The sequence below is a fragment of the Daphnia magna genome, linkage group LG7 (assembly GCF_020631705.1).
Source record: "Daphnia magna isolate NIES linkage group LG7, ASM2063170v1.1, whole genome shotgun sequence".
Classification (NCBI taxonomy): Eukaryota; Metazoa; Arthropoda; class Branchiopoda; order Diplostraca; family Daphniidae; genus Daphnia; species Daphnia magna.
In genome coordinates this window covers 8,277,883-8,409,412 of record NC_059188.1, presented here as the reverse complement: position 1 = coordinate 8,409,412, position 131,530 = coordinate 8,277,883, and the positions used below count along the sequence as shown (strand labels likewise).

The 131,530-nt window shown below is 40.9% G+C and overlaps 10 protein-coding genes and 5 long non-coding RNA genes across 27 annotated transcripts; 7 read left to right on the top strand and 8 right to left on the bottom strand.

Annotated features, from left to right (window-relative positions):
* The first annotated feature begins 5,087 nt into the window (after positions 1–5,087).
* LOC116926989 (glucose transporter type 1) lies at positions 5,088–22,413 on the top strand. 4 transcript variants are annotated; one of them, XM_045177347.1, is made up of 17 exons: positions 5,088–5,171; positions 13,657–14,263; positions 15,522–15,542; positions 15,803–16,361; positions 16,495–16,641; positions 17,914–18,009; positions 18,108–18,268; positions 18,366–18,490; positions 18,557–18,727; positions 18,868–18,975; positions 19,052–19,114; positions 19,261–19,368; positions 19,481–19,564; positions 19,645–19,784; positions 19,933–20,136; positions 20,220–20,356; positions 21,535–22,413. In XM_045177347.1, exons 4-17 carry the CDS (start codon positions 15,810–15,812, stop codon positions 21,683–21,685), a joined length of 2,247 nt encoding a protein of 748 aa, XP_045033282.1. In that variant the 5' UTR covers positions 5,088–5,171; positions 13,657–14,263; positions 15,522–15,542; positions 15,803–15,809; the 3' UTR covers positions 21,686–22,413. The 4 variants fall into 4 exon arrangements, with proteins under 4 accessions (XP_045033282.1, XP_032789800.1, XP_045033281.1 ...); XM_032933909.2 differs by lacking the exon at positions 5,088–5,171 and adding an exon at positions 11,017–12,239; XM_045177346.1 differs by lacking the exons at positions 5,088–5,171; positions 21,535–22,413 and adding exons at positions 11,017–12,239; positions 20,830–21,151.
* A 44,909-nt stretch (positions 22,414–67,322) lies between these two features.
* Positions 67,323–69,317, bottom strand: LOC123474540. The gene is made up of 2 exons (XM_045176754.1): positions 67,692–69,317; positions 67,323–67,340 (listed from the first exon to the last, which is right to left on the bottom strand). The coding sequence occupies exons 1-2, from the start codon at positions 69,315–69,317 to the stop codon at positions 67,323–67,325; spliced, it is 1,644 nt and encodes a 547-aa protein (XP_045032689.1).
* A 2,852-nt stretch (positions 69,318–72,169) lies between these two features.
* Positions 72,170–79,644, bottom strand: LOC116927619 (lactosylceramide 4-alpha-galactosyltransferase). Of its 2 annotated transcripts, XM_045177191.1 has the most exons (4): positions 79,310–79,644; positions 73,745–74,281; positions 73,607–73,674; positions 72,170–73,540 (listed from the first exon to the last, which is right to left on the bottom strand). In XM_045177191.1, the coding sequence occupies exons 1-4, from the start codon at positions 79,440–79,442 to the stop codon at positions 73,247–73,249; spliced, it is 1,032 nt and encodes a 343-aa protein (XP_045033126.1). In that variant the 5' UTR covers positions 79,443–79,644; the 3' UTR covers positions 72,170–73,246. The 2 variants fall into 2 exon arrangements, with proteins under 2 accessions (XP_045033126.1, XP_032790539.1); XM_032934648.2 differs by having other exon boundaries at positions 72,170–73,674; positions 79,310–79,637.
* A 448-nt stretch (positions 79,645–80,092) lies between these two features.
* On the top strand, positions 80,093–81,267 carry LOC116927620 (rhythmically expressed gene 2 protein). Its single transcript, XM_032934651.2, has 4 exons — positions 80,093–80,484; positions 80,563–80,696; positions 80,750–81,010; positions 81,067–81,267. Exons 1-4 carry the CDS (start codon positions 80,282–80,284, stop codon positions 81,177–81,179), a joined length of 711 nt encoding a protein of 236 aa, XP_032790542.2. The 5' UTR covers positions 80,093–80,281; the 3' UTR covers positions 81,180–81,267.
* Positions 81,268–81,497: 230 nt separating this feature from the next.
* Positions 81,498–83,481, bottom strand: LOC116927618 (actin-related protein 2/3 complex subunit 1A-B). The gene is made up of 8 exons (XM_032934647.2): positions 83,217–83,481; positions 83,013–83,145; positions 82,826–82,953; positions 82,641–82,753; positions 82,397–82,577; positions 82,147–82,325; positions 81,780–82,064; positions 81,498–81,721 (listed from the first exon to the last, which is right to left on the bottom strand). The coding sequence occupies exons 1-8, from the start codon at positions 83,281–83,283 to the stop codon at positions 81,683–81,685; spliced, it is 1,125 nt and encodes a 374-aa protein (XP_032790538.2). The 5' UTR covers positions 83,284–83,481; the 3' UTR covers positions 81,498–81,682.
* Positions 83,482–84,697: 1,216 nt separating this feature from the next.
* On the top strand, positions 84,698–85,892 carry LOC116926099. 2 transcript variants are annotated; one of them, XR_006649651.1, is made up of 5 exons: positions 84,698–85,247; positions 85,340–85,409; positions 85,477–85,528; positions 85,597–85,692; positions 85,755–85,892. It is a non-coding gene; the product is annotated as an uncharacterized LOC116926099 (long non-coding RNA). The 2 variants fall into 2 exon arrangements; XR_004395857.2 differs by having other exon boundaries at positions 85,340–85,413.
* Positions 85,893–88,006: 2,114 nt separating this feature from the next.
* On the top strand, positions 88,007–89,675 carry LOC116927551. Of its 2 annotated transcripts, none has more exons than XM_045177187.1 (7): positions 88,007–88,378; positions 88,447–88,563; positions 88,621–88,750; positions 88,821–89,011; positions 89,087–89,144; positions 89,215–89,378; positions 89,492–89,675. In XM_045177187.1, exons 1-7 carry the CDS (start codon positions 88,172–88,174, stop codon positions 89,633–89,635), a joined length of 1,011 nt encoding a protein of 336 aa, XP_045033122.1. In that variant the 5' UTR covers positions 88,007–88,171; the 3' UTR covers positions 89,636–89,675. The 2 variants fall into 2 exon arrangements, with proteins under 2 accessions (XP_045033122.1, XP_045033121.1); XM_045177186.1 differs by having other exon boundaries at positions 89,215–89,402.
* On the bottom strand, positions 89,269–94,375 carry LOC116926101. Of its 3 annotated transcripts, none has more exons than XR_006649649.1 (3): positions 93,996–94,375; positions 91,911–92,284; positions 89,269–89,397 (listed from the first exon to the last, which is right to left on the bottom strand). It is a non-coding gene; the product is annotated as an uncharacterized LOC116926101 (long non-coding RNA). The 3 variants fall into 3 exon arrangements; XR_006649648.1 differs by lacking the exon at positions 89,269–89,397 and having other exon boundaries at positions 91,761–91,999; positions 92,073–92,284; XR_006649650.1 differs by lacking the exon at positions 89,269–89,397 and adding an exon at positions 91,798–91,855.
* Positions 89,884–90,835, top strand: LOC123474716 (syndetin-like). 3 transcript variants are annotated; one of them, XM_045177189.1, is made up of 4 exons: positions 89,884–89,931; positions 90,189–90,310; positions 90,371–90,560; positions 90,656–90,835. In XM_045177189.1, the coding sequence occupies exons 1-4, from the start codon at positions 89,899–89,901 to the stop codon at positions 90,767–90,769; spliced, it is 459 nt and encodes a 152-aa protein (XP_045033124.1). In that variant the 5' UTR covers positions 89,884–89,898; the 3' UTR covers positions 90,770–90,835. The 3 variants fall into 3 exon arrangements, 2 of the variants coding, with proteins under 2 accessions (XP_045033124.1, XP_045033123.1); XM_045177188.1 differs by lacking the exon at positions 89,884–89,931 and adding an exon at positions 89,946–90,125; XR_006649646.1 differs by lacking the exon at positions 89,884–89,931 and adding an exon at positions 89,993–90,007.
* On the bottom strand, positions 90,125–91,591 carry LOC123474717. The gene is made up of 4 exons (XR_006649647.1): positions 91,433–91,591; positions 90,589–91,375; positions 90,334–90,531; positions 90,125–90,246 (listed from the first exon to the last, which is right to left on the bottom strand). It is a non-coding gene; the product is annotated as an uncharacterized LOC123474717 (long non-coding RNA).
* A 667-nt stretch (positions 94,376–95,042) lies between the features above and the next one.
* On the bottom strand, positions 95,043–97,755 carry LOC116926096 (outer dynein arm-docking complex subunit 1). The gene is made up of 2 exons (XM_032932877.2): positions 96,925–97,755; positions 95,043–96,004 (listed from the first exon to the last, which is right to left on the bottom strand). The coding sequence occupies exons 1-2, from the start codon at positions 97,579–97,581 to the stop codon at positions 95,222–95,224; spliced, it is 1,440 nt and encodes a 479-aa protein (XP_032788768.1). The 5' UTR covers positions 97,582–97,755; the 3' UTR covers positions 95,043–95,221.
* Positions 97,756–101,927: 4,172 nt separating this feature from the next.
* Positions 101,928–102,616, bottom strand: LOC123474715. 2 transcript variants are annotated; one of them, XR_006649644.1, is made up of 3 exons: positions 102,462–102,616; positions 102,278–102,392; positions 101,928–102,219 (listed from the first exon to the last, which is right to left on the bottom strand). It is a non-coding gene; the product is annotated as an uncharacterized LOC123474715 (long non-coding RNA). The 2 variants fall into 2 exon arrangements; XR_006649645.1 differs by having other exon boundaries at positions 101,928–102,216.
* A 3,852-nt stretch (positions 102,617–106,468) lies between these two features.
* LOC116924871 (AP-3 complex subunit mu-1) lies at positions 106,469–108,888 on the top strand. 2 transcript variants are annotated; one of them, XM_045177185.1, is made up of 10 exons: positions 106,469–106,669; positions 106,766–106,883; positions 106,954–107,066; positions 107,215–107,336; positions 107,408–107,535; positions 107,601–107,627; positions 107,690–107,717; positions 107,786–108,068; positions 108,133–108,342; positions 108,414–108,741. In XM_045177185.1, the coding sequence occupies exons 1-10, from the start codon at positions 106,556–106,558 to the stop codon at positions 108,489–108,491; spliced, it is 1,221 nt and encodes a 406-aa protein (XP_045033120.1). In that variant the 5' UTR covers positions 106,469–106,555; the 3' UTR covers positions 108,492–108,741. The 2 variants fall into 2 exon arrangements, with proteins under 2 accessions (XP_045033120.1, XP_032787344.1); XM_032931453.2 differs by having other exon boundaries at positions 106,471–106,669; positions 108,651–108,888.
* Positions 108,825–109,779, bottom strand: LOC116924874. Its single transcript, XM_032931457.2, has 3 exons — positions 109,538–109,779; positions 109,331–109,470; positions 108,825–109,266 (listed from the first exon to the last, which is right to left on the bottom strand). Exons 1-3 carry the CDS (start codon positions 109,686–109,688, stop codon positions 108,916–108,918), a joined length of 642 nt encoding a protein of 213 aa, XP_032787348.2. The 5' UTR covers positions 109,689–109,779; the 3' UTR covers positions 108,825–108,915.
* Positions 109,780–113,577: 3,798 nt separating this feature from the next.
* On the top strand, positions 113,578–116,500 carry LOC123474714. The gene is made up of 3 exons (XR_006649643.1): positions 113,578–113,765; positions 113,826–113,915; positions 115,924–116,500. It is a non-coding gene; the product is annotated as an uncharacterized LOC123474714 (long non-coding RNA).
* Positions 116,501–131,530: the final 15,030 nt, after the last annotated feature.

The following is a 131,530-nucleotide window of genomic DNA, read 5'->3' as shown; positions in this document are numbered from 1 at the left end:
TCTGTGTTCGTCTGAAGGTGGTCAGTGGACTTTTTTGACTGTAGTTAGTCAGTTGGGCAGACGCTCTTTCGCCGTAGTTGCCCTCAAAAGCCGATACAACAGTTTGGAATCAAAGCTTGCAATTCGACATCGTCTCTGGACGTGTTGGTGACACCGTTCAACAAAAGAAGAAAACTGCACAGGTATTGTTCACGAATCACTTCTCTATTGCGCAGAATCGACCGGTTTGTTTGGGTTTATTATATAATGAAATAGCTAGAGGGCGAGTTAGTGGCCGAAGCAAAAACAGTATACACGTCGAATGGGTTTTTCCTTTTTCTTTCTCCAATCGAATTTGTGGGTCACTTTAATGGACACTTAAGTTTTTTTTTGGGGGGGGGGGGGTTTGCAAAGGCAGGGTTATTTATTTTCTTTCTAAAGGGCACGTAATCGCCGAAGCGAGACTTTGAAGGATCTCCGCCATCTTGCCAGTATATCTAACGATTGGCAGCCTTAAAAAATAAAATAAAATAAAACAGAAAATAAGAAACTGGGTGAAGAAAACGGATCATCAAAATGGTGTTAGCTAAAGGCGTTATTTGTTTTCTGCAGACCATTATTTTAATTTGCCAGTGGAAGTCGTTTATTTTCTTTTCTTCTGTCAAGTCCGTCAGCAACTCCCATTTGTTTATTTGCAAGGTGCCGGCCCCAGTTTGAATGCAGAATAGCGAATCGATTGAAGGGCCCGCTAATAACACGTGGCAATATGGATTTATTCACCCCAACGTCTTGTGTATATTATTGAGTCCGTTTATTCAGCATTGGGTGTACATTGAATATTAAAGACGATGCATTAGTGTCCTGTTTTCAGCGTAATGCATTTCGCAAGATATTCGGAAAATAGCAGCCGGTCGATTACTGACAGATTTTACGACACCCAATGGAGGGCTTGATTTGTTGTTCTGCAACGGCAAGTGATTTGTCCCTTGAATTTGACGACAGGAATTTTTCGGCGTATATCAAATAAGATTTTCTAAATTGTCCACTCCACGTCCATGCAAACACATTTGGATTTCCCCCCAAGTTTGACATTCAAAACAAGTAGATTTCAAATACGAAAATAACAGCTAGTACAAAATTTCGTACTGCACGTACGTCAATTCAAACGAGAGGTGATATTTTTAACTTTTTGTCAAGTTTTGCTAGTCTGGCCAACGAATAACAACCAGTTGGTCAAGTGCCCATTATGGTTCTCTACATTATTTTTACGTAACGACACGCGCCGGTTTTCATTCAGAACCTTGACGGAATATTTAAGAGCGAAAGTCGGCCCGCCATCTGGAAAACAAAACTGACCTTTTGGCGTGGTTATATTGGTCGTTTTCCTTTCATTTCTGTGACGTGTGTGTGCCACAATTTAACCCAAAAAAAAAAAAGGAAAAAAAGAAAGGTTGATGAAGCAGCCGAAAGTAGTGTTTCTACCATTTTTTTTTCGCGCTAGTTTGTGTTGTTATTAATTAGTTTGTAAACCACGACATAGAGATGATTGAGGCGCATTTCCTTCCGGGAACGAGCAAAGGGAATGACGTGATCTTGCCAAGAGCAACGAACCGTTAATTCGTAATGGATCTCCTCTTTTCTCTCCGCTTCGTTGTCTTTTCGTCCAGTAAGGTTCCCTCTCTCTCTGGAGAGCTAAAGAGATAGAGAGGTAGAGTCATAGAGAAGCCAAAAAAAGAAAAAAAGAAAAAGAAATTGAGGATGAAGGCAGACGTGGCAAATGAAATGGCAATTTCATCGTGTTTTGTTGCTCCTCTCTTCTCGACTCTTAAAAGTAGAAGCAACGCAGAAATGCTCTCTCGCGTGAGAAAAGTTTGATATTTCCGTAACGTTTCGATTGCAGATCAAGGTTGTCCGAATGTGGCTTGTAAAAGTGGTGCGTTTTGGGCCTATTAGAAACGAGCGAGGAAAGGAAACGGCTGTGATGAATAAATTGGAATTTGAGTACGTGCCTTGTACTCCAGCACGTACGGCAATGATCAACTTTCACGCTTGAAACGTCTACCTTCGTCGCCCTGGCGACCGTCGCACACACCACCTTACAGATGTAATAGTCTACGCATTGGGCGAATCCAATTGGCATTGTGTTATCGTATTCACTGCTAAAGCCTTGTGTGTGTGTTTCATTCATTGTATTCCCCACGTTTCGTTTATTATTGACATCTTTAGCAGGTATTAAACGTTACGCTTACGAGTAACGTTTTTATTTTTTTAAATCAGTAAAAGTAAACTATTCAAATAAATCGTACAAGATTAAGGCAGAGCCAGTTTGTAAGAGTGTTATGCTGAAAGCCACCGCTATATTCGTGGAACACCTTTTCTAGCGATATGCAAATAAGAAAAAAAAATCCTATCGAAAATGATCGTCTTGGTTTGTTACAAACGGGACACGGGACGGCGGCCAGTTTTCGATATCTTCCTGCCTCTTATATCATTTCATGTGGGAGGAGTGATAAAAAAAAATGGGATTGTGTGCTGTGAAAATTTCATTCGCATTTCCTACGAACTCGGCGTTTGAATTTTATGGCGGTTTTTTATTTTTTATTTTTATTTTTCGTTGAGCTTTTTCCACTTTTTTTTTGCGAGCTGGATGCTTCCCTGCCAAAAACGGTGATAGACAGTAACAATGGCCGCGGTTGTAGAGAAGATGATTGCCGTCTAACGTATCGGTGTCATGACACTGCCAATCATCAGATAAATCTCTCCTGAGCTGCGTGGCACTATAAGCAAGGCTTGGAAATGATCGATCTTCTCATGCGATTACTTTATTTATTTATTATTATTTTATTTTAGATTTTTACTTTACTTTGGGTCATACTTTTGGGTGCGTTTGTGTATGCGAGTGTGTATGCGTGTGTGTGGTCGTAGTATATATTATGGAATGTGCCGAAAGGAAGGCTATAGTGCGAGGACGAGAGTGGATCCACTTAACGGCGCACAGGAAGGGCGAAAAGGCCGTTGATGCCAACTGTGTCATTAAATAGTAGTACATTATTACACCATCTGATGACTTTGAAACGAGCACGAGAAACTGTCGAGGTTTATCGGCCTGAATTCTCTCGAATCAGGCGCAAATAATATTTCCGTAATGCAATCTCTTGCGTTTCCGCCACTCTCATTATTTCTGTATAATCTGGCCCGAGATTGCCACGCTATAAATATAAGGAGGCTTGAACATTCCGCTCTTGTTATGGGAGATGATTTGTATGTATTACCACGCCATAATGTCATGTGATCCGGCGTCTAATGTTTAAAAAGGAAGCGACCAGATCGAGACCGCATCATATATCGACATCAGTCGAGACGTTATTGGCGAGACATTGTTCTCTTTTACGAGGGGCTTTATATTGTACCGCTGCTATGCGCTGTATAGTATAGTAGTGCCTATACATTCACGTCGACAAAAGCCAAAGGGCATAATGAGAATACGTACACGGGCTATCAGATGGCTTTCTATCAACTATGGATGAAGTCTGGACCACTTGATCAGGCAAAAGTTGTTTACGAATTCTTAGTTTGACGCCTATTCCGCCCTATTCAAAGCCGGCAGCTCTAAGATCCTGCCCGCTAAAAACTATATGCCAACTTGACTTTGATACGCTTGAACATTTTGGTTTTGTTTTGTTTCAATCATGTCTAAATTGGTGATCCATCCACATGCCAATGGACATCATCACAGTGGCAGCCCTCGTAGTTGTGAAATGGAAGAGAACACGTTGTCTTTGAGGGGACCAGTTGTTGAAGTGACGTCATATCGGCGGAGCTCGCAGTATTTAGCCCAACACTTTTATCTTTTCCAATGATCTGACAAAAAATCCGACAAAGTGAAAAAAAACAAAAACACACAAGCCATCTGCTCCATTTATTTTTTAAAAAATCTTACCCAGAACGCCATGTTGTTCGCCCTCCGCTTCGTGTTTTATAGAATATCTTTTAAACAACAGGAGAGTTTCCAGGTGTTTGTGCACTGGCAACAAATCTCTTGATTATGACCCGTCGCATTCCCGATCGAACGCGTCATCAGCGACATAAGATCGAGAAACATGGCATTGGTCGTTGAGTGAACATAAGGTCGTAGCGTATCGGTAAACTGCGATCGCGATTTATCATGGAAGCGGCTGGCGACTCTGACCCTGTTTTTGTTTGTTTGTGGTGATATATGTATTTTTGGGTTATCTGATCCCGGAAAAGTCGTGAACTTGTGAATGGTCACGTCGAAGGCGAGACAAACTTGCGCAGTTTGGACAGACCAAACGAAAGGTCAAAACTGTAACGAGCACAACTTGTCTCAAGGCTCCCCACGTCTCCTGTTTGTTTTCGTCGGCTCGTGCGACCACATTTTTGCCCAACTACTTTCGCCCGATCAACTTTTTTGCTACAATGCGCGCGTCGGTGCGTGTGTGTGACGTACTCTTCCTCGAATAGCTTTACCTTGTTTTCTTCTCCATTCCGGTTAAATTGTTTGTATGACGACTACACAAACAATGTAAGCAACAGAATTCGTATTGTCGCAGGACCTGTTCACACCGTCATGCCTGTTTATTCAACATCCATTAGATAGATATTTAAAAAAACAAAACCAAACGGGATCTTTAGAATAAAAATGAAGTTTAAGGTTATTGTATTCAGTAAACTGAAAGGGGTAGAACGAAAACAACAACAAAAATGGCGTTTGGTTAAGGCCAAGAGCAAAATCCGCAGTGTATATCGTTTTTTTCCCTTGGAACATTTCATTTCCAGGCCATATCAACATCATCTTTCCGTCAAATCTTATTACAAGTATTCTTGCTGGAAAATAAGATGGTCCCTTCTTAAGATAAGATGCTTATACAAAGGCAACGGCGCACAGCGGGGATCACATTTTTTTCGGGTTATCTCTCTCAGTTGTATATATTTCGGGCGTTGTGTCCGCCCATGTCTTTTTTTTTCTGTTTGGAAACTCCCGTCCTAAGAAACAGTGAATAATAAATGAATTGAAAATGTGTTTTTAGATGTTCTAATATGAGACTTTATTTATTTTTTAAAAATCCTATTTTCATATGATGCAGGTGCTGTGGAGTCATTTAAACTTAATATTGAATCAACATCGCCCTACTTGTGGGAACATGGGAGACGAGCCGACAACAAGGAAAAAGGTAAGACCTTCTCCATTTCAAGATTACCAATTAGATCGTTGAAAACTCGGTAAATAGTGCACGCCCCCCCACCTTTTTTGTTTGGTTTTGTTTTGGTTTACGACATGTATGGAACTAAAATTGACCATATGATGTGTGCTGCCGTGCGTCGCTCGTCTTTATTAAAAGTAGGTAGCACACAATACTATGCATCATCGTCTCCCGGCATCAACCTCGCATGTCGGCATCGGCATTGACTTACTGTCGGTATCCTACCACAACCAGCAAGCTTTATTTTTGTCTATTCTTTTTTCGACAATTTTGTGATCGTCGCGTGCATGATGTGTTATAGTTTCAATGCTGCCATACTTTCGTCGGCTTCGCCCAAGCGTTGTATTTATATATTTTCGTTTTGTCATCGGGCCATCTTTTGTTTCTCAAACAGACTTTTGAATGGCAAGCTCTGACGGAATGCATTTCCACGCATGTTCCATCAACGTATACGATGGATGATTGGTTATTTATTTTTTTTTTTTCAAATTTGAGAACCCCCCGATCTTTCCATCGTCGGACAAGAACGTGGCCGCTGTATTGTCCATTGGCCTAGCATATTGGAAAAGACGCTAATGAATGTGACGGCAAGCAATTTCCCTTGATTACGTGGACGGCAAGAAGAAGACAAAAAAAAAAAGAATCAAACGGGGCGGCCGACCAAGGGTCTATCTTCTTTACATGTAGAGCGACGCTGGCACGTAATAGGCAACCCACTTGGGCGTACGACGACATGTAATAAATGGGCATGGCTGAAAAGCAGGTCCGCACCTTCCGGCCCGCAATTTGCCGCATCAGACACGCCCCTGCGACTCTTGATTAATTTCTGTGTTAAGCCGCCGAGAGACAGCAAAGAAGAATACGAGATTCCGGAAGAAAAATCGATTGCTCGGCGCTAGTCGTCTTTTATTATTCCCCTTTCATGTCGTGTCTTTTTTTTTTTTTTTTTTACACATTTTTTTGTTTTTTCAAATTATTATGATTATTTAAGTTGCGCTCTTCCGTGGCAAATCAAATAACAGGAAAGTTTAGCGCACAACTGGCAGCTCAAGCTCTTCTCATGCATCCAGCAACTGTTTCGGTGTTTTTGTTTGTTTCACTAATGGAAAATGACGAGACGTCGGAATGTTTCTTAATTGTGCGACAAGCTGTGCAACGGATAACAGTTGGTCCTCATTCTATTTGCCTATATGTAAAACGCAGCAGATAATCGAAACTTGCAAAAGATAAGGATTTCGGTCCTCTTTTTTTTTTTTTTTTTTTTAAATTGAGCTTTTGGATTTTCATCTAAAAAACATGTTGCAAGTTTGCAGCACAATAGTTTAGCACCGTCGCTTTGTCGTGTTTGCGCGTTGACTTGAAAAAGCTTTGTCAGAGCAGTCTGTGTACAAATGAGGTTGGTTTTAAAAAAGCTCGTGTTCTACAGGCTGTGTGCTATAAAGTCGTGATTTTGTAGAGTAAACTAGCGGGTTGGATGGCCGCTTAGCGACTAGTTTCCAACCGACCGTTTCCAAGAGAATCTTTCGGCTGGCGTTGCTAGCCCGACCCCCGTCGGAAACAAATGAAGGGAGGAAAATAGGGTCGCTACTTTTCCGCCTTGTACAAGGGGGATAGTCCATAGCTATAACATGTTGAAGGAGTTATTCCGTTCAAAAAGTTGCCAGTGCAAAAATGGCCGTGTAGATGTGGGTTTTTGCTGTTATCCGCATCGACGGATCAAAGTGGCCTGCGCCAGTACGGGCCGGTTTTTATTGCACGGTTCAACTATTTCTTATCTCTTGTTCATTTATGATGGCCATCTTGTTGTCTACGGGGAGCGTTGGCAAGATAACGTTTCGATCCGCATGGATTTGGCTGAAGTGGACATAAAGATAGCGGCTACCATTTGCTCTTACCTTTTTGTTTTATTTGATTTTTTTCTCTGTGTCTCTTCCCCGTTGTTGTTATAATAGTAATGGGTATCGATCGATGGGAACGCTTCCAAAGGCCATGACTGTTGCTCGAACGAGTCCCTCTTTTTCGCGCGTGTGTGTGTGTGTCTCTCTCTCTCTCCTTCGTCGAGCTAATGACCATGACTCGCTGCATAACTCTCCAACACCCCGCGCCACTCTTTTGTTCCATATCCCCAATCTTGCTTGTCATTCTTTTCACATCGTCGCTCTTTAGATTGACAAGTTGAGATAGAGTCTAACGTAGAGTAGGATGGCTGCCACTGCTGAAGAATTGGGGGCCTCAGCCACGCATTTCTAACGTTTTTTGTGTGTGCGTGTGTGTTTTTTTTTGTTTTTTTAAAGGGGCGACTAGAGAGTTTGGGCTGGAACAGATCAATAAGACTAGCCCCCTCCCCCCTTATTCTAGCGAAGCGGTCACACCAGTAAATTCGTGCATCCAGCCTGCTTGATCTATCGTCTGCTGCAGTCATATTCAGAGGAGGGATGCACAATACGTTGTCGTAGCTCTGGAAACGTTACGGCATCATCGTGCCAGATGATGAAAAGTTAGCTTGCTCTTCACGTACGCCACTCGTCTTCCGGCTGACGACTCCGAGTCTATCCTTCTTTAACTTTCTACTCATCTCTCAGCCTGTTGTGCGTGTGTCTGTGTGCATCGCCAGCCTATTTCATTATCCATTTTCTTTCCACGACGGGCGCACACAACCAACATTTCTGATAGCGAACGGCATGCGGACTGCGCTCGATGACTGCTCCTATTCTTGAAAGCAGGCAGACAAAAGAGGAAAAACAAAGGGAACTGGGCGAAAGTTTTTTTTTTTTTTTTGTTGTCGGCCAACTTGTGCGGTGGATGGGCCGCCGTTGGAGCGCCTGGTGATAGTGTCACTGATGGCACAAGATCGTCTTTCATGCCGCACGCTTCGCTTGGAATGTCAGTTTGGAAATTTCGAAAAGTCATTCCTCTCTTCGATATGCCGAGAAGTTGCGCGTTGTTCTATGATGCCTCCGAGACTAGATTCCAATGTCGGAGGGGGTAAACCCAAAAAAAGAAAATAAAAAAGAGGAAGGAAACGTCAAAGAGAATAGCGTCTCTCTTGGCTTTCGTGCCCAGTGACGCGGACTTGTTTTATTTTTTGTGACAACACCATCTACCGTTAGGCTCTCGTCGCATGCAAGTGGGGAGCGTGCCTTGCAATTCAATTAACTTGATTGTGTTTTATTAGTCAACCAGCCAACTGTCTAAGGGGAGAATGGGAGAAATCGGTCGGACTTGGTTCTCGTCTCCCATATCCGTTTGACTGACAAACGAGATTGCTATTGTGGGCTTGTATGTGACGTGTCAGGTGATTTCGTTGCGCATTGTGGGCTATTCAAAGGACTTTGACTATTGCAATCGAAAGATGTTCCGCCTTTCATCTATTGATCGGTCATTGTGACGGCTCACCACATGAAATCCCTCGTGGCGAATGCGACGCGACAAAACAGCGAGCGTCTTGAACGTTTATTTGCCGACCAGAGTTTGCTGGATAGATGTAACTAAATGTTCTCGCGCTCACGGTTGGCTTGGTTCATTTAGCACCGCTTTGGGTTTTGATTTTGCTTTTATTTCTATAGTCTCCTGTGTTTGGTCGGACGTCTTTTCGGCCGATTTCAAACAGTTGAACACCTGGCGGCGTGATCATCTCGGTAGAACAAATTTCAGATGACATTCGCCGTCTATATCTCGAGCAAAACTAAGAGCAGCAATATTATGCAACTGCTCGATCGAGCAGAGCTATGCATATCTATAAAACAATGTAAATCAAAGAATGCTGGAAACGCGTAGAATGTGACAGTGTCGAAGCGTGTAGACAACGTCACATGTACTTTTACGTGTATATAGACTACTTTGAAGGAATAACGGAAAAATAACGTTGCACAGCCATTGATTCGGGCCTGGAAGTAAATCAAGTGCACACTATTTGATTGTTATGTTGTCTTTGCTTGCCTGCTGGTGCCCACAGCATGAATAATTAAGGAAATCTATGTATAGTATATATAAAATAATGTATAACGACCAACGGAAAATGCGCCATTGAAAAGGCACAACATCCCTGTTAAGCCGACGCACATGAGCCAGAGTGCCCCATTTGATACTACCCAATAACACTGTGTAGGCTATATAGCTACGAGTTCGGCCATCGGGTGCCGTCGGGAAGTCATTTCGAGATTGCCGCACAGCCACTGCTCGGCCAGTGGAGTTAGCCGTTGCCGGGTCGACAGCCAAGGCAAGTCGCTCTAGCGAGAGATTGATGTGTCCCACTAGGAACCAACCAAATCTACGAGACACGTCTCTACAACATTGGCCTTCCCTATTTGCGTTTGTTTCGCCCGTCTTTTTACCCCGTTTTTCTTTCTTAGTCGGTTTCCTTGTCTACCGCCCCAAGAGACTCTGAAATCGGACGCAGCCGGAATGAGTAGCTCGTTTCCGATTTGATACCATCTCTTAGTCTACGAAAGCGGGCGGGAAAAAGGAACGCCTAGAGACCGTCTTTGAGGGAAATGGGGCAAGAGAAAAGGCTGGCCTTGCCACTATTCCAGCTATTCCAGCCGCATTTTTGTAATTCGCCTTACGAGTCTCTCTCGTGTACTATACATGCAGTCCTACTGCATTCCCGTTTACTGCCTTTTCCACCAAATCTTGTAATCTATACAGTATAGATTCTTCACAACTTGGAGCAAAGGTAGATAACCTTGTTCTTGATTGAGTCGCGCCGGTTAGCCGAATCATCTCCAGTTTTCTTGATGAAATCGACGTGCTTTTCTTGTTTGGCAATTGGCCGGCGGCGTCCCTCAAACTATAACCGTAATACATCATACTTTATGTAACAAGGTTGCACGTGATGTATTTTTTTTTTCTTCTTTCTTTATCGTTTGTTTATTTATTTTTAAATGCTCGTATGAAACCGTTTTTTTTATTGCTGTTAAATGATGTTGTCGGTTATCTGTTATAGCGGTCAAACTTGAATGAAGACTGCCATTTTTCGTGATTCTACTTTTTGGAATTGTTTAAGTATTTTCGTCATCCCCCCCCCTTTTTTTTTAGCAAAGTTTACGTATGTTGTTTATTTCTGCATCCTTGGGAGAAAAAACAAAAAACAATTCCTATTGGTGCGTTTGTCATCCTTGTTTGTCCTGTCTCCACAGAGAGTTGACGATTACCGGCAACTTTAACAACGGATGTCGGTTAGCCACTGCTGCTTCTCATGCAGGGTACGGGATGCGGCAGCCCGTCTTGTTCTGACACAGTCCCTTAGGATAAGTCAACCGAAAGAAAGTTGAAAAAGAACAAAAAAAAAAAAAAAAAATAAACAAAAAACTAAAATCTGGAAAGAATAAAAAGTAAAAGTCTGCAAAGGAAAGGACGGAAAAAAACTAACAAAAAAACACACACACACTGAATCGTTTCCAACGAACCGCTATTGACTTTTCTCTAACTCTCGTCGGCTGTGCTATTCGCTGCTATTCGTGTCCATATGCGACAAAGCGGGGCTTACCTCACTCGAAAGAGCCGACCTACTACTGGTGTATCTGTGATTCAAAGAAGAAAAAACAAACAAATAAAAACTATCGAAGCCTTTGCTCGATAAAAAGCTTCTCGCTCACGAGGAAATCGAACTAAATTAGGAAGGAAAAATAGGAAGCGGAAAAAGAAAAAGAAAAAAAACAAACAAAAATTGTGTTGGGTCCGTCACCAGTTGATTGGCTTTGCCGCTTGTTTTAGCTGATGACTCGGCTGTGTGGAGCCAGTGGGCGCGTTTTTGTTTCCAACCAAGGAACTGTGAGTTAAGCGGCAGCGAAGCTCGTGCTCGTGTGTAGTGGGGGGCGCGGCACAACGCTGGCCTCACTCACACGCCTCACGTCACCATCATCAAAGTGCACGGCGCCGCCGCGTCTGTCCGCAGCGCCACGTCTCAGGTCAGTGTGGACTTGGAGCGGCGACGTCAACACCGTCACCGGTCGGCCAGACGACGGCAACGTTACTCTAGCGGCGCCGCCGGCGGCGGCGGCAGTGGTGGCAACGCCAGAGCCGGTAGCGCGACTGGTGCCCATCAGCGTCTCAAAAGACTGGGAGTCGTAGCCGAACGTTCAAAGTCGCAAGATCGCAGTCAAGACGCAGCACATCGACGACGCTGTTGGCCTGCCGCTTCGTCCAATCAAGGACAACAGCCAGCGCAAACTGTCGCCGAATGCGTTGACGTCGCATCGCATGATCCAATCGGGCAGCCATTGTTGCATCGAGATTTGATCCAATCGCGGACGAGTGAAAATAGCAATCAATTACCGTCGTCTGGGGCCGCTTTTGGGACCGGATTACGAATCAACAGCTCGTATTGGGTCGTGTTCAATACGTGCTGTTCGCAATTAGTAGCCGGTGGATTCAGTTTGAACGTTGAAACGGCCAGTGCAGGAGGCGACAACGATTCGTTTGGTGCCGGGCCGAATCAAGATCCTTCTGGAGATTCAAGCGAAGCTATTCCGCAACATTTCCAACATTCTTGCTCGCAGCGAGAGCAATTTGAAGAAGAAGAAGAAGAGCACGGCCGTCATCATCATCATCATCACGACGACGCAGCAGCAGCAGCAGCAGCAGCTGTGGCGACGGAACAAGACTCGGACGCAGACGCAGAGGACGAACAAGAAGAGTCTGAAGAAATCGAGAGCCAAACAGGAAGCGAAGGTGCAACAGACGAAGAAGTAGAGGACGAGGAGGAGGAAGTGGAGGGATTGATTTCGTCCAATAGTGTCAGCAGTTCGCCGCCTTGCCCTAGCACAACGCCACCGCCCCTTCCGCCGCTCTTCATTTTTCATCCATCGTCGAAGACGTCGTCCGCTTCACCTCCTCACATGCGGAGGTGTCGCGACTCCGATTCCGACTCGCCATCCAGCGCCTCTCGCCAACTAGCCAGCACCAACAACGCAGCTGCTGCAAGCGCCGTCGTCGCTGCAGCCGCTGCCGCCCGGTCCGGCAACGTAGCTCCTGTCCTCACTGCCAGCCGGACCGGGGCTGGAGGAGCCGGCGCTGCCTGGTACGCCACCGACACGGGTATAATATACACACACACTCTTTTTATATATTCAGCATTCACGTTGTGTGTGTGTGTGCGTGTGTGTGTGTGTGTGTGTGTTAGATCTATAACGTGAGAGCCAAACGAACCCCGGCAAACAGCCAACTAGAACACGGGGGATAATATATGGTGCAAGCGCAAATAAAAGTAACCAACTGACTGCAGCTAGTCCCGCATAGAACGTTGAAATAAGGCCGGATTCGAATATATGCATATAAGAAACTCGAATGGAGAGCCTGTTCAATTATGTCGGGGACGCATGCATGTCCCCTGTCCACATTGAATTTGGCTTTTTTTTTGTGTTTTGTTATGTTGTTGGTTACCTATTGGAGGCAGTCCATTTTGTTTTGGATTGATTGAAGAGAAAGCCATAAGAAGGCCTACATGCCGTCATTGATTTTTGCCCGCTCAGTGCGCCCTCCTTTGCTTTATTCTCATTTTTCTTGCTTTTTATCATCTTTCGTTTCGTTTTTTTTCTTTGCTCACTGCCATGTAGCAAATGTACAACGTCAAGAAAAAACGGTTTAACCGGGTCGTACTCGTGCGTCGATGGGAACGCATCTCTCAAGCTAGAAAAAAAAATCGGATATTAAATGGGAAGCGATTTTCTTCTGGCTAGAGGAGAATGGTTTTGGAAAGACGACGAGTTGCTAGTAGGCATCATTAGGATGCATCGGTACAACGCAGCAAAAAAAAAAAAAAAGCAAAAATCGGTCCGTTATAATAATGACGTTGACTGTTTTTGCTGGTAACGGGCTGTGATGGACGTGATTTCAAATATAAATTGCAGCGGCAGAATAAATAAGAAAAAATCGACGTCGAGCTATGAGTTTATTCGGTTTAGAGTTAGACATTGTTTAGGGTGTGCCTTTTTTTTTTTTTCATTCCCGTTTTCGTGAAGGCCAAGTTGACTTTGATGTAGATTCGCCCAGCTATTGATCCCATCCAAACTTGCCCAAAGAAGAAAAAAAAAAACGGGCCATTGTAAATAGCTGGCAAAAGTTGGTTGACGTCTTTTGCCGAGTGTGGCACCGTGATACCGAATACGTTATTGTGTGCGAGAAATATACAAGGCATCCAATAAAAAAGTAAACTTTGCTTTGAAAAAAAAAAGAAAAGAAAAGGGAGATGTATTGTATTCGCCGTGCCTACTCGCCGACCGACGTTCATTTCCGACGTCTTCTTCCCTAATTTTAAACGCGTTGTGTGACATCAACTTGTAATCGGTCAGCGTTCGAAAATGATGTTAAAAAGCGGACGAAGAACGAGTCGAAGAATAGCCCATCGACAGCTTAGCTTTACTTGTTGTTTACCATTTGAGATTTTAAAAAACAAAACAAATGCAATCGAAGCTTATGTTACTCATTTGACTGCCGTTTTTGGATGATGTCGCAGTTCAGTTAACAACGTTCCGGCCGTTGGCCACAGCAGCCAAAACTCCAACGACTGCTGCTGCTGCTGCTGGCGCCATTTCCAACACGAGCCCTGGTGGCAACAGCGTGCCTGCCAAACCGAAGAGCCGCACTCTCGACTCATCGGACACGTCCGATTACGAAAATCTCAGCTCTTGCACGTCGGGTCGCTATGCCACGTTGCCCACACAGTCTCACTTTAGCGATTGCGGAGTTGCGAGTGCGAAAGCAAGTGGCAACGAGAGCGGGTCGTATCGCGACCACTACGCGACGGCATCAACGACGGCGGCGGCCGGTGTCCTCTTCCGACCGGCAAGCGGCGCCGGATCGTTTGCTGACAATGGCAGCGAACAGTTTCCATCGGCCGATCATCAGCCTACTGCTCACACGTTGTCTCTGCATCGGCCCATCAAACGTTCTCATTGGCTGAATCACAATGGCCGGCAATCCGATGTTCTCGCTCGTGTCTTCCAAGCCAATCAAGACTGGCTCGAATCGAGTGACTCACAAGAGGCCGGAGCCAACTCGTCGTCGTCAGCCAATATAACCGTGTCTACCATCAAGGATGGTCGTGCAGCTCATCGCACCAGGTAGCTCGTCTTCTTCACCATCGGTTCGCCATTCTCTTCAGTTTGCCTTCTGTTTCGAATTCAGTTCAAATCGCAATTTCAATTTGATGGATTTTCCCCGTTTTTTTTTTTCTTTCTCCTCGATTTTTGAAATGGTAAATGGATTTCTTTTTTTTGGTCCCTATAACGGCATGTACTTTTCGTTTTTTTTTTTTTTTTTCTGTAGACCTTTTGTGTGTGTGTGTGTGTTTGGTATACGTACCTTTCAAAAGAGTAATGGTTTAGATTGTAAGATTCGAGGCACACACGGAAGGTTTTAGTTTTTTTCGATCCGTCTTCAAAGTGGAGGGGATGATGGGTAGGTTGTAGTGCCTACCTTTAGTCGTATACGGTTCTTCGTGCAATCCCGGAGAGTTATTGATAGCGTGACTCGGGTTTGTTGGGGTTCAGCTGGATTAGGGTTGCATGAGAAATAACGAATCAGTCCAGCAACAAGAGCGATGAATCATGCCTCCTAACTCGTCACGTTGTCCAGTGGTCTCAACCCGGTCGGTGGATTGACAGTCTCGGCGAACTAGCGCTCCCCTTATTTGCATATCGTCCCTTCTTCCTACACACAGTTACGCAATTTTACTTGCCTTTAATAAATTCGAGAGTATACCGTAAGCCCATAGACAGCAAGGCTGTGCAACATTACGGGCAGGCCGGGTTGCATGTTCAGTATTGCGCAAACAGTAAATCTCCATTTCCTAATTCCCCGTTGAATATTTTATTCTTCTGTTGGTTTTTTTTTTCTGTTGCTATCTGTGTCGTATAAACAAAACAGACATGTTTGGATGAAGTTGAATATTGATTATTCCTTCCCTCTCCGATCCTTATACCTTTGCGGCCCGAGCGATTCTGAAAGTGAAAAGTGAAACTATGACATGACAGAGCTAACTCGACGTGCCAGACATCAGTTGTGTATTCCGCTACAAAATCTACATTTGATTCGTGCGCTAGACAGTTTGCAGTGGTGACGAGTGTGGGACGTACACATATCGGTTGAACGAAGGCCTCTAAAATAACAAACAAATAATAATAATAAGGGAGAAAAATTCTATTGTTTGTCGTGTATGTTCTCTTTTCTTGGTATGTGACGATTACCGCTGTTGACACAATTTTTTTTTTTCTTCTTTCTCTCTCCATTCTTTTTGGCCGTTATTGTTTTGGTTTTTTGCCGCCCCATTTTCAACCGTTTGCACCGATCTGCGACGGGTTTTCGTTGTTCGCTACATAGTCAACACGCGGGAGATGGCGGGTAAGTGATCAATACTTTGGCGCTTTTCAAGTCTGTGGCCATGATCACATGCATCGTTCTTCTACACAAGTTTAACATAAACTATGGCGAGCTGTATGCGATGTTGATAGGGCTGTACCAGTTTCATGTTAGCCTTATTTTGTACGGGATTTCTTTCTTTCTTTAAATAATGGTCGCCTTTTTCTTTTCCGCATTAAAACAAACAAACAACAAAACAAACACGTGTGAACACCTTTCTCTTTGGGGAAAACAACAAATAGACGAGGTATGCCACCGCCTGGCGGAGTTTTCCAACTGCCTCCAGCGATGGGATCATTGCAGCGTTTCGATCACGGACCTGGCGAAGTGCGTCCGTTAACGGGACCCGTTTTAGCTCCCAATTCATCGGCCAGCTCTCTTCTAATGAACGCCCCTTTAGGCGCAGTTCCTACCTCGCTCTTGCTGCAACAACAACAACAGCAACAACAGCAGCAGCAGCAACAACAACAATTGCTGCCGCTCATGTCTTTCGGCCCACCATTCCTAATGCAGCCGACGGCTACGTCAGCCATGTCGCTACCGGCTAGTGTTAGCAGTAGCATAGCTCACCTCCAGCAACATCATCATCATCAGCAACAACAACAACAACAGCAAGTTCAATTACAGCAACAACAACAGCAGCAACGCGAGGGGGGCAATCGTAATAATCACAGCGGCCACACGCACGCCATCCAACTGCAAACGTCTTTGGAAATGGCGCCCGTTGTTTGCCCCGCCCTCTGTGAGATCCGCACCCAATTGCAAGAATTGACCCGATCTGTTGAGTCTTGTCAAAACGAGGTCAGCAGACAATCAGTTTCTCCGTCCCGCCACAACTATATTCTCATACGGAATCCCATTTTTTGGCTTTGATTTTTTTCTTTTTCTTTTTCGTAATGGATGCAAACGAATGGGCTCCGCCTGTTGTTGATAGGTGAGCGACATGAAACGCGACATGTCGACCATGCGACACGACGTGGAGTCTGTCCACCACGTCAAGGAAGACATAGACGATCTGCGGGACTGCATCGACAAATTACAAGAGCAAAATCGGCGTAGAAAGCTGAGACTACTTGAACAGGTATCCGCAACTATGCCTGTGGATGCCTACTTTCATTGTTCGGATCTTTTCGATTTGTTCGCTTTGCTGACAATCTGATGTCATCTTTTTCTTTTTCGCTTTGCTGACAATCTGATGTCATATTTTTTCTTTTCCGCATTTGCATGATTGCATAAGGCTTCTTTCTATTTATTCTTAAACGTTTCTATTTTGAGGATCTAATGTCAAAACGACGGAAGAACCTAGCCTCGAGAGTAGTATTGCAACCCACGTTATGCGCGATCGATATTGAAAGAGAACACGATAAAAGCTCGCTCGAATAAAACGCCTGTCGTATTTTCATTTTTTTCACAAAGGACATTTTTTATTTTCATTTTTTTTTTTTTTTTTTACATATGCGTCATCACTGATGCGACTGACACGTTGCATAGCCGATGCAATGCATGTCTATTAACGAATACTGGCTTCATTGATTTCGGTTCGTTTGCATATTTTTTTTTTTTCTCTTTTTTTTCTCAGCTTCATTTTGCCCATTTGCGTTGGTCGGTAACAGGCCGATTGAAATAGGAAAAAGCGCATTGCCGGTCAGTTTGGAGTACGCAAGAAACCGAGACGGATGGAAGGCTGGTTACAATTCGAATTACAATGACGACAGCCGGCTAACGTGCATTCAAGCAAGTTGCGACGTCATTCTTTGGCTGATATCTATTTCCTTTCTTATTTTTTCCCTAAACTTATATATTTATTTTTTCCAGTGATAAATAGCCGAAAAGCGTGTTACTGTGTGTCTGATTCGAACATGGAAGCGCACGCGCTGTCTTTGACAGATGTAGTTTTGTTTTACCTGTTGTGTGCTTGTTTCAATTTTCCTCTTTCTTGTGTTTGCGCCGTTTTGATCTATATTTGTTTTGAGCAGTTGGCTATTGCACTTGGCACATAAAACATTGAAAGATAGAGATTTAAAGCCTTGCGTTTCACGTTGTAACTTTTGTAGCGCGTGGGAAGCGAAGCATGTTCTCAAAATCCAGACGATTGTCAGTTCCACTTTTTTTTTAATGCACTTTACTTTTTGATATTCAATTAAAATGGTCGATCGCGTTTTTGTCGGAACAAAACTGAAGTGGATGAATTGAACCCCCCCCCCCCCTAAACTAGGGTTGTGCACGTAACGCCCACACACAGAAGAAGACGGGACAAGAAAGATCGACTGAATGCAATTTTACAAGCTGGCAGATAGCCACCATATTTAGAAATCTGACTGCTTCCTATATCTCACGTGTCTCTCCATAACAGGGCCTGACGGGCTTCCTTATCTACGCCATATTTGCGGCAGTGCTTGGCATGCTTCAGTTCGGCTACAACACGGGAGTCATCAACGCACCACAAGCGGTACGTATCACTGATCCAATTCAACCGTTGCGCTGTGCATTCATTCTTTTTTTTGTTGTTGTCCCCCTTTTATTGCTTTTGTTGTCGGCGGGATTCAGGTGATCGAGGATTTTATAAAAGATGCTTACCTCTCACGTTATGGAGTGAAGATTGCCGATGGCTGGGAGAAAATAATCTTTTCAATCGCCGTTTCCATTTTCGCTATTGGTGGGATGATTGGCGGCGTCGGAGGCGGATTCGTCGCCAATAGATTCGGCAGGTCGGCTTAAACGCTATCATTTTTCTAAATGAATTTCTCTTTTCTCGACATATCGACAATAATCCAAGTGTTGCATTTCACCTGATTGTGTTCAAAGGAAACGCGGTCTCTTGCTTAATAACGCGACGGGTGTTCTCGGAGCTATTCTGATGGCCTTCTCGAAAGCGGCTCAGTCCTACGAAATGCTTATTATCGGAAGATTGATTATTGGCTTTAATTGTGGTACGTGCCTGTGATTAATCACTTGACACTATTGAAGTTTAAATGTTTTCTTGTTTCTTTTTTAAGGATTGAATACGTCATTGGTCCCTATGTACATTTCGGAAATCGCTCCGCTCAATTTGCGCGGTGGCTTGGGCACGGTGAACCAATTGGGAGTCACCGTTGGAATCCTTTTCTCGCAGATTTTAGGCATTCAAGAAATTCTCGGCACCGAAAGCGGATGGCCACTGTTACTAGGTAAGAATTCGTGATTTATGACACGTTCTCGCGAACAGCCACTAGAAGTGGCAACGCTTCACCCACCTCGCGTCTTTTCACTTCAAAACGAAAAGTCGCTCATTTTCGATTCGTTCTTTTATGGACATTTTTGTTTGCAGGTTTAGCCATATGTCCTGCCATCTTGCAATTAGTCCTTTTTTCGTTCTGCCCCGAATCTCCGCGCTATCTCCTCATCACAGCCAATCGCGAAGAAGAAGCCAGGATTGGTGAGGTTTCGTTGTTTACCGACTTTGCGACACGCTGCTAATTCTCTTCCGTTTGATTATTTTGTGCGAATTGTAGCAATGAAACGATTAAGAGCTTCTAGCCAAATTGAGGAAGATATGGAAGAAATGCGAGTCGAGGGTGAGTGCTTTATCCTTTTCCGATTGTCGGGCTCATTTACGACATTTGAGTGGTTTCTAAATTTTTGTTTTCTTCTTTCCTGAAATGGCTTTGATTCGTGACTCGAAAAAAAAAAAAAAAAATATTGATATTAATCAACAATGCAGCCCAGCAATCTGAAGCGCACATGGGAATGTTGGAATTGCTCAAATCGCGCGCCTTGCTCATGCCGCTTGGCATTGGCATTGTTATGCAGCTTTCTCAGCAATTGTCGGGTAAGTGTTTTTGACAAGTGTTTTTGCCCTGCGTTCGTCAAACTGTATTTTACCCTTATTCGTTTCTCATCATGGTCGACTACCACATCAATCCAAAATGCAAAAAATACAGGAATCAACGCGGTGCTGTACTATTCAACTGAACTTTTCATTGGAGCTGGTCTAGCTAGTGAATCTGCCAAATACGCCACAATTGGTAGGATAAGAAAACAATCTTTTTATTTTTGACCGTACCAAGATTATCATGAAACTTAACCATTTCGAAATCGCCAATAGGTGTGGGCGCCATCATGGTGGGCATGACTCTCGTGTCGATTCCACTAATGGACCGGGCTGGCCGTCGCACCCTTCATCTATGGGGTCTTGGGGGCATGTTCATTTTCAGCATATTCATCACTATCTCTTTGCTTGTTATGGTACGTATTCCTACAAAATGCTTTTCGTTTACCTTCGATTGTCAGTAGTGGCAAGAAAGACTGCCATCTAGCGGATTTTGTAGATACATTGTGCAAAAAGGGAGGAATTAGGAGAACATTAATGTACACGGTTTTGTTTCAAATGTAGGAACTAATCGAATGGGTTCGCTACGTAGCGGTCGTCGCCACGCTAACCTTTGTGCTATTCTTCGCCGTTGGTCCCGGCTCCATTCCATGGATGATTACAGCTGAGTTATTCAGCCAAGGCCCACGACCGGCTGCCATGTCCATCGCCGTACTGGTCAACTGGCTGGCAAATTTTCTTGTTGGTCTCTTCTTTTTGCCTCTCAGGGTAAACTATCAATATATCAAGTGAAATTCAAAATCGCTAATCAACGTTATTAATGCGTTCACCTTTAATTGCATTTAAAACAGGGGGCGCTACACAACTACATTTTCTTGCCATTCAGCGTCCTGTTGGCATTCTTCTGGGTATTCACTTACAAAATCGTGCCAGAAACGAAAAACAAGACGTTTGACGAAATTTCGGCTCTATTTCGCCGCAATGATCGGTAAAACACCATTCTTTTTCTTTCACTTTGCCTCATTCCGCCACACGTCTTCCATTACTATTCTTTTTCCAAACCAACATTACGCTAATCGACGAGGGTTTGTTGTTGTCATTTTTCCCCGGGTGTTGGACATTTATTGTTTATTTACATTTACGTCGTTGTCTGCCCCTTTCCCCGATGTCGCCTGTCAGTTATGCACCTTTTACGTACTTACACTTCTTACATTGACTTTGAATGCACGATTGTGCAGTTTGTTTTGTTTCGTTGTTTTTCTGTTCACCAACCAAATTATTTTTGTTTATTCTTTTTAGTAATCTTTGCTTTTATTCTTTTATTTTGTTATGTTGGTATATTTTACCTTTGTAGAATTAACCACATTTGATTTGCACGGGTTTAGCCTGTTTGGTGTGTTGTTTTTTTGTTTTTCTCTTTTTTAGTTTTTTGATCATTTATCTGTTGTTGTGCTCATGCAGAGTTCACCCGAAAGTTGGTTATGCCCCAGCCGCAACCTCGGAAGACAAGCACCAGAGTTCGTTATAAGCAATATATTATTCGTTACCTTTCACGAGAATGATCAAATCAACCTATGACCTACCGCAAACTTCCGTAGATATCAGCAAAAGACTCGTAATAGCCTAGTTTTCCGTAAAGGAGGAAAATAATTGGTTGATGATGGATTGTGCCAAAGGAGGGCTGTTTGCTCGTAATGTTTTTTTTCGTTGTGTTTTGCTTCATCGTACTCGGAAAACCGTTTCTTATCTTCAATATATACCGTTTGTAGTGCGGTAGCAAGTATTTCTTGGTTGGCTTTTGTCTGTTTTGTTTTTTGGGGGTTTCATTGTTTCAATGGTTTGATGTGAGAAAAGGATTTCATTCCCATAGGTTACGATCGATAAATTAATCTTGTCTTATTAAGCAGAAAAAAACAAAAACAAACAAAAACAACAACGACCAACTCATTGGTTTTGTTGCATTGTCTGTGTTATAGTCTGAATCTTGGTCTGAATGCAGTGTAGAGATGCCACAAGGGAATATTTTATTGCAATCCCGCATGATCAGGCAAAAGACGGTCTTCTTTGACCATTTTATTGCCAATATCCGACGTGCTGCAACTGGAATGTTGGAAATAGAAAGCGGAGAACTTTTGAGACATCTAACGTTTGCTATTAACGTTTTAGTGAGGAATTCGCAACGCAGAATTGCATTCTGACTTCCAGTGGCGTTGGATCTAGCACCCTTGCCGTGCCTGTGCCATCCGGCACTCCGGCTCACACGGAGAGCACGGCTCTACTGGCTGACATCCGAACCATCAAAATCAACGCGTCGTAGTCGCAATCAGAATCCGTTTTACCGTAAATTATTTCTTCATCCTTCCATTTATGTCCTATTATCTCTTTTGCCTCTATCCCGCTAATTTATCTCATCTCTCATGTTCTCGTACAATGACCGTGTTGAGAAACATGGCTTCCGAAATCAGAAGTACATCGGTACATCAGTAGCCTTTTTGTTCGATACACAAAGACGAAGAATACCGGCTCAACATGGAAGCTCGACTCCTCTTTAATTCTTTTTTATTATACATATATAAATGAAAAAAAATAAGGGTTTTAAAAAACGTTCAAAAAGAAAGAAAAGAAAAGAAAAAAAAAAAACACACTTTGTTCCGGGTTTAAATTTGATAACTTGTACCAAAACTGGAATATTTGATAAGTCGCACCGTCTCGGTTCTTAGCCAAGTTATTTGGTAATAATCGGACAGACTTTTTTTTTTAAATAAATAATTTCGTTTTGTTTTATATATTGTTCGTGCAAATTATGATTTCAAACATTTGTTGTGAGAATGTGACCATTTTGTGTTGTTATAATGGTGGTTACTTTAATTCACTTTGTGTTGTTGATATCGATCCAATGTGAGCGGATCGCATCTTCTCGGGCTCTGACAAGACAGTTCCTGATTGCAAATACTGTGGTGCGGCATCGTCAAAAGATACAGACTGTTTTGTTTCTTGATGCAAACATATTACGCGTACGCATACAGTACATACGCTTCAACATTCCCCTCGTATTTTTCAAGGCTTTTCTTTTGTGGAAGTAACCCAGAACGAAACAACAGTGAAATCTTATTCAGCCCCAGTTATGGGGATAAAGTGAAACAGGAAAGGCACACAAATAAACACGCAATCAATGGTTTACAAAAATAAATACAAAACAGGCGTAAGAATTAGTTCAGCCCGTGACTGAACTTACCTTAGTAGAGTTAAATTGATGAAATAGAGTTGAAGACACGGGAACACTGGTTTTGGTGTTGACTGTGGGAGATCTGTATTTCGACTGACTGCCCTTTGCCCTGTACATATTAGCGGCCGGTAGGCCGTGGACGGAGCTACATACAAAATGCACTTAAAGATGGTGGCCTCCTAGCGAGGGCCACCAAAATCATAAACTAGAAATCGTTGTGGAAGTCGCGTCCGTCGTCCAGCTCGCGTTGTTGGGTGTTGGGAATCCGGTGTATTCCCAACACACTCCCCACCAGAGCCCGTGGTCCACGGCTCTTCCTGCTCGACTGGATCTGCAGCGGACACGGGTGGAGTTGCTTCTTCTGGTTCCAATTCCAGCTCAGGCGTAGGTGGAACTTCGACGTCGTCCGGCTGATCCTCACGTAGCTCTAAGGGGTATAACGATTGAATGGCGTGGTTGATAAGGTTCCCGTTCGGCGTCTTGACCATAACCGAACGAATCAACACGTCTCTACTAGGGATTATCTCCTTCACTACTCCTATCGGATCCTCAACTTCTCCTATCCGGATCTTGCGACTGGGCCCCCCTTTACAGTGGAACTTGTCGATTTGGAGTAAGTAGTCCGTCACAAATCGTTCACTGATATCGCTGACATACTCCCTGGAATGACCTGGCAATGCTGCCCGGGCAATGGATAAAGGGTAGCCCCTGTGAGGTAGGCAGTGCTGCACAGACCTAGCTAAGTGACGGTCCCCATGTGATTTCGTGCCTGAATTAAATACAAAGATCGCTCTCGCTCAGACTTCATTCGACTCCCTACGTTGACGATTCATTTCCAGCAGTTTCACGTTGGTTGCATCGGGAGCCCTGAGATTTAATGCTGGCTCCGGCGGAGTGCAGTTCGAACGCCAATTGTTGAGAAACTGGTTCGGGGTGATGGGAAGCGGGTAGTCGCTCCCCTACGCCACGTAGGTAAGTGGCCGTGCGTGCACCACGCTATCGGTCTCAATAAGACTAACCTCTAGCTCGTCGTATTCGAAACATGCACGACCATTTGATCGCCTTAATAAATCCTTCATTGTCCGCACCATGCGCTCCCAAAAACCTCCCCACCATGGGGCTAGGCTGACCGAAAAAATCCATTTGGTTTTTCGCATTGCCAGAAGGTCGTGGATCGCTGGGTCGGATCTTAAAACTTTCAAATGATTGGTGTTAACCACCGAAATAAACGAAGTCGGGAAGTGGTTAACTCAGTGGCAAAAAGGCCACGCTGCGATGTATTACACGAACACGAGGTTACAAACACGAAAAAAGGGAGCGACAGGTTGCGACTGTCCACCACGACGAAAACGAATAAGACTGCCCTCGTTGCTGCTTCTCCCTCCGTCTTCGACAACGGCGGAAATACATGAGGGGAAAAAAACAAAAGAAGGGTGCTAATGCGAAAATTAGCTTTAGGTGTGAAAGGGGGTGAATGAAGTGGCGGAAATGTAAGGGAGGGTTACCTATAAGAAAAACAAAGAGATATTAGTTCAGCCAAAGTCAGACAAGTTCAGACTTGTCTGCCCCTCGGCAATGGTACGATTACACACACACACACACACACACACACACACACACAGACAAATAAAGACAAATTTAATTGAAATTAAAATAACAATATACCCTAACGACTTCTGTCGTTAAAAGCGGGGACTGTTACTGATTGTAGATGGAACACACAATCATTCACCAGTAACATCAGATTCTAATAAACATAATTTGGACACCGGGAGGTGGTATTCTCCAGTAGAGGTCTTGACGAACACCGATCGGACGATTACATCTGGACTAAGGATGATTCGCGTTACTCGACCAACAGGCCAATGTCCTCTAGGAGAATTCGGAGCCACCACAAGCATGTTATCGTCCACAGCAAAATTTTTCTTATCGAAAAGCCATTTTCGACGGTCAGTGAGTGTGGGAAGATACTCTTGAAGCCATCGGCGCCAAAAGTGTGTCGTCATGACTTGCATAGCTTCCCAGTGTTTCCGAGAATATAATTTTTCGTCCTCAATGACGTCGTCTTCGGTATATGGCGAGCTCTGCGCTAACAAGAAATGATTAGGGGTAAGTGGTTCTGGATCTCGAGGGTCCACGCTGACGTAAGTCAGTGGACGTCCATTCAGTAGTGATTCGGCTTGAATCACAAAACCACGCAGTAATTCTTCAGTAAGCGGATGCGATTCCACGATGGCTTCAAGCCACCTTTGCCGATTTCACTTGACTTTCTCAAACTGCTCCGAAGTGCGGCGTAAATGGTGGTGAAAAATGCCATTCGATTTCTTGTTTCACCATTTGACCAACGATATTCTGCTCCTTGAGACGCTCGATGCCTTGTTGGATTGCCTTGTCCCCAGCAACAATTTGAGTTCCATTGTCGTTATACACGACTGACGGACAACCTCTTCGGGCGCTGAACGAAGCAAAGACGATCAAAAAAGACGATAAGTCAAGTAACTTCCAACTTCCAAGTGTACCGCTCTAGTATTGAGACAGGTTATCAGCAAAACATATAGTTTTACTTTGCGGCGATAAATGGTAATGTTGCATGGGCCAAAATAGTCCAATCCCACATGAGTAAAGGGACGCTGGAACGGAATAAGTCGATGACGCGGAAGCGGGGCAAATAAAGGAATGCAGGGAGTAGCTCTATGACGTTTGCAAGTGAAGCACTTGTGCAGATACTTCTTAATAGCCACTCCTCTATAGTCCTTTAATGATCCAATATTGTGACCTTATTGAGCTGAGTAGTCTTTCTGGAGATGGATGAAACAGGTGATCATGCTCTCTCATTAAGATTAAACGCGTGATTGGATGATCGTGAGGAAGGATTTTTGGGTGCTTGACATCGAACGAAAGGGGGGCGTAATTCAAGCGACCTCCTACTCGCAGTATTTCTTTCTGATCCAGCTATGGTGATAAAGTTATCAGCGTCGAACTCAATTTTAATGGCCTTTAATCCTTTAAGGTTTCGATTTCCTCGAAATCTATCTCAAATTGCGCAGATTTGATGCAATGATCAGCAGCGCGCTGAATGCATTTAACACCAATGCGTGATTTGTCACGATCTGCTAATTTCAATTTCGAGTTCGAAATAAAACAAAGAACCCAGGAAACAACTCGCATCACTAATTCATAGTTGGAATTTCGTTCCAAAAGTGAGCGGAGTCCATTTTCTGGAGTGGGGCGGTAAACGAACCCATCCCAGTTGGTGGCTGATACCTCTGGGTCTTCGACTAAAGGTTCGGGAAGTTTGATGGTTATCGACCAGGCGTTTTCTTCTTGCTGCAAGAAGGCTGGGCCTTGCACCCAACGAAAATTTTCCATCATCTCATCAGAAAAAGTCCTCTGCTGCACTCATCAGCTGGATTTTCGATACCTGGGACATGTCTCCATTCAGTTGTTTGAGAATGCTCTAAGATTTCAGATAATTTGTTGGTGACGAACGTCTGAAAGCGATAAGTCTTTGAGGCTATCCACTGAAGGTCAGTTTTAGAGTCAGACCAATAGATGATTTGGTTAATTGCAATACGAAGGGTCGATTGAACGAACTTCACAAGGCGTAGTGCTTCAATTACTCCTTGGAGTTCTAATTTCGGAACGGTAAGCGGACGAAGTGGTGCCACGCGGAACTTTGACGTCCCGAAATTTATGGCGACGATATTTTTGCGATAAGTTACTCGAAGATACACCACAGAGCCAAACCTAACAGTAGATGCATCGTAAAAAGCGTGCAGCTGAATGTCTTTGATGTCACTGGAAGAAGTTAGAGCTCGCGGGATCTTGAACGCTTCGAGATGGTTAAGATTAGTAGTCCACTTGTTCCACTGGTGTTGAATTACTTCGGGAATTGGGTCATCCCAGTCAACCCTGACAAGCCACAATTCTTGTAGAACTCCTTTAGCGCTAAGGATCATTGGTGATAAAAAACCCAGTGGGTCATACAAGGTAGACACTGCACTCAAGATCCGACGCTTAGTCCTTGCTTCAACGTCAGTTTTAACATCAAAGACGAAGCTGTCCCTTTCGTTATCATATAAAACGCCTAAGGTTCTCTCCGTAGGTAAATCTTCTAGATCCAAATTCAGGCGAGGTTGATTACGATCACCTTCTGGAATGCGAGACAATACCCGTCGAGATGAAGAGAGCCATTGATTTAGATGAAATCCTCCCTTTTTTAGCAATACCGTAGAATCTTTGACTGCTCGACTAGCCTCATCTTCGGTGTAAAAAGAATCCAGAAGGTATCCACATAGAAGTTCTTGTAGACCTTTTCAGCATCTTCAGGAAATTCTTCACGATGTAGGTCAGCAATATGTCGGAGCACTTGAGAGCAGATGAAAGGGGATGAGACCGATCCAAAGATTTGTCGCTGCATCTCATATACGGCGGGTCTTTTTCGAGAGCCAGGTGGTCGCCATAGAAATCGTAGGGCGGAGCGACCTTCTTTTTTTACGCCAAATTGAAGAAACATTTGTTGAATATCCCCAGATAGGGACACCGGCCTTTCTCTACAGAGTAGAAGGGTAGCACCTATGTCGTTGATAAAGTTAGGACCCTTTGATAGTAGGAGAGACTGGAGTAAGCCGGGACGGTTTTCGTTTTCCCCCTATATCTCCTAAACTAATCATTAAATTAATTTATTATTTTGTTTTTATGTATTCCATACTGTAATGTACCCCCAATATTTTTTATATAATTTAATAATAAACCATTTCCCCATATAAGACCTTTAAAGTTTTCTTAGATTTGTGGGAGGAGCCTATTTTGAGGGGTAAGTGAGGACACTAGGGTGGGTGGTGAGGGACGTACTCCGTTTTCGCCTTAAAATTCATTAAAAAAATTTGTAAAAATTGAAATAGCGTCCCACTGCATAGACTCTATAAGTTAATAAATGTTTCAATTTGATTATCATGTTAATAAAAATTTTTTCTTTTATGATAAAAAAACCCTTATTAAAGATATTTGGGGGTTGGACTTATTGTAATCGATTAATATGCTGAATAATCGATTGCTTGTTATCATTGTAAGGGACAGTAATGGCGTCATGAGCTCGATGATGAGTGATGGGCTTGAAGACCAAACCCGCCCACTAATGTCCCATTTTAGTCAAAAACAGCTGTCCCGATTTCCCGATAAAGACTATTTTTTTAAAACGTTAATATTATCTACAGTAATTGATCGAAAATTATAATTTTTGTTTTTAATGATAAAGAAATGATTAAGCTTGATTTCCATATTAAATTAACATGCCATTTGCGATTATTTTTTTGTAGAAACATTAAATGGCGGAGACAAAATTAACTAAAAAAAAACCGTTTTTTTAGTTTTGTTGATAACTGATACAGTTATTGACAAAACTCAACCAAATTTCATGCCAAAGTAGATTGTATGTATCTAAATAACATTCTAAAAAAAATTTTAATTTTATTAAAATCTACTATTTTTCCCCCTACTGTCCCTCTTGACCCGGTGTCCCGGCATACTCCAGTTTCCCCTACTTCGTTGAGTGCAACTCCTTGATACTTGGCCGAAACATCGGAGACCACTCTAACGTTTTCGGGTTTCCGAGGATTTGCGACTCCATGATGGGGAAGGTACCAATTTATCCCAAAGGTGCCCTTCAATTCACTTTCTTTGAGAGGCCGAGCGAATCCCTTTTCCACATAGTCATCTATCACGGCTTTGTATCTCTCAGCAACGTTAGAATTGTGTGCGAATTTGGTTTCAATAGAAAAAAGTCGACGCAATGCACTGTTGTAATTATCGGGTAGTGCGATATCATCTGAGATCCATGGTAGTCCCACTTCATACTTGGTTCCGTCGAATTGAATAGTCGTTTCCAATTTCTTTCTCGCCAGTTTATCATCGGCTGATTCTAACGGATGAGCTGGAATTGCTATTGGAAAGCTTTCCGTTTCCCACAATTTCTCAACTTGACGTAAAAGTAGCGCTTCCGTCGGCGATTCTTGTACACTGTAGCAGAGTTTTTGCACCGCCAGCAATGGTTTGTTTAAACGACAATCCGCTGAAGCATGTTGATGCGTTCCTACAGTTAAATCACAAACGCAAGTCCAACCAAATGGCGTCAATAAACCGAAGGGGGCGTCGGTTCCGAAAAGAGGTAGTTTTTCATCGAGACGTAGGTGCAGCCATTGGTTTCCCGCTCCAATTAGGATGGTTGGTTCTCCAACATCAACCAGCTTCACGTCTTTGAGATGAGGGTAACGACTTCAAATCTCCATTAACTCCTTCGGTGGTCATGGTAACTTTAAGTACTGAATGGGTACAATAGAAAACTGCCTTAAATCAGCTTCGAAGGTTCTGTCACGAGCCTTAACGGTCAGACTAACCATAGTGGATTGAAATTGAGGGTCTTGGCCGTGAAACGACGCAAAGGATACACTTCTTGCTTTCCCTTTTCATTTAAGCTGTTTAGCTACATCCTCTCGAATTAAGTTAACGGTTGCTCCTGGATCTAGAAAAGCGAAAATTTCTATTTCCACTCCGTTAGCTTGAAGTAACACGGGAACGATAGCTAGGGAAGTGTTGATGGCCGTATCCCTGTTTTTAATGGTCATTGCACGACCATCAGACGACTTTGCTGATGATTGTACTGTGTTTTTAGTTGCTGAAGTATTCATGGGATAAACTCGAGGCGCTCCGTGCAATAAGGGAGGGTGTCGCTGATTAAAGTTCCCAATATTGCAGACGATTTCAGTGGGACACTCAATTCCCCGATGCGTTCCGATCGGACACCTAAAACATAGTCGTTTCTCCTTCACCCACTCCACTCTAGCTGTCACATCTAGATCCCTAAATGTGGAACAGGTTTTTATCGAAAGCGCGTATCGCAATAAAGGCATTTCTTGAGAACACGTTTCTTTGGCGATGGCAATGACGAATGACTTTCAGAGGGGTTACTTAGCTGCGGTTTCTTGACTAGTAAAGATGTGGAGGTGTGAAAGACAACAGGACCTTTACCAAAGAGAGGAGTTGGTTTGGTGGAAAGCTTAGCACCTCCCGCCTTCTTTTCCTTCTGTGGAGCTGGTGATCTATGAGTAGACGGCCTGGTCATCAATTCACCCATCACCATCTCGTCTATCCATTTTGCTAGATCCTTGAGATTAGCTCGTGTTGGGGTCATCCGATACACTTTCACGCCCCAGCTACTTCTCATTCGCGGAGGTAAACGAGAGACGACGTGTTCTAGAGTCATTCCCGATTCCAAGTCTTGTTCATATCCGCCGGTTCTCAGGGCATGCATGGCTCCATGAAGAGTTCGGTTGAGCTTGGCCAGTGCCTCTGAATCATCATCTCGGATCGAAGGAAGATTCATAAGAGCCATCAAGTGGCTCCGAGCAACCACTTGTGGTTGACCATATCGCTTTTTCAGTTCTACTAAGGCATCATAATAAGTGGATGGATTGTCCAAGCATTTGGCTATGTAGGAACGAACTTCTGTAGTGAGCAACTGCTTTAAGAAAGCATGGCGTTGAGCGTCCTATGGTACCACATTATCGATCATGTCCCTAAACGAAGAGATAAAGGTTGGCCATTCCATTTGATCGCCATTGAATGGCGTTATCTTTATCTGTGGTAACGCATTCATTAGCCAATTTGGGCTGAACCCCGCTGAAGCTCCCCTTGGTGGAGGTGTACGCCTGTTAATTCAATCATCGCTGCTGAACGATGGCATTAAAGGAGGTGGTGGACCACCTCTCCCCGATTGTTCTAATGGTCTAGGATTATACTCAGATGAGCGGGCTCCCAGTCGTTGATACAGATCGAGAGGTATCAAATCTATATCGATTGATAGTCCTATCCATTGGACACCCTAGCATTGGATCATGCGTTTGCGGTTTCTGGTTGTAACGATATTCATCAGCCGTAACGAAAGAGTCTTCTTCAGTTTGGCATTACAGTTTTCATTACAAAGGTAATGATTCACCTGTTGCGATGCTCCTCGGACATTAATTTCTATGCCTATAATATAAGTATAGGCATCTGTCATCGGCTTTTTAGCCTCCCAAAATCTTTGATTGTACAAGAAATGGGCATCTCGCACTTGCTCCAAGCGGCTATGGATTTGTGTCTTCAGGTGTTTTACTATGGAACGACGACCACGGTTGTTCACCAGTTGTTCCATTTCGTGACACTGTTCCTCAAGAATAGCGACCATTGTGTCTCTTTCGACACGTGCCACTTCGATTGCTTGAATTCTTTCTTCTGGTGTACGGGACGTTTGACTACTGGAATCTGATGATCCACTTTGACTGCCAACTCCAGTATCATTTCTGTTACGATGACCCAGAATACCATTATCTGGTATACTAGTTGTGCTGCCTTCACTTGTCTGTGGTTGAGCCATTTCGCTAGGTAAATAGGTTTCCGGTACCTTAAAGTTTCTTCTGCGAATCACCACTGTATAATCGACGGCCCTGAGAAGGTATCGACGATTGAGAATGTACGAGAAGGACGAAAAGGTAATTATCAATCGACGGCCCTGTAAAGGTATCGAAGATTGAGAATGTACGAGACGGACGAAAAAGTAATTATCAATCGACGGCCCTGTAAAGGTATCGACGGTTGAGAATGAAAGAGATGGACGAAAAGGAAATTATCAATCGACGGCCCTGTAAAGGTATCGACGATTGAGAATGTCCGAGACGGACGAAAGTTAACAATCGACGGCCCTGTAAAGGTATAGATGACTGAAAATATGAAAGACGGGCGAAAACGGAATTAACAATCGACGGCCCTGTAAAGGTATCGACGATTGAAAATATGACGAACGAAAATTAACAATTGACGGCCCTGTAAAGGTATCGACGATTGAAAATTTGAAAGACGGGCGAAAACCGAATGAACAATCGACGGTTGAAAATATGCACAAACGAAATCGAAATGAACAATCGACGGCCCTGTAAAGGTATCAACGATTGAAAATGTGTGGTGGACACCGAAAATTACCAAACGAAGGCCCTGAAAAGGTATCGACGATGGTAAATAGGAATAAATATGCAAATACTGACAAGAATTGACCAACCACCATAGGTCGGACAAAACTGCCAGATAACGAATGCTTACGTTCTGTTGAAGTGTTCAAAATGATGAGCCGGGATACCCAGGGACGAATGACCACGTGGATGGACAGGCGCTGGCGAAGATGAACACGAACGATGAAATTCCCGGTCGATGCACCAAAATGTTAATCACCGAAATAAACGAAGTCGGGAAGTGGTTAACTCAGTGGCAAAAAGGCCACGCTGCGATGTATTACACGAACACGAGGTTACAAAACACGAAAAAAGAGAGCGACAGGCTGCGACTGTCCACCACGACGAAAACGAATAAGACTGCCCTCGTTGCTGCTTCTCCCTCCGTCTTCGACTACGGCGGAAATATATGAGGGGGAAAAAACAAAAGAAGGGTGCTAATGCGAAAATTAGCTTTAGGTGTGAAAGGGGGTGAATCAGGTGGCGGAAATGTAAGGGAGGGTAACCTATTAGCAAAACCAAGAGATATTAGTTCAGCCAAGGTCAGACAAGTTCAGACTTGTCTGGCCCTCGACAATGGTACGATCACACACACACACACACACACACACACAGACACAGACACATAAAGACAAAACGTAAATTAAAATAACAATATACCCTAACGACTTCTGTCGTTAACAATTGGAAACGCATCTAAATATATGGACATTGTCCGAATACATGATGGAGACGGTACCCCTCCTAGCGGAAAATCTTTGGAATGCGAGGAGGCATCGTTTTCGTTTACTCCAGATGGACGGCCCTCGTTAAACCACAAGTAAATAGGCAGGCATAGCTCTTCGGCTGTTAAATTGTGCCTTTCTTTTTGGCTGAGGATTCGCCCAATTGGAGATTCTGTTCGTTCTCCTCCGTTGGTTCTGTGGCTGGAGATTCTTCAATGGGCTCCATTGCTGGAGACTCTACAGTAGGCTCCAAAGCCGAACCATCTGTTGACGGGGGATCCACGGAGGTTGTAGGATCCGTTTGCTTGCGTTTCTTACGCAATATTGGGTGTTTATAATACAGCGGCCCTGCGAAAAACAACGGTGATTTCGAAGGCTTTCGCTTGTTTCAGTCAATTAATCCGTAGAGGTGCAACTATTTCTCTGAATGGCGGTGAGGAAAGCCGTTGGTACTTGACGCAGGCGTGCCAGACTGATTTCGTCTGTTGGCGTCCTTTGATGATCCAAAAACGTTCTCTTAGATCCGATAGGGTGGTTTTAACTCCAGCGTGTTTTAGCGAGACATGTCGGTCTTGGATGATTACTTTGACGACTGGATGGTGAGCGGGCAGTAAGATGGCGGGTTCGATGTCCCTGTCCCTTAGCGCTAGCTCTACCCTTCCTGATAATCTAATCAGCTTGTCTCTTGCGTCCCACACGGGTCGTAGTGCGGCAATTTTCTCCTTGTGATACGGTTGCCGCCCTTCTTGTAGATCCTGAAACGTCTTGGGATAGGCTTTTTTTTTTGGAACTGCCTATAAATAAGTAGCTCTGCCTTCGTCAGTTCCTCTACTGTTAGATGTTCTACCATTATTTGTTTTCCGTCTCCTGTCTTGATTGGATTCTTCTCTTGTGTGGCGTTGGTGGGACGAATTTTGTAGGCAAATCTCAGTATCCAAACAGTTCTTCTGAGTAGTTGATTCCAAGACGGAATTCGATCCTAATTCCATTCCACTGGAGTGGCTGGCTCCACGTAAGCTACCGACATGGTGACGGTTTTCGATTTCGCTTCCGCTTCGATTCTTTCATGGACACTGGGTTCTTCTACCTCGGGCGTTTAATCCGGCCATTTGGTTTCGTCTTCTTTCAGCCATGGTGGTCCATTCCACCACCGGAGTGTACCAGCGTTACTGCTGGCACTCCCCGCGAGGCGAGATCCTTAGGATTTCGGACACCTGGACAGTGCTGCCATCAATTTGTTCCTGATAGTCTTCTAATTGCTTCTACCTGGTTCTTGACAAATGGTTTCCACCTATTGGTGTCTCCTTGGGTCCAGCCAAGTGCGACTAGAGATTCAGCCCAGAATATTGTTCGCCACGATTCGATGTGGAGAAAGTTTTTGAGTTTTTCTCCCAATCGTGCCGTCAGAAGTGGGCTTAATAGCTCCAATCGTGGTAAGGTGACATTTTTCTTTGGGAACGGCACCACTTTGGCCGTTTTTGGTTTGGAGCCTTGCGTAGGCAACGGCTACGCAAGCTGTCTCAGATGCGTCACCGAACACATGAATTTCTGCAGTTTGTATGACTCTATTCGAGTAGCCTATCCAACGTGGGATTTTTAAGTTGGCAAACTCGTTCAACCCAGTCATGGTTGCTATCAATGTTTTCCGTATTTCAGAAGGCGCTTCCACATCCCAATCAATTTCGGCTTCCCAAAGTTTCTGGTAGATTATTTTCAGCAGGAGCGTTGTGGGTGCTAAAAACCCAATGGGATCGAACACTTTTGCTGATATTTTTAGAATATTTCTTTTGGTCACTAGCTAGGTCTCTTAATTCTTTCGCAGCTTCGATGATAGGTGCGGGATCGAATTGGAAGGTGTCGGATTCGGTATCCCATGGAATCCCTAGGACCTTAGGCTGACCTTCTTCCAGTGTCTGAGTAAAAATTTTCACTATGGGGTTGATCAGCCCTTTTTCACTGAGACATTCGTGAACTGTTTGGTCATTGGTGACCCAACTCCGCATGTTGAGTTTTGCCTCCTGGAAGATGGATTTTGTCTCCTGTATCCTGGTTTTAGCTGTGGAGATAACCCAGCAAGTGTGTTTGCTGTTTGTCGACCCGAAACGACGAGCTTTTCACGCTGCCCCGCGGACCAAACTTGAAAATGACACTGCCCCGAGAGCATAATAAAAAATAACAATAATAATTTGAAATAATATGAAATTATCATTACTCCGGGATTTATTATTATTTCCGGTAAAGTATTTTATTTAATTATGTGACTGACAGAACAGACAACGGTAGTATGTGCTATCCAACTGAGAATACTCTTTTTGTTCATTCAGGTGTATATTCAGTATATTGTAGTGTATATTCATATTATGTGTGTATTCATGTGCTAGTGCATTTTGCTACATTTTGCTATTGAAGAAATCTATTTTTAAAATGGGTATATAGTTTTATTCCCTTAATTAAACCAAACCGTATTTTTTTTTGTTTAAAAAGAAAGAAAAAATCAAGCAATAACTGCTTGGATTTTAGTTCGAAAAAATTCGAATTGGGGACATCAATCGAAAAATGTTGTAACATTATCGAGTTAATCAAATCAGTTTGACAGTTGTAGTCAAACGTCGCAAAAAAAACGAAGTCTGAAATTTGTTATTTGCGTTTTGTTTCTGTTTCTTATTTAACAAGTAATGATTTAATAGCAAACCTTCTAATTTCGAATATTGATCTTTTCAGGAAGCACAGCAAAAGCCTAATCTCTTACCGAATAAACATAAAGTGATGCGTTTTTTCTGGCGTTATTGCCAACAGAGTAGACCCTAGCTGTATTGGATTGTCGATGCCATCCCCTTCGTTTCTGCACGTCTGTCCTCCGTTTTAGACATGTACGCCGCAGTCCGGGCCGCAGTCGCTGCATTTACGAGATCTATCAACTAAAAACACGTCCAGCCCACCTTTATTGCACTGGATGGTGTAGCGAAGATCGTCTCAGGCTCCATTTCCACCACTAGCGGGGTTTTCTTAGTTTTCAATTGAAAATGTCAAGTAGACATCCAATGCTCAAAATTTGGTATTAGTGGCTAGAATTCATTGTTTGCGCTATATCACTTCATTGTTTAAAAAAAAGGCAAAAATGGTTGCGCTAAGCACTTGTTTGACATGCTATAATAGTAACCTCCAGAACTACCCGGATGGAGATCATATTGCTGTACTATATGATCCACATCGTGACATCAGCTGATAGCTCTTACCTCTCTATTCAGTCTTGCATTAGAATTGGAGGCCAATCCCATTCCAACGCTTGACGTTTCGAGTTGCAATTGCTTACAGACTCTTGGTTACTAGCAATCCCAACATTGGGAGGGTACCATACCCAGTCATTTCAAGTGCCGCTACACAAAGAAATGCGTTTAACCGTTATACCGTGAATAGAATCACCAAATACCGTTGATAACGCAATCGTGCATTTTCCGTCCTAAAACTCCCATTTATATTCTGAGAAACTATTACGCAATGTCTTCAATGAACATTATTGGGAAAACAGTGATGAGTATCATTCGACTTGATTGTAAAACTAAATATTCAATTTAATGTTTAGAATTTCGAATTATTATCTAGCACTCACGAATTAGGATGTGGCATCACGCATCAACATCGTTGATGACATACAAGAATCCTCCATATCGCCTTGCGGCCGATGTTGACACTAATGAGTTTATGCATCGGCTATGTGTTATTCCAAGTGTGTGGCGAAAATATCAGTTGTCGAGATGAATCAGTTACGCCAGTACATTCAAAGATATTCTGTTTGCCTTTGATTAATTGATCCCAGTTATCACAGCATTCCTCAGCAGGAAGTACTACACGACTATAACGCCCTCCTACTACACCACCGCATTCTACGTCCAAACCTACACTTAAATACCAACAGACTTCAAGTTAGTATACCGAAACTCCGGTTTACTATACTACAACAAAGGCTCAATCCTAGCTACTACACCGAGACTCCGAAGCATTATTCCGCCCCGAGCAACTACACTGATCCAGCCCTGTAATTTTACTTAAATATACAGTTGCTAGAGTTTAGCACTTGAGCATTTTGGCTATTACGTCATTACCTGTCAGGTGTACGTGTCGTAACCGCAGGCTAGTAAATCGAAACAGGTGTCACTGTGCAATCATATAGAAACAGACGACAACGGTGTAGTGAGTCAGTGTAGTAAGCAACTTGGACACTACAGAAAAGCATAACATTTTCCCTCGGTAGCATACATTTCTTGTTACAGCCAACTGCGCCACAATGGTACTTGGTACATGAGATACCAAAAGAAAACCAGCTTAATTTTCTATATCAACGTGTACGTACGTAACAACACAAGACTTTTTGATTTTTTTTTTACGACTTCAAGACGTCATTTCCTTCATACGTCTTAAATAAAAAATCCCGTAAATCCCCTTCCGACATAGCCGGTATTGGATCAATTTACGAAAACCTCTTCATCGAGAGAAGAGTAGAGTGGACGAATGCTAGGTAAGTACGGTAAGTGTATGAAATTCCGTGGGAGAGATTTAGCTGAACTTTGCTCTTTTGATTCTCCGAGAGATGCTTTACGCGACGTCATTACCGTGGAAATAAAAAAAAAGATTTTCACAAACAATTTGTGTAACCATTTTGTATTGATAATTTTTCAAACAATTCAATGATTTGCAACTTTCGAATGGTAACATAACCCGTCTAGTTGGTGTGGCCAGTACAGGTATCGGCCAGTACCTGTATATCCAACCAAGACTGATTAGAGAGATAAGAGCAGCCGAACTAATATAGGACTAATATAAGACTGAAATAGGATAGTATAGGAACTCGCTCGGGAAGGTCTTTAGGACATCATGTAGATGACGATAACTGAATCTTAGCAGAGAGAAAGGGCGGCTTCTTTTTGTTGCGTTTGTTTGTTTGTTTTTTTCGCCATATTTAAAACTTTTTCAATTGCTTGTGGACAATACCCAACAAATGGCAAAGGCAGCTGGTTTTGTTCTAGCAAAAAATTCATCCACACATATTTATATAGGCCTATTTTAGCTCATTTAATTATTTGTGCTTTTTAGGGGTTAATTACAATAAATGGGTTTTTTCAAAGGCTCTTTGTTAATTCATTGAAAGATTTTTAATTGACAAAGACAGAAACGATATTGCGTTGTTTATTTATGTGATAGTGACTAACTCCTACTAGTAAACTAACTTGAAAAAATGCATCATTATCTGATGTAACAATTCTAGAGCAGTCGATAAGCTAACCAAAAATCAATAGGCATAAATATAAAAGTGAAATTTGGAAATAACCATTCATTGGTCACATTTACATTAATTCGGACATTGCAATAAAGTAGTTTTCCTTTACCTTATCCAGAAGATCCAGTTTCTCTAACATTTGAAGAACGTCTTTCTCCAAAATCAGACTTCTCATTTCCTGTTGTCCTATAAACCAGAAAACAGGAAGAACAAAGGTAAGAGTAAACTCTTCTGGAAGGGACATTTTAAAAGTGTATTTTAGCATTTCCTATACCAAAATGGCATTATTTTTTAAATACAAAAAATTCACGCCACGTAGCCTACATATGATAAGAGCCAATAATTTTTGCGGAAGATTGCAGACGTGAGAACTATTATACTTGATGAAAATTCCGACTCTCTCTAGGTGGACAATGCACAGACTACTGGATAGTTCCAAGCTTTTATCGAAATTTATTAGAATCTGCTATATTGTAGCAATGCGTTGTATTCACGGTTAACAAGACTAAGACTGAGAGCCGATACACGACTACGGGGGAACTATTTACGGGGGAAACACTGACGTCACACGTCCGGTAGTATTGAATACTAACCGGATAACATAACGTGGTCATTGACCACGTGACATCTCCCCTCTAGCTGCATACGTCCCCGAATGCATTACAAAAAAAAGACAAACAACAAAAAAAACCCAAACAACAAAAAAGATATAAACTACGTTGGCGTATATAAGTCCTTCTAGATCTTGACTTGTCGCCACCCCAAACAGCCACTGCAGTGCGGTACCGCCGACGTCGATAATACTACTCTTGGCCCTCCTGGGGCCTCCTGCCACCGCCTCCCGCAGCGTGTCGTACCGTTCACGTACAAGTCCCAATAGCTCCAACCCGTCCGTCGCCCTTTCCACCATCTGCGCCCGTAACCGTGCACTCCATTTTGTTTCCTCCACCTGCGATTCTTTCTTCTTGACCGAGTCGGTGAACCAAAGGTGCAGTTTGTTTAGGGCGTTTTCTATGGGTCCGAACGAGACATCGGTCGCTACTACCCATTCCGAGTCACTAAAGAAGACCTCCCCTTGTAATTGGAATATTACTCCATCCCTCACAAAAGCCTCTTGGGAATGTCCTGGGCTGGTTTGTACCCCCATCAGCGGTCCCAGTAGTCCTAGCATAAGGAGAAGATCCCCCACTACCACCTGCGGCATTTGTCCGTATCGTACCGGTGGCATCCGGGCTCGTGTCGATCGACGCACCTGATCGTCCATCCTTTCATTTCGAGCTTCTTGCACCTCCTCGTCCAGGGGTATAGTCTCTCTAGTTTCGGCCTCTCGGTCTCGGATGTCCTTTCCCCCGGCAATTAGGTTGCTGCGTTGCGGCTCCATTCTTCTTGATTCTGCTCCCGTACTTTCTCTGTCTGTCGGCATTAATCCTTCTCCAATCCGGCTTTCAAATTCGTGCTCCCGAAGCGCTTTCTTCTCTGCCCCTGCTCTTGCAACGGCTACTGGCATGTCTCCCTCCTTGGTTTCGGTCACTGGCTCGATTATTCCTAACACCGTCCCCTCTTTGATCCATTGTTTGTGGTCCGATAAGTTGGTTATCGCCATCTGTCTGATTGTTCCCACGCCGCTAACCAGGACCTTTCCCGTCGACACCCTTTTCGTCGTCTGCAATGCTTGGGATGGCTCCACCAGTGCACATTCGCCAAACCCTTTCAAATCTAGTGGTTGAGTTGCGACCACTTTCATCGATCGGGGTGGGACCCAGCATCCTTTGTGGACTACTAGTTTCGGTGCTTCCTCCATCATCTCTTCCACCAGTGCTCCGATGGTAATGTCTCCAATGAAGATCTCCGGTAGCGCCCCAATCTTCATCCGTGTTCCAAGTTTTTCCAACATATCCTTCCCCAGAAGTAAGTCGATGTCGCCGTCCAGAACCAAAGCCTCCCCCTCGACGGTCATCCTCCCATCTGATACTGACAGCATTGCGGCTCCTCCCGGTTGAATCTCCTTGCCGTCAACTGATACTAGACGATTTGCGCGCCATGGTGTCACTGTTATCCCTGGTTCTCTCACTAATTTGTGCGAACACACGGACACTCCCGCCCCTGTATCTATCACGGCAGCCACCCGTTTTCCCCAGCACAACACATCCATTACTACCATCCTCTGGATGTTGATTTTCAGAATTGGCAATGCTAGCACCTCCGGGTCTACATGCTCTGTCCCTACTAGACCAATTACTTGCTTACCCTCTCCAGCGAATCGCACCTGCTGTTACTGTTGTTGTTGTGGTGCCCCTCCTTCTCGCTGGGAGCTCGGGCAGTCGCGACGTATGTTTCGTATCCCTTCATACCCGTAGCACCTGACCTTTCCGTCCGGCGTCCGACCCCTTAGGCCTCCTTGACCGTTTGTTCTTGTTGGCACTCTCTCCCGATGTGTCCCTCCGTCTTACATCTGCTGCAGATAGGTTTCCCATCCGAAGTCCATTTCAGTATCGATCGTTATCCGACCGATACTGCTAACTCTCCGCTCTTTCTCCTTGCTGTGCGGCTGCCCCTGATGCGTTCCTTGGTGCAACGGCTCCCATCAGTCCCTCTAGCAATTTTTCTATTCGATCAATTCTCTCACTTCCCGTCGTTGGTGTTTGTTTTCCTACCACGCCCATCGCCCATTCCTCGTGTCTTGCTCGGGAAGTCGTTTCCTGATACCGCTTAATTTCTTGAAGGAGTTCGTCGCACGAGTTGGGTTTCAAACTCCAGAGTTTCTTTAGTAAACTTGGCTTGAGTCCTCTCCATAGGTGCACCAATTTCGTAGCTTCGGTCATATTCGGGTCTACTCTGCGGCATAAATCCAGGATGTCGTAAAAATATTCGATCGTGGATTCCTCGATCCCATGTTTCCGTTCTCTCAGTTTCGCTTCATTGAATCGATCCTGATTGACTGGCTTGAATTGCTCCAACAGCTGTGTTTTAACTCCTGGTACAATTGGCGGTCTTGCATCATCCTCCTATTCGGCTGCTAGTTGTCCCGCGGCCTCTTTGTATGAGTACCACTTCTGCGCTGCCCCGGACAGTGACAGCTCCACGTGGTCACGAAGTTCGTCATCTCCACATCGATTATATCTCCCGATTCTTTCGTATCGATGCATCCACTGCACGACGTCTTCCCCGTCCTTCTCCCCGAAGGTGGGTGGGGATTGGAATTTTATCTGCGTGGCAATCGCGTGCCTTGCGCCCACTTGCTGTTGAGCTGCTCTGAATCCCCGGATGTAGCCACTGATATTCGATGATCTTCTTCTCAAATCTGTGAAATCCCACTCCGGCTGCTCTTCTCCGTGTACTCCCGATCCTTCTTCCTCTTCAGCGTCTTCCCACCATTCAGTTTCCTCCTAACTGAATGTGAGATGATACTCCTGCCGAACGGATGCCGGTTGCTGCTCCTGTTGGGGTTCGGTAGCCCCGTCCTCTATTTCTCCTCGCTCTTCCGTTCCGCTTTCCCCCAACGGTCGACTACGTGGCTTCGCCTGCCCCCGGGATGCACTCCCGATCTCGGGTATCCCCCAACTACCCCGTGCCACGAACCGTCCCCGAGCGTCTCGAATTCTCTCCACGATCCTTACGTTCTCCTCTCCTATCATCTACTTCCCACAATCCTCACCCCGATTGTTTCTTGCCGAACTCTTTGGCTTACGGTTCACTTCTCCGCTTCTTGCCGAAAACTTCGGCTCACGGTTCACTGCCCGATTCTTGCCGGACACTTCGGCTCACGGATCACTGCCCAGATTCTTGCCGAAAACTTCGGCTCACGGTCCCTTCTCCGCTTCTTGCCGAACTCTTCGGCTCACAGTTCCCTTTCCCGATTCTTGCCGACCACTTCGGCTCATGGTTTCCACTATCCACGTTTGGTGTCCACAGACCAGTTGGGTCGTCGACTCCCTGACAGCCACCGCCTCCGCAGAACAGAATCGAACAGAAACATAACCACAAAAGAGACTTACCAGAGGATCTGCATCTCCACCATGTAGCAATACGTTGTATTCACGGTTAACAAGACTAAGACTGAGAGCCGATACACGACTACGGGGGAACTGTATACGGGGGAAACACTGACGTCAGACGTCCGGTAGTATTGAATACTAACCGGATCACATAAAGGGGTCATTGACCACGTAACAATATACTATTTAATGTTAAAAATGTGTTCAGTTTGCTGTATATGTTTTCAGTCTCCGTTTGTATGAAAATGAATAAGTTAGGTCTGTATAGTTCGCATCATACCAGATATCACTAACGAAATGTTTATGTCTTAAAAGCCGAGTCCAGTACGCACATAAGGGAGGCCAGGGGCAACGGAGAGCTCATAAACGTGAACGGGGGCGATGGGCAAGTGATCACCTTTGGGCTGGAATCCAGCATCATCAGCAGTCCACGTCAAAGTAAATTTCTGACCTTCAGGAGACACCCAGTAAGAGGATCCCATGTTGGTGTTGCCTAGGACTTCACTGTACGATTCTTTTCCGTAAAAGTCATAGGTGACTCCCTGCATTGTCTTCTGAACTTGGGATTCTTCACGGGTAGTGTAGTCAGACTGGGTGTCAAGATAACTTCAGTCAAGGCCATCAAGACTTTTTGAGTTTTTTTGGGGGGAAGCGGCTATCCAATAGGTAAGGAAGCAGCCACTCGGTATGAAGAGGTCAGTCTCGCTCCGACTCAGAAGTTGATTCGCAGTATCTGCTATTTGATTTGTTAGATGAGTGGCATGATAATAAGGAACATCAACCTAATTTTCAGACTGACATCGCGAACTTATATACTGGAGGTCGGCAGAAGTGATCCGCTTTGTTTTTTTTTTAGTTTATCAGGAAACACAATATGCAGAAAATGTAACTTGCAATGATCGGACAGCCGGTAGGGATTAGTTGGCATGTGACGGTTTGACCTTGATTAAAGTAGTAATCCTTGACAGAAAAGTAGAATCACATTCTTGTTACAAATCGACAAGAAAAAAGGAAAACAAAATAAAAAACAAAAAACAAAAAAGAAAAAAGAAAACAAAAAATAAAAAATAAATACAAGAAAAAAAAATAAGTATAAATACATTAGAAATTATAAAAAGTAAACTTTTATTTATAGCTCCACTTATCTAACTAACTCGAACCTGACTGACCGCTGTCCGATACGTCTCTTCGTGTCACCATAAAGTGGTCAAGCGCCCAGCAATGGGAACAAAAGAATATCGAACATCCCATATCTAATACAATAGTAAATACCTTTTCTCCACTCTTTTGTCAACTTATAGTTAAGTTCTTTATCAGGTCTTTTATTCCATCTTCAACTTGCTTCAATGATCCCATTAAAAAGTTGAGATGGACTTGTACTTGTATATGTTGCCAATGATTTTTTAAAGGGATGTCTTTTATTGGCTTTTTGAAGATCTTCTGCTTCTTTCATAGTGCTACCACAGACAACGAAGTGAAAGACTGCAATCAGCCCCAGAAGACTGAGAGGATGCTCCTGGGCGATGCTCGTAACTGCCACCAGGTTATCGTCGTGTATTTGTGACTAGTTTTTTAATGAATTTTTTTACTTCCCTACTGATCACATTCTTCACACACCCGGGGTTTATGAGAAAAATATTGCATCCAAATTTTTAATTTTTATTTCTTAATTACGTGTAGCCCTTCTTTGTATCCCTCGAATTATTTTAAAATTTTTGTACAACTTATAGGTTACTAATTAAATTCATGTTCAATACACCCTTTTCTCAAATTTTCTCTCCCATTTATTATGAATCGTGAACCGCTGTACTCATACGTCAATACCGAATAAAGCCTAAATTGGGCGATTTATTGAAAATTAGTTGTAAAAGTTTCACCTTAAGGCCTTCCAGGCTAAACGTATGGAAACAAGGGAGAGATTGGGCGATTCGCTTATCACTATTATAGTCTGATAAACAGACTGAGCACGTACGCAGATCTTCATTCTCATCCATTTGGGCAACGGGCTTTTCGTATGAGACGAAAGGCTTACATCCATCTTATAGAGTGCGTTAGCCCTCTGATCACCAACCTTTCAGACAACAAGAACACATGCGAAACTCATGAGTCCTGAATGAAATGGACCGATCATGTCGTTTCTGTCATCATACAGAAATTCAATTAAATGATTCAATATTCAATGATACAGCTCGTAATAGGTAGAATTTCTGAAAGGATGTGATGTCCTTGCTACCCTCATCCATTTACGCTGTTTTACGTTGCCTACGCGTACGATGCTATAATGGTTTATACGCAGGCTCTGGCTTTCCATGTTAAGAAACATGGTTCAAGTAAAAATAGCGTAATGGGAGCGGCCGCGATCGGGTCACTTCTATTCAACACCATACTGGAAATTCAAAACTTCTCAAGGAAGCTATTTATAAATCGCCTTGCGGTGAGTGTTAATAAATGTTAAAAGTAAACACCTCGTAGACTAGTTTCACTGATTAACTTGTTTCTTTATTGTTGCTTGATATGAGACTCGACAAATATATCAAGGGAGAACAAAAGGATCCATACGACACGAGACAGTTTTCAAGTAAGAACAGTGATAAAACAGTATATCGGTGCAGACGACGTGAAGACAAGAGAAGGGTGTCAGATCGATAATAATCGCAACATCCCCACTCAAACCGGAACTACTCCAATTCTTGTTCTGAGCTCTGGAAAAACCGGGCCCAGAAGCAACTTGGTCAGTAGATCGGCTAGTTGGTCTTTTGTTCCGATATGGACGACTGCAATCTTGCCGCTTACCTGTTTCTCACGGATATAGTGGTATCGTATATCAATATGCTTAGTCCGACGATGGAATTCTGGATTCAGTGTGAGTTTTACTGCGCCTTGATATCGCCAAATAAAGCTGTTGGTTGTGTCTGTACGCAGCCAATACTGTCGAGTAATTGGCGTGCCCAAACAATTTCCTTTGTCGCCTCGCACATGGCCACGTATTCCGCTTCTGTGGTCGATAGAGATACACAAGATTGGCGTCTACCGCCCCACGCAATTGGTCCCCCATTAAAGATGAGAAGAAATCCAGAAGTTGACTTTCGGGAATCAGTGTCGCCAGCGTAGTCTGAATCTGCGTATGCGGTTAACACCCGGGGTTTATTTCCGATTTTGTAGACCACTCCAAATTGTGACGTCCCTTTTAAGTATGGCAGAATTCTTGTTACAGCTGACCAGTGAACTTGTTTTGGATCGTGGCAGAATTGCGCTACTTGTCCAACAGCATATGAAATGTCTGGACGTGGGCAGACCATCAAGAACATTAAGCTGCCAACTGCCTCACGGTATACGGACTGGTCACAAGGTGGTGAACAAGGTCCACCATCAACACCTGCCAAGGTAAGTCTGGAAAATGGGTCCGCTAATAATCCCTTTGGGTTGCACTCCGCCATTTTGAACCAGTGAAGAATGTGAATGATGTACTGTTGTTGTGAAAGATAGATAGTTCGATTAGGACGATCTCTATCGATTTTGATGCCGATGAAAAGATCAGCTTCTTGAGTGGAAATTTCTAGATGATCTGATAGCTGGTTAATTATTTCCGATTCTTGTTCCGTCCACACAGAAGACCATCATCGACCCAAATTGCTAGGATCATGATGCCGTCACCACCATGGTGATGATAAACACAAGAGTCAATTGGGCTTCGAGTGAATCCAAGATTAACAAGTAGGCCGACAAATTTAATGTTCCACAACCTAGATGCTTGCTTAAGGCCATACAAGTTTTTCTGCAAACGACAAACGTGGGTTGGGTAAGCAGTTGAAGTAAACCCTGTCGGTTGATCCATGAAGATTTCCTCAGTTAGTTCTCCATTTAAAAATGCAGTTCTTACATCGAGTTGTAAAATTTCTAAATAGTTCGTTGCTGCTGTTGATAGAATTGCTCTTACTGATTCGTGGCGCACCACTGGAGAAAATGTTTCGTCGTAATCAACGCCCTCCTTTTGTGAGAAGCTCTTGGCTACTAAGCGAGCCTTGCGGCGAATGGGGTGACCGAATGAGTCCATTTTCACTTAGAAGATCCACTTATTCTTAACTGTCTTGCGGCCACTTGGAAGCTTTTCTAGAAGCCAATTTTCGTTTTCTTTTAGAGAACTAATTTCTTTTTCCATAGCACAGGTCCATTCTTTCGCATCTGGTGATGTGATTGCTTCTTCATACGATTGCGGTTCAACGATGCTAGAGAAACCATCGGTTGTGGCACAAAGAAAATTGAGGTCTTCAATAAGACGATCGGGTTTCCTTCGGATACGAGTTGTTTTGAGAGAAGGATCCATTGTGGCTTCTGGTGCGTCAAGTCCATGAAAGAGTTCAATATCAGCTTCCACTCCCCTAGTTGCTTGTGTGCCGTTGGAACATATTATTGAATTAGACACGGTGGCACGATCATTGGATGCTGATGCATCCCCACCCACTCTATTTTCAGTCAAAATGTCAACATTAGCTACATCGCAACAGGGCGGTGACATGATCGGGGCTTCACTTAGATTTTCATTGAAAATAACATCTCTCGATATTTTTACTTTCCCGGATGAAGATTCGTAGAGTCGAAAGGCTTTCTCTCTACTAGCACTCCGCCGTCACAGGTACATCCCTGAGAGGTCCTACTCATCCGAGCTGGACAGCCGTTTCGACGTACGATGGACATCATACAGATTTCCTAATGTCCGCTCTTGAGGACATCATAGAAAGATATCAAATGAATATCATTTCTTGGATGTAAATTGTATGTCCCTGTCTGTATCTCATAGAAATATCAATTAACGGATATCCCAATAACGCCCCGATCACTTATAATAAGGATATGCTGCGAAAATTTACGGACGTACCCACGATATAAAATGGATCCCGAATTCGGGATCTTAAATTACATTTAAAAAAATTAAATGTGACGCAAAATAATTAAAAATTACGCAAAACTTGTTTATTATGCACTTCCGTGCTAACGCAAGGAAGCAATACAATGAACGAGAATTTTTAAAATGCAACATTGGGGACATAAGGCATATAATTAGGAGCAATCGTTTTCCCTGAATCCCAGACTCGACAGATTCTTTGTTAGTGTTGAGAAGAGACAAGGGACGATATGGTCCGTGTTCTTGATTTCACGATTCCCAACATTTTCTTGTTTTCACGATTCACAACGGTGTTTCAGACCGCAATCGATCTTGTTGAATTGAAATTGATACGTGTTCGAAAAATAATTCTTTTTCGTTCACGGGAAATCCTAGACAGTAAAGGAGACATCAGTAAAAGTTAAAATATATTTTTATTTTAAATGATTACCAACTCGTTAGTTGGGTTGTTCTACTTGAACTGGATCTTCTTCGGCTGGTGGTTCAACGACTGGATTGCCAGCAGCCACTGCTTCTTCTGACCTCACTTGGTCTGGTGCGGGTGTGATGGAGGAAGCACTGAAACTAGTAGCCTAGAAAGGATGCTGGGTCCCACCCCGATCGAGGAAAGTGGTCGCAACTCAACCACTAGATTTGAAAGGGTTTGGCGAATGTGCACTGGTGGAACCATCCCAAGCATTGCAGAGGACGAAAAGGGTGTCGACGGGTAAGGTCCTGGTTAGCGGCGTGGGAACAATCGGACAGATGGCGATAACCCACTTATCGGACCACAAACAATGGATCGAAGAGGGGACGGTGTTAGGAATAATCGAGCCAGTGACCGAAATCAAGGAGGGAGACACGCCAGTAGCCGTCACGACAGCAGGGACAGAGAAAAAAGCGCGTCGGGAGCATGAATTTGAAAGCAGGATTGGAGAAGGATTAATGTCGACAGACAGAGAAAAGATCCGAGAAGTGTTAGTGGAATATGGGGACTATTTTTCGTGGACCGGAGACCAACTAGGACTGTGTACGGCAGCAGAGCAGACAATAGAGGCCGGGGGAAAGGACATCCGTGACCGAGAGGCTGAAACTAGAGAGACTATACCCCTGGACGAGGAGGTGCAAGAAGCTCGAAATGAAAGGATGGACGATCAGGTACGTCGATCGACACGAGCCCGGATGCAACCGGTACGATACGGACAAATGCCGCAGGTGGCAGTGGGGGCTCTTCTACTTCTGCTAGGACTACTGGGACCGCGGATGGGGGAACTTTTCCCAATTACTCAACTGTGGTCGTTAGACGACTCAGTAGACGACTCGGAGAGGGAAAAACGAGCGGCGGAACATCATACATACCCATTCGAGCTATGGGATGTGGGAGCAGCGTTGTTTATGGCCAGTGTGGCTGTGTTCAGCATCCAGTGGTGCCGCGGGAGAAAAGGAGACGTTAATAGGGCCGACGTTCGGGAACGCCTACGGATAGTGGAGGAGTTCGTAGAAGAAGAAGCTAAGAAGCGACGTGCGTGGCGGTGGAGTACCATGCATTGTCTCACCGAAATAGACAACCATATGACAGCACATGAGGAAACTTGCTTGACGACACTGCGTGATCTGGAATCGTCCATTGAGCATCTACCCTAATGATGATGTGTGTTTTTTTTGGGGGGGGGGTGGTCCCTGTATCATGTAACAATGTTCCCGGTTTTATTTCGGGAGGGTATGTTATCAATTTAAAACCTAGTAGGACTTATATACGTCAACGTAGTTTATATCTTTTTGTGTTGTTTGGGTTTTTTTTTTGTTGTTTTTCTTTGGTAATACATTCGGGGACGAATGCAGCTAGAGGGGGGGATGTCACCTGATCAATGACCACGTTATGTGATCCGGTTAGTATTCAATACTACCGGACGTGTGACGTCAGTGTTTCCCCCGTATATAGTCCCCCTGTAGTTGTGTATCGTCTCTCAGTCTTAGTCTTGTTAACCGTGAATACAACGCGTTGCAACACTATTGTATTAGATATGGGATGTTCGATATTCTTTCGTTCCAATTGCTGGGCGCTTGACCACTTTATGGTGACATGAAGAGACGTATCGGACAGTGGTCGGTCAGGTTCGAGTTAGTTAGATAGGTGGAGCTATATATAAAAATTTTTTTTTTATAATTTCTAATTTATTTATACTTATATTTTTTTTCTTCTATTTATTTTTTGTTTTGTTTTTTGTTTTTTGTTTTTTATTTTGTTTTGATTTTTTCTTGTCCATTTGTAACAAGAATGTGATTTTATTTTCTTGTCAAGGAGTACTACTTTAATCAAGGTCAAACCGTCACATGCCAACTAATCCCTACCGGCTGTCCGATCATTTCAAGTTAGATTTTCTACATAGTGTCTTTCCTGATAAACTAAAAAAACAAAGCGGATCACTTCTGCCGACCTCCGGTATAAAAGTTCGCGATGTTAGTCTGAAAATTAGGTTGATGTTCCTTATTATCATGCCACTCATCTAACAAATCAAATAGTATATACTGCAAATCAACTTCTAAGTCGATGCGGGACTGACCTCTTCATACCAAGTGGCTGTTCCTTACCTAAAGGACAGCCGCCCCCCTCCTCAAAAAAAAACTCAAAAAGTCTTGATGGCCTTGACTGAAGTTATCTTGACGCCCAGTCTGACTACACTACCCGTGAAGAATCCCAAGTTCAGAAGACAATGCAGGGAGTCTCCTATGACTCTTACGGAAAAGAATCATACAGTGAAGTTCTAAGCAACACCAACATGGGATCCTCTTACTGGGTTTCTCCTGAAGGTCAAAAAATTACTTTGACGTGGACTGCTGATGATGCTTGATTCCAGCCCAAAGGTGATCACTTGCCCATCGCCCCCGTCCACGTTTATGAGCTCCCCGTTGCCCCTGCCCTCCCTTATGTGCGTACTGGACTCAGCTTTTAAGACATAAACATTTCGTTATGATATCTGGTATGATGTGAACTATTCAGACCTAACTTATTGATTTTCAAATAAACGGAGACTGAAAACATCAACAGAAAACTGAACACATTTTTAACATTAAATAGTATATAACAGATTCTAATAAATTTCGATAAAAGCTTGGAACTATCCAGTAGTCTGTGCATTATAGGATTGAGCCTTTGTTGTAGTATAGTAAACCGGAGTTTCGGTATACTAGCTTGAAGTCAGTTGGTATTTAAGTGTAGGTTTGGACGTAGGATGCGGTGGTGTAGTAGGAGGGCGTAATAGTCGTGTAGAACTTCCTGCTAAGGAACGTTGTTATAACTGGGATCAATTAATCAAAGGCAAAGAAAATATCTTTGAATGTACTGGCGTAACTGATTCATCTCGACAACTGATATTTTCGCCACAAACTTGGAATAACACTCAGCCGATGCATAAACGCATTAGTGTCCACATCGGCCGCAAGGTGATATGGAGGATTCTTGTATGTCATCAACGGTGTTGATGCGTGATGCCACACCCTAATTCGTGAGTGCTAGATAATAATTCGAAATTTTAAACATTAAATTGAATTATTTGTTTTACAATTAAGTCGAATGATACTCATCACTGTTTTCCCGATAATGTTCATTGTCCAATGACTACACTTGATGGATACTAAAAGAGCCAGAAAGGCCTGTTCTTAAACAGAGAATGCTTCAGAATGACGGCTGACATATAAAGCAGCTTTGAAACGCACATTGGTGTGTTCGAAGAGAAGGCGGAACTGCCTGCAAGCCTAACGTTGAGATCAAAGACTCGTGCGAATAAGGAAGTTGATCAGAAACGAAACCAAGGAAGTGAAGAACAGAAGTTTAGCAATTTGCTTTATGGTGAGTGGAAATAGCCTACTTCTTTTCGAATTCTTTTCTTTAATTTATCTTAATTATGAAAACCGCAGCCAAAGGGCTGATGATCGTACTTTCGAAGGCTTCACTGTATACGACTCATGTACAAACATAACATTTTCAAAACGCAGCTTTTAAAAAATCATAACAGCAGTACCTTTTGTGGTTTCTTGTCATCGAGAAAGACATTCTTGAATAATGAAGCCGGCATAGCCGAAAGAAAACAATCCTAAAGTAAAAGGACCTTTTTTCGGCTCGACGTAATTTTCTGTTATCCAACAAAGTGTAACGAAGGAAAAGAGTAAAAGAAAGGTTCGACGCGGTTGCTGTATCTGTCAAGCCAACTTCATGAGTTTGTACTTCTGATATGCATGTGACGTGCAATGCCCCCCTACGTGAATGCACGTCATATCACTCACGTCACCATCCGCACACATTAAGGGAATTTTCAGGTACAACGGTTGGAAACAACAACGCCCACTAAACATTTCTCATTTAACCCTTAACTGAGAGGGAACAGACCACTTTGTTTCTATTCGTTTCGTGTCGGTTTCTGCGAACAGAAACCAGATCATCACTAGGGAGGGAGATATCCCTTTCTTCATAAAATGTGATCGCTATCCTTGGCGGAATATACGCGGACGTATGTTTTAGTACTCGAATGATTTCTGTAATATAACATTTATTTTGCAATATAACATTTTTTCTGTAATATAACATTTATTTCGCAACAGAAGGGCTGAAAGTAAAGCGAAAAAAAGCGGATGGGAAAATTGAAATTTTAAAAATGGAGCGTGATCTAATGGGTAGAATTCTTACAATTGCCCTAGAAAAAAAAGTTGATCTAGAACAAGTTCTGTCCTATCCGCTAACGCCTGTGCCAATCTGTTTTGCACATATGAATGGTATCATGAACAAAACCACAAAGGCTGCATTATTTAAGGAATTGGAAAAGCGGAGCAACTCTTTGCCTCCCAGAAGAATTACTGCATTTGTCGTCGACGGTTTTTTTTCCTGCACCTCCTATCTGACATCCCTGCAACATTTGGGAAACTCGCACGAGCACTACTAGTTAAGCTCTGTCAAATGCCAGCGAACCGAATCGATCTGGTCTTTGACACAACTAAAAGTCCGTCCATAAAAGATATGGAACGTGACCAAAGGAGTGAAGAAGAAAGGGATTTGCCCATTAAATTGACAGGCCCAAATAAAAAAACCCCTTCGGATTTAAAAAAATTTCTGAGAAATGATAGTTTCAAACAAGAAGTTGTCAAGTTTTTTTCCGATGAATTCCAAGATGATTCGTTGGCTGAAATCTATGGGGGGAAAGTGGTGCGCATTGGTGCGGAATCAACGTGTTTTCTGTACAAGGTGGTAAATGGGAAAGTCGTCAAAGAAGAGCATAGTGAATTATCATGTCCTCAACACGAGGAAGCGGGCACCAGAATGTTGGTGCATGTATCCAGCGTACCCTGCCCCGCGACTGTTGTTATCCGAACATCAGACACGGATGTGTTAGTAATTGCTCTCGGGAACTCATCAAAGTTCCCTGACTGTACAATGTACCTGGAAGTCGGTCATCATAAAAATAACACCCTCCGATTCATTGACATCACGACTCTTAGTCTGAAGTTGGGCCCTGCATTATGTAAAGCCTTACCTGGCTTCCATGCCTTTACTGGATCGGACTACACCCCTGCGTTTTCTTACAAAGGAAAAGTTAGGCCTTTGAAAATATTAGAGAAAAGCGATAAATATATTAAAGCGTTTGGCTTGCTAGGGTCATCTGAATCCCTTTCCACAGCACTTGTCTCTGACATAGAAGAATTCGTATGCGAAATGTATGCAAACAAACGACTTTCATCAGTTAATGAAGCTCGTTTCTTTGGGTTTCTGAAAGTCTATAAACCAAAAAAAGGCAAAAAACCTATGGAGAATGTCAGGGGAATTGATTTCAGCATGTTGCCTCCCTGTTCATCCGTTCTCATGCAACAAATAATGAGGGCCAACTGTATTTGTTCCGTATGGAACAATGCAAATGAAAGAATGCCAATAAATTTCCATCCAGAGAAAAACGGGGGATTTTGCGTGATAACAAATACACGCCTAACTGGTACATCGGTGAACTGACACCACCTACGATGCAAGATATGTTGTTGGCTCCAGAGGAAGAAAATTATTCAGAGAGCGACGAAGATGCTACCAGTCACTGCGAAGAAGATAATGACTTCGATGAAGATTCAGCTTTCGAAGATTAATAATAATTAATAATTTATTAATGTTTTGTGCAATTAAATGCCAACTGTTTATGCTAATCATGAAATACAAACCCAGATTGTCTTACACCAAGATATTTTAGTATTTGTTAGTATTTTTTATCAATAATCGTTCGAATTGTCAAAAAATAACATGAAATTTTTGAATTTGCCGCCGTCAATGCGACGTTGCCACTATTCATAAAGGAATTTGACAGGGGGAAAACCGTTACACACCTGCGTCTGGTTGGTATTGGGAACCCGATTTTTTCGTCTGGTCTGAGCGGTTTAGGTATAACTTTTCACGCTCTTTTTTTTAGTGAAAATCTTATCCCTCTTGAAATTTTGCCCAACTTGGGCATTTCCCGCAGACTTCGGGAGTCGGTACCGCCCAGGGGAACCCTCTGCGGCACGGCAGACTTGCATTTCTGCCGATAAAATACCTTAACTTAAATATTTTTGGCGGTCTGCCTTTTGTTAAAAAAATTACCCCTAACCGTCGCAGGCTCTCGGTCTATTAGACCATGGTTGAACTACAACAATCAATTCTACTTTTAACAAATTATTTGGAAATTGTTTAAAAATTGTTTGAAATTTACTTGCAAATAATTAACAAACAATGATGAAAAATTGTTCGAACATTAATTGACAATTGTTTGATTAATTGCCAATTAATCAAAAAACCTTTGTTTGTGCAGACCTCTCCAGACTGCACCTACACTGAGCATTGCTGCACATGTGCTGTTTTGGTGGTGACTGAAAGGGAGAAAAAATTGCTTAGACTAACCTTCATGTATGACGTCAAAATGGTGATTGTCAACCTTGTCAACGGTTTTTAGGCCACAAATTTGCAAATAGTTTGTTTTTTGATAAGTTCATTGAGTTTTCATCAGTTACTAGAAGTCAAGAAAATTACCTGTCCTTTTTTCTTCTAGTTTTCTTTGTAGTACAAATTTTTTGACATGCCAAAATCGGCCACTTTTTATAACGTGAATTGTTGAACAAGACAATAATATATAACCACTGACCTTACTAACCAAGTAGTTACAAACCATTCCTCGAGCTACTTGGAAAAACCATGAGATTAAATCTCTTGTTGAAATAGAGACATGAAATGGCGGATGGATCTTGCTGATAATACCACAAAGGATTGAAACCTTTTTAATCAGATTTCGATGCCGCAACTGATAACCAAAGCGGAAGAAATGAAGTCATACAATCACATTGAACCCAAAATTAGCCATCTTACTTGCATCATTTGGTTCACATAAAGTGACGGAAACGAATGCGGATGGGAACTCTGTGCTTGGATTCATCAGGATTGTTTCAACAGATATATTTCTTTCATCTGTCTGAGCTTGATTGCCATATAGGGGAGAACGGGGTCAACTTGGACACGGGTCATATTGGACAAAGACCCTAAGTGCTACATGTTATGGAATTTTTTTTTTTTTTTTTATTTTTGTATAGACTGCAATGTTTAACGTTCTAGAAAAAATATTGATTAAAATCGAATCATTATTGTTCTTGTTATCGCAGAATTAAAAAAATGGCCCTGTTTGATGTAATATTCTTCCCTATTACTGTAAGCATTTTTAAAGTGAAAAACACTACAAATGAATAAAATAATGATATGTGAAATAGCCAATTCATTTCTTTAATTATTGATAAAAAACTTAAATTTTAATGCCTTTCCAGTGTTAAGTTATTAACGAAATACTAAATAGCACCGGGTTGGGTCATTTTGGACACACAGTTTTGGGGTCATATCGGACAACTTCGATATTGGAGTGGGAGGTGCTTGTGGAGAAGCCATATACGCCCGTTTGACAAATCGATACTCGATACTCTGTTAAGCTCTCCCGTTTTACTCTACCCGCCTACAAATTGTCCATTTCAGCCCCCTATTTCGTAAAAATGACATAACTCTCTATTTTTCATTTCTATTGCAAATATTTCAATATGAATGAATAAAATATTGAATAAGCAGTCTACCCATATTTTTTTTAAATTTATTTTATGTCTCCTTATGAGGAAAACTGGCAGTGTCCAATCTCACACCGTCCCTGTCCAGTTTCGCCCCGCCGTTTAAATAAAAACTAAAAAAAACCGACTTCATTAAAATTCCTATAACTTGTTTATTTTAAGACTTAAAAATTACAGAAAAATTGTGGAGTTACCCAAGAAGGTGCTGCACCATTAACTAAAAATAAATATTAGAAAAAGAACATAGAAATCTAAATAAAGAGGAAAGAAATTTTTAGTCCAGTTTGACCCCGTTCTCCCCTACTTCGGTGTGGCCTAGGTTTTTTCTTTAAACCATTAAGCTGTCTCATGAATAACTTGACAATCTTTACGGCGTCAAGTTGTTACAGTATCTATTGATTTACGTATTTACGTATTTAAATTACCAAATTCATCCACTTGATTGACAAATGAGTTTCTAAGTTTGATCAGATAACTTTGTAAATTGTCAAATTGGCAGTACTTAAGGATTACCAGCAATAAGTCACCTGTAATTGAAAGAGAATCTCTATATCAAACAAAGTAATACACACTTGCGTAATCATTTCACTACTTTTCTTTGTTTTGTTTTTTTTGCTTTGGTATTGCATGTACAGGCTCCCAGTAAATTAACGATGTTAAGAGGACCAGGACCAGCTAAAGCTATTTTCAACAGGCCGGGTTACATTTTCAACTTCGTCCAACGTATTTTTTTTTACAGGCCAGAGTTGGTTTTAACACCGGCCAACGGTATTTTAAACAGGCTGCGATGCAACTTGATGTAGGTCGCCGGGCAAACCCTACCGGCTTTCATTTATAGACCAGTTTTGGATGCTGCGTTGCAAAATTTAAAAAAATCCATGGGGGTTTCGATTGCAGGGGGAGTTAGGAAAAAAGGGGGTTTTTGATTTATTTACCCTAGTAATACTTTTCCAATTCAGAAAATGTTCTAGAATACTACACTTTAAGACATTCTGCGTCTTCTCCCGTCATTTTAAATAATTAATCATCCCTAGTTTATCCATGAAAATTAATTCAAGTAAAAGGCTAGGGATGCTGTTTAGTATTTTTTGCGTTTCTAGTGTCAAGAAAATATGTAAACATGGGTGATTCAAATGTTAGCAATCTAATACCTCAAACAATAAATCTATATCAAGTAAATGTAAAGCGTATGACGATCTATTTTAGGAAGGAACGTTTCTAACAATTTGATCGATGTCTTCCACATTTGGTCTGGGAAAAGGTATGGACAATCGATGTTTACTTTTACCAATTTTTCTAAGTAGATATCCTTCTCTATCTGCACAAGTCCATTGGCGTAGTCGGACAGTTTAAATAGATTTATTGTTTGAGGTATTAGATTGCTAACATTTGAATGACCCATGTTTACATATTTTCTTAACACAAGAAACGCAAAAAATACTAAACAGCATCCCTAGCGCCCTACCCTTTTACTTGAATTAATTTTCATGGATAAACTAGGGATGATTTATTATTTATAAAGACTGGAGAAGACGCAGAATGTCTTAAAGTGTAGTATTCTAGAACATTTCCTGAATTGGAAAAGTATTACTAGGGTAAATAAATCAAAAACCCCCTTTTTTCCTATCTCCCCCTGCAATCGAAACCTCCCTGGATTTTTTTAAATTTTGCAACGCAGCATCCGAAACTAGTCTATACACAGAAAGGTGGTAGGGTTCGCTCCGACGACACTAGGGGAAATTATTTACATCGTGAAGCTGCTCATCTTCCCTCCTCTACACAAAACCCCCGAGCCGTATTTTTTTGTTTTGTGTTTGTTATTATTTATGTTTATTGTTTATTTTTCTTTCTGTTTCCTTTCCGTAATACAATGCTTTTTAACTTGATAATTTTGTTTTAATTTTCTTAGAATATTACTTAATTAATCAATGGTATAGTTTCATTAAAATTACTATAATAATTGTGAATTTCCACTCATGGGCATTCGGGTAGTGGAACCAGTTTCAAAACCCGATATCATTACTGTGTACCCTATTGGACTTGTTTTGTGCAATACATCATAGTTTTATTTATTTTCCTCCACTTGTCCACCCTTTTTTAAGTTAAGGCTGGACCATATCTTTTAAAGTGGGTATTTTGAACGAAAGAAAACCACTTGAAAAGCACCTACCCGAGTAATGACCGATCAGCTATTTTTCAGGTAGGTAGGTCGGTGCGGTTTAACGTGTCTCGGAATATCCCTCTTTCCCAGTACACAAAATTAGGTCTAAATAAACAAATTATACAGAAATGGATAGCCGATGATAGGGGCTATCCACTTCCGTTAAATTTTTGCATAAAAAATACCTAACCGAGTAGTAAACCGGTTGGACATTTTTGTCGGCGTGGTTTGACGAATCGTGAAACTAAATGAATTGTAATAGGTAAACTATCAGCTCTACCTCTGAAAAAAATTACAGGAATGCATAGCTCTTGATAAAATCTATCCATTTGTGCAAAATTATTACATTAAAAATCTTTACTAGGGTAGTAAACCGATTAACAATTTATTGTTTAGGTTGGTCTGGTTTAACGGGTATCGGGTAACCTCCACCTCCCTAATATAGGTAAAACTTAAATAATTTTTTGCGGAAATACTATAAGTCCAAATTAAATGATTTTTACAGCTGTTTGTCACCCTGAAACGACGAGCATTTCGCGCTGCCCCGCGGACCAAACTTGAAAATGACAGTGCCCCGAGAGCATAATAAAAAATAACAATAATAATTTGAAATAAAATGAAATTATCATTATTCCGGGATTTATTATTCATTCTGGGAAAATGTTTTGATTTAATTATGTAGCTGACAGAACAGACAACGGCAGTATGTGCTGCACCCGTGAAAGGACAAGCACGCGTCTTGTATCTTTCAATTCTCGTTTAAATTAGTTTGTAAGCGAAGAAAAAACTAAAATGCAGATTCTCTGACTTGCCAACATCCAGCGAACCTAACAATGTAGTCAAATTGAAAATTGAAGTTAAAAAAAGTTTTTGGTGGATCACGATTCGAACCTTTGACATTGGACCTGGACGGATATCATGTTGCAACTCACCGGAAGCCATTGTTAATTATTAATAACATAATAACGTCTAATTACTAATTTTAAATTTTGCTGTTTGTATTGTTTTATTTAATTTTTCAAATGATGTTTATTTGGCAAAAGTTGATTATCGACCGTAGACTCGCGCCCCAATTTCAGGTTCCATGTCCCATGTTTCCATGTTCATTACTTCAATCCCTCTAAGCCTCATCTAGGGTCATTGATGATCAACAGATGCCATAACCACTAGGCTATGAGCGCCCAACTTAATTTGATTTCGAAAGACTTTTAAAGTTCCTTCTACAACGCCTTTAATGTAGCAAAACCTGTTTATACATTGACAGGTCCATTTCTTTGGGTCCCACGTGAGTTTTATTTTCTAGTTTGTAAATTAATTTGGTTTTTAATAAAAATGAAAAATAAATTTAATCTTATTAATGTTGTGGATTTTAGACTTGGTGCTGGTGGCACTTTCTTTCTGCTTATTGAACATTTGTTCATGATGATGTAAGTTTGAAATATGCGGGGATCCCGCGATTACCCCGAAAACTCGAAAACCCGCCCCATTTAAAACCCAGCAAGTATATTTGCTGTTTGTCACCCCGAAACGACGAGCTATTCGCGCTGCCCCGCGGACTTAACTTGAAAATGACAGAGCCCCGATAGCATAATAAAAAATAACAATAATTTGAAATAAAATGAAATTATCATTATTCCGGGATTTATTATTTATTCCGGGGAAATGTTTTGATTTAATTATGTAACTGACAGAACAGACAGCGGCAGTATGTGCTGCACCCGTGAAAGGACGAGGACGTATCTTTTATCTTTCAACTCTCGTTTAAATTAGTTTGCAAGCGACAAAAAAATATAAAAAGCACATTCTCTGCATCGCAAACATCCAGGGAACCTAAAAATGGAGTCAAATCGAAAATTGAAGCTAAAAAAGTTTTGGCCGATCACGATTGGAACCTTTGACATTGGTAATCGCCTGGACGGATAGTTTGTAAAACAGTTTGGTTTTAAACAAAAATTAAAAATAAATTTAAGCTTATTAATGTTGCGGATTTTAGGCTTGGTGCTAGTAGCACTTTCTTTCTGCTTATTGAACATTTGTTCATGATGATGGAAGTTTGAAAAATGTGGGGTTCCCACGATTACCCCGGAAACTCGAAAACCCACCCCAAGGTAGTCGTCAACATAAATTTTCTCCTTGAGCTGTCTTACTGTGGGTTGATAGGGTGATGCCGTCTAGGTGCTTTTCCAGGGTAACTCTCAGCAAAAATAGGCTGGAGCACAGCCCAAATGGGACTCGTTTCTACTTGTTGGCCACTAGAGGTGAGTTCACTGTTTCTGACTCCGTGATTCACAGAAATCTGACAGCTTCTGCGTCTTCTGGATACAAGGCGATGTTTAAGAAGGCTTTTTAAATATTTGCTATCTATGCGATTCTATGTAAACGGAAACGCATTAAAACGGCTAGCAGATCAGGATTAAGATTCGGGCCGGTTTCCAAGACATCGTTGAGGCCTGGGCCATACTTCGATTTTTCCGCCCCATCGAATACCGGTCGAATTTTTGTAGTTTTTTTTCCTGTTTAATAACAAGATGGTATGGCAGATAGGTGTGGAGTCCTTCGTAGCTTAGGTCTGCCTCCTCTACGAAGTTATGGACTCGTAGCTGGTCGATTTCCTTATGATAGGCCGAGAGAAGCTCTGGTGTTCTTTTGAGGCTTTTTAATAGACTCTTCAGTCTTCCTTTCGCCATCAGAAAATTGTTTTTAACCTCCACTTGTCCTTTCACCCCCTTTCACGGGATTGGGGTGCAGTATCGCCCATCTTCTTGACGGGTGATTTTGTCGCTAAAGGAGCTGAGAGCGTCTTCTGGATCCCCTGCATCACAATTATCTAAGATGGCGAAGTGTTCCAGCTTCCAGAACAGGGATAGATCAAAGTTCGTTTGCCTTTTCAATTCTTCTTTCACGATTTTCCGTTTTTTGGTCCTTTTTGCTTTTGGAGGTATGGTTGAGCTCATGGCTTAAAATTTCTGCCATAGGCCATGGCTGGGCGGGCGAAAATTCTTTGGCCTCCTTACCGGCTTCCATTTCATCCATATCTTCGGAGGGATTCGTAAAATAAAATTCTGAATCAAGACATCCGGCTGCGTACGATGATATTGTCTGATAATAAGAAAAGCTACTGCATTGTAGCATTTGCTGGATTATCACCTTTCCTTTTTTCGATTTTTTTCCCTTCGAAGATCCAGCTATCATGCGACCTAGCTTCGTGTTGTATGCTCTAAGGGCGCACGGACTTTGGATAGCCGGTTCGTTAGGAATGATCTCGAACATTTGGTCGACTCCGATTAAAATGCCGACTTCTTTTTCCTTACTGTTGGCTTCAAACCTGTCGCCAGCTGTTCGGGAGCTCCATTCAATAGAGGAAAACTTCGTAGACTCGAGGGGGGGTATCCCTTAAGGGTGTATTAAACCGATCTCGGGGATACAGAGTAGGGTTGTAAGGCCTACTTGATAGTCACACCTTATGTGTGGGGAGTGTAGCTAAAGAGATCACGCCTTATGTGTGGAGAGACGCCAACAAAATCAGAGACCCGCATGCAATGCACGCGGGGTTAAATAGGGACAAAACAAAGGCTTTGGGTAAGGGTAAACGCGGGACAAACAAACAAATGAAGCGTACTAGGCACAACCCAAAGTTGGCCTCTAGCGGCCCTTATACAAAATAAAACAATTTAATTCTTCGCCGGAACATCCTCCCCCGAAGCGGGTATGTCTGGGACGACATCGCCTGCTGAGCTAACTTCTAATAGCGTGAGAGTGTCGATTCCACGACGGAAAAGTCCTCTTTCCAGCTGCACATCTACGAAACGAACTAGGCCGTCTGGCCCTGGGAATACCTTCGCAATCCTGCCGATATTCCATTGTCCGCGTCGTAGGCTCTTGTCGATCTCCAACACAACATCCCCGACTTTAAAGTTGGGCAGAGGGGATTTCCACTTCTTTCTTCCGGCAAGTGACTGGAGATAAACTTTCTTCCAAAGATCCCAGAATAGATTGGCCATTCTCTGGACGTACCTATAATGCTCACGGGGCAGTGCGTCGTCGAATGTCCCAGCTGGTGGGTCGGCCGAACTCGGACGATTTAGAAAATCGTTAGGAGTTAACGGACGGAAGTCATTCGGATCTGTACTGGCTGCAGTGAGGGGACGACCATTTAATAAACCGGCTACTTCATATAGGAGAGTGCGGAGTGTGTCTTCCGCTGGATGTCGTAGCTTCTTACTCTCCAAGTCAAGAGCGGTATAAAGCGCCTTTTTTGCCGATCTTACAAGCGACTCGTGCGCTCCACCAAAATGTGGTGTTCTGGGTGGCTGGAATCTCCAGTCAATCCTTTTCAAATTCAGGAACTCGGCTACTTTCTCATCGGCATACATTTTTTCGGCTTCTTCTTTCAGCTCGTGTTCAGCACCGACAAAGTTTGTGCCGTTGTCGGAATGCATGACGCGAGGTTTGCCGTAAAGTCCGATAAAACGCCGAAGGCTAAGAAGGAAATCGTCTGATGAGAGTGAGTTCACGAGATCCACATAGACGGCACGGGTAACGAGACAGGTATACAAAACGGCCCATCGCTTTGCTGTGCGATTTCGCGAAAGTCCTACTTCCAATGGCCCAAACAGATCACAGGCTGTTCGAGTGAATGGAGCTGAGCCAGATTCGAGACGCGAATCCGGTAGTTCAGCCATAAGTTGTTCGCCTGGCTTGGCACGTTCTCGTTTGCACTTTTCACACTCGTGTCTAATCCTTTTGACTAGTTCCCGGCCTCCTGGTATCCAGAAATGCTGCCTTATGTAGCTGATCTGGTAGTCTGTTCCAACGTGCTTAAGCAATACGTGGAACGCTCGAACGATAGTCTTCGTAAAACTATGCTGCGCAGGCAGCAATGGCGGGTGCAATTCTTCATAGGGCAACTTAGCTCGCCCGGCTCGTCCTCCTAGTCTCAAAAGTCCATCTTTTCCGAGAACGGGACAAAGAGAGAGTAAACTTGAGTTAGGCTGAAGCCATTTTCCTTTCTTCAAACTGTTGTGATTATAAATTCTACAATTAGAAATAAGAACACGTTTGCAATAATTTATTAACTCATAAACATGTATGTACCTCCACACAGAACAGAAAATATTTGTTTGACTTAAAGCTATCAAAACCTGGTAATAAGTCGGATGACTATCTCCTGTCAGGTATCACAAAGAAGAAGAAGGCTAGCTAGAGTTCTAGCAGACGAAGTGAGGGAGACATTTGGTGAAAGGAAGGGAGTGGGTTTAAGCAACTCAAATCTGGTTTGGCAACGCGCATTTGGGTTGTATCGAGAAAAAAAACACAACACGTCCCTCAAGACAAATGCGCAAAAAAAAATAATAAACGCGAAAGAGAAATTAAATACTACACGTCCCTAAAGTCGAGAGCTCTATTCTGGTAACTCACAAATGTTCAATCTTCCACGCAATTTTTCAAATCTTGGAGCAGCCAACACCTTGGTAAATATATCCGCCAGTTGATTTTCGCTTTCGATGTAGGAGATGTCAACCTTCTTTTGTTCTTGCGCCTCCCGCACAAAGAAGAAACGCACGTCAATGTGCTTTGTTCGCTGATGGAACACAGGATCGTGAATGAGGGCGATGGCGCCCTGGTTGTCACATCTTAGTGGCATGGCTGAGATGCGAGCTCCTAATTCAGAGTGAAAGCGCTTGAGCCATATGGCTTCTTTCGCCCCTTCCGCCGCAGAGATGAATTCCGATTCAGTGGTTGATAGAGCGACGCATGACTGGCGGCGGCTGAACCATGAAACTGGACCGTTGTGTAGTGTGAATACGGCTCCGGATGTTGATCTCCTATTTCCCAGGTCTCCAGCGTAATCCGCGTCACAGTAGCCGTACAATTCGTCGTCGCCACCTCCAAATAGGAGGCCGAAGTTTAAGGTTTTGCGTAGATAAGCGAGGATGCGCTTGAGAGCTTTCCAGTGTTCTTGTCCTGGGCTTTGCGAGTATCTCGAGACTTGGCCAACGGCGTAGGCGATGTCTGGTCGTGTCAAGTGGGTGAGGTGCATCACCGAGCCAATGCATTCCATGAAGGGTATGTTGGCCATTTCTTTCTTCTCCTCTTCATTTTGTGGGCACATCTGTGGCGTGAGCTTGGCGCATGGATCAGCTGGAACAGAGAGAGTGGAACAGTTGCTCATATTGAATCTCTCGAGTACAGTCTTGACGTAGTCTGGCTGTGAGAGATGAATTGTGCGTTGGATTCTGTTGCGGTTGATGTCGATTCCGATGAATCGATCGGGTGGAATAGAACGAACGTCAAATTCCTTGCCAAGAAATTCCATCATCTCATCGAGGACTGCCTTGGTGCTGCTGAGAATGAGTCCGTCGTCTACGTAAAGGATGAAAATAGTTATTTCTTCATCCACCTCCCCTTTACGAAGATGACGATAATACACGCATGGGTCAGCTATGCTTCTTGTTAGTCCAAAAGGATGAGGAATTCGTTGAATTTGATGTTCCATACTCTGGAAGCCTGTTTCAGACCATAGAGGCTTTTGATGAGACGGCAGACTTCTCCTTCCCTTCCTGGAACGATGAAGCCCTCGGGTTGTTGCATGTAGATTTCTTCGTCTAGGGTGCCGTAAAGGAAGGCAGTCTTGACGTCCAGTTGGACCATTTCTAAATCCCTCGTAGCAGCAATGGCCATGATCACGCGAAGAGAATAGTGTTTGGCTACTGGAGCGTAGGTATCAGTGTAATCGAGCCCTGGTATTTGCGAATATCCTTTAATAACAAAGCGGGCCTTGTATCTTGGAGGCGTGTTTTTGAATCCTGGTTTGTACTTCAGCACCCATTTTCCTTGGATTGCTTTGCGGCCTGGTGGTAGCTGACATAAATTCCATGTATTATTTTGGATGAGTGACTCATACTCTTCAATAATCGCTGGAATCCAGAATTCTGAGTCGGCACAGGAAATGGCCTCAAGATAACTGCTAGGCTCTGTTGGTCGAGACTTCGTGCTTGGATTAGGCGTTTTTGCAGGTATGCCAAAGAGAATTGCTAAAAAAAAAAAATAAATGAAGGTTATAACTGATGTTTTGTTTTTGTGTCGATGGGCGTGTTTGTACCTTGTTTGGCTATTGATTGCCTATACTGGAGGTATCGATCAGAAAATTTTGGACGGCGAGCAGATTGACGGGTTCTCTCGTTGTAAACTGGACGATCTGTGTCAACGCGAGGACTTGCGTTGATTGCGTTAGGAGATGCGTCATGGACGATTTTTTCGTCTATAGCTTCATTGTTGATTATCCCGTCCTCTAACATTGCATCATTAAGTGGCCTTGAAATTTCTTGAGGAATATTGATATCGGTGGAAGCTTCGTTGAGGTCGGATTCCTGAAAAACGGGCTCATCCGTTTGTGGCTCCTTCTAAGAGAAATGGAATCCTTTAGTTCAGTTTCGTTTTTGTTTGTGAGTTTTAAAGAAAAGTACTCACCGATTGTTTCTTCATGTCATGGTAGACCATAGTTTCGTCCACCTTAACGTCTTTGCTAACGAGAATCTTTTTGCTAGAAGGAATGTAGATGCGAAAAGCGTTTTGAGTGATGCAGCGTCCAACGAAGACTCCTTCTTGGCTACGTGCTTCCAGTTTTGATGATACTAATGGGTCTCTTATGAACGCTCTTGAACCGAAGATTCGGATTTTTGACAAATCAGGTTTCTTGCCGTTCCAGTAGTTGTAAGGAGTGAGCTCACCAGTTCTTGAAAGAACTCTGTTTCGGATGTAGGTAGCGTATGAGACAGCTTCTGCCCAAAGAGATGAGGGTAGTCCACTGGAAATTAACATACATCGGACGATGTCCAGCAAGGTCCTGTTGGTACGTTCCGCTGTACCATTTTGTTCAGGTGTATACGGGGCACTTGTTTCGTGACGAATCCCCTTTTCTTTAAACCAAGCGTCGTTCTCGTTGTTTACGTATTCTCCTCGCCCATTATCTGTCCTGAGAGTGAGCATGTAATTTCCTGTTTCGTTGAGAAGCGTTGCATGGTAGAGTCGGATTAGTGAGGGTACTTCAGATTTTCTTTTCATGAAGTAGACCGTTAGATGACCACTAAAATCGTCTTTAAAAGTGACGTAATAGCTTGCTCCTCCCAGACTTGGGGACGCGATGGGGCCCCAGACATCGGAGTGAGTGAGTTCACCTATCCTGCCAGCTCTCTGGCGGCCTTCTTTGAGCGAGACTCTTGTAAACTTTCCTGTCTCACAACCAGAACAGAGTGATGCCGGGATTTCACAGTCACCATCGATGTTAAGACCAACGGCCAGATCTTGTCGCAGCATCTTCAGGAGCATTTGATAGCCAAGGTGGCCTAGGCGCTTATGCCATGTGATGAGTGATGCTCGGATGTCGGCGCCATGTGCGCTATAGAGGGAGAGTTCAGCGTTTCTTCGTATATCTTTTCGAGTCGTTTGGATATCGGGTTCGAGATCAAGATGGTAAAGGGTGTCATCTTTTCTTTCTCCGGTGAGAACTATATCTTCTCCTCTCATGAACGATACCTTAAATGAGAAATTTAAGTGAGCATATACGTTATAGGTGTATGTATATGTTTCGGTGGTACCTTGTTTTGCTCAAAGTGTGCTACTAATCCGTTGGCAGTTGCGGCTCCGATGGAAAACAGATTCACGCCAAGCCCTGGTATGTAGAGTACCTCCATCAGTGTGTTTGAGGTTTTCATTTGATTCATCACAATTGTGACGTTAATACTGCCTGTGCCCCTTACGTCCAGTTTACTGTTTCCTATTCCTGAATAAGAAAAAAGGATTTAAGTAAAGTCGTAAAATTTTGTAAAAAAAAAAAATAAATAAATAAAAAAAAATAAAATTGTTACCAGACACAGACCAGCTACCAATTTCAATTGGTTTGAAGTCTGTAAAGAAGTTTCTCTGGTCCGACATATGTCTGGTAGCGCCTGAATCAGCAAAGAAAGCAAATATGCTTCTAGGATCAGGTTTGGATAACGAGAGGAGTCCAGTCGATGTTTTGCCTCTACCCCCGACGTCTGGGTAGCCATGCTTTGAGTAGCAATCTTTCTCTTGGTGGCCTGGTTTCGTACAATATTCACATTTTGGGCGTGAGTCTTGATCAGCTCTGTATTGTTGTCTCGATCGCTTGTCTACAAATCCTCCTCGAACTCCAAAATGTTTCTTTCCTCTTCCACGAACACCAGGATATCCGCCGCGACCGGAGGTGTATCCCCCATTTGCTCCTTCACTTGCGACAAAAGCTCCTTCAGTCACGTTACCGATCTTTTGATAGGACTTAACGACATTTTCTTCAGTAAGAAGTCGCTGAAGAAGATGGTCAAGAGTGCGATCTGAGGCTGGAACGCTAGCCCATACAGATCTCACGATGCGAAAGGTTTCCGGAAGAGTGGCTAAGGCTTTTGAAACCAGTTGGATGTTGCTGAGTGGTTGGTCCCGCTCTCTGAGCTTATCGGCCACGTTTGAAAGCTTTTGGATGTGAGTCCTCATGTCGTCGCCTTAAAAAGGTTTGAAGATTGAATATATGATTAGTTTTTATCAATTTAGTTTATAGTATATATTATTATACCAGTCGTGTAGTTAAAATCGTAATAGTTCTGCCAGAGTAGGTGTAGATGCTCTTCTGTTTGCAGTTGATACTGCTGGTTCAGCTTTGTCCACATTTGAGTTCCATTAACGCATATATACACGTTTTCCTTCATTTCCTTAGTTATAGTTGCCATGATGCAGTTTCGAGCTAAGACGTCCTTTCGTGTCCATTGTCGTATGGCTGCCTCGTTCAAAAGTAGGTTTTCTTCATTGCGTTCCTGTTAGGAGGAAAAGAAATTATGAGGCTGTTTGAATTGTCACAGGTTATCGCATAATGTTGTCATAGGACACGAAATGAATCAACGAGCATTGCATCATGAATGATTCTCAGCGTTAGGGCTGATGAGACTGTGTTTTCAAAGGTAGGGATTCGAGCCAGTAACTAGTAAAGTGAGAAATGCCCTTTGAAATAAGAGTCTTGCTTGACTTTAGAGATAAAAGAGAAAAAAAGTTTGGAAATATTCACAGATGGCATTCGGATCATGAACATTTAGCATGATGTATGGTTAGATGGGTCTGTGAATGTGGGAAGCAGAATTTACAACATCTATGACTACGATTAAGTTTAAAGATTTGACTAAAGTTATAGGGAATAGAATGTTGCATTTGACAGTTGCATGTGCCATAGGGCAAGCATGTTCAGTACGATACTAACCATAAGGCAATTGACACTCAACATGTGCCATAAGGCAAACTTTTCAACACGTTCTGTAACCAGAGAGTAGTTGAGTGATAAATTAAAAGTTTGTTACCTCCGCTGGACATAATTCTGTTCCCAACACAACACAATCAACTTCCATGGCCTGGAAGCATAAGTGTATCTCATAGTTCCATTCTCGATGATTTGTGCCATCGAATTTTGGCACGTGAGAAACTGCTCTCAAAGAATTAAAGTCTTGTGCAACGTGTTCGGCCATTGTAGTTTAAAGCTACGTTAATCTGGGCCCATAACCTGTTGTGATTATAAATTCTACAATTAGAAATAAGAACACGTTTGCAATAATTTATTAACTCATAAACATGTATGTACCTCCACACAGAACAGAAAATATTTGTTTGACTTAAAGCTATCAAAACCTGGTAATAAGTCGGATGACTATCTCCTGTCAGGTATCACAAAGAAGAAGAAGGCTAGCTAGAGTTCTAGCAGACGAAGTGAGGGAGACATTTGGTGAAAGGAAGGGAGTGGGTTTAAGCAACTCAAATCTGGTTTGGCAACGCGCATTTGGGTTGTATCGAGAAAAAAAACACAACACAAACGACGAATTTCTTCGCTATACACCTCCGATTGACATCTTTTTACGAGATCGTAGAACACCTTTTCCAGTCTTACTAAGTCCGGAATGTCTTCTACACCGATCTTGACACTTTCCCAATCGAACGTTGAAGTAGTAACGGTGGCTTGATGTGATCGCACCGGCCGTATCTCTTCAACCACGGCAATCCATGGCAAATCTGCTGGCCATGTTTCTTCGTCGTCTTGTAGGAATTTCGGTCCGTCCCACCAGCGCGATGGAAGGGCTTCCTCTTCAATGGCTGAACGAGTTGCGATATCGGCTGTGTTCATCTTGCCCGGCACAAAACGCCATTCGTCTGGTTGAGTCAGTGTTTGGATTTCTCCAACCCGATGACTGACAAACATCTGATATTTGGACGCGGTTGCTCGAATCCAATTTCTTATGGTGCTGCTGTCGGTCCAGAAATACCGACGGTGCGGAATCCTTGTGAATGCTCCGATCACTGAGCGTGCGAGACGGGCTGCTTGCAGAGCAGCATTTAACTCCAACTTTGGCACGGAAATGCTTCTTTTCGGTGCCAATTTTGTTGACGCCCGCACGTGTCGTACTAGTACTCGACCATCAGAGCACACATTCCGAATGTAGATAACTGCAGCGTACGCTTCTTCCGATGCGTCTCCAAATGCGTGGAGTTCCGATCGGGTGATATTCTCTTCATCTGGGAATAAACAGCGTGGAATGTCGATGTCGTTGAGCTGCTGTAGGACGCTAAACCATTCTTCCCACCAATCACGGTCGTCGCTGCTGACGAGATCGTTCCACTGAAGCCCTTTTGTTCCGAGCTCCCTTAACTTGATCTTGGCTTTAACAATAAGGGGAGCTGCCATCCCTTGCGGATCGAACAAACTCGCAACCTTACTTGCAATTCCAACCCGTGTGTAGGTGATTTCTTCTAGCCCACTCACTCTGAATTTAAGCGTATCCGAATTCGGGTTCCAGTAAACACCAAGGACTTTCTCAGAGTCGTCCTTGCTTAATGGAAGCTCGGCTGGGCTTTGACTAACACCTTTACTTGTAGGTGCTAAGATTTTCACAAAAGCTGCGGAATTGGAGATCCAGCTTTGAAGGTGCATGTCTCCTTTTGCTAGGGTTTCTTTAACGCCTACTGCTTCTTGAATACCTTCCTCCAGTGTTTTGGCGGAGCTGAGGTAATCGTCAACGTACATCCTTGTGTTGATTGCCTCGATGACTTTCGGGTCATCGCTGAGATCAGCAGCAATTTTTCGCGTGGTACTGATCGCAATGAATGGCGAACAGGTAGCGCCGAATGGTAGCCGCTTCATCTCACACACGCACACTTTCTCCTCCCCGTTTCTTTTCCAAAGAAACCTAAAGTACCGTGCGTCTTCTGGTCTCAGTCGTATTCTGCTAAACATGGCTTCTATGTCAGCTGCCCATGCGATTTCGCCTTCCCGAAATTTCAAGATGACAGATGGCAATGGGGTTTGTAAAGCCGGACCACTGAGAATACTGTCGTTCAAGCACTTTCCCTTGAACGGTGCTGCAGCGTCAAACACAACGCGTAGCTTCGGACCTTTTCTCACTCCGTGGTGAGCGAGATAATACTCCGGTGGGCCGTAGTCGGCGGGTGCCAACACAATTGCATAGCCCTTTTCGAAGTTCTTTTCCATGGCTTTTCTATACTCCTGCCCGAAATCGGGTTCTTCGTTGAACCGGTGCAGCAGGGTAGCCAATCTTCTTTCGGCCAAATGCCGATTGTTTGGCAGGTCTGGCTCCCCAACCTTCTAGGTGATGGGTGTTTCATAGCCGACGGCCAATTTTCGCGTTCCGCTTTCTAAAATATCGATAGCTTGTCTATCGTCTTCGGAAACGCCATCTGTCTTGTGCTCCGTCCCGAATTCTTCTGTGTCGCAAAATCGTTTCATCTGCTGCGCTAGTGCGTCGCCTTCCTCTTTCATGCTGGTGAACACTGCGTGCGTTCTCGCCATAAGATTTCTGAATGTATTCCCAATTACTCCTCTTACGACCCATCCAAGGCGGGTACGAATAGCAGTAGGTTCGTCTTCTTGTCCGAAACGAGATTCGATGGCCGTTGTCAAATAGGCCTGATCTATTCCGAGAAGGATGTCTACTCTCCCGCCATTGCTTTCTAATGGCAGGTCTGCTAAATGTCTCCAACGCTTCTTTAAGGTGTTCCAATCTGTAAGTGGAACCGGACTGGCCACAGTAGGCATAGTCGAACCTTGAAGAGTGGCGAATTCGCCTGTGGGTAGCCGAACTCGGAGTTGAATACGACGCGAAGTATATTTTCTCAAAACTCCACCAGCGCCATCAACGGCGAGAGTCTGCGGAACACCTTTCAGTCCAAGTCGGCGAATAAATCCGTCTCGGAAAAGCGTACTGTCGCTACCTTCATCCAGAAATACATTGGCTTTCACAAGGTTTCCCTCTGCATCCAGAACATCCAGTTGGATCATTCCTACAGCTGCTTTCTTCCCCTTTGCTAGGTTGGTGCGGGCTGTAGCGGGGCGAACCGATTCGTCCGCGTCATCCGGCTGGTAATGAAGCAGTGCATGGTGTGTGCGATTACAGTTAGGGACCGAACACGATTTCTTCATTCTGCAATCTCTAGCAGAATGTCCAGATTTCAGGCAATTGAAACATAACCGACGTCGGGTACAAAACGACAGCTTATCTCTAGCCGTAAGACCCTTAAACGACGGGCAATCTTCCAACTTGTGGGAGCCTTCGCAATTGAAGCAATAGCTACTGTTGGGCTGACGATTGTCTCTTCCTCTTGTTTCACCCTGAACCTGGTTGGTGCGGGTATGCTGTCTGTCACGAGCTTTACCCGGCACTCCACTTGTTTGGTCTGCCGCAATGCTGTATGCGTTTTGATACGCGGCGGCCCGGTTGCAAAGCCAAGAACCAAACTGGTCGAGGCTTCGCCTTTCAAGTCCACTTCCTCTATCCGTATTCCAAGCTAAGCGATCAGCTAGCTGTAGCTTGAGACAGATTCTTTCAATGATGTCTGCTGCGGCGAATTCGCCTATTCTAGTGAGATCGAACAAGTGTGTGCGGACCTTTTCCGCATAACGCTTGAAGGAAGCAGGATCGTTCTTCTGGAACTCCAGTTTCTCTAACGCTTGAATATGCGCTGCTCGCATTACGTCACGTCTGCCAAAACTGTCCTTAAGCCTGACCAATGCTTGAATGTAAGCAGCTTCTCCCCCCCCCCTAGACCGTATACAACGTCTAGACAGTCACCTTGGAGATGTCTCCTCAAAATCGCAAATTTCTCGCCGGCGGCCTTGGATGTGTCGTGTACCAACGCCCGGAACAAATCGATCCATGCGCACCAATCTAGAGCCTTTCCACTGTAATCAGGTAACTCAGCTCGAATTGACGAATGAGGTCCTGCTTCTACTCGCGGAAGGGGTCGTAATCGACCGGCACGATACATATCAATCCAATCGTCTGGAGCTTCTTCCTGTAGGCTCGCTTCTCCTACTGCTCCCCATCTTCTGTTGTCTTGGCACCAGCGATTAACTGCGTCGAGTTCGACTACACCTGGCAATGACCGATATTCTAAGTCATTGTCTTCTAACCTTAGTGACTGTAGAGCCCTTTCTGCTTCCTGGAGGTCCTGTTGCGCTGCAAGGACTCTCTGTTGGGCTTCTGTGTGGGATTGTGGTCTGTCGGCTTCGGGATGCACTGCTGACGACTGCCGGCTACTGTATACAGAGGGTACAATGGCGGGATGGCCATTTCGAACTGATGGTGGATGTGCACGGGGGGTAAGGTAACGTTGAAGCTCTGCTTCCACGGCCTTAACCTGCTGAACATACCTAGTATGTGCCTCGTGCTGCCGATCGAATTCGTCTAGGCCAGCTTCTTCAAGCAGTCTGTTGTTGAGATCACTAGCGGTTCTCAACAATTCCTGCGCGTACTCTGCAAGGGTTTGAACACTGTCTCCTGGGTCACCTCTTCTAATGGCTGTGGCGATTTGGCTGCACGTGTTCGTAATCTGACGCCTTGTAGTAGTTCGCAGGCGTGTCCACTGCGCCATGGCTGCACTGGTGGAATCTATCGCGACTGCTTGGGCTGCTTCCTCTAACACTGGGGCTGCTACCGGGATAGAGGGACTTACTGATTGCGATCTCGCTGTCGCTGCTATTCTTGCTGCTGTGTTGTTGGTTAGATCATCCATGGCTGCTGCTGTGTAGACCTTGTAGAAAACGGAACGATGTACCTTGGTGTACTTGGTTCGGTAGACTGGGTCACGTGGCACGATGCTGATGATCCGGTGACTAGCCTTATGTTAGTCGAGAACCCTCGGGTCTTCTAAGTTTCCGATAGAGTTGCAGGTACACAAGAACTTACAGGTGCACCAAAACTTCTCTATGGCTTACTGACTTCGTTCTTAGCTTGAAGAATCAATGGATTGAAGACAGTCGGTTGAATAGCTCCGGTTCGAAGGACCAAAATGTTCGGGAGCTCAATTCAATAGAGGAAAACTTCGTAGACTCGAGGGGGGGTATCCCTTAAGGGTGTATTAAACCGATCTCGGGGATACAGAGTAGGGTTGTAAGGCCTACTTGAGAATCACACCTTATGTGTGGGGAGTGTAGCTAAAGAGATCACACCTTATGTGTGGAGAGACGCCAACAAAATCAGAGACCCACATCGGCCACATGCAATGCACGCGGGGTTAAATAGGGACAAAACAAAGGCTTTGGGTAAGGGTAAACGCGGGACAAACAAACAAATGAAGCGTACTAGGCACAACCCAAAGTTGGCCTCTAGCGGCCCTTATACAAAATAAAACAATTTAATTCTTCGCCGGAACACCAGCCATTTTCTCATCTTCCAACCACAATTTCCTTGCAAATGCCGTGTGGGGGTAAGGTCCAGTGTCTCCAATGTAGTCCGTTTCCAGGGCGGTTATTTTGACGAGTGGAGCTCCCTTCCAAGTGCCCCGAAACCCCCATTCAACTGCGTTTATTTGCCGAACTGGATGGGCTTTCTTTGTTTGAAGACTCTTCTCGCCGGCCACTGCCTTCAAATTCAGCAATTTGGAAATAGATCTGGTTACCCAAGATCTATGGCTGCCATCATCAATAAATAATATGGCCTTGGTTTCTTTGCCATTGGAGCCTACCCCCATCACCGTTGCCGTTTTCATCACGAGATCGCCGTAGGTGTTTGCACTGGAGACAGGTGCCATGACGTTCGTTGGGGCATTGTTTCCATTTGCGGTCTGCTGTGCAAATCTTGTCACCTTTTTGTCACATAGGGTGGTGTGGTGTGTCGCTTGGCAGTGTTTGCATAAATAATTGGTGGTAGTTTCAGTGCCAATCATGGTGTTCTCACCCAGTGGAAGTAACCCAGAACGAAACAACAGTGAAATCTTATTCAACCCCAGTTATGGGGATCAAGTGGAACAGGAAAGGCACACAAATAAACACGCAGTCAATGGTTTACAAAAATAAATACAAAACATGTTTGAATAGTCTACTTGAGCGAAGAAAAATCTGGATATGATTTATTTTTTATTCTTATTTATTCATTTTATTATTATTATTTTTTTTTTTGTACTTTAAAATTCACCGTCTGCCAAAGCCATACTGTAAGTAGTAGGACAGAATTCTCGGGCCAGTAAGCCGTACAGAGATTTGTCCGGGACGGATGGTCGGTTACCGGCGTCGTAGACGTGTGAGAGATAACTGAATCGCAAGTCTTCGAAGTCTGACTGATCGGCTTCTGGATGGTAAAAGGCATTCTGGCGTCGATTGTTGATTGCGTAAAATGCTCGTGGAGATTGAAGAATAATGGAACTGTTTCGGCAAGTCAAAATTTTCTCTGCAGGAAACTCGGTTCTGTCACAAAAATACTTGATGGAATCGGTTAACGTAGCTGGACCAAGACTTATGTATTCCTCAGGCTTGAAAGCAAATACCATGTACTTCATTAGAAATTGAAGAAACGGATGACCGCCCTCAAATGCCATAACACCGTTTTCAACCCCTAAATTAAACGAAGTTGAAAGAAAAAAAAAATCACTGAAAACTCTCACTATAATAGTTATTATAATTACAATCAGGTAAAAAATCCACGAGTCCTACGGTATTCTTGAGACAGTAAAGAGGCCGGAAGACAAGGCAATCCAAATCCAGGTAAACACCACCGTATTTCCATAGCATAGCAACTCGCACGGCATCACTTCGATGAGTTAGCGGATGAACTGACTGATTCAATCGGCCTTGCTGCTGAAGACGCCATAACGGTGTATCCCTAAGATGTTGTAGTAAATCTTCTCGAACAAGTTTGACGTTATTTTCCCACTCCTCGAAGAGTCTGTTCGTAATCGCACAATTTCTTCTTTGGCTGCTTTGTTCGTTTCTCACATTCGCTTGTCTTGTTGGCCCACTGTTTTCCATGTGTACAGAGATCATAGCGTAAGGATTGGACCTCGCTGTTGATTCGATGCTGCAAGCTTGTCGGGCGGTCAAACAACGCTCTCCGGAGGTCTCCAAAAAGAAAATGTTTTGAGCTTTTTCATTTCGTTTCCAACGCGTCGCGGAAGACTCAATGGGACATAAATTGTCTGCTCCAGGAAGTAAACGGCTACTCCCTATAAATGACACCACATTCAAACACTGAGTCTCAGATTCACACCGATTTACACGAGACGTTAGTATGATTACATTATTATTTGAAAGGTACGTTGCTGCAATATGCCAGGGGAATGCCATTTGACACTCGGTTTATCAAAGACTCTCACTGTTTTTTTCTTGCCATTTAGCCTACTTTGGCTTCCAACACATTTTTGAGAGATCACGCACGATAACGCATCACCATAATAAACCATCTTCCTGTGTGGGGCAGCGTACTACCCATTTAGGGTGTGACTGCGTTCCCTTTCAAATTAATGTTCATGCTTGCAGATGAGATTATGAAATTTTGTTTTGTGCTGAATAGGAAAATCTACTTCGTGCAAGGCCAGGTTTGATAATGTTGGACAGATGTAACATTATCATCTTGTCTGTCACGTATAGCAATAATGCGAAAATCGCGAAAACCACCAGTAAACTAGATAGGGAAGAATCGGGCAATCGATTTAGGATGATAACCGCTTCCACATTTTTCAGTTTTAATTTTAATTCTTCACACAGTCCACTGACAATAGACTTTTAGCGGATGCTGAGCTGCGCATTCTTGCAATCATGCCTATCCCCTCTGGAGTTTTTTCAACATTACGGCCATAGGAAAAGACTAGAATTTTAGTCTTTAAATCTAGAAAATGGCCATAGTTAGACTTTATTTTACATTAGAAAGTAGGCTAAAACAGGGTAATGTTTCAAAACATATTTCAATACCAATCTGTATCCCAATTATGTTATAAAATGGCAAGTAGACTTAAGACCCCTTCGACATAAGACCCCAGGGGGGGTCGACCGTGCCAACAATTCCTAACTTTAAACCCCAGACACAAGTCCCCGTAATTTTTGCAAACGAAATATATAAGGTTAATTCTTCTGCCCAGTTGAATTACCGCTGTGGTACTCTTAGACGAGGTGGTGGTACTCTAAAATTCATCAGTTGAATCAGGCTCTCCTTAATTCAATGTGAGAAGGTGGTATGCCTTTCAAATGTTTTTGTTTTTTTCCTATTTCAATTTTTGGGTTATTAATCGGGGACTTCAAGTCGATGTTACTATAAGTATAACATGATTAAGCAAGGGGTCTTGGGTCGGAAAAATAATTCGTTTACAAAAATTACGGGGACTTGTGTCTGGGGTTTAAAGTTAGGAATTGTTGGCACATTTTGGAAAACGGGGTCTTGAGTCGGGATAATATTTAATGGCAAAAAACACAGGGACATTGTGTCGGGGGACAGGGACTTAAAGTCGGTAATATATGAAGACATTTTAAGGCACGGGGTCTTAAATCTGGATTACATTAAATAAAAAAAGACACAGGGACCTTGCGTCGGGGGCTAGGGGTTTTGCGTTGTCCATTAATTAACAAATAAAAATATTTTTTTTTATGTTGGAGGTCTTGAGTCGCAACGTGGGGGTCTAAAGTCGACCTTCCCCCCCCCCCCCTGGGGTCTTATTTCGAAGGGGTCTAAATCCTCACTCCATATAAAATTAATACAAGATGAGTCTTTACATTTTAAACCATCAGCAAACCCCTGACAGCCGGGGGGTTGACATTTGTCAATTCGAAAAAATATTTATACACCCCAAAATTTTAAAGCAAAAAAATACAAAAAATACAAAAAAATATGAAAAAATAAAAAATTAATTTAAAAAATTAAAAATCCGCAATAGTTATACTTAATACATTGAAATTCTCATACGGGCGCAGTTATGATCCTAACGGAAATAGGTAAAATAGAAGAACGCTACCGTAAAATAAGATTTACGCCAAAAAATAATTTTTTTTTTAACAAAATTTTGATATGAACCCAACATATGCCTCCCAACTGTAACAGGTTATAGATGACGCAGGTCAACAATAACATTACATCAAAGCTTATCTCGTATTAAAGAATCGAATTTCGAACAAATTTTCGGGTCTGGTGGGTCGGTTTTTTGGGTAAACCAGGGCGCCCCGCAATCATTTTTATTGGTGAACCGTCAATGACGGTTTAGGAGTCCAAAATTTTAATATTCGAAATATTTATTTGTTATTCTTTTTTTGTTCTTTTTGTTTTATTTTGTTATTTGCGAAGCGACTAACATTTTCTGTTATTCCACTATTACATTTTATCGAAAGTGGTAGCTAGGCCTATAGTGCTAAGGCAATTAGTTAGGCAAGAATCTATGGTTTAATCTCAATCAATCTAATAGAGCAAGTGACTGACGAGAACCATCATTGTTTTACGAGCGCACCTTGGTGTTTTAAGATTAGCTTTTGCGGCTGGAAGCCATGTTTGTTTCGCGATAAACAGGCCAGCCACAATTTCTCTCTTAAAATTGGAAGGTGCGCTCGTAAAACAGTAGGGGGTACGCGTCAGTCACTTGCTCTATTTGCTTTAAAATATTGGGGTGTACGAATATTTTTTTGAGTTGACAAGCATTATAGATAGACATTATTAATTTCTCAAGTTTCTCTTTAATAAAAACTCTAGTTGAAAATAAGAAGAAAAAATATTTTAATTAGTTAATAATTTACGCAATAGCCTAAAGCCCTTCACGCAAAATTTTTTATTTTTTCAACAAAGTTTTTACTTACTGTAAGAGAAAGTTTATGAATGGGTAATATGTCGTAAAGGGAAATATTTATCTCTAACATCGAATAAATCACTATTTGTAACACTGCAATCAGTTAGCTACCTGGTATCAGCTGATGGTTTCAGATGTAAACACTGACCTTTTTATTAATTTAAAAACCTAACTGGGATGAAAATGGTTAATGAAATATTTTTTATAACATTGCAAATACCACCTAGTAGGCTAGAACAAGCTCGTGTAAAATGAAACACAACTATGGCCGTTATCTAAATTTAAATAATAAAATTCAAATTTGTTTCCCTATGCAAGTAGGGGTCGGTCCCGGTGCAAATATGGGTTTACCTTGACGAGCTTAATATCGAAAGGTGCTGGAACGATGGTGGAAAAATACTGAAACAAATGATTTTTATGTGTGTCGCGGCAGTATCTGCTGTTTTTAGCAAGTCAAGGTCAACCCATATTTGCACCGGGGCTGAGCCCTAACACCACTAACCTTCACCGTTAAAAATGAATCGGGGAAGTTCGGTGCGGGGATTTTTTTATTGTGCGCAACGGTGCAATAATCGGTGCTGCACCGATAGTACCGCTTCAGCCAGGGCCGAGCGCTACCCTACTGATAGCGCTCGGCCCCGCGCCAATCGGGGAGCTTTTTAGTCGATCCAGTGCGGGGATGATCTTTATCGGTGTGGTGATTTCGGTGCTTGATGCCTTCCCCGATTATCAATGAATAGTGATCTAAATTGGCAGTTGCCCTGCGGCCAACAAGAACAAAATGTGACCCTAGTCACGTGATTCTCGTTGGCCTATCAGAACTCAAAGTCACTGGTAAGACTAACCACCTATGGCTGAAGCGGTGCTATCGGTGCAGCACCGATTATAGCACCGTTCCGCGCCGAAAAAAGAAATCCCTGCACCGAACTTCCCCGATTCATTTTAATCGGGGAAGCTTAGCGGTGTCCCCGATTAGAATGTGATCGGGGCCGAGCCCTAGCCTCTGATCAGAGTCATAGACCCCTGGTTGCTCCACTTTGGCTATTTTCCCTCTCAGAAAAGGGGTACCCTCTTGCGGGGATTACTATACAAAAAAAACAGGGGTTTTGGGTCGTGGTGGTCAGGCCGAAAGAGTACTTTTTCGCCCGGTGGGAGCGCCTCTTGCGGGTGTGTTGTTTCACTCCACTCAGAAAACAAACAAAAACTCATTTCTCAACAGATGGCAGTCCCACCGGGCGGAAAATCACCCATACGCCCCGACCATGCCCCGACCCAAAACTTTCGTTTTTTTGTATAGTAATCCCCGCAAGAGGGTACCCCTTTTCTGAGAGGAAAAATAGCCAAAGTGGAGCAACCAGGGGTCTATGACTCTGCTCTGATGTTTAAAAAAACTCCGGAGGAGATTGGCATAATTGCGAGATTGCGCAACTCAGCATCCGCTACCGTTCTATATGGCTACCGGCAATTTAAGTATGCGGAATAGAAATTTTATTCAATTTCTGAAAACCAAAATAAAAGGAAATCTAGGTTTCTGAAGTATTTACAAAGAGTCAAGTTGGCGTTCTCCTACATGCTATGTTGATGAGAAAAATTTCTTTCGAGGCAAAAAATGCCTCAGAGATTGCTTCATCTTGTTTGAAATTTGTTTGCCATTCTAATACTTTTCATCTGTAAAATTAAGCACCGTTTTAGTTGTATGTCGTACGTGAAACAGTATTTTTATTTTCGAAGTATAATATTTAACTCAATTTCAATTGGAAGCTAATGCCAATAATAACAATACCATTTCAAAATGTTATGTAATTTAAAATTTTTTGTGAACATTTGCAAACATTTATTTAGAGGACTTATTCTTATTTTCAAGGCCGTAGCCCGTAGCTTAGCGCCCAGGGCTCTGTTCATGTAAACAGCTTAAGCGTTCAAACGTATGATTTTCTTTTATTTCTGTTTTTACTCACTGTCATATGGTACTAAAATGATGCTCTTCCCAAATTCTTGCGATCCGACATTAAGGCGCCGTAAGAGTAAAACTTTTTTGTTGTCGTGGTACTGACTAACGTGGATGCGTTCACAATGTTACAATTCTACTCAGTATTACCACAACGGATCCCTGTACTAACGTATACAGTATACACGTTGCCTGATGAGAAAAAAAAATCAAGGTCGAATGTTTCTAATTCACTACAGGATTATTTCTGTTACGCATTTCCGTAAAAAAGGCTTTGACTCGTGCCGTGCTCTCTTAACTGCATTTCCTTTGAAACTTTCAAAACAGGTCGGAATCAAACGCAACGCCCTTAAAACTCTGCCGTCTTCGCGTCCGGCACTTAAGCATAATGCAATCTCTCAGATTCTCAGAATTAGATCCAAGAAAAAAATTACCTTGCCAACGAAGCAGACGACATGTAACTAGGGAATACGACAAAATACCTGTTGTCGAGCGATCGAAAGAGTTGGCACAATAAACCAAGCAGTAGAGAAGAAAGGCGAAAGCCAATATTTTTCGTAACTTCTTGCGTGTTGAACGCGATAACGTTTTATTATACACCATTCTCAAAGGCATCCAGATCTCCTTGATTTAAAGGTCGTCTTCTTGAAGGGTTTTCTCACAACATTCAAGTTCGCTCTATTAAAACTGTGAAGATTTCACAAGGTTTGTTTCACCGTAGAATGCTACAAGCTGTACCAGATAGAATAACGGGTCTTTCCTAGTGACATTGCCATGGAACTTGAAGTGGCACTATTTTCTTTGCACGTCCATCTTATTCCTACAGGTCCATTTCTCCATTAGTAGGGCCATGGTAGGGCTCTGCTCCGATTACCTGAGAGCTGAGACTTGGTTCACTACCGGAAGGGACTGGCGCGACACGCGTAATGCGTGTTTTCTTTAATATTTTTTGTAAATTGGTTCAGCCGTCACGTCAATACCTACCGGTAAAAAGCCGAATATCTAATAATCGGGGTCGAACCCTATCCAAGTATCCATTACATTGTTCTATTAGTCAACTAGTCAAGGCATAGCACATGAATTTGCGATGCCAAAATATTTCGTTACTATAATGACATTGTGATAAGTCTTCTTCGCTCTTCCGATTTTTTGTTTTCCATAGGTTTCAGCAATCATCTATTGGGTGCATTTAGTCTCGGGCGTTAGAGCGGCTTTAGATCTTTTGAAGGAAAAAGTGCGTTTGTGGCGTCTGCTTCCGCTTCTTGCCTTGCTTGTGTTTTTGTTATCTTTAGAAATTCAGAAGTATACATCTAGCCAATTCTGTAGCTAGTATTTCTTCCCCGCATCTCGTTAGACATTTCGTGAAAACGAATTGAAAAAGTGTAGGTTTCATCCAGTGAATGTGAAAGAAGGATTTTTATCTTTGGTTTACCACTGCATGGAAATACGGAAAAATGTGTTATAAGTTAATAACGTTTGATTTCACTGGGACATTAATGCGTTTTCGAATCCCACCCCATGTCCAGTACGAAAGAATAGCTTCCTTGTACGGAGTGGAAATAAAAAACACCCAAGCTTTTCGCAAAAATTTTAAAACAGCTTTTAAAACCGCTGATAACGAACATCCAAACTTTGGCTGCAACACTAACCTACACTGGTAGGCTAAATGCAAAAAATTCAACATATTACATGTCAAGTTTGTGTAACAAAAATGTTTTTTCCTGTTTAATTTAAGGACACAATGGTGGGTAAATGTGGTGAAAAACACTTTCATAGGGGCAGGTGTTGAGGATAGCCCACATTTAGATTCAATAGCTTGGCATCTGATTAAACTATACAGCACAACTGAAGGCTGGGAAGTGGTTCCAGGTACATTCCTTAAATCTTTTATACTCTATTATACTAAATAATTTGTGCAAAAGGTGTAAAAAAAGTGGTACATTTATTGAAACAAAAGGGTAAAAGACTTGGTGTAATTTCCAACATGGACCCTAGGTTGAATAATATTCTACAGGAAGCTGGACTTTTACACAATTTTGAATTTATTTTGACATCCTATGAAGCTAAATGTTTTAAACCTCAGGCTGATATTTTTAAACTTGCCTTGGAAAAGTATAGCAAAGACTCTATCAAACCTTCTGAATCATGCCACATTGGTGACAGCTACAAGGAGGACTATCTAGGTAAAAGTGTTTCACTACAGTATTTGGGAATTCCTAAACTCTTAACTTTTTGACAGGAGCTGTTCAAGCTGGATGGGATGCTATTCTAGTAAATGAGTCTTCCAACTCATTGGACATAAATAAGTGGTGTGCTAATTTTGAAAAGTTTGATGACACACTACTTTGCTAGATTGCTTTGCTTGCTAGATTGTGTATACATACCTTTTCTGTTGTAATAAAGGTCAAATTTGTCCATCATAATTACACATTGACATTAGCTTTTGTTTGTTATTACTTCAGAGAGTTAAGATCTCCTTGAGTGTCATAAAACTATTTCATAATACACATACTTTATACCAATGGCTTACATTTCTTGCAGGATGTTTGCTTTCTATGGAGTACATGGCCGTTGATAAAAAAACGGCCCATTGATACAATGTGAAAAAAAAAAAAAATGGTTTCACATTGTATCAATCTATTAACTGAAGCAAATTTATATACCAAAATATACTTAATTATTTTGTGTATTCCAAAGGAAACACAAATACCAACTTGGAGCAAAACCGAATATAGAATGTGATCCCGCAAGATTTCTGGTATAGGTTTAATAGAAATCATAAAAACACAAGATTGTACTTGTGTTACTATGCAACTTATGATGAAGGAATACTTAAAATGAAGAATGTATCGTTTTTAGTTGAATTTTAATCCTCTCATTGCCGATTCCAGATTCTAAGAATAAAATTGCTTAAGTAAATCGAATGGTAAGATAATATGTTTTAATACAAACATTAAAATCCCAGATAGCAAGAAGTCCATCCACTCCGGCAGTAGAAAATTTCGTAGCATTAGCTTTGTTTCCGGTATGCAAGCATACACTTGTAATGGCGTTCTGATGAAGAGTGCCTAAAGATGTATCGTTGGTTTCTGTGCGTGCTTGACGATCCAGGCTCTGAAATTTTTTCATAGCACTAACACCAGACGACTCCTTCTTCAGAGACGCATCCAATTTTCCTGCAAATTGTACCTTCCCTGTCTCGTTCACCTCAAAAAGCATTGGGCAACAACCATGTCCCTATAAGGGTAGAGTATAGAAAAAAGATATTAAAGAACCATTGATAATTAGTAACTAAATACATCCGCTTAACGCGCAATACCGCAGCTATGAGCCGATTTTCCGATACCCACAAGCAGGCTAAAAATGGTAGGAAATCAGTGCGAATCACGGAGACCGCCATTCCTTTAGAGGCATCGGCTACGGAGATGGATGAATCGTGGCCAACCCAAGCGATTCGATCACCGCTAGAGCTGAAATTAACGCTATGCACCCAGCCTCCTAAGAATTTGAGGGATAATGCATCAACCAGACTGTGCATAAAGGAACATTTATTAATAGCTCAGATATACCAGCTCCATTAGTCGAGTTGGAAAATTCGGCCATCATAAGTCCTAGAGGCATTTTAGAGCCCCAAGAAGTTGACACGGGCCGATCTTCAATCTCTTTGATGTAAGCAGAGAAAACCCGCACTTTAAAATCTGTAGATCCAGCGGCAAGCAGGACGTCATTAGGATGCCAATCAAGACATGTCTACAAAATAAGACCTTTATGAAGCAATACAAATAAATTTGAATAATTTTTTTCAAACATTACCACAGTAGACCTGATTGGTTTTTTAATATGTTTTGAGACCCACCAATCATTTTCTTTTTCAAAATAACAGACTGAAATCAGTCGAGCCCCAGATCCAACAGCAAATTTATTTTCTAGTTTAAAGAAGAAATAAAAACAAACTATATTATTTCATTACTATCCATATATTTTACAAAGAAGCATACCTAGTGGGGACCAACGAACACAAGTTGCTGCACGATTGATTCTCAGTAAAACAAGTGTAGGCTTCCATTTTTTCTCTTCAGACTGAGTCCAAACATACGCATTACGGTCCGCAGAACATGTAACAATACTTTGTTGAAAGTCACCATTAGTAATGTAGAAATTTATTTCAATCAGATTTTGATTTACCGATTGGTGTTGGGAGCCCAATCAATGCCAGTGACTTTTAAATCATGCTCTTTCAAAATTTCTTCTAGTTTCCATTCTCCTCTCTGAAAGTGGTAGATATGAACTTCAGGGCTGTTCGGTGAAATGGCCAACTCTAAAGTATAGTAAAAGACAGCCAAATGATCTTTCGTCTTATAGTGATAATCCCCAAAACACTGTACTAACTTGTGCGGTCCTTGTTCCAGGCATGAGCAGTAATAGGATCGATTCCAAAACTAAGTGATTCTGGCATATTTAATAGAACTAATAATTATCCGCGGACTCTGGTCAGTCAACGCGGAACTTCTGACTAGGAGTAAACTCTCAACTGTCAACAAGCGAATTCCAAGTTCCAATGGCCTACACCCAATTTCTCAATCAGTTAATTTTTTGCGATAAGCCTCATGGTCTATAAAGACTGATGGTAGGGGAACTTCAGAAGGAGACTTGCATACGAAAACATCACAATTATGGAGTCTGCCGCTACGCGACGCTGTGCAGCAACTGCTGCTAAGGCCTACTTAAGGCGCGTTTTGGCGTCTACCTGGTTGATCAGGAATGAGGTTGAGTTGCGATCAACCGCATTTTTGTGTCAACCTGGTTGAACTGAACCAATGTTTTGGCGACAACTGATATTTCCCCCCTTGGTTGAGGTTCAACTTCAACCGCCAGTCTATATGGCCGAGTTCTACCATGGTCCTAGAGCATGGTAGAACCAGAACCGAAGGAGACGACCTAACCCTTTTTTCTTTGCCAAATACAATTGTTATATGGCAACAAAGCATTCACGAATAATTAAAAAAAACTAGCAGACGTTATTATTATTATTTTTTTTTCATTTTCCCTTGTCCACATTTTTTCTTGAAGACTGGCGGAAAAAAATAGAAGGGGTAAAATTAGGCACAAGAAAATAAAAGAAGTAACAAAACTTTCGAACCTAATGCAGTAATCAGTCGGGCACACTGAATCGACAGCGTATAAATTATAAAATTAATAAATATTGACAGCACATAGCAGACAACCTAAGATAGAGAGAAGGGGAGAGGGGACACCGCTGCCACATTTTATGAAAATTGTGGTTTTCGCCGAATAATGAAGTGGTGGGCGTGACTTCGGCTCAACTTTCATTTTGGTGTCAACTGAAATGTAAACTTGGTTAGTCCGACTTCGACCAACCGAGTTGATCTAAAATCCATTTTGGTGTCAACCTTATGGTTGAGTTCAACTCAACCAGGTAGACGCCAAAACGCGCCTTTAATGCTTAAGACCTGTAAACTCAAATACCTCCTATGGCGGGTAGGCGTTCCCTAGTAAGAGCCAATCAGACAATAAAACAAGGGCTACGACGACACCATCTGGCGCTCGCAATTATAGCCTCGTTGAAAAACACCCACAAAAAACTTTTAACACTTGTTATAGTTACATAAACAGATGAATAAAGATAAAACAAAAGGAAATCAAGTTTTTGAAATGAAAAGTGTGCTAGTTTGACAGCAATATGGCAATTGAGTTGTTAAAAAGAAAAAAGTAGTATGTTAAAAAAATATAAGTTTTATCACAGACTACGAAGTAAAGACCGATATCCCCTATCTCATTGTGTAGGCGATGCTCGGTCTTAACCGCTAGGGGCATGGCGTACGTATTGGAAAAATTTGTCAGCTTTTTCACATTTTAGTACTGAATACGTGCTTCACACACACGTATTAGCGGGAATTGTGGTTAACTTTATTTCTTCAATTGTACACCTTAATTTTCTAGATCCCCTTCCGATATCCCGTGAATTATTTCAGAATTTAATTCTGATTTTCGACTGTGTTTCTTAAAGTTCTTATTTACCCCATCTTTTTCACCATCTTTTGGAAGTATACAGCTCATCATGAAACGCTGCATTTCAGACAGCATTTTTTTATCGCTCTGAAATGAGCGCGAAGTTCTGTTGTTACCGTTGCTACTCTGTTAACTTTATGTTGACATTTATCAAGATCAAATTCTTATTGACAACACAAAAAGTGACCTTAGTTTTTTACAATTTACTACAATTAAACTTAATTTTTTCTCATAAATAAATACTGTTTAGTAGCTGAGATAGTAGGCTACAATCCTATATAGTTATTATGTTAAATTTTTCAGTTTTGTTTTCAAGAGATACAAAAAACCAAAAAGTGTCTGAATTGACCCCACTCTCCCCTACTAGTAATTTCTATTCCATGATCTTGGGTAATTTCTATTTGATTTTCGTCTCTAGCTTTCATAACTGTTCATTAAGGTGGTTGCTTAATGCTCATGTTTTACTAATCTGTTGGTTTCAGGATTTGTTGAGCATTCGCAGCCTAATTGTTCAAGTGTCCTGTCTAAGAAAAGCATTTGTCTGTTCAAACAGTAGGTATTTTTGGCTGTGTAGTATGCTTATTATTTATTTGCTATATCTATTCCTCTTTTCATCCAGGAACTTCATTTCATTTCTGCATTTATCACTGTTTAAGTTACATCTGGTGACGGTATGTATTTGTTGATGCCCTTGGTTCTATTGTATTGCGACTTGTGAGTAATATACAATATTTTCTAGGATATTAACATGGTTGGTGGCAGAGGACGTGCAAGTATCTTATCTGATCTTATCTGATCTTCAGGGTAAAAAAAAAAGAAAAAAAGTATCTGATCGGTATTTTCGTAGATAGTATCTTCTATCTTTTTTTTTCAGCATTTATCTGATCTGATCTTTAGGTTTGTAGTTGACCACCTATCGGTATCTGATCTTCAGGCCCCCCCAAAAAAGATCCGAAACACTGATATCAATACCGATGCAAATTTGATGGTAATGGTGAAATGTAATAATGAAAATATTACTTAGTGGACACAAATCTTTTTCAAAGAAGTGATTTTTTACACTTTCTGGAATTCTTTAACTAAAAGCTCTAAGATAAGAGACGAACATCGCATGGAAATGGTCCCTTTTTTAATGTTTGAATATATAGAAATCCGATATCATATGGAAGCGAAACCAAGGTATAAGAGTATATGGTAGGCGTACTCAGAGAGCCCTCATCTGCAAAAATGGGACGAAAACTGGAATGGCTGAAATTGGCAACGCTGGCAGTGTGTGTAACTATGTAGGCTACTTTTATATGGGCTCTTATGGGACAAACTTTTTAAAAGACTCTTAATTGTTCTTTAAAATATTATTTTCGATTAAAAAAATTCTGATTGATATGTGCAAATAATATCCGTATATAGCTCAATAAACAAAACGTAATAATAAAATGTTTAAGTATTAAAAAAAATAAAAACTGCGAAAATGTCGCGAAACCTGCAGCAGGTCTTTTTCAGTTACCACTGCCACTATAAATAGCTTTAAAAAAATTACGCGGAAAATTCCACATCTACTATTCTATTTTGTGTACTAACTGACGCGGAATAGTAGATGTGGAATTTTCCGCGAATTTTTTTCAATTATGATATCGTCAACATTTCTTTCGACGTGCTCTTGGCTAGAAGTCGCCCCTGGATGTAGAACGTTTCGTAAACTAATTAAAACCGTAGTCAAGTCCTGAACATCTTTTAGTAAATCGTTACAAAAGCCTTCGTCGTTTTTGAATTCGAGTACCAGTAACATGTAAACGCCCTCATTCTTCAGTTTTTTATTCTCTTTTGGAGTACTTGAATCGCTGACAGCAGATCGACTTTCATTTCCCAGATTTAGCTTCTTAAATGGTAATACCAATCGCTAATAGGTAGTAGCTGAAGCTCCGACCATTCTTGGCTTGTAATTCCGTCACTTTGTCCGCAGTCTTTTGCTATCATTTTTAAAAGCCGCAACAGATTTTGGGGCTGTAACGCGGAACAGCTGTGGGATGTGACAACCGCTTTCCACAATTCAGGCATCAGACATGGCATTCCGTTGGCTATTAAATATAATTCATTTCGTATATCGTCGATTGGACGAATGTCAGAAGTCTCCTGAGTAAATTGGTCGTACATTTCAAGCATTAATACATCGCCTCTCCATTTGTTGGCGGTTTTTTAAAATGATGTTCAAGTAGAAGATGGAACTAAGATTTCGACAGTTGTGTCCTTCTATCTGTTCAGCCAACCAGCCAAAATCTAAAGAATATTTGTCTATCAATTCCACATTCAAATTTTCGCCAGCACATTCTTCATTTTCCTGTAAGCTTTTCAAAAGTAATTAGAACAATTTATCCGGTGTTTCACCGTTTTCAGGGTTGAGAAGTTTCATGGAAGTGACGTCCTGTTGGTTAACGTTGTGTTTTTCAAGAGATTTAAAGAATTTGCAAAAGTAATGACTTCCAATGGGCTCGCATTCAAACATAGCATCGTCAATTTCTTTGCAGAAATTTTCCATCATTCTGTTGGGTTCTACAAGTTGCCATTCTCCGTTTCCCTGGTACAAGATATAGCGCTTATGTTTGTTGGAAATGTTGGAGTTTAAGGTTGCCTTGTATTTGAAAGACGATGATTGATCGCTGTAAACGTAGATGGTTATGCCTAGGAGGAGTATAGACAAGAGAGCAGTTCTATCCCGCGCTGTAACCCACAGCTGTCCGGGGTGTAGAAGTCTCCACCAGTTGGCAGCACAGCGAGGTAGAGAGGAAGTTTTTCAGGGGATAGCGACATTTGGGCTAGTTGCCAAAAGGACTCCAGGTTTTCGGACACTTGGACTTTTGTCCCTCGACACTTGGACGAGCGGTTTGCGACATGAGGACATCTGTCTAGCGACGTTTGGACTATTGGTTCCCGACGTTTGGGCGCGGCAATGAAATATTGCTGAACCCAGCAAGTCCTATACTTTGCGACAAGTGAACTCCCGGGCCAGCGACAAATGGATTTCTGTGGCAGGACTCTTTTTTTTTTTTTTATTGGATTCTCAACGACAAAGGGACTCGGTGTTCCAGCGGCAAATGGACTCTCGATCCAGTGTTGCAGGGACTTTTATTTCATATAAAATATTCCAAAGTAGATAGGATTTATATTTGAATGTAATTATTGTATGTATAGATTATAGTGCTTCGATTTATTGTCTAAACAAAACAACTAGATTTTAGATATTCTTACTGTAAAAAAATTGAATACAATTACGTGAGTTTAGAGCCACTGGCAATAATTGTGTTATTTACTTTTTGGACATGGCCTTTAACGAAAACCAAACTGTCATTTATGAATTAGTCCAGATTTTTGTAAAATCAAAAGAATGTCTTGCTCACTTGAGGACCTACGTAAAACAGGACAGTTTGGTAATGCGAGATGCAATTGGACACGATTGGGGTGGGTTAAAAGTCAATGCCACATATGATATTATTGCATCTCCTGGTAACCCAAAGGGGACAAATGCCGTAAATTGTTGATTTTGTTTACACAATGTTTTTTTTTTCACTCAATTGTCGAATTGTCTGTTATATAGCTGTTTGGCGAAATTGAGACGTATCTTACGAATAACATAGAAACTATTTTCCCATTATCAAGTGATCTTTCACGAGCTGGAATTCGTAAACTAGTGCATTATGTGCTAATGCCAGAGGTAAAACTTACCAAGTTTTTATTTACGGAAGCTACTAATGTCGCTGTACTACTCTAGGTACTAAGATATGGTGTGGCAGTTGAAACATCCCATTACAATCTTGCTCCTAATGTCATCAGAGACATTGTATGGTACGGGTATGACCACTTAGTATCTGTTATTGCAAAATGTGGAAATGGAGATAAGAGTAATGCCAGGGAAGAATTCACTTGAATTTTATGAAGAAATTAATGAATGTTTCATGGTATCATTTATAGCTCAAACTCATACTTCTACTAGTGACTTAAAATCAACAGCCACAATAGTCTCGAACAAAGAGAATATGAATGCTGTCTTCAGTGGCAAGTCTGCTTTAAATTGTAATGCTGATTCTAACTTAATTGTTATTGCATCAGTAGTAGCCCCTGTAGTTTTAACTACAGAGGGGAATTTATTGAAGAAGACAGTGGTAAGTGAAAAATTTGATGTCATAATGAGTAATCGAGGTTTGATAAGTTAGAAAAATTGCCCTCTTTCCAAACAGTATATGACAGGAGTGGAAACATGTGGCATAAATTCCCAATGTGAATATGCAGAAAAAGGTAATACTAAGAAAGAAATTCTGCAAATAAGATTGTGAAATTAATGAATGTATTACATTGTTATTTACAGCACAAAGTGTAACCCCTAGTACTGATCCAGAAGCAACAGCCCAAGTTAGCTCAAGAAATCAGAATGCAAACAGTGGCAAGTTTGAAATAAACATTAATGTTAATGGTGATGGAGGCGTAACTGTTAATGGCGCAGATGCAGTCCCCATAGTTTTACCCGCAAAGGTGAACATATCAGAAAAACCTGTGGTGAATAAAATATTCAAATCATTAATAATCGAGCTTCGACAAGTTTGAAATAACCTGGTTGCTAATATTGTTCCTATTATTTGAAACAGAATATGATAGCCAGGGAAAAAATTAGCAAAAATAGGAGTGCCACCAAACGCAAATTCTGTTGCCTTCCATGGCACAACACAGAGAAAACTTCAACTAGCAAGGATTACGTTCAGTTGAACAATCTTGGAGTAGGTATGAGATAAATTTCAAACACATAATTACAATACACATATACAATTTTCACATAATTGTTATTCAAATTTTCTTCTACAGTCATGCTTGCAAGTTTCTTTAGCAGGCAAATGGGTCTATAGGGCTGTTCGACATCTTTTTTAAGATTTGTTGAAATCGTGAAACGCGGCAACTCATGTATTTTTTCGTCTGCTACGAGTGACTTGTGTAGTTCTGCGAAATATAAATTTTTTTAAAAAACAGTGATAGAAAAGGGGGTTGTTTTGAAGTTCTGATGTGTTTTCTTTATATATTAGTTCGTTATAGTGTTAGTGTTTAACTATGTCACTGTCTAATTATGCCAGTGGACTTAAAATTGAGGCCAAAACACGTTATTTGGAAAAGTTACAAATGTTTAACAGTGATTGTCCATATTTTATTCCTAACTCTCTGTGGAAACACGGTTTAGACTGTTGTCCAATTGTTCCAAAAATTGCTCCCTCAGATATCTTCATATATCTTGTTGAAACAAAAAGCTATCAAAATCATATTCCATCTATGATCTAATTCTTATTTCTTTCGCAGGTTCTCAGTGACTACGACTTGAGTGTCCTTCGTGTCTGTTACCCTCAGATTCTGCCTCCTGAAATTTACAACATTTTATGGGATAAAATTCTTCGTGCCTGTTACCATACACTACTTGACGGGTATTCGGCCTTATTTAACGCACCTTTATGTAAGACCGTATCCGATTTGAAATTCTTTAGATTTTCCGCTGTAAGAAAATGCACGAACGAAGGTCGTGCACTAATGCAGTTAGACTTCAGGCATTTTCAAGTCAAAGTGGAAAGCTTGACACGTCTAAGACCTCTTCCTGACCCACATATTGTCGAAACATACATAAAGGCATATTATTTACCTGAAAATTCTTTGGAAAAATGGATTCAAGAACAAACGGTAACTCAATCAAATTTAGTATTAATACCGTTGTCATTAATTTAAGAAATTCGCGTCGTCAGCAGCTAATAATTTTGTTTATGCCTTTGTTGAAGGAATATACTCCTAGGCAGATGATGAATCTTCTTCAATGCGTAAGTCAAGGCAGTAAAAAGATTCGGCTGAACTTAACTTCCTTCATGGAAGATTTAGATTTGAATCGTCGATAAAGCTCTTTGTTATGATTCAAGTGATGAAATTTTTGTAAATTGAGAAATATACATGACATTCCATTACTTGTTGTCTGGCTTTCAATTTTGAGTTTAGATAAATATTTACAAAATATTACTCGAGATCTAGAAAATTAGCTTAGTTTCACTTAATTATATTTTACTTGCCTCAATTTGATAACAGTTGTATTGAAGGTCGATTGCTTTACGCAGAATGCATTTACTTCACTTTCACTGTCTTCCCAGCCTTCATGTCTGATACGAATTATTGGTCAAATCGAAACATGCAACCACATGAATGGATCCGACATCTTACTAGCAAATGCTTAGACCAAGTTCCTTCATAACCTGGAATCTTCTTAATGCAAAATTATAATTCCCTTCGTACACAGCCTACTAAAGTTCCATACGAATAATCTTAATACTGACAGTTTTTTTATGTAAAAATAACCCTGAAAGTATGCGTCAAGGAATGGTGTCAAGTTTAATGCAGTAACAATTGTACAAATATAATGGTCATCGTTTATTACTTTACAGCAAAAACGAAACAACGGGGAGACGAACTTATTCCTTGTCATCATCATCATCCTCTTCCTCATTGTTGATCTAATAAGGTTCATAATTACTAATGAAGCCGACATTAAAAACAGTATTGTTACTTACATTGAAGTATCTGAGTTCATAAGAGGTCTTAACCCCCTTTTCTATCACTGTTTTTTTTTTAAATTAATATTTCGCAGAACTACACAAGTCACTCGTAGCAGACGAAAAAATACATGAGTTGCTGCGTTTCACGATTTCAACAAATCTTAAAAAAGATGTCGAACAGCCCTATATCCTTTCATTTTGTTTGGACGGAAGGGATACTATGGTGCCTACCATACCCGCGTTTTCTTTCCATTCTTCTCTTCCTCTACGTTTCAGTCAATTTTCCTACTTTTAATTTTGCACTTTTTTCGCGGGTTGCAAAGAAAGAGAAATAGGAATAGCATAAAGGGGTACGGTAGGCACCAAAGTATCCCCTCCATCAAAAAGAAATAGAAGGATATAGACCGATTAGCCTGCTAAAGAAACTTCCAAGCATGACTGTATAATAAAAATGTATAAGTTATTTAGCCGATAAATCCAATATTACGAATACCTATGTGGTTAAGAATCCTTCAGCGTAAATAACTCTGAAAATCCATGCGTCACTGGATTGGGAGTCCCTTTGTCGCTATATCAGGAGTCCTTATGTCGTAGAGAACACTTCAAAAGAAAGAAAACAAAAACAAAAACAAAAAGGAGTCCAAACGTCAATTACCCGGGAGTCCAAACGTCGATTGCCTGGAAGTCCACTCGTCGTTAACTGGAAGTCTTTACGTCGCTGACATTTGAGTCCACTTGTCGCAAAGTATTCTGCTAGTTGGATTCAGCAACATTTAGTTGTTGTTTCCAAATGTCGGGAACCACTTTTTCAAACGTCGTCGGGCAGATGTCCTATCGTCGTGTGCCAGATGTCCAAGTGTCGGAAACCTGCAACTAAAAGTCGTTAACCCTGGAGTCCTTTTGGTATTCACCCTAAAGAGTGCATGCCCTCCTAAACCGTCATCGACGGTTCGTCAATAAAAATTATTTTGGGGCGCCCTGGCTTACCCAAAAACCCGACCCACCCGACCAGAAAATTTTTTCGAAATTCGATTCTTTAATACGAAATAAGCTTTGATGTAATGTTATTGTTGACCTGTGCCATCTATTACCTGTTACAGTTGGAAGGTTTATGTTGGGTCCATATAAAAATTTTGTAAAAAATAACTTATTTTTCAGCGTACATTTTTTTTTTCGGTAGGTTTCTTCTATTTTACCTATTTCCGTTAGGATCATAACTGCGCCCGTATGAGAATTCCAATATAATAAGTAAAACTATTAAACGGATTTTTTAATTTTTTCAATATATTTCTATATTTTTTATATTTTTTCGTATTTTTCGTATTTTTCGTATTTTTTACTTAAAATTATTGGGGTGTACGAATATTTTTTTAAGTTGACAACCCCCCGCACCAATGTATAGAACAAGTGACTGACGCGTACCCCCTACTGTTTTACGAAAGCACCTTACTATTTTAAGAGAGAAATTGAGGCTGGCGGCCATGTTTATCTCGAAACAAACATGGCTTCCAGTCGCAAAAGCTAATCTTAAAACACCAAGATGCGTTCGTAAAACCATGGGGGTACGCGTCAGTCACTTGCTCTATACCAGAGTTAGGGCTGTGGCCCGGACCAAATGGGACGGGTTTTTTCTCAAGAGGTTAAAATTAACGGGTTTTTTTCCTTAAAGGGTTTTGAACCGGGTCGACGAGGCAAAAAAAATGTCCCGTCCCGCTTGACCCGTGGGTCAGAAAAAACAACCCGGGTCGGGTCATGTCCCGCGTAATTATCGGGTCAAATGCACTTTTCTTCTCTTCTTTTCAGTCTCGTCATCAGACTCAACCATTACAACGTTTATATTTGGAAAACTTCTTTTTTTGCCAGCAGCATCGCCTGATTGACAGGATTTAGGTACATTTGGACGTTTTCTGCGAATGGTGGCCAATTTTCAAAACGATTTTTTCCACTATCAACAATATCTTTAAATTTTTTTACAATGAGCTAGAACTTGAAGTAGGAAAGCATAGCATTTTAGCATAGTCTCCAGCAGTTCAAAACTATATGTGATTTTGTTTGGCATAGAATTGTGTAAAACTTGTGTAGAAATTGTGGAAAGTGGAAAAATTGTTTTGAAAATTGGTCACCAGTCGCAGCACTATATTGAGACAAACGTCCCGAGGCGCCTGTGGGTTGGTGACTTGGTGGGAGGACCTAAGTTCCCAAGTACACAGAGAGATACCCCGATTCCTGACCGTTAAGCCTCGCTTACACTAGAGGTTTTTTAAGCTTTTAAGCTTTTAATTTTAAGAAGTTAAGGTCTTAAGCTTTTAAGTTTCTGGCTTACACTAATAATTTTTGAAAGTTTAACAGCTTAATAACTCAAAAGCTTAATATCTTAAATATCAAACTGGTTTGATATTTGAGCTTTTAAGTTGTTAAACTTTTAGGAAAGTTTAAGCTCTAGCCAATAGGAATATTCGGCTAGTGCGTACTTCTTCGTAAATTTGTTTGCACTGGTGCCACCACAAAGGTTATTATATTTGTAGTTTTATTTCGGATGTCTTTTACGAATAAAATATTTCTTTTTAAGTAGAGTTACCGCAAATAAAAGAGCTGTGAATCCAACAACACATTTCGTTTCCACTGGTACACGTAAAAATCGTAGTTATCCATTTTGATGACGCTCAACATCAACACAAAAATAGCACTTCGTCTGCTTATATTTATTTGCGTTTGCACGAAAACTAACTCCGCCTTCTTTAAAAAAAAAGTCACTTGACAGTGTAAGTTGAAAAATTTAAAACTTAGCTTAACTTCTTAAGAACTTAAAAGATTAAGGAACTAAAAACTTAAGAAGAACCTCTAGTGTAAGCGAGGCTTTACTGTAGATTGCTGTTTTTAAGCTATTCTGCTTTGTTGACTCGTAACTTAGCGTAAGAGTTAAAACCTTCTTTGTCTTACTACTAGATGGCGCCACATCTCGGGTTAGCCCGAAAACCCCTTGAACCGTACCGAAACCCGTCCCGAAAAAAAAAATTCCTTAAAGGGTTGCCTTTTATCGGGTTTTTTTTTCCTTGACCCGGGATCTGACCCGGGTTTTCATGACCCGGGCCACAGCCCTAACCAGAGTAATAGAATACTGGTGTAGCCACGCTTATGGCGTGCCCTCCCATTACCTTTTTGGCCTGAAAGTCTTTCTGTCCCATAACGAAAGCGCCACAGCGGCTGTGTTGTGAACTTGTGATGTATTACGTTTTCGCTATGTTTTCGCTCATTTTCGTCGTCTGTACTTCAGAAAGTAAACAAAAAGTGGCTTAATTAATTAGTGTGAAAAAAGTACGAGCATGAAGAGATTTCTTAACAACCTTAAAACTCAATTCATAGGTGGCAGTTACGGTTATGGGACACTTAAATCGATATCTTGCTTCATTTTCTCACAATCGATACGCGAAATTGGCAACAACTTTTGGGAAAAAATCCGAGAGGGGGACTTAACATGGCCGTGGCTACACCAGTATTCTATTACTCTGTCTATACCCTCGAAAACGTATTTACTTGTGGTAACCCGCCTACTCAGGCTTTTAATTATATTTCAGTGAGGGAGGTAAATTATAGAGTTGGAAAAAACAAAACCATATGAAATGGAGTTGAGCCAATGATTTCGGAGTTGATTGTAGGCCGCTGTGTCCACCGTGTTACTATTCTCAAACAATCTTTTGCGATGTTAGTTTAGTGTTAATCTTGTTAGTGAGTAAATCATAAAAAGCAATGAATGCATTTTGAAAAGATCATTTATTAGCTCCTTTTAAATTTTCAAGCGCTCCACTAATTTGTACTTTCGAGTGAACCAGATGAGCTAGAAGATCGTGAAGTTGTCAACGGTGGAATTGCAGGGTAATCCCATGATTGCTGTTTGTTTGAAACGCTGTCAGTTGACGTGACACTTGCAACTAATTGAGTAGTACGTTCTGTTAGTAACGTACATCCTAAGTTGCACTGTTCAATCATTTTAGGCAAATCACAAAATATGGGGTTTGCTTGGTCTGCCAAAGTTATTTGAAGCTCCATTGAGTTCAGAATTTTTTGAAATTTTGCTACAAATTGGGAGGCGATTGACAATTCTTGGTCTTGCTTATGAGGACTCCTCATATTTGAAGTATTCCTGTTCTCCAAATGCGAATGTGACGAAGCAGGTTCAGATTGTTGATGACTTTTGGTTCGGCGATGTTCCAAACTTTGCTCCATTTCACTTATCTCATCTTCCAAGCGATCGATTTCATTATTCTTTTGAGCAATTAAACCATACATCACGTACCCTTGCTCCAAATTATGGAGATATTGTTGCACTATTTCACCAAAATTGCAGTGACCACATTCGGCAATTAGGGTTTCTCGCCACTCCTCAACTACTTTGACTGCAATATGATCATCGCTAGTAGGGTGCGCGTTCGTGCGATTTGTAAAATCGATGCACAAACGTTCTTGATTTTTCATCTCCAGGAAGCTGTTGAGCTTTTCATCATTGTTTAAAAGCCGACGATATTCACGGAGATCCCGTTGGCCTTGTATGCGGGTCGTTTCCAATTTCTCACGTAAAAGGTTCAGTTTCTTTGAATTCCAAAACAAAATATTATAATTTAATTAACCCATCATGGAACAAAAATATACGTGCTTTCAAGGCAACTCTGTACAAAGCTTTTCCAAAAGTTTCATTTGCAGTAGGTTATATTGTGTCTATTTTGTAGTGTTCCAGGATAACACAAAAGTCCTATTTAGCATTGCAAATTTAATTTTCGAAAAACTAAATTAAATTAAATTTTATTTGGTTTATCAAAAATAAACTAAATTAGATAAACTAAGTAATTGAGTTTTTTAAACCAAATAAATTAACTGAGTAAACAAAATAAAATTTTATTTTCATTTTACATGTTTTTGGCTTAGAAAATACGGTTAAGCTCGGCCCCAATTAGGCTACTTTACGTCGGTTTACTGGCGGGTCTAAGGTAAGAAACTGGCACGACAGACATAAATTTGTTTTCATTCGCATTTTTTGTTAATTTTTTTGTTGCCGCGCTAGTATCTTTCGGTGGTAAGCAGGATCTCAAGTAATTGTGGCCGAGCCTAGATAGTCTACTTCATAGTAAACAAAACGTCAATTTTCAACAGTGTTACCAAAAAATAGAGGGAGAATTTATCGAGTTAGTTTTTTTTTTTTTTTTTAAAGGAAGAAAACCCAATACAAAATAAAACTAAATTGGAAAAATTGGAAAAAAACTAAATTAGATAAAAACTAAATTATGGGAAAAAAAACTAAATAAACCCAATAACTCGATAAACTAGATAATTAAGTTTAAAAATGTGTAACGCTAGTCCCATTCAACATTATTTGGTCTTGCGGTGTGAGACTAAATAATAATTATCTTTTATATTGCGAGGTAGCCTATAATTGTATGCATAATATAATAATTTAAACTAAAATTTAAAAATACAAAACAAAAGGATTTGTGGAAATCGCAACAGTTACGTACCAACCGAAACTCTTCTCTCTGCAAAAAAAGGGTAGTATTTTCTTCATAAAGACGATCTACGGCAATTCTCACTTGGCTTCGTTCATTTTGCAGTTGTTTCAAATTTTTTATAAACTCTTCTTTTACTTTCATCATTTCTTCTAGCTGCATTCGAAGTTGTACGTTTTTTGCTAATATCTTATTGTATTGCAACATCACTTGATCAAGTTTGTCTTGCGGTGATTTCGTTGAAACTTCCGTCACCAATGATCTACACGTACTTGAACGTTTTTTTTCTTTATCGCTAAGTTCTGTTTTAGCGAAATGGAATTCTTGACGCACATGTTCTAGCAGTTGCAAAGCTTGGTGATACTTGGATATTAATCTATGTACTGCTGGTGGAGGCTTTTGAGACGCTTTAATCAGAGATAATTTTGCTTCGCAATCCGCCTTTTCTTTCTCGAGCATTTCGATTCCCTTACATTGGCGTTGTATGGTCTTGCGGCTTAAAATGTTCGACGAATTCAAGTCAGTTCGTGTTTGGCGAAGTTGTCTTTTTAACTTTTGAAGTTCCAATGAAGCTGCAGTGACCAATTCCATTTCATCCCGGAGGGAATCTGCTACTTTATCCTTTTTTTTCGAATCTTTTGTATTGTTACTTCTATTAACACCAGCCATTTTTAGTTAACTTCCTATTAAAATACTGTATTTCAGACTATTTGTAGCAACCGTGAAAAACTGGTATTTATTATTGCTACGGTAACCGTGGTTCTCGGCGAGTGTCACTGTTTCGTTTCCATAGCTACAACGGATAAACATGTTTTGACATATTAGGCATCAAATGAGGTGGAGTAGGCTTAAAAAACGCACGTTCGGCTGTGCATAGAAGTTCCAAAAGAAGATTGGTTTAGATTTTTTTTTTTTTTTCCATTGCTCTACTCTTTCTTCTCCCTACACTTCATGTAGACTTTTCTATTCTCATCGGCTCCATTTTATTGTCCTTCGGAAAAGCAAGCAACCTTTCATCATGAGCATCAATTAATATACATTGATATATTCCATAACATAACATTGAAGTAATTAACGTTATATTTTTTCAGCCATTCAGTAGTAAATACGGCGCTCTTTAGAATTCCTTAATACGGTTCATATCGTTGTTATTCAATGTATTCATAATGTGTCAGTTAGATGTCTATATCTGTAAAAATGGATACCAAATGGTAAACTAATTTTTTCGGTGAAATATCAGGACGGTTGGCCATGGTGAAATGCGGAAGCGTACCGCCGTGGACAAACTGTGGACTTACACGTGCGGGCTGGCCTCCAAAATTACGAAGCAGACCACAGTTTACCCGTAGAATAAAATTCCCAATCCGCGTATTTGTACAGAACAATTTGTTGTGCGAAGTTAAGTTAAAACTGTTCGATTAAGTTGTGCAAATGTTAGTAAATAGTTATCTGCGGATTATCTAATAAATAATGATTAATATTATGCATAGTATTACGTACAAAAAGATAATACACCGTTTTTTTTTTCTAAATAAGTTTATTTTTCTGTGTTAAGAATTAAGATATCAAGCCAAGTAATTATTTCTGCCAACCTGTTGTGCCCGCGGTAGTGTCTTTGGTGACAGCAGGTGTGTTCGATGATTGGCAAAGGGCGCTAGCCCGAGAGCTCACGCAGAAGGAATGAGAAAGTAGCTTCACGTAAAAGATATGAAAGAGGAGTGCGCATAACAATTAGTTGCTTTTCAAAATCGTTCGCGTGACAACAAATGGTTTTCCCACTGGTTAAAGATCGTATATAGGGGAGGGTGGGGCTAGTTGGTACAATTTTTTTAATTTCTTCTCTGGTTTCTTTAATTTTTCATATTTTGACACCTAAAAAATTGTAAAAGAAAGCTCAGATAACCAGCTTTCTTGTGCTATTTTTTAATTTGATCTACGTTGAAGAATTCTTATCAAAATCAACGTTCAAAAAGCTAAAAAAAATTTGCCTACATGCCCCACTAACGGGGTAAGTTGGCAGTGGTAGTGGGGTAAGTTGGCCCCATGTATTTTAAATACGGATTTCAGTGAAATGTTGATGTTGTAAACAAACTAGAATAACATTACAATAAACAAAAATCCTATAGTTATTTTAGAGTGGGAAACTCAGAAATAAGTTGTGATAACTTACATAAGGATTAATAGCCTTAAATGCAAAAAATAAAAAATAATATACATAATTCAGGCAAACATTTCACAGGTGAACATCGTATAAAGAGAAACACTTAAAATTTGCCAAATTTTGGCCCTTAATGCATACCACTGTTCACCATAAGTCATATCTAGCAAAAATTCGACTAACAATTCCCTGACATTTTGACAGGCCATGTACTATACATATGCATGTATAATGCCTATGCCGACATGCCCCATGTTGCAATGAATCAACTAGCCCCAACCCGGGGTTTATTAAAATAAAAATTTTTATTACTCCTTTGTAATTGATTAAAACAAATCCATTGTTACAGTTCGATAGAGGACACAATTTTCTATAAAACTAATATTTTTTAAAAATTATATGCATACCAAGAAAAGATAAAATTGATGAATACCAAGCACGCAACTATTGTGGATTTGACGCAAAAAATTTCTTTATTTTCTATTTCCTAAACTATTTGGGATAAATTCATAAAACTTTGCACAAATGTGCGCACGATAAACATCTTTGACTATGAATTATTTCAAAAAAACCTCTTTCACACAATTCGTCTAAATTAAGAATTGCAAACTTGCCCTCCTGCCAACTAGCCCCACTCTCCCCTACACAACTTCTATATACTACAGCTCGTACACTATGTATGCTGCATATATATGTACTGTATATATAAAAATATATAATATGTTTTAAAAAAAAGGTTCGAAGTTACAAAACAAGAAAAAAGAAAAGACAACCACGAAAAGCCCGATAAAAGAATAGTTGTATAAATCTCCTACCTTCCACGACGCTCAAGCTCAACTGGTAGGCTAACCTGCATTTCTCAGTCTCCAGAGCTGTCAATTTCTGTTTTAAAGAATTGCAACGAGTAATTTTCATTAATGTTATCGTGATATCTATACAAACAAAATACACAAAAAAAAAACTAGTGTACCTTGTCTAATGCCAACTTCTCGCTCAAAAGAGATTCGTTTGACTCCACTTAACTGTCGATTCTGTTTTTAAGGCTCGCATTTTCTGCTTTTAAGATTTTAGCTGTATATTCCAGTTTCAAAAAAAAAGAAAAAAAGAACTTAATATTTCAAAATATATAATAGAGCAAGAGCGAAGCGCGTACCCCCTTTGTTTTACGAGCGCACCATATGGTTTTAAGATAGCTTTTGCGGCTAGAAGCCATGTTTGTATCGAGATACAAACATGGCCGCCAGCCGCAATTTCTCTCTTAAAATAGTAAGTGCGTTCGTAAAACTGTAGGGGAGAGTGGGGGCAATTGATACACTTTTTGGTTTTTTGTATTTCTTGAAAAAAAACCCAAAAAATTTAATATAAAAATTATATAGAATTGTAGCCTATTATCTCAGCTACTAAACGATATTTTTTTTTATTAGAAAAGATTAATTATAATAGTAGTAAATTGTAAAAAACTGAGGTCGCTTCGAGTGTTTCAATTGCCATGGTAGCAGGGCAATTGAAACGGTGTGTCGACGCTATTGCAACGTGGGTTTTCCCATAAGGAAGCTTCTTCATACCCACATAAAATGAAAATCACGATATCTCAGCAGCCACAACTGCTAGTGTGATCAAATTTTACCATTAGGTACAATGCGATTTACAGATTTTTAAAATATGCTTAAAGTAGATCGTAATTTATTTTAAAATATTTAAATAATTAAATTAAAAAAAACCATTAAGCAACATGCTTTTTTTAATGAATCCCAAACAGCGAATACAAGTATTTTAGTTGTCTTAACATGATGATTTACATTTGTTTAAATGAATTACATCAAATACTTGCAAAAAAAAAATGCAACCACTCGCAGACAGGGAATATAAATAAAGTGTTTCAATTGCCCTGCAATAGGGTCATCGTTACATTTAATTATTTAAAATTATTTAAGAATGCAGGGAAAAATTAAATGACAATAGATTGTAGAAAAATGAATTGCAAATCATCAGAAACTAATTTTATTACTAAAGCGTAGCGTTTTAGGGGTTAAAACAAAAAAATTGAAAACGCAAATTTAACAGACGGAGAACAAAAAACCGTTTTTTCGAGATATCTTAAAAAGTTTTGAATACAAAAACTCGTAAATTTTTCTAAACTTGTAAACCCCCTCATTCTAATAACTCTAATTTTTTTAGGTACAATGCGATTTACAGATTTTTAAAATATGCTTAAAGTAGATCGTAATTTAGTTTAAAATATTTAAATAATTAAATTAAAAAAAACCATTAAGCAACATGCTTTTTTTAATGAATCCCAAACAGCGAATACAAGTATTTTAGTTGTCTTAACATGATGATTTACATTTGTTTAAATGAATTACATCAAATACTTGCAAAAAAAAATGCAACCACTCGCAGACAGGGAATATAAATAAAGTGTTTCAATTGCCCTGCAATAGGGTCATCGTTACATTTAATTATTTAAAATTATTTAAGAATGCAGGGAAAAATTAAATGACATTAGATTGTAGAAAAATGAATTGCAAATCATCAGAAACTAATTTTATTACTAAAGCGTAGCGTTTTAGGGGTTAAAACAAAAAAATTGAAAACGCAAATTTAACAGACGGAGAACAAAAAACCGTTTTTTCGAGATATCTTAAAAAGTTTTGAATACAAAAACTCGTAAATTTTTCTAAACTTGTAAACCCCCTCATTCTAATAACTCAAATTTTTTCAAGAAAATTCCTCTTATACGGCGAGAGAAACGATTTTTGTTTCAATTGCCCTGTGTCTCAATTGCCCCCACTCTCCTCTAGGGGGTACGCGCTTCACTCTTGCTCTATATGTTTACTTCCAATTAAAAAATTGAATGCTCAAATTGAAATCTATTTTGTGGAAAATTCATAAAAAACCCATAAATACTTGTTGCCTCCATTATTGATCTAGTGGTATTACATATTAGCAAGTATAGCTTCAGTTAAGTTTGTGTTGTTTGGATCACAGTTATCCTCCATGCAAGCACCTTCATTGCAAGACTCATTGGTGATAAGGGAGGGAGGAGATGATGAAAGATCTTCTTGTTAAAATGGAGATTGATATAAGGCTTCCACCTTGATACCAGTGTTTGGTTGCCCAGGATCTAAGGACAACACCGCACTAACCTGCTGTGAAAATTAAGGAAGTTTAGCCCATTTTAAATAAAATATGATGTAACTAAAAGACCTGCGCCCCTGTCCTTTTTCTACCACCTGCTTTCAGTTCATAAGACACATAATACTCTTCATCATAATGCTTTTGGATGAGTTTTCTCCTTAATCTGACATTTTAAAGCTAATTACTGTGTAACAAAAAATAAAAGAGAATAACCAAATGCAAATTAGTAAGGGCATATATTGACAAATCTTACCTATGATAAATAAAAAGGAAATACTATTTTCAAGTGACAAACCTTTAAACAGTCCGTAATCGGGTCTCTAATAACCACAGACTACGAAGTAAAGACCGATAACATAGCCATAAAGCTGAAAGAAATCCAGTAGGCGATGCTCGGTCTTAACCGCTAGGGGCATGGCGTACGTATTGGATAAATTTTTCAGCTTTTTCAGATTTCAGTACTGAATACGTGCTTCACACACACACGTATTAGCGGGAATTGTGGTTAACTTTATTTCTTCAATTGTACACCTTAATTTTCTAGATCCCCTTCCGATATCCCGTGAATTATTTCAGAATTTATTTCTGATTTTCGAGTTAGATTTTCGAGGCTTTAATTGCGAGCGCCAGATGGTGTCGTCGTAACCCTTGTTTTTTGGCTCTTATTAGGGAACGTTAGGGCTCAGCCCCGATCACATTCTAATCGGGGACACCGCTAAGCTTCCCCGATTTAAATGAATCGGGGAAGTTCGGTGCGGAACGGTGCTAAAATCGGTGCTGTACACCGGTAGCACCGCTTCAGCCATAGGGGGTTAGTCTTACCAGTGACCTTAAGTTCTGATAGGGCAACGAGAATCACGTGACTACGGTCACATTTTGTTCTTGTTGGCCGCAGGGCAACTGCCAATTTAGATCACTATTCATTGATAATCGGGGAAGGCACCGATCACCGATATCACCGCACCGAGCACCGAAATCACTTCCCCGATTAAGATTATCCCTGCACCGAATCGACTAAAAAGCTCCACGATTGGCGCGGGGCCAAGCGCTAGGGAACGCCAGAGTAATAGAATACTGGTGTAGCCACGCTTATGGCGGGCCCTCCCATTGTCTTTTTGGCCTGAAAGTCTTTCTGTCCCATAACGAAAGCGCCACAGTGGCTGTGTTGTGAATTTGTGATGTATTACGTTTTCGCTATGTTTTCGCTCATTTTCGTCGTCTGTACTTCAGAAAGTAAACAAAAAGTGGCTTAATTAATTACTGTGAAAAAATGTATGTATAAACATATGGGTTGTTATAACAATAACAACCCTTAAAACTCAATTCATAGGTGGCAGTTACGGTTATGGGACACTTAAATCGATATCTTGCCTCATTTTCTCACAATCGATACACGAAATTGGCAAACAACTTTTGGGGAAAAATCCAAGAGGGGGAGTTAACATGGCCGTGGCTACACCAGTATTCTATTACTCTGGGAACGCCTACCCGCCATAGGAGGTATTTGAGTTTACAGGCCTTAAGCATTAAGTAGGCCTTGTCTCGCCTTGTTAAAGGGTGTCGGGTGGGCTATTTTCATGAAAAAAATAAAAAAACATCTTTAAATGCAGATTTAAAAGGCAATTGTAACCATTTATTTTTTTCTATATAAAACGAATTATTTAAGAAGATAATGCGATTTTAATTTTTGTAGGAGGGAGAATTGAGCGGGCCGCCGGTGCCATCTATCAACCAAAAATCGCGAGTTCTTGCTGATTGACAACTGAACTCGAAATTATCGGGTGCCATCTATCAACTAAAATCGCATGATCTTGCTGATTGACAACTGAACTTGAAATTGTAGAAAGAAAACAAGCAATTTGTTAGGATTTTTGGCTCCCAGATGGCATCGGCGGCCCGCCCAATTTCCCTATTCTCTGATAGAAAATATTTAATATCTCTTTAAGGGTTAATTTTCAATATAGGGACATTTGGTAAGTCAATAATTATTTTTAAAAATTAAATTTAATAAAAAAAAAAAAAAATTACGTGGGTTACATAGGAAATGTCGAAGAGTCCCGTCGTTAAGTTAGAGTAGTCCATGATCGGGTACACCACTGTTTTGCCACGAAATAGCACCTAAATCAGAGTAATAGAATACTGGTGTAGCCACGCTTATGGCGGGCCCTCCCATTGCCTTTTTTACCTGAAAGTCTTTCTGTCCCATAACGAAAGCGGTACAGCGGCTGTGTTGTGAACTTGTGATGTATTATGTTTTCGCTCATTTTTGTCGTCTGTACTTCAGAAAGTAAACAAAAAGTGGCTTAATTAATTAGTGTGAAAAAATGTATGTAAAAACATATGGGTTGTTATAACAATAACAACCCTTAAAACTCAATTCATAGGTGGCAGTTACGGTTATGGGACACTTAAATCGATATCTTGCCTCATTTTCTCACATTCGATACGCGAAATTGGCAACAACTTTTGGGAAAAAATCCGAGAGGGGGAGTTAACATGGCCGTGGCTTCACCAGTATAGAGCAGTAAAACATCCTACGTTGCACGTTCTCCACAAATGCGAAAATCTCATTTGTGTCCAAGTTGGTCTGCTGCGGCTGCAGCGTCTTATGGAGAAACTAACTTCTTCATGTTAAAAAATTAGTTTTCATAAATATAATTAAGATTTCCCCCCTTTTCTTCCTAGCAGAGGGTACCCTATTCATTTTTTCATTTCCCAATTTTTTTTCTAGTCCTAGTTCTATCTGGTTTATTTTTATTTAGCTATTGTTTGTGAAGGGTTTGTTGTTCATCCCCTTGTAGCAGACGAATTCCTGGCAGCAAACGAAATTCTTCGGCTAAAAGAGACGAGCAACTTACAAACAAAAATAAAATAAAAATAAAGTAGATAGAACTGGAGCTAGAAAAAAATATTGGGAAATGAAAAGATGAATAGGGTACCCACTGCTAGGAAGAAAAGAGGGAAATCTAAATTATAGTTATGAAAACTTAATTTTTAACGTGAATAAGATGGTTTCTCCAAAAGACGCTGCAGCCGCAGCAGACCAACTTGGACACAAATGAGATTTTCGCATTTGTGGAAAACGCGCAACGCAGGATGTTTTACTGCTCTATTCCATTACTCTGCCTAAATACATCCGCTCCACGGTAGTAAGCTCCTCCCTTTTGGGGAGGGCATAGCCATTCCAGGGTTCCACCAGAGTAATAGAATACTGGTGTAGCCACGGCCATGTTAACTCCCCCTCTCGGATTTTTTCCCAAAAGTTGTTGCCAATTTCGCCTATCGATTGTGAGAAAATGAGGCAAGATATCGATTTAAGTGTCCCATAACCGTAACTGCCACCTATGAATTGAGTTTTAAGGGTTGTTATTGTTATAACAACCCATATGTTTTTACATACATTTTTTCACACTAATTAATTAAGCCACTTTTTGTTTACTTTCTGAAGTACAGACGACGAAAATGAGCGAAAACATAGCGAAAACGTAATACATCACAAGTTCACAACACAGCCACTGTGGCGCTTTCGTTATGGTCCAGAAAGACTTTTAGGCTAAAAAGGCAATGGGAGCGCCCGCCATAAGCGTGGCTACTCCAATATTCTATAGACCAGTTTCGGATGCTGCGTTGCAAAATTTAAAAAAATCCAGGGGGGTTTCGATTGCAGGGGGAGATAGGAAAAAAGGGGGTTTTTGATTTATTTACCCTAGTAATACTTTTCCAATTCAGGAAATGTTCTAGAATACTACACTTTAAGACATTCTGCGTCTTCTCCAGTCATTTTAAATAATTAATCATCTCTAGTTTATCCAGGAAAATTAATTCAAGTAAAAGACTAGGGATGCTGTTTAGTATTTTTTGCGTATCTAGTGTCAAGAAAATATGTAAACATGGGTGATTCAAATGTTAGCAATCTAATACCTAAAAAAATAAATCTATTTAACTTATTCTTATTTAAGGACAGACACTTGACAGCTATGATAACCACTACTAAAAACGCAAAAAATACTAAACAGCATCCCTAGCGCCCTACTCTTTTACTTGAATTAATTTTCATGGATAAACTAGGGATGATTTATTATTTATAAAGACTGGAGAAGACGCAGATTGTCTTAAAGTGTAGTATTCTAGAACATTTCCTGAATTGGAAAAGTATTACTAGGGTAAATAAATCAAAAACCCCCTTTTTTCCTATCTCCCCCCGCAATCGAAACCCCCCTGGATTTTTTTAAATTTTGCGACGCAGCATCCGAAACTGGTCTATTACTCTGATTCCACCATCGTTTTCCAATTTCCACGATAACGGTCGGACACTCTCGAAAGACCAACTCAATAACTCGTGCAAATATGATTCATTCTCTTTTTGTAATTAATCATTCCGGTGATGTTTTTATGGAAAAACATTGGCGAAGTATTATTCCGCGAACAGTTATGGATTACTTCTTTGAAGCTCAAAGACAAGTTATTATTGAATTATACATTTTCTCACTGCTGCTGCTGCTCTTTTGACATGTTCATGTATTAGCTTAATTTTCACCCATTCCCATTAAAATACAGGTGGTCAAGGATAACAAAGGTCATGAAGATGTACCATGTGTAATAGCAACACCACATCATTACCTCATCAGCATTTATCACAATAGTTTATACTTTGTGGCTGTTTGCATGTCTGAAGGTAAAATTCTATTAAAATTTCAAAACAGCTTGGGAACTGACTTTTTTTCTTACCTGGTGTGTATCTAAAGTCCCACCTCTTTTTGTAATTGAATTTCTACATACTGTTGTTGACATCCTGGAAAAGTATTTTTCAGAATGTAACGAGACAAACATTAAGGAGCATTATGTAGTTGTGTATGAGGTAATGTCCTTAATTTCTACTGTTATATTGTCTTTTGTAATGACAACCTTAGCCTTTGTAAAATTTTCTACTTTAAAATTTTCTTATGATAATTTTGTTTTCGTCCTTTAAACTTTTGTTCCTATTTATATTACTTGCATTCTTATAGTTACTGGATGAAGTTCTTGATAATGGATATCCATTAGCAACTGAACCAAATATACTCCAGGAACTTATTAAACCTCCAAATATAATAGGAAATTTGATTAACACTGTTACTGGGAAATCAAAGTATTTATACATAATTTCATGCAAAATTAATCTTAAAATTAAATTTGAATCACTTTCTATTCATGAACAAGTGTAAGTTCTGTGCTACCTTCTGGACAACTGTCAAACGTTCCGTGGAGAAGAGCGGATGTGAAGTACACTAATAATGAAGCTTACTTTGATATTGTTGAAGAAGTTGATGCCATAATTGATAAAACAGGCAATAAAGTTGCTAAGTCTCACTTGAAGAAAGATTAATTCCAATCATTTTTCTTTGCAATGTAGGCTCAACTGTATTTGCTGAGATAGCAGGTATCATACCGATATGATGTTACAACTTGCGTGCACATTTAAGTTACTATTCTTACTCTTAGGCAAGATCGAGTGCTGCGTTCGTCTAAGGTAACGCTAGAATATGCTAATGGTAAAAAATTATAAAACTTTTATCGTTTGAACTTTTTTTTTTATAGTGGAACTCCAGATTTAACTCTGAGTTTTATTAACCCTCGTCTTATGGATGACGTAAGCCTCCACCCATGCGTGCGTCTTAAAAGATGGGAAAATGAACGAATTTTATCCTTTGTTCCACCGGATGGAAGTTTTTGTTTAATGACCTACCATGTTGGCTGTCAAAGTGCCGTTGCTATTCCTATTTACATACGACACAATTTTTTTTTGCCTAAGGAAAATAGCCAGTCACAAACCGGAAAGATCGAAATCACTGTTGGGCCACGTCAAACTATGGGACGAGTGGTAAAGTCCAAACACATATATATATTTTTTTTACGAATCAGTGTTTCATTAAGCATATTAATAGGTAGAAAATTTACAATTGAGCATTCCAATGCCAAAATTCGTACTCAACTGTACGGTTTCCGTCAATCAAGGCCGTGCAACATTTGATCCCGTTACCAAAATTTTATTTTGGGATGTAGGGAAAATTGACCCTACTAAGCTACCTAATATGAGAGGACAAATTCATATTCAGAGTGGTGCAGTCGTATTGCAATCAACACCATCGGTTAATGTAAGTTGTCATTTACGTAATCTTAAACTTGAAAAACATAACAAAAAAACAACGCTATATGCTCAATCCAGTTGGCGGGATTATGCTTCCTTCATGTAAACAGTTACTGGCTAAAGAAAATAAGATTTACACAAAACCACTTAAGTTGACTTAATGTTAAAGCTGTGCCAAGTTTAATTATTTACTATAGAAGTGGATGTCGAAGTAAGGTTTTTAAACTATATTCAGATATATTTTGTTTTTAAAGAGCTCAAGTACTCTAATAAAAAATTAATTTTTAATTTGTGACATCTTTCGTTTTTCGACAGGTACAATTTACTTTAAGCCAAACGGCCATTTCGGGCCTTAAAGTCCATCGCTTGGACATGTTTGGAGAAAACTACAAGCCATTTAAGGGAGTAAAATACCTTACAAAAGCTGGCAATTTCCAGATCCGTATGTAACAGAGAAATCTCTTCAATAACAAGCATCTACATAACATGTTAATTTTGAAATAATGAATGTAAGTTGTATTGTGTCACAAATAAGCACTTATTACTATAACTACATAGAAACTGGTTTACTGACAATCAATTAGTTGGCATGTTGATGAATGTTAGCTGAAATAATTAGCTGTTCACTTGGATCATTATTGCCTGTTTGGTTTCTACCTCTTACTGTTTCAATACGTTCTTGTCCTTCAATTAGAGAACCACATTCCTCTGCCTGACACTGAACAAGTCTTTGTGGTGGGCGAAAGATACTTCGCTTTTTTAAAAGCAATGGATTCAATGCAAAGAAACCTGAGGTACTCCCTATTGCAACTGCCAAAACTAAGTAAACATTGAAACTCATAACAATTAACATGACAAAATAGCCTAATGTTATTTGGATAAAACTTGTAACTGTTTGAAATGCATGTGTTTTCCATGAAGATGTCCATACCTATAGAAGTAAAATTATGCAGATCAGGTATTACAAGCATGTGACAAAACATCAGCAGTAATACTTGGAATATTTGTCTGTCTCCTACAAAGGCTTGGCCTTGCTGCTGGGCACTGACACTGGAATGGAACATTTCTTTACAAAATGTTACTGTAAAAAGCAGAAAGGCCAAGAGAGCTGTTCCTATACATGCGACAAGCATACCTAATGAAATTGTACTTAGATATATTAACTTTATTATAATAAATAAGATTCGTGTATTATCGGTAACCTTTCCATCCGGATATGTTGTTGCCTTTAAAAAGGAAATCATCTATTTCTACACCACACCAAAAGAACTGGTACATTTGCATTGTACTACTTTTTGATTTACGCTCACAAAAATATGACAATTTTCGGGAAACACTAATGACGAAAAACATAGATAAACGTCATTTATGGCTATCTCAAGCAACCTGTTACCACTGTTACATTTAGTTGCGCCTTGCGCGGACCGAGAAGGTAAAATCTATTTCCCACCGGCAACCAGTGGGCGGGCCAGGATAAAATGCGGACGCAGACCGCGGACTGCGGACAGGAGAAACTGCGGACTTTCACCTGCGGACTGGCCCAAAATTTTTGACAGCAGTCCGAAGTTTCTCCACAGGGTAGCTGTCCGCAGTCCGCGTATTATACGGGGATACAGCATTCCATATAGACATGTCTATGCGTTGGTAAGGCAGAAAATTGGTAAGTAAAGTCATGGACTACTACATCTAGAGGACGAGACTCTTCGAGGTTTCCTATGTCGGCCATGTAATTTTTTTTACATCAGCAGTGAAAAAAGCACAAAAAATTATTAGTTGACTTAATAAATGTTCCTATACTTGTAATTAATAGTTTTCTAGATATTTGTAATTTCCTTACAGGAGAAAGGGAAGAAAGCAGTGTATCGTATTTGGGTATTAAAATAAAATTATTTTAAAATAAAATACTTAAAATACGTATTTTATTCGGTATTTGTATTTGGGCTGTTTCTTATTTAAAGTATTTGTATTTGTATTGGTCGTTTACGCTGAAAGTGAATAAAATACAAATACAAATACAAAATACTTTTTTTTTAAAGATTTGAAGTTTGTAAATTGGCAACAGTGTATGAATCGAAAGTAACTTCATTTTGACAGGGTTATTGCACCTGCAAAACGTTTTGCAATAGCTTTTTCTAGTTTCAAAACTTTCAATTGCATTTTTCGTCGTCTGTTTGTCTCGTGTGTGTTTTCATTAAACCACAAGTTTCTTTAACTTATATCTCTATTTCTCTACAAATCGGATGGTTTTTTATTACTGTGCGTTCTGAAGAATTTGTATAATATCCACGGTAAGTGTTTAAGTTATTGAACATTCTTAAAATACGTAATGGCATAAACTAATAACTTGGCATATCCTCTGATTCAGTGACAAGAATGTCGGCAAGACAGAACCTTGGACAGACAGTTAAAAATAAAGGAGTAAGAGGCAAATAAGAATGGAGCAGTTGGACATCCTACGTTGCGCGAAAAGCGAATCCACTGTTAGGTACAACAGTGAGGTAAAACATAGTTATAGAGAAGAAAACAATATTTTAAAAGTGAAATGGTTGGTTTTCCCATAAGACGCTGTAGACAGCGTATCACAGATTGGACACAAATTTGATTTTCGCATTTGCGGAGAATGCGCAACGTAGGTTGTCCAACTGCTCCATAAAGGAAAAAAGTATTTTGTATTTGTATTTGTATTTGTATTTTATTTTATTTGGTATTTGAGGTTTTGGGAGAAAAAATGTATTTTGAAGGACGAGTATTTTAAAATATAGTATTTGTATTTTTAAAATACTCGTTTTTTTTCAAATACGAAACACTGGAAGAAAGTCCGTTTCACCGGTGCTACCTAGCGGCCAAGTTCCAGAAGCTCTTACAACTAAACGTCTGCGACCGGCAAAATTTGAAACATTTTTTGAAAATCTTTCGTCTCTGTTTTCAACCTATTTACATAATTTTATAACGTTGGGAAACATACATATAAAAAACAGTTTTAGAAACGGTAAAGTTGTCAATAGAAAATTTAATACACATTCCAAATGAAAAAGCTTCCAAATCTGTCACACACAAAACGTTTCTAGAATAGCAGTCGAACCTTTGAATTGTTTTGTTTGTTTTGACAAGGACTTGGTAACTAGAACTTACATTAGTCGCTAGGGGGCACCGGTGAAACGACTTTCTTCCCGTTCTCCTAATACTAAAACTTAAATATCTATTTCATTTCAAAGATTTTCTAAAATCCATTTGCATAATTGTAACCGCCTTTTAAAGCTCTATCGATTGATGTGTTTTATATATTTCCCCGTGAAATTGACCCACCCGACGGGCTTTGACACGGCGAGATAGGAAAAGAGTCCCGTCCTCTAGATGTAGTAGTCCATGGTAAAGTCTTCATTTCATAATAGACCACGAACGGATGCTGAGTTGTCAGTTTTCAAAATGGTCGAAAATCTCGATTGTGGTAAGGCAGCCTAAAATTAACACAGGCTTATTATGGAGACCCTTTTTAAATTAAATCATTAAGTGAGAAATAACTAGTCTTTTCTTTTTATTATTTTTTTTTCTGATAATTCATCATTCTAGCTAGTAGCTTGTTTTTTTTTATTCCTGAAAAACTATGGTATATATTTTAATTTAATTTTTTTCTGGGGTTGTTTACATAAGTTCGTCGGCTAGTTTCAGTTTCAAATTAGTCGGCCGCCATTCTCATCTGTCAATATTTTAGTTTGTTCTCTTTGCCACAGACATGGCTACTAGCCAAAGTATTGAGTTATACCATCTGTCACCATATTGTAGAGCATTAGTCCCCAAAGAGCAAAAGCTATACATTGAAAAACTTATTGCTATAGATTCTGACGATCCTTTTCTTTTCCCATCGGAGTTGTGGAAAAGCAGTGGCTTTCCTAATTTAAGTGAGCACGACGTTTTCCAGTACTGCGTTGCTAAACATAGCAAAAGCACAGGATTACAATTATGTGCCTATAAAGCCATTAGAGATGCAGAACAGTATGTCAGTTGTGGATGGGTTAAGGACATATTCCGTGTGACATTGAGCAATTCCATAGTGATTGTGTAAAACCCCTACTTACTTCATCTTTAAGTAAATAGCTTTTACTCGATTAAGGGAAGCTGCGGACTTCGTTCGATGGTATATTCCCGTAAAATGTTAACATGATTCAAACAAGTCGATGAATGTCTCAAACGATTGGAGGCATACATACAGGCCGTAGCCGTATAGCCAGCGTCAAGCACAACAAAGACACAAATAAGACAAGTTTAAACGGGGAACGAGCAAGCCAGTAGCAGGTCGAATAAACGACCTGACACTTGACTCGCGAAGGGGTGAATCAACACTAGACTGGGTGAACAGCCCAGCGTTGACTAACGAAGAATTACAATTGATGGGGTTTTATACGACAAACAAAGTCAACACGATCACCAACGCAAGGTGAGCGTAATGAAAGGATGGAAAGGAAAATGACTTGTTTCCAGGAATGAGAGGGAGGATATTTTTCCAAGAAAGAGTGAGCTGATGCATTCCTTACATACCTTGGGGAAATGGGAGATTGCGTCCCGCAATCTAGCAAAACAAGACAATGACTGAAATTGGAACAGTGAGAAATGAAAGCTGATGGGAAACATCGATGAACGGAGCGTTCCAGAGCGTTCCAGCGAACGTAACTGTAAATAAAAATAAAAAGTGATAGCGAGTAGAATGTCAGCTCTTGATTGTTCTTTCAGTGGCTCGATCTCTTGAGCGTAAGGTAAATGAAGGCCCAGCAGTGAATTCCGGTCGATAGAACTTCGTGGTTGGGATCGATGGTGATGATGATCCCATCGCTGCCACCAATATGTAAAACCCCTACTTACTTCATCTTTAAGTAAATAGCTTTTACTCGATTAAGGGAAGCTGCGGACTTCGTTCGATGGTATATTCCCGTAAAATGTTAACATGATTCAAACAAGTCGATGAATGTCTCAAACGATTGGAGGCATACATACAGGCCGTAGCCGTATAGCCAGCGTCAAGCAAAACAAAGACACAAATAAGACAAGTTTAAACGGGGAACGAGCAAGCCAGTAGCAGGTCGAATAAACGACCTGACACTTGACTCGCGAAGGGGTGAATCAACACTAGACTGGGTGAACAGCCCAGCGCTGACTAACGAAGAATTACAATTGATGGGGTTTTATACGACAAACAAAGTCAACACGATCACCAACGCAAGGTGAGCGTAATGAAAGGATGGAAAGGAAAATGACTTGTTTCCAGGAATGAGAGGGAGGATATTTTTCCAAGAAAGAGTGAGCTGATGCATTCCTTACAATTGTAAGTTGTAGAGTACACCATTCTCAATCCATAAGAAAATCTCTACTGAATCCTTGGGCTGCAATTAAAAGGGACATGTCGATTATATGTTCAAGCTGTGACTGTGAAGCTGGGTATGTGTGTTTATAATATTTTATATTACCTTTTTTATAACAATAATGTGTTATATTTAGACTTGGTGGTGTGTGTTCACACGTAGGTGCAATGTTGTACAAGATCATAGCAGTTAACAACTTGCCATGTACGGTATCCTGCACAAAAAGGTGAACACCGATTTGTTTTGAAAAAGCCATTTTTTTGTTAAAAATTTTTATTTTTTTTCTTTTTAAGGAAAGGTAGGATGGTTTTAGCAAAACCCTTTTCAACACCTTTTTTTGCCCTAGGTATTAAATGTCTGGAGTAAAAGTGTAGACTTTTTTTTTGGTGGGCCCCCCCTCCCCCGGATAAGTAGAACAATTTTTGCAAAACAAAATAGTCTTTCCATAACTCGTTATTGTCATTATGGGGTCGGGTAATCGGGTAGCATATGGAAACCCCAAATTATTCTTATCAGTATGCTAGCTATTTGTTAGTAAATTATTAGTGGCTTATTGGATACGTTTCCGTCAGTGACGCGGGAGATCCACGTTCTAGACTTGGATGAGATAACTGTTTAAACAGTGTAATCGTTACGAATTAAATAATCATTAAACATGTATAAATACTTTTTTCAAAATTTTAAATATTATATATCTCATCAAAATTTTATTTAATTATATTCATTAGTAAGATTTGCTCTGAATACTACTAACGCAAACAAGCTTTGAACGCGGATCTCCCGCGTCACTGACGGAAATGTATCCAATAAGCCACTAACAATTTAGCAACAAATAGCTAGCTTACTGATAAGAATAATTCGGGGTTTCCATATGCTACCCGATTACCCGACCCGATAATGACAATAACGAGTAATGGAAAGACTCTATTTTGTATTGCAAAAATAGTTCTACTTAGCCGGGGGGTAGGGGAGTCTACCGATGATACAGTCTACACTTTTCCAGACATTTAATACCTAGGGCAAAAAAAAAAGGTGTCTGGACTGACATTACCCAACCCCCCTTATAATGATTTTGCGCCAAAACCGCCCTAGCTCTCTTTAAAAAGGTAAACTATTAATATTTTCTACCCACAGATGGCTTTTTCAAAACAAATCGGTGTTCACCTTTTTGTGCAGGATACTGTACATCACAAGAAAAGAGATGGATTAATACATCAAATAGAAATGATTCGGTATGCTATATATTGAAATTTTTAAAAAGTGTATCGCATAATTTTTGTTTCTTCATTAACAGAAACTCTTCAAACAACTAAGTGGCATGAATGACACTATTTACAAATCCAAGTAGGGGAGACTGGAGTATGCCGGGACACCGGGTCAAGAGGGACAGTAGGGGGAAAAATAGTAGATTTTAATAAAATTAAATTTTTTTTTTGTATGTTATTAAGATACATACAATCTACTTTGGCATGAAATTTGGTTGAGTTTTGTCAATAACTGTATCAGTTATTAACAAAACTAACAAAACGGTTTTTTTTAGTATCTTTGTCTCCGCCATTTAATGTTTCTAGAAAAAAATAATCGCAAATGGCATGTAAATTTAATATGGAAATGAAGCTTAATAATTTCTTTATTGTTAAAAACAAAAATTATAATTTTCGATGAATTACTGTAGATAATATTAACGTTTTAAAAAAATAGTCTTTATCGGGAAATCGGGACAGCTGTTTTTGACTAAAATGGGACATTAGTGGGCGGGTTTGGCCTTCAAGCCCATCAATCATCACCGAGCTCATGACGCCATTACTGTTCCTTACAATGATCACAAGCAATCGATTATTCAGCATATTAATCGATTACAATAAGCCCAACCCCCACCTATATTGTAATAAGGGTTTTTTATCATATAAGAAAAAATTTTTATTAACACAATAATCAAATTGAAACATTTATTAACTTATAGAGTCTATGCAGTGGGGCGCTATTTAAATTTTTACAAATTTTTTTAATGAATTTTAAGGTGAAAACGGAGGACGTCCCTCACCACCCACCCTAGTGTCCTCACTTACCCCTCAAAATAGGCTCCTCCCACAAATCTAAGAAAACTTTAAAGGTCTTATATGGGAAAATGGTTTATTATTAAATTATATAAAAAATATGGGGGGTACATTACCGTATGGAATACATAAAAACAAAATAATAAATTAATTTAATGATTAGTTTGGGAGATATAGGGGGAAAACGAAAACCGTTCCGGCTTACTCCAGTCTCCCCTACTTTCAGGAATCTTGTCCCGTAAGGCCAGATTACTGCTGGCGCAGGTCAGTCGGGTCTTACGGTGGTAAGCCTGCCAGACTGTGTGCCTTTACGTCGGTTTAACCTTATCTGTAGTGCCGTAGCACTTATTCAGCGACTACTGCGTTCGCCTTTATCGGGCTTGCGCTGGTAAGTCCTGAGACTGTCGTTCGCCTTGTCGGGCTAGAGCACGGTCAAATTCTGTTAAGCCTTATCGGGCTCAACAGAGTAAACGGCCGCAGAGTATTACTCGTAGCGGTGAAGAGGAGTTTCCTGGGTGGCTGCTCGGTCGCGGGCTGGCACGTCAGAGGAGGCGGCTGGCAAGCTGGAGGAGGCGGCGGCAGGAGACTTCGGACCTTTTCTGAAAGAGAGAACGGGTTACTGGAGCGAAATGACTCGACTGGACGCAAACAATTCGGTGAGAAAAGTGAGTGTATTATCATGGCAAGACGGCCCCTTTTATACACAGAAAACTACACCGTTGTCTAATTTGTCCGGACGTCCGATCCTGGAATAGAGGGCACCGCTGCTGATGATTGCCGGTTATCGATCAGTAAACTTCCCGATAACCCTGCGGGAACGAAACCTATAATCTGGCGGGATGAACTCTGCAGGCTCCGCCTCAATGAGTTCAACCCTCCCTTCGTTCCTTTCACCCTCAACAGGTGTCTCCATATATATGGAAAAGCTCTCAGCTAGTTCCAATAACACAGTCTCGAGCTCCAGCCTCCAATCTACGGCTCTTGCGAGCCGTAGGCCGTCTTAAGTCACTTGCTTCCGCTAATGGACTTCCTTACCCGCGGTAGCGCGGCACTCCACCGAGGATGACTCGTCTGAGTCTAGCCTTCTTCGGCCAAAGGGTTGGCACCCGGACGATGGCTGTGAGCTTCGTCCGTCGGAATTTCCGACACCTACCACGGTAGCAAAAACAAGACTAAGCTTTACGACTCAGCATCAATACCACTTACGACAACTGAAGAGCAGAGTGAGTATGAGAAAGTCCTATTGATGAACAAAGCTGTTCAACTTCAGCTTGTGAACAAAAACAAATTCTACAAACATTTTCAACCACCTGAACTTCCAGTTGCTTTTGGCACAATATTTATAGCTTCTCTAGTAGGAAAATCCTATGTCACAGTAATGGAAGAATGTGAACGATTGCTTAAATGTTGCACACTAAGTGTCACAGAAGTTCAGAGTGAGAATGTAAACAGGTGTACAATAGGCCAGAAAAAAACGCAATTTTGGCAAATATATCGAGCTGGAAGGTGTACAGCATCAAATGCTTACCCAATTTTCAATGCTAACATAAAGAAACCTGCACTGTGGTTATTGAAAAAGTCTTGCTACCCTGCCGAAAAAGCATTTTCAACAGAAGCTACGCGGTATGTCTTATTGTACAGCAAGTTATTTATGTCATAGGTATTCATGATCTCCTTATTTAAGGTATGTAGTTGATAATAAAAATAGGTGCATAACAAAAGGCTGCAAAATGTTAACGAAGAGAAATTTACACCATCAATTCAATGTAACTAAATGTGGATTAATAATCTCATCTGAGTTCCCGGAAATAGCAGCTTCACCCGATGCGCTGTTTCATTGCAAGTCTCTTTTTAATTCTGTTGTAACGAGAGACATTTGTTGCACTGTGGTTCATAGATTTAAATATAGTTGGAGCCCAGTCTGGATGAGTTTCTTCGCATACATCATCACATGGTTTACCTTCAATGAACAATATATACCATGTAATTACTTGTAACTAGAAGAGAATGATAAATAAGGAAATGTAAGCTACTTACCTCCATGAAAATGGTAAGAACAGATCTTTGGTTTAATTAAGTCATGTGAACACTTTTGCTTTGCATTATTAAGCCAAGCAAGTCTTCTTTTTAACTTTTGATCATTCAGTTCTTTTGAAAATCTAACACTAGTTGATGGCAAACAGAAGAATATAACATGTCTAGCACTTAATTTCCTACTATTATTCTTGCAACCGTGAATAAAGCAAATAGTCATCTTGACAGATGAGAATGGCAGCCGACTAATTTGAAACTGAGACTAGCCGACGATCTTATGTAAACAACCCCGGAAAAAAATTAAATTAAAATATATACCATAGTTTTTCAGGAATAAAAAAAAAAAAAAAAGCTACTAGCTAGAATGATGAATTATCAGAAAAAAAATAATAAATTGAAAAGACTAGTTATTTCTCACTTAATGATTTAATTTAAAAAGGGTCTCCATAAGAAGCCTGTGTTAATTTTAGGCTGCCTTACCACAATCGAGATTTCCGACCATTTTGAAAACTGACAACTCAGCATCCATTCGTGGTCTATAGTATTTAACATTAAAATTCTATAATATATATAGCAGCAAAATTTGACTTGTTTTTACAGGCATTGAATTTACTCTAGTCAAGACAGATCAACCTTATTTTTGTCATGCATTGGCGGTTGTTCGATAACTGTTGCTTTTTAAAAATATGTGTGCATGCAACAATTCCAATGAATAAAAATAAAATGCGCACAGCTCTTAGCAGCTGACTATTTTATTTATTTTTTTCCTATAGGCCAAATCCATTATATTCTATTTTCTTTTATGCACAAATAAGAATTTGACTTAGACAACCGTAGCGCAGTTAAGTCGTCCTTCAGAAGGCGGCAATGTGGTACCAAACTTTGCAAAGAATGGTACCACAAGGAATGTCTTCCAAAAGAACAGCATTATGCCTTTCAGGAGTTTTTTAAAACCCCTTGGAAATACCCCAAATCCTTTTAAGTTTATTACATGTTTTATTTGCATTGTTGTACCAAGAGTTTACCTAGTTAAGAAGTAACCATGTTATATAAACTGTCCTTTACTTTCATATTTTGAATAATGCATATGTTGACTTTTAAATACTATTTTTTGTTTGAAATTCAATATCAGATATGGGCATGGACTCCGCAGATAGCAGTCCGCAGTTTATCCTGTCCGGTTCGCACTTTCAATCGCTCCATGTACGAAACGGTCCACATTTTATCCCTAATTCCACGAAAAATCTGTCAAAAAATTTTGGGCCAGTCCGCAGGTGAAAGTCCGCAGTTTCTCCTGTCCGCAGTCCGCGGTCCGCGTCCGCATTTTATCCTGGCCCGCCAGTGGGCCAGGATTTCCCCCCGGCAGCAAAAAGGGCCCTGTGCCCTTTGCGAAGCCTGTGCTGCACAGACAAACGAATTAAATGTGTATTTAAAACCTAATCTGTATTACTTAAAATCCCAATCAAATGTATTTTAACTATTAAGAAACACAAAGAAATTTGACTCATAGTTGCTATCTTATGTACTGGGTACTGCTTTTTATCGAAATTAAAATATCAAGTGAAATAAAATTAAATAACAAGCAAGCTACTTGTTATATAATTTTATTTTTTACTGGTTGTTTTCTTATACTTGAAGCAGGGGTCAGTGTTGACTCTTCTTGAAGTAACAACTACTGCATTTTCCCGTAGTATAGACACAGATAAAGAACACTGGTTCCTTATCTTCGTATGTTTTAGCCCTATCCCTACTGACGCCAGATGCTACACCTGATTGCACCGCCTCTAGCGGAGAAAGTAGCGTACTGCATTGTGACTACAAAAACGGGTGGAGTGGGTTTTGACGGCTGGCTGCAGACCAGCAGACGAATTTGGTAACATAAACAAGAGTTCCCTTTCCTTCTCAAGTTAAACTTTTTTCAAATTCGGGTTTATTTTTTTTTTAGTTTGTTTTTCTGTTCCTGAAAGAAAGTGTTTTAATAACTACGCTTCTTACTATGCTACTTGAACACTTGTTATACCGTGCAGTTAATTTTATCTCTTTTCTTATAACCTCTAGCTTGCCTTAATTTCTGATGCTGGTTATGAAACGTAATGAAAGTAACCAATAGAAATAAAAGATGCCTCCTGAATTCAATTATCACATTTTTTATTAACATCCGTGTTTTCAACTGATACAACAGTAGAGAGTTTCTTGTGGTTTAGAATGGAAGCTTTCAATTGGGACAAGTGGAGATTTTGGTATCGGGTTGCTTCAAAATGAAAACGAATTTGTACATATTCCATTATGAGGTAAGGCAGTGTTTTGAGATGATTATCACATGAAATCGGGATAAGACAAAGTTTTTTTATATTAGAAAGTACTGTTTTATAACTATCACGAACGAAGATGTGGTCAGGGGACTTGAAGTGAGAGTCTAACACGTTTTCAACCGCACGGAATGTTTTATACATCGCGATGATTGCATATTTTAAAATAGCTTCGTTGATAGGTATACTGCGCCAGCTGGAAGTTCTCCATCTCAGATTCTTCTGTTTCCATAAGGCGATTACAATCCGGGCAGGTTTCACAGACTTCATGGCGTGTTCGTATAAGGTAGCCGCATAGGTCGTACACCAACTGGTCTCGTGTTGAATCTGACGGGCCGTCAGGAATGTCGGTGGTGTACCGGGCAAGTAATTCCTTATAGAGGCTGTCTTTCAGGTTCATCTTGATCTTTTTTGCTTCAGTTTCACACTCGCGAAACTTGTGGATGAGGCACTGCTTGTAGGCTACTAAAATTTCACCAGAGTCCCTTCCATCAACATTTGCATTCCGTATAGCAGCATTCGTGGGATTGTAGAGGGAAAGAATTCTGAAAATATGAAGCCAAGAATGCGCTGTAGGGTGGTCATCGATTGACATCAGAATGCCGAAGAAATTCTAAAAAAAGGAAAATTTTTATTGTTCTATAACTCTAATAACAAGGATATGTAAAACTACCTCAATCGGCTCTTGATTGAACCGTCCAATAAGAACCACGTTAAATCCCGCTTCAAATAGTTCGTCTATCAATCCCATAGAGCTGTGGATGACTAGTCTCCATGCCACTAAAGTTGTATCAGACATAAATTTGATATCCGGCAATGCATTTTTATCACGCTTTGGATCATTGGGAATTTTTTCAGTAACATTCAGCACATGTAGCATTTTCTGTAGCTTTTTTTTTCCTCTCCCAAGCTGATTTGCTGATACCCTCTTTGGGAAATCTATTGTTTAGGATGTCAAAAATGTCATTTAACAACATCGTCATTCTCTCTGTCGGAGCGGTGTCTAAAAGACGAAAGTAATTAGAAAAACTTATCAACTTTTCTTTACAAAATGTTATTTTTCAATGCAAATCCTTAGCGGTTTCTGGTTTTTCGCGGTAATGGTTTAATGCCATGGCTACGTGTTTTGAAAATAACTGAGCAGCTTTACTCACAGTCATCTTTTGCCAGTTGTTGGGATGAATGTGTCCTTCTGTTAGTCGAAAGCACCTACGCAAGCTGTTGTTCTTCTCCGTGTTGTATAATAGCTCGTAATGCTTGTAATAAACTATTTCTCCCGAATACTAAAAACGAAAATTCACTTTGATTTAATTCTTTGGCACAACTAGTTTGAATAATTTATGAAATACCTGACAGTGTTTATGAGTTAATAAGTGATTCCGAACGCACTTAAGTAAGTGGGGGACGTAAAAAAAACAACAAATCCTTATCTTAGGATCCATCGGATGAATGAAGTAAGGTTTTACTTTAGTCTGATCTTTGGCTGTTACTTTAAGTAGATTCATGGCTCCTTTGTTTGACTTACAGTAGGTGCCAAAAGTATCCGAACACTTCGCGTTTTCGGACCATTTTAGCATGGGTTCAAATGACGGAGCGCGCTTAGCGCAATTGAGAAAAAAAGGGTTAAAAAATCCATTTAAGTCAATGAAAATAATTTTGTGACCTAATAATAGATAAAGGTATCTAAACAATTTTTTTTTTTATTTTTATGACTTGTAGCCGCTGGCCGGCATATCAGTGCACAAGTATCCGAACGCTCTAGTTACAAGTCTCTAGTAGGCACCTACTGTATGTCCATCACATACTACATTCTTCACGATTGCTCCTTTGGTGTACAAGGACGTGATTGCTTTGATCGCAATATTCTGTAATACGGGAGAAGATGCAGCTCCGTTGGTAGCAAAAGAGGCAATTGGTTGAATCCAAGGCAGCTGGTATGGGCGAAATATAAGAACGAGGGCGTGGTCCGCGAGAGAATCTGCTGGTATATCCGGAAAGTCGGATCCATAGTTTACAACACCATCCCAAACAAGCCGGCAACTGTCAAACTTAACACCCTTTACTAACTGTACTTCGTCCCACATTAGACACCCATATCTAGCTGGGTCATCTTTTCCGAAATCTTTAAGAGCGCCCTCGATGTTTTCGAGTGCCGATTCATTAAAACCGAAATGACAGTTAGAAGAGCTGATCAGTTTTCTTATCGTAGATGGGGAAGGTAAGGGTAGGATCTTGTTATTCCGTAGATGTTTGAAGGCTGCATTGCTCTTCATTTTTAGCATAAGAGCTTCTAGAAGGTAGACGGCTTCATAACGCATTCCTTTTCCGTATTTATCCCTCTGCAATGCTTTTCCTTGAGCGAAGAATGTCCTAATGACTGCTTGTTGCTATTAAAAAATAATTGAGTCACGAATGAGTATTGTCATTTATATTTTTGTTTGTTATTGAATCAGTTATCTTAAACGAACTAATTGAAAGCAATTCGAATTTGAGTCATAATAGTAAGTAGTCATAATCAAAGTCATAATCACAATAGTAAATATTCTTTTGATGGAATTTTGATTTTGGTTTGATGGAATGGTTAGGAGAGATAAAAAAAATAAGTGAGTGGTTCAAAGGAAGTAGGTAATTGTGAAATAACAACCTGATGGGGTAGATGTTTAATTTTTTCGGTTAGTTGATTGGCCGACAGAGACTCGATACTGCGACATAGATGTTGCACTGTAAGTCCAGCATTCTTTTTTAAGAATTAAATATTTAATAGAATTTATAAGGAATGAATTGAAAAAATTGGATGTACTTTTCCGTAGACAATGAATCGCTGAATTCGTCTCTGATTGGCTTTAAGTCTCTTGGTTAGAGAAGCCATCGTTTGAGCCTGAGTCATCTTGATGTATTTGATTTTCCCTTCATCTATTCGGCAGTTGGTACATTGCTTCTCGTCCCTGTTGCAGGCTTTTTTTGGTATTTTAATGAACGTACTTCAGTTAAGAGTGGACTCTTAACGTTGCGATAGGAGTGCAACGTGTGCTCCAGCAAGCCGGAACAGGGATGAAGTGTGTCGAATTCAACAAGAGATCTTTGCAAATCTATGTGTGCCCACATCCTGTTTTTGAGAAATGGAAAGATGAACTCTCTTCCGTTCATGAAGAAGGTAAGCAATGTGCTTGTTATTAAAACGATCTTGTGCACAAACTCCTTCCCAGTCATAATCGTGGTGTAGCAGCTGTGGTCGACAGTATCCCAACGCCATTTGCTGGGAAGGTTAACAACGCGGGTTAACAAATCGAAGTCGAAACTCGTTGTGCTTGACTCTACTAATTAAAACCTTGTTATAGTTTAAGGGAAAATCGATTCAACAAAAGCTACTCACCATTCCGAACAGAGGACTCGTTTTCGTGTAAAGGGACAGAAACGTCAGAAACGGACTGAGGATCGGCAACACTGAGTGCTGGCGCTTCATTAATTTGGTGGCAACCAGCATCTGTTGCTACGGATTCAACCGGAGTTAACATGTCCGAGAGTGGTTGACCGTAACGAATATCATGAACTGTCACACCTTGACCGGCTGGAATCACTAAAAACAAAAGGAAATACAATTAGCAGGGTGAAATCCGAGTAAAACGTTACAAATTATACCTTGGTCGCCTTGAAACTCCATGTTGGTGGAAGGAACTTCATCCATCGGGCAACAATTGGAATCTGTTTCTACTTCCTCGGTTTCAGTGAGATGAGCGAAACTTCCACAGACTGGTTGACGGGGGACACAAAGATTACGTGTTGCCACACTCTCACCAGCTTGGATCACTTTTACAAATAAAAAAATCAGCATGATAAAAATGAGATTGAATATAAACTCTTTAAAATTCAATAATAGTTTACATTGGTCTCCTAAAATATTGTCGCGGGTGAAAAGGGAGATTGTTTATCTCTTCGCAGAGATGAGTCATCCGCTCCTTGGACAACGCTGCGATCGTGGTGAAGAAATTATCGGGAGAAGTCCGCTCTAAGAAAGATACGCAGATATGCAGTCCGGAAGGGGAGTAATTCGCGTGACGGTATAAAATGCTGCCCCAAATCTGCGTTAGATGAGTCTCCATCGGGTGAGCTCCCGGAGCTGGGCTCCGTAGGAGAAGTTCCCTGGTTTCCCTAGAGTTCTTCAGACGCTTCTCCAACTTTTGGTAATGGTTATCCCTTTTGTTTGAGTTAAACAATTGTTTAGAATTTAAGTCATCACTTGTTGTAGTCGTTTGTTCTTGTTCCAATACAACTCGTGTGACAATATAAGTTGCGAGATTCAACTCATCACGTGTAGAACTAGTGGTGTCTTGTGAAACAAATTCAAATCCAGGATTGGCATCGACCATCAATTGGTCATGAGGAAAAGAAGTATTACATACACCTGCAAAAAATAATCCTGTCAATTTATGCTTTTGTTATGACATACAAGTTGCATGTACCAATCTTAAAAGCTTTGGATGTGACGAGAGGCTGGTGATTTGCAGTGTTGCACTCGGCAAAAGGGTTCCGTTTAGTTAGCACACCTAAGATAACATAATGGTATTATTCTGGGAGTTATGGATTTGAAACAAAGTACCTTTTTTAGTTTTGGAAGTACTGGAAAATCCAGCAGGACGATCATCACAAAACTCGCCTAGATAAAAATAATCAAGTAATGTCTGACTCTCATCACACTTTTCAAATGAAATAAAATTACTGAGTAAGTGTTTAGTTATAGCTTGGACTTTAAGCTTCCACATCTTAAATGGATAGAAAACTCCTCCGATTTCTTTCCCTTTCACAATGTCTGCGATATCAAAATGCCGACCACAGATGGGGGAGCCAATTTTCAATCCAGGTTTAGGAATAACTTTCCCCCACTCAGAAAATCTCTTCTTGGTAACTTAAAAACGCCCAAATGTATCACTAACACCATTTTCTTTATTGTCAATTGTTCCACAAATAAAAAAGAATCTACCGCGTCTCTTCAACTAACAACAAAAACAATATTGGTAACCTTCTTATTTTTCCTATTTTTTAACTAAAACCATCACTAATTGATGTTTGGCTTTTTCCAGAATGTGTAGTGTCTAAAGCAATTAGTTGAAAATGGTACTATGGATTATATTTAGATTTCAATTGTTTGAAATTGGCCAACACAAATGGTATTTGTGTTGCAAAAGTTCGTCATGGCAATTTTTCTACCAAGACTAAGACCATGGTCTATTTAACCAAGCAGGCAGTGTTATTTTAGCAGCAGTTTGTTTATACGGGTTACTTCTTCATTAACAGCACGTACATGGCTACACCGTTCACTCAGACTGTGAGTGACATGTATAAACAAAAACTAGTTACATAGTTACCCTCCTATACAGTCCCAATGCATTGAAATATTACTGCCTGCTTGGGTAAATCAACTATGGTCTTAATCAGGGTAGAAAAAATGCCATGGAATGACGAACTTTTGCAACACAAATACCGAAGTGGAAGGCCTCTTTCACACAGAAATTTGATGACAGTGTAAAGAATCGAGATCTCTGACAACAGAGAAACGATGTCTTTCGACTTTCTAAAAAGTCACCCCTCTGGCGCCAAACCGTTGCGGAAAAAGCCCCCTTGTTCTCGAACAAAGAAGAAGGTCAAGTTGACCGTTGGAAAGGACGCTACCACGACCCACACGCCAACCAAGGAAAAAATGCTTCCTCAAGACCTAATAAATAGAACTAGATTTAGCTTGCCCCTTCAGTCTTCTGTTAACTTTCTCGCTAGTTGTTCCGATCTGTCCCGGCCTGTTCCAGCCTTACAAATACAATGCGGTAAAGTCAAAGATTCTTTATTACTTTAAATTCTTGTGATAGTTTGCACGCTCCACGCGCGTGTAAACCATTACATTGGTGGCAGCGATCTATCATACTCGTGTGTCTTATCCTTCAATTTCTGCATGATTTATTTTGGCTCCAGGACCCCCGTGTGGTCATTTCCGGATGAGTTTTACATTATACGTTTAACGTCATTCCAAAGCGGCTGTCGAAAGATTTAGCGATCGTATGTACACGGCGTGGATCTTGTCAGTCGGGTTAGGGATTGATTCTTAGTATATTGCTGGCTTTCAGTGACATACGCGAGAGTAAATCAAAAACTTTCTTAATGGCTATGCCGGCAAGAAAGCAACTTTAACCACCCTCCAATCGTGAAAAGGGGTATAATGTGTTAAGATTAAATAAACAAGTACACAGAAAGAGTTAGTCTCATTAATCCAATACTGTATTGTAACCTGAGAGGTTTTCACTGCTGGGACATATAGCAAGCAATACAGTGCAATAATTTACACAAGATAATTTCTTACAATTATTTTACAAGCAATAGACTTTACCTCTTTACCAGATGACAGTTAAACACAGAGAACCCGAACAGCAGACGAATGAAAGTCAACGAAGACTGTCATGAGATACTCAACAGCATCTCCGTCGGCGCGCATGTTTATTTGACATGAGATGCTAAACAGCATCTCCGTCGGCGCGAATGTTTATTTGGTTTGATTTATAGAAAATGAAACTCAACACTCTCCCTCAAACCAATAACCCTCATTCATCAAAAGAAATTAACAAACATAACATTACACAAAACATAAACATGGACATAAGATTTTTAGTCAGATCTTTTTCCAACACCAAGTCTTTTTCGCATAGTTATAAATTTTGGACTTGGAAGTGCTTTAGTAAAAATATCTGCCAGTTGATCATTAGTAGAAATGTACTTGACTTCAATTTTTCCTTCTGCAACTTGTTGCCGAATATAGTGGTATCGAACCAGCACGTGCTTTGTTCTCTGGTGAAATTCAGCATTGTACGCCAGCCGAACGGCGCTTTCGTTATCACAGAACATTGGGACCTTTTGTTGATCCGTTCCAGAGAAATCTTGGAGAAGGCAGCTAAGCCATACAGCAGTCTTCGTAGCCTCGCATGCAGCAATGTATTCAGCTTCGGTCGTGGACAAAGCCGTGCAGGTTTGCTTCTTACTTGACCACGATACCGGACCTCCGTGGAAGAAGAAAATACTTCCAGATGTTGATCGATAATCGTTTTTGTCGCCGGCGAAATCAGCATCGGTGTAACCAATTAGTCCCGTCCGCTCTCCACCAAGCCAGATGCCAAAATCCATAGTTCCGTTTAAATAAGCAAATATTTGAGTAACGGCATTCCAATGAGATTCGTTGGGGTTTTGACAATATTTGGATACTTGGCCTACTGCGTAGGAAATGTCCGGACGGGTCATCAGAGCAAGGTATAGAAGAGCGCCAACCGCTTCTCTGTAGGGGTAAGGTGAAGTGAACTTCTCTCCCTCGCTCTTCGGAGACTTGTTCGCAATAAGACGGATTGATGGATCTGCCGGAATGGATTTTGGGGCTAGATTAGACATTCCGAATCGGCTAGACAGTTTTTCAATCATGTGGGACTGGGATACAAAGATTCTCTTATTTGGTCGATCACGCGAAATATTAAGGCCAATGTAACGAGTGGGTGGAACAGTGTGCATTATAAATTCAGCGCCAAGATGTGTCCCGATGTCAACGAGGACGCTCCTCTTGCTGCTTGCTGCAATGCCGTCGTCCACGTGAGCAATTACGATAGTCGTTTCATCTGGAGTACGTCGAATATAGATGCATCGATCAGCCGCACAGTTTTTAAGGCCAAATTTGATCAAAACTTCGTCGAGTCTGTGGTGCCACAATCGGGGAGACTTGTTTGAGTCCGTAGAGAGATTTGACGAGTAAACATACGTGATCCTCTTTTCCCGGAACAACAAATCCTTTGGGTTGTTTCATGTAGATAGGCTTGTCGAGTTTTGCATACAAAAAGGCAGTCTTGATGTCAAACTGTATGATTTCAAGATCAAGGGATGCTATTTCAGCAAATGCGGCTTTGACGGCTTCTTGATGTGGAACAGGAGCAAAAACTTCATCGTAGTCAACGCCATATTTCTGTCTCGAACCGATAGCCACAAGTCTTCCTTTGTAGCGTTCTGGAATGCTGTCGTAAGCTGGTTTAACTTTCCCAATCCACTTGCAATTGATTGAGGTACTGCCGGGAGGAAGAGGAACAATTTCCCAAGTCTTGTTTGCAATCAACGAATCATATTCTTCTTTAAATGCCGCCATCCATTTGTCTACATGTTCAGATTCAAGAGCTTCCTTGTAGCTCTGTGGTTCAAAAGACTCGGTGAACAAAGCAGTGGCATGCTTAATTTTGAAATGATCTAGGTAAAAATGTCATAAATTACAGATTAGTTCACTTTCCTACAGATATTTAGTTTGACGTTCAATTTACCGATTAGTGTCGTCAACCCGAGTGATCGTCGGAACTCTTGATATCTCGCACTGTACTTTGGAGTGCGGTCTGATCTTCGCAAAGCATTTTCCTGTTCAATATCATGTTGGTCGAGAGGTTGAATAACTTCAGGAAGAAGAGCATTGTCCTCGAGTGCACGTTGGGCATTTTGAGGGAGTGGAAGGTTTTCAAGCTCTTCCACTTGATGATCATCATTGATATCCATATCAAGGTTAGGTGGTTCATCTGCTGGTTCCAAGACGTTGATTGGCTGATCTTCTACGTCCTGAATGTCGACGTCATGCTGCTCTTCAACCAGGTTAATCATATCGGGACCCGTCGTTTCATCCTCAAGTGGTGTACCAGGGTCCTAATTTGACGCATTGGAAAAAAAATACGAATACTGTTTATCACATGCACAATTTAAGAAATAAAACATGATATACCAGGCCAAGTATTCCAGTTGCCAGCAAGAATGGATCAAATATAGTACTATTGGACTGGTTCGATGCGTTGTGATTGGAGTCGTCTTTGAAGTCACTGATCAGCAAATTCTCATCAAATATGACGTCCCGGCTTACGATAATTTTTCTAGAGACGGGGTCCCATAGTCTCCATCCCTTCGTTTCTTCACCATACCCTACCAGCCAGCAAGGAGTTGCCTTCGGGTCCAGCTTCTTTCGTTTACAATCGGGAACATGGACATAGGCCCTGCAGCCAATTACGCGAAGATTCTCGATGTTGGGTTTCTTCTTGTAGAACAGTTCATGAGGTGTCTTGGTGGATGAATTAGACGTGGCAGAACTAGACAGTGAGCGGTTCAGTACGTAGATAGCGCTTTTCAAAAATTCTCCCCACAGCTCCAGAATTGAGTTGTCGGCTTTCTTAAACAGATTTGTTAGTCTGTTGCTTCTCATGTGCAAACTGCTTCGGGTTGACTCCATTGCTGTCCGGTTCATTCTTTCAGAAACACCATTCTGTTGGGGAGTGTGGGAGTTGCTAGTTTGGTGAACGATTCCGGAGGTAGCCAGAAAGTTGTTAAGGTAACCGTTGTCATACTCTTTACCGCCGTCCGTCCTTAAAATTTTTACCGTTTTTCCCGTTGCAGTTTTTACAAAAGCAACAAATTTAATGAAAAAATCAGCTGCATCGGATTTCTTTTTCATCAGCGCCATCGATGTCCAGTTGCTATAGTCGTCTTTAAAAATTGAATAGTAGCGTTCACCATTAGGAGTCGGAACAGGAACGATTCCGATGTCGGAGTGGATGATGTGACCTACATGTTCTGCCTGAGTAGAGCTGGTAGGAAAAGGAGACCTGCTCATCTTTCCGAATATACATCCTTCGCATAGTTGGTAATCAAGATTGTTTAAGTCAAGATCGAGTCCAGCGACAGCATTAGTTCTTGCCATTTTCAAAATAGTCTTGCAGTTGAGATGGGCTAGACGTTGATGCCAGATTGGAACGGGACGAGTAGTGCTGGCAGCGGCTGCATAAGTGCTGTCTTGGTCGGAATTCTTGGCTATTACTTTAAGATGATACAGCGACTTGCCGACTCTCTGGCCAGACATTATCTCTGTGCCATTCTTCACAAATGCAACAGTGTTCTTGATGAAGTGCGCGTCAATACCAGAGTCGGTGGCAATTCCGATCGAGAAAAGATTGGTTCCCAGTCCAGGAACAAAAAGGACATCATGAAATTCGCCATTTTTTCTTTCTCCGTTGACATAGGAATGAACTGGGATAGTGCCGATTCCCAACGCGTTTAGCTGAGCACCACCGATGCCGTTCACCTTCCAAGTTTCACAGTCGATTTCCTTAAATGAGCTGAAAAAGGAACGTTGATCAGTCATATGATGCGTCGCGCCAGAGTCGGCATACCAGTCGATGGGTTTTCGTGCAACAAAACAGAGAGAAGAGAGAGCAGCAAAGGAGTTGTTTTTAGAGTCGTAGTCGCGGTTTTTGTCAAACTGACCATTTCTTGCATCTTTTCTTTCTTCATCTTTCTTGTTTCTGCAGTTGTAGGATTTGTGGTTTGTCATTCCGCAACTCCAACAGCCTCTTCCACCTCTTCCACGTTGTCCACCTCGATGGCTGTAGCTACGTTGATTGTGATCGTTGCGATAGCCTGACTGTTCGCCACGGAAATTATGCTTATTTCCCCGGTTGTAGTGGTCACCTTTTGAGCCTATAAGTTGCAGAAATATGAGTTGAGTTCCACTTACTTAGCGAACTGTACTGTTGATAAAAGAATACAACCTCGGCTCCGAGCAGGATTAGCTTCTGAGTGATGTTGTTGTATCATTTGTTGTTGCTGAATTCTTGATGGATGTGAGGCAAAGAAGGCAACATCAGCAGGATCTGCTACACCATGGGTTTTGGCTCTGAGTTCTTCCGTTACGAGTCTCCCCGTTAAGTTAGCGATAGTTTGATCAGCTCGTGGAACACTATCCCAGGCCGACAAAAAGATCGATAACTGGGTGGTAGTGTTTGAAGAATTCTCACAATTAGAGTTTCTTCAGATATTGGGGAATTGACACTCTTTAGTTCGTCAGCCATCAATCTGAGTCTATTTATGTGAGCCATGACTGAATGATCTGGTAAATAAATAAAATGTCAAACATTATTCAGTCATTCACATTTCGTGTCTAAACGAGTTCCTTCAATAATTATTTACCGGGATCCATTCGATATTGATGGAACTTTCCAAGAAGATGGGCAGAGTTGGCCACAGCTACTTGGGCATATTGCAGTATCAACCTATTCCACATTTCATGAGCAGTAGCAGATCCTTCGATGGAGGTTTGATACGTTGGCTCAATATTGTAAAATATGATGGAACAGGCATCCACGTCTCTTTCGTTCCATGAGTCAATTGCATTCTGATTAGTCACCACATTTACTCCATCTATCTCTTCAGGCACCTGTTGTTGTGATTCAAAAATAGAACTCTCTGAATATATGTCAAAATGATATCCACAACACAGTACTGCTTCAAATTCTATCATCAAGAATAGGTTGAAATAATTATAGATTCCTCTGTAGTTTCAAAATACACACTCGTTTTCACAGTCAGCTATTGAGTTACCAGTGCTATTCAATCATCGCAGTCGA

Bases quoted from the DNA above. Each gene is read 5' to 3' on its own strand.
- LOC116927620 (XM_032934651.2), top strand. From the start codon at position 80,282: ATGTGTTATAAGTTAATAACGTTTGATTTCACTGGGACATTAATGCGT. The intron at 80,697-80,749 runs GTACATTCCTTA...TTTGTGCAAAAG, and splicing joins AGGCTGGGAAGTGGTTCCAG to GTGTAAAAAAAGTGGTACAT. The intron at 81,011-81,066 runs GTAAAAGTGTTT...ACTTTTTGACAG, and splicing joins CTACAAGGAGGACTATCTAG to GAGCTGTTCAAGCTGGATGG.
- LOC123474540 (XM_045176754.1), bottom strand. From the start codon at position 69,317: ATGGAAAAGAACTTCGAAAAGGGCTATGCAATTGTGTTGGCACCCGCC.
- LOC123474716 (XM_045177188.1), top strand. From the start codon at position 89,946: ATGTCACTGTCTAATTATGCCAGTGGACTTAAAATTGAGGCCAAAACA. The intron at 90,311-90,370 runs GTATTCGGCCTT...GAAATTCTTTAG, and splicing joins TACCATACACTACTTGACGG to ATTTTCCGCTGTAAGAAAAT. The intron at 90,561-90,655 runs GTAACTCAATCA...CCTTTGTTGAAG, and splicing joins AATGGATTCAAGAACAAACG to GAATATACTCCTAGGCAGAT.
- LOC116926096 (XM_032932877.2), bottom strand. From the start codon at position 97,581: ATGGCTGGTGTTAATAGAAGTAACAATACAAAAGATTCGAAAAAAAAG. The intron at 96,005-96,924 runs GTACGTAACTGT...TGGAATTCAAAG, and splicing joins AGAGAGAAGAGTTTCGGTTG to AAACTGAACCTTTTACGTGA.
- LOC116927619 (XM_032934648.2), bottom strand. From the start codon at position 79,442: ATGCCTTTGAGAATGGTGTATAATAAAACGTTATCGCGTTCAACACGC. The intron at 74,282-79,309 runs GTATTTTGTCGT...TGTCATTTATAG, and splicing joins TTTCGATCGCTCGACAACAG to GGAGTAGCCGTTTACTTCCT. The intron at 73,675-73,744 runs GTAATTATAATA...CGTTTAATTTAG, and splicing joins CGTGGATTTTTTACCTGATT to GGGTTGAAAACGGTGTTATG.
- LOC116924871 (XM_032931453.2), top strand. From the start codon at position 106,556: ATGATTCATTCTCTTTTTGTAATTAATCATTCCGGTGATGTTTTTATG. The intron at 106,670-106,765 runs GTTATTATTGAA...ATTAAAATACAG, and splicing joins TCTTTGAAGCTCAAAGACAA to GTGGTCAAGGATAACAAAGG. The intron at 108,069-108,132 runs GTAAAGTCCAAA...GCATATTAATAG, and splicing joins GTCAAACTATGGGACGAGTG to GTAGAAAATTTACAATTGAG.
- LOC116927618 (XM_032934647.2), bottom strand. From the start codon at position 83,283: ATGCCAGAATCACTTAGTTTTGGAATCGATCCTATTACTGCTCATGCC. The intron at 83,146-83,216 runs GTTAGTACAGTG...ACTATACTTTAG, and splicing joins CTGGAACAAGGACCGCACAA to AGTTGGCCATTTCACCGAAC. The intron at 81,722-81,779 runs GTTTGTATTAAA...TTTTATTCTTAG, and splicing joins TTGCTATCTGGGATTTTAAT to AATCTGGAATCGGCAATGAG.
- LOC116927551 (XM_045177186.1), top strand. From the start codon at position 88,172: ATGGCCTTTAACGAAAACCAAACTGTCATTTATGAATTAGTCCAGATT. The intron at 88,379-88,446 runs GTAAATTGTTGA...TCTGTTATATAG, and splicing joins ACCCAAAGGGGACAAATGCC to CTGTTTGGCGAAATTGAGAC. The intron at 89,403-89,491 runs GTGAATAAAATA...TATTTGAAACAG, and splicing joins ACATATCAGAAAAACCTGTG to AATATGATAGCCAGGGAAAA.
- LOC116926989 (XM_032933909.2), top strand. From the start codon at position 12,041: ATGCGGAGGTGTCGCGACTCCGATTCCGACTCGCCATCCAGCGCCTCT. The intron at 14,264-15,521 runs GTAGCTCGTCTT...TTCGCTACATAG, and splicing joins CGTGCAGCTCATCGCACCAG to TCAACACGCGGGAGATGGCG. The intron at 18,269-18,365 runs GTCGGCTTAAAC...TTGTGTTCAAAG, and splicing joins GTCGCCAATAGATTCGGCAG to GAAACGCGGTCTCTTGCTTA.
- LOC116924874 (XM_032931457.2), bottom strand. From the start codon at position 109,688: ATGTTTTTCGTCATTAGTGTTTCCCGAAAATTGTCATATTTTTGTGAG. The intron at 109,471-109,537 runs GTTACCGATAAT...CAATTTCATTAG, and splicing joins CAACATATCCGGATGGAAAG to GTATGCTTGTCGCATGTATA. The intron at 109,267-109,330 runs GTATTACTGCTG...TTACTTCTATAG, and splicing joins GAGACAGACAAATATTCCAA to GTATGGACATCTTCATGGAA.